The sequence below is a fragment of the Xenopus laevis genome, chromosome 9_10S (genome assembly GCF_017654675.1).
Source record: "Xenopus laevis strain J_2021 chromosome 9_10S, Xenopus_laevis_v10.1, whole genome shotgun sequence".
Lineage (NCBI taxonomy): Eukaryota > Metazoa > Chordata > Amphibia > Anura > Pipidae > Xenopus > Xenopus laevis.
In genome coordinates this window covers 35,609,165-35,740,258 of record NC_054388.1, presented here as the reverse complement: position 1 = coordinate 35,740,258, position 131,094 = coordinate 35,609,165, and the positions used below count along the sequence as shown (strand labels likewise).

Genomic DNA, 131,094 nt, shown 5'->3' with positions numbered 1-131,094 from the left:
TTAAAACCATAATTGGTTTTAAATTAATTTATGATGGGGTTATGATATTCAATAAATTGTATAAAAATATTTAAGGGATGGGTTAACAATGGTAAGGGTTAATGATGACCAGTATAAGGGGGAAGGAAGTGATGTAGAAGACATGCAGTCCTTGAGAAAGCAGATCTAATTACGTGAAACGTGTTGGAAAAGAGCGAGGAGTCTGTTTATCTGTCTGAAGTCCCTCCGCAAATGAGTGTTAAACAGGAGAGCTCAAGATCCTGACCATAGAAAGATTATATGCTGGCACAGGACTGGTTCCAAGCGCTGGACACACACAGAGTGGGACTGAGAAGGAAACATACGGACAGAAAAGAAATTTATATGCGATATTGAAATTTTTTATCCTGTGAGTGTAACTTTTTATGCAGGGATATGTTGAACAACAACTAAATACTGCACTTAGAAAAGATCCTTTGTCTCTTTGCGCTTTTATTTCTTTTACTACTTTTGTGACTATGTCCTTAAAATAAAATAAAAAACGGAGAAGAAAATGACATTTTTAACCACATTTTCTCCAAAGATTTTTTAAATGGAGTTAAGCTCAGTGTAACTCTTCCACTTAGCAGCCTATTGTCAGGGTACAAGCCCGGTTTTCTGTGTAGTCAGAAATCCCACATTAAAGGAGAATTCAACCCATAACATAAAAAAAAACCCTACCCAAACATAAATCTCATGGCGGTCTAAGTCTACTTTGTTTAAGAAAATATTTTAGGGCAACAATATTGAATAGGTTTTTAGAATGGTTTCAACACCGCAAGAGCAAAAAAATGGATTCAAATTGAGCAAGCATTACTAGACAGACCACTGCAAGCAATTACGGTGGCTAAATCCCCTGCAAAGACCTGATATTAGTACGCTTCCAAAAATATGCAGACACTCTTCTACAAGCAGATTAAAAAAATGGACCCTTTTTCAATCACAAGGAATGGCCCGCTTTCCCCAATAATAGGAAATCCTGAGTTCCCCCCTGGAATGACAAAAGGCACTTTTCTTGGGAAACGATACAATGAAATCCTCACATACACTCAGAACCAACAGCTTCTACCTTTAACAACCATCTGCCCTCTGAAACAGAAACATTTCTCCTGCGATTGAAATACACTCAATTGCAGCACTGGTTAAAAAGCATAAAAAATAAAGAAACTCTAGATAAGCCTCTTTCCTCTTTTGAAGAATTAATTGTGTTCACAGACTGCACCAGTGAGACATGCGATCTCAATACTGTATAATTTGCCAGACCCTGAAAAGGACAAATTGCTACCCAAATATACTGATAGATGGGAGAAACAACTACAAATGCAGTTTACAAAAGAACAGTGGAATAAAGCTGGCCATAGACGCAAAGATCCGATCGTACGAATCGGATTCGTACGATTTTCGGACTGTTTGTGGAGAGTCCCGACATTTTTCATCAGGGGGAGATCGGTGGTTTGGTCGATCGAAAAGGTTGCCGATAATATCTCTGCATGTATTGCCGATAGGGATGGGTGAATTCTTTCGCCTTGTGTCGCCGCGGAAATGACGCCCATAGACTTGTATGGTGGTGTGTGACAAAAAATTTTTGACGCCCATAGACTTTAATGGGCTTTGGCGACAATTCGCCGGGGGCGAATTTTTGGCAAAATGAAGCGGCTCAAATTTGCCCATCCCTAATTGCCGATCGTACGATTTTCAGTGGGAGACCGCTCTAGGTCACTAGCTTTGTCGGAGATAACTATAGTACGATTGCTGTCAGGGGCAGAACATCGGCTGATCTGTTCTTTTGTACTTTATTTGATCAGAATGGTAAGACTTTGATCTTAATGGTTAGTGGCAGGTCGGGAGATGGGAAAGTCCGATCGTACGTTGATTCGTACAATCGGATCTTTGCGTCTGTGGCCAGCTTAATAGCTTTCTGCTGAATCACAAATTCTCTATTGCATGCAAAGCTCAAGAGACAAACTATAAAATCTTATCCAGATGGTATAGATGTCCAGACCTTCTACACAAAATATATCCTAATGTGTCAAATTTATGTTGGAGATGCAAGAAAGAAACCGGATCCCCTCTACATATATGGTGGTCATGTGATAAAATACAACCTTTCTGGTCCTTGGTATTCCAAACAATGGAACAGGTAACAGGACTGAAATGGCAACTGACCCCGTCCATAGGTTTACTATCAATGCTCCCTGGAGCCCCCACAAAATGCAAAAGATCGCTGGTAGGATTTTGTTTAGGGGCGGCTAGAACAGTAATCTCCTGCCACTGGAGATCTACTAACCCTCCAACTATTTCAGAATGGATAATTGAAATGGGGAATGTTATGAGAATGGAGGAACTACTTACTTATATACATGAGAAGCAGGAGGTGTTCATAAAGACCTGGTCTCCGTGGGTAGTGTTTTTGGAACAGGGCCAACAGTAGTCACATGTGGACTAGGAGCGTGAATAAATAAAGATAAATGGGTGTCAGATTTGGCATTCTCAGTAATGTTGGGCAGGTTTGTGACCAAGCAACTTTCTCTTTTTTCTTATCTCTCCTTTTTTTTATATATATATATGTTTTTCCTTCTCTTCTCATCCTGTTCTTTATGAAGCCATGCCTTTTTCCCCCTGCTAAAGCATTTAATTGTATATTCTAGGTGGCTGAGGGAAGCCAAAGCAGACCCTTTATGCTAAACAATATGTGGTTTTATGAGTTATTAGAATTAAGCTGGCCATAGACGCAACAATCCGATCGTACGAATCGTGGATTTGTACAATTTCCAGACCGTGTGTGGAGAGTCCCGACATTTTTCGTCCAGCGGAGAACGGTCGTTCAGTCGATAGGACGGGTTAGAAAATTTCTGTCGGCTGCCGATAATATCTCTGCATGTATTGCCGATCGTACGATTTTCAGTGGGAGACTGTCACTAGCTTTGGTCGGACATAACTATCATACGATTGCTGTCAGAGGTAGAACATTGGCTGATCTGTTCTTTAACTACTTTATTTGATCGGAATGGTAAGACTTTGATCTGAATGGTTAGTGGCGAGTCGGGAGATGTGAAAGTCCGATTGTAGGTTGATTCGTACGATCGGATCTTTGCGTCTATGGCCAGCTTAAAGATGGCAGCAAATTTGTATGCTTATAATTAACCCTTTAAGTGCCAGCAGAATTGACCATTTTGGTTACGCGAAATGCCAGACGTTTTTGAAACATTTTGTGCTCTCTCATTTTAGGGGCATTTTCTGAGTGGAAACCTATAGTTTACCTACTTTTCGGGAGAAACTGAGCTTTCTAAATCTGTCTGAGTTTTCATGTATTTCCACCTCGGCAAAAAGATTTATAGTGCTAAATACAAAAAGAAAAATTACTATTTTTCACAATATATGAACCTATATCAGAAAAATATTTCATTTTACGCATGTAAATCCAACTGATTTGGAAAGCCTCATGTCTCTTCAACGTGCCAATACCAGATATGTATAGTTTTACACAGATTTAGGACATCTGTACAGCAAACACTCCCAGCAGTATATTACCGAATCTTGAAAGCAGGAGGCAGAAAACTGCATACTTTAGATTCCAAGGCCACAAAATCCTGAAACAGTGGGTTTACCCCAGAAATATATTTTTGGAAAGAACACATTCTGCTGATTCCAAAATGGGTAACTATGTCTCTCTACTCCTAACTACCAAGCATCAAAGCTTGTTTGAACGTAACGGTTTTTATAAAAATGTATCAAAATGTTGAAAAATCATTTCAAATGTTTTATTTTGCTGCTCCGCATATCACACACTATATAAGATACCAAGAAAAAGCACCCTGAATATGATTGCCAGGGGTCCACTGAACAGTTTGATTGTGCATAGGTTTACCAAAGTACCTGGCATTTAGAGACCCAAATATGAAGTTAGCACATCCAAATTGTCCAGGACTTACTTCAGCTACTGAAAAATCAACACATTGACTGCTTTTTTTGTGGGGTAAAAACACAAAAAAATAGGTTTACCCCCCCAAAACCATATATTTTTGGAAAGTACACATTCTACCGAATCTAAAATGGGTACCTATGCCTTTCTGCTCCAAACTACTGAGTCGCAAGGCTTTCCCAAAATTCTCAGTTTTGGTGAAATACCTGAAAATTGCCTCAAGGCTTCAAATTCCCAGCACCATATCACCCATGTATCATTACATACCAAGAAAAAGCACCCTAAATATTATTGCCAGGGTTCCTCCAAACAGTTTGGTGCCCATTGTTCATAGGTTTACCAAAATATCTGGAATTTAGAGGCCCCAAAATGAAGTTAGCGCATACAAATAGTCCGGTGGGTAACTTCAGCTAATGAAAAATCAACACATTGACTGAATTTTTTGTGGGGTAAAAAAATAGAACTATATGTTTACTCCCCAAAACCATATATTTTTGGAAAGGACACATTCTACCGAATCAAAAATGGGTAACCATGCCTTTCTGCTCCAAACTACTGAGTCGCAAGGCTTTCCCAAAATTGTCGGTTTTGGTGAAATAGCTCAAAATCGCTTCTAGAGAATTCACTTTTACCATCTTGTCTCCGTCATAGCATAAGGTACCAAGAAAAAACATCCTAAATATAAATGCCAAGGCTCCACTGAACAGTATAATGTGTATTGTGCATAGGATTACCAAAGTATCTGGTGTTTAGAGGCCCCAAAATGAAGTTAGCGCATACAAATTGTGCTGGAGGTCAATTAAAACACATTTACTACAGTTTTTGCAGGGTAAAAACACCAAAAAATACGTTGAAACCATATATTTTTGTATACATTCAGACGAATCCAACGTGGGTAACCATGTATTCGTACACCAAACTACTGAGTCGCAATGCTTTCCCAAAATTGTCAGTTTTGATGAAATAGCTGAAAATCACCTCAAATGTTTCACTTTCTGGTATCTTATGTCTCACATAGAATTAGGTACCAAGAGAGAACATCCTAAATATGAATGGCAGGGGCCTACTGAACACTTTGATGCCCAATATGCATAGATTTACCAAACTATGTAGCATACAGAGGCACCCAAATGACAGTAGTGTATATAAATTTTCATGCCTGACGCTCTGGCTGCTGCAATATAAGCACCCAGTATGTGTATTTGCTTCATAAGACCCCCTAACAGTATGGAGACCCTAGAAAACCATATATCTTTAGAAAGTACATATTCTGACAAATCTAAAGCAGGTTATTAGATCTTTGTACTACAAACTAGCAAACTGTAAAGCTTTGCTAAATGTAGTGGTGTTTATCAAATTTTTGAAAATCGCCACAACGCTTGCATTTTGCCCCATTATATGCCCCACATTTCGTAACGTATCAGCATAAAACATCCTAAATATGAACGACAGGGGTCTACTGAACACTTTGATGCCCAATATGCATAGATTTACCAGACTATGTGGCGTACAGAGACACCCAAATGACAATAGTGTATATAAATTGTCATGGCTGACACTCTGGCTGCTGCAATATAAGCACCCAGTATGTGCATTTGCACCATAAGACCCCCTAACAGTATGGGAGACCCTAGAAAACCATATATTTTTATAAAGTACATATTCAGTCGAATCTAAAGCAGGTAATTAGATATTTCTACCGCAAACTAGCAAACTGCAAAGCTATGCTGAACATAGCGGTTTTTATCAGATTTTGGAAAATCGTCACAAAGCTTGCATTTTACACCATTATATGCTCTACATTTCGTAACGTATCAGCATAAAACATCCCAAATATGAATGTCAGGGGCCTAATGAACACTGATGTCCAATATGCATAGATTTACCAAACTATGTGGTGTACAGAGGCACCCAAATGACAGTAGTGTATATAAATTTTCATGGCTGACGCTCTGGCTGCTGCAATATAAGCACCCAGTATGTGTATTTGCACCATAAGACCGCCTAACAGTATGGAGACCCTAGAAAACCATATATTTTTTAGAAAGTACACATTCTGACGAATCTAAAACAGGTAATTACATCTTTCTACTGCAAACTACCAAACTGCAAAGCTATGCTGAACGTAGTCGTTTTTATCAAATTTCTGAAAATCGTCACAAAGCTTTATTTTACCCCATTATATGCCCCACTTTTTATAACGTATCAGCATAAAACATCCTAAATATGAACGACAGGGGTCTACTGAACACTTTGATGCCCAATATGCATAGATTTACCAGACTATGTGGTGCACAGAGATCCCCAAATGAATATATAGTAGATAAAATTTACATAAGCAAAACAAAATAACACAGAACAGTGTGAAATGCAAATAAATCACTAAATTCTAATAAAACCACAAAAATCAATGCTTTTTTTTTCAGACTAGTGTAATCGCCATCAGAATTACCTTTTGAATATTTTAGCTTGGCCAAATCGATTATACGGACAGAAACAAGTGAACAACACAAATGCAGAGCTGAAAATACAATGCAATGGCTAAAAATGCAATAAAATGGCTAAAAATGCACCAAAATCCCCAAAATTGCAATATAATCACCGAAATAACATACAAAAGCTATTGCACAGTATGGTTAGCGAATACGCTATTGGCAATGGCAATAAAAAAATTTTTTAGCCAAAAAAGAGACGATGCGATAAGAAAAAAAAAAGCCACAAAGCCATATATGTACATATGCGTGTGCACAAGGGGTAAATTGCATGTTATGTGCGCGTGTGCATGGGTGCTGTGAGTGTGTGTGACCCCCGAATCGCCAAAAATGTGTGAGTGTGTGTAAGTGTGAATGTAAGTGTATATTACTGTAATAAGTGTGTGTTGGTGTATTTGTGTGTTTTTGTGTGTGTAAATGTTACACTAACCTGGGGAAGATGCATCAGATCGACAAGAAAAGGCCCCACGCAGCAGATCTCTAGCTCCAACGGTCATCAGGCAGGGGGGGGCGGAGCTGGGCGGAAGTGAAGTGCAGGCAGCAGCAGGGCGCATAGTAAACGCGTCCCTGCTGCTGCTTTGGGGCCATTGGGCGATCGCGCCACAGGGGCCACTCGATCCCCTTGCTCTGCTCGTTGCCTAGGGGCAGGGGATCGTGTAGGAATGGAGTGAGCAGCTCTAACAGCCGCTCCTCCGCTCGCAAACCCGGAAGTGCTGCAGAACGTAGAATCTACGATCTGTGGCACTTTGGTCCACAGAACGTCGATTCTACGTTCTGCGGCACTTAAAGGGTTAAGATTGATTATTATGGGGAATGTTAGAATGGTTTACACTACTTAAGCTGTGAGGACTAACATATCCATATGATATAAGGTGGAAATAGTACCAATCCCCCGGGTCATACTGAATAACTACATGGAAGAGGAGGATATTTTCATTACTGTTTTGTGATACTTCCTGTATTTTTGTCTATTCTGTTGTTTTTTCTCTTGCTATTGGATATATGAAAAATGTAAACAACAACAAATTTGTTTCCGTCAAAAATAAAGAAATTGGAAAAAAAAAAACTCCTACCCCTACCCTACATAGACCCCCCCCCCTCCTCCTCCCCCCAGCCTGCGCATGTGCAGTTGGAGTAACATTCCGGTCCCAAACAACTGCGCATACACCGAAAGTCACGAGTGAGACACAGCCAAGCTCCACAGTTCCCTCAATGCTGCTGCTATTGCTGTTATTGTTACACCTCCTTCAATGCTGCTGCTCCTGAGAGGCAGGCGATGGCAGCAGTAGAAGCAGCAGCTGCTGAAGCGGCAGAAGAGGTGTGCTTCGCTATGCAAATCCCCATCCAAGGCTATTTAAGTCTTGCTGCGCGTGCGCAGTCAAGCTAAATCGGGACTTAGTTGGTTATAGAATCCGCTGAGTGTCTCTGCCCACTCTAATTCTGCTGTGGCTGCACTCGGCTCCAGCCGGCTTCTCTTCCTTGGCTGCGCCGTACAGGAGACTGCTGTCCCACTCCACATAACCCCCATTCATTCACTGGCCCACCTACCCCTGAACCTCCTAAGGATGAGTGTGGATCATGTACAAAACGACTCCCAGGTAAGCGCTTGCCCCCCCCATGCCCCCTACAGCTGACCCCATGTCCCACCTCCTGGCTCGTCCCCAGACCTTTAAATCACTAGTTCCGCCTTAGAGTATCATTAAGTGTGAACATTTATTCCTACACCCCCCCCTAGCTGTACACTTCTGGGGCCACTCGATGATCACTCCTGGGGAGGGAGCCCTAAACTTGGCCTTCTCTTGTACCACAAATCCACTACAACTGAATCAGAAGGCGCCAGCCGTTTAACAACTTCCCTTAGACCGGGCAGAACTCGGCCCCAAACAATACGCAGCCCCCAATCAAAAGACAATTAATATTGTCTTAGTAAAGTTTCCAACGCTTTCCCCCGAGCCCCCAAATAATGTCTTAAAGTGTTAAACCCCAGTTACTGAAGGGGTGACCCCGCTCCCCTGATGAATTACCCGTTTGGCTTTGTGCCGCCCCGAGGTCTCAGTTGTCACTTAAAGGTGCCAGGGACTTGCTTTGTTTTGAAGGGGCGAGCTGAGGAATGTTAAAAGTAGGGGTGTACTTCCTCCCTGCACCCCACCATTTTATAATCTGTATTCTCTACATACTGTTACCCCCATTAACCCTCCTCCCAGGTGATATGTATTTATAAACCAGGGGACCCCCAACTGATTTTTTTTTTTTTCTTACCCTTTTTCCCCGCAGATCGAGGCAGATTTTTAGGAAAACTGTGAGTAACTGGGGTATAGCTGGGACTGTGCTGTTTGTTTTGGAGCGTGATGTGTGGGAGGTGTAGGGCCCGGTCCGTTATCCTTTGCCCCATTCTCCTTCCTCCTCTAGGAAAGGGCAGACATGGCGTCCAGAGACTGCTCAATAACCGGCCCCTTTGTTCACCTCCAGCACTATTTATCTCTCTGTTCCGGGGTTCCCATCCGGCCTCGAACCCCTAATTCCCTTCAGACCTAACCGAGCTGCCTATCGCCAGTGTTCCCCGGCCTGTCGGCCCGCGTTTTCCCTATCCTTTCCTCGCTTGAAAGTCGCCTTCCAGTCGGTGGGGACTTAGTCTCTGCGCCATTTTCTTTTTCTCCAGCTCCCTGTGTGTGAGGCAGTGTGTGTCTCAGGCTGGGCCTGGCATAGCTACTGCTCGCTCTGGTCTCTCAAACTGAAAAACAGCCTCTCCCTCACACAAAGACACTGTTTACCTACATTTTCTAATTATTTCTCTTAATTTGTTATATTCTGTGGAACTGAGCAGCTCTGGTCTCATCAGTCACTCACTATTATTATTAAGTATTTTTTATTCTTATAATATTCTCTGTATTTCTTTGCACATTCCTCTCTGTTGCATCTGTGACTTTTTCAACATTTTTACATAAATTTTTATCAGTTTGAGAGTGGAGTCCCAGTGTATATAATTATATTTGTGTATAGCACCAGACAGTCTGTGTGTTTTATTACTAAGTTCAGTACTAATGTTGCTGCCATTTTGAATGAAACTGTTGATTTATACGTATAACTTGATACAGGTACAGTGTTCAGGATCCAGGAACCTATTATCTTTGATTTCCTAAAAAAATCCTTTTTAAACTAGCATAAATCCATATTTTTGGCAGTAATTAATGTGTTTGTGTGTGTTTTAGTAGATTTACAGCAGTGTACTAGAAAAAAATGCTCGGGATACCCCAAGGTTCCATATTTGTTACCAGAGTCATATCAGTTTTACCATATGACTGCAGGGATGCAACAGCTTTATTTTATCAGTGCCTTTTGGTAAAACGGACTACTTCATGCGCTTGTATAAATATAAAGGATTTGGACTAGGAATGCACCGAATTCCCTATTTGAGATTCGGCTGAACCCCCGAATCCTTCACGAAAGATTCGGCCGAATACCGAACCGAATCCTAATTTGCATATACAAATTAGGGGTGGGAAGGGGGAAACATTTTTTTTTTTACTTCCTTGTTTTGTGACAAAAAGTCGCACTATTTCCCTCCTGCCCTAATTTGCATATGCAAATGTGGATTTAGGTTCAGCTGGGAAGAAGGATTCGAACGAATCCTGCTGAAAAAGGCCGGATCCTGGCCGGATTCGGTGCATCCCTAGTTTGGACGTATGAAGAACTTTTTTTTTTCCCCAGATAAGTTGGTAGCCCTATTACTTACTGATGGTTATTTGATATTGAATATTCAAACCATGCAGCACTGTATTTACAATACAGTAAAAATAGGAGGGTAAACAGTATAATATAAAAAGTTATGTGCCATGTGCTAATAGACATAAGCGGTCCCTGCCCCATAGGGCTTGCAATCTAAAATGAGAAAAAAACAAAACTTGTAGTAAGCAATAATAATCCTTAAACCCAGTGTTCCTTAAACTTGTGATACCCAATTTAAACAAAATATTGGTTTTCAAATAAGAGGAAATCTTAATATATAATGGACACCCACACTAAACAGTGTAGGGATCTGATTTGGGTCCCTCCTATTGTCACCACAACCCGCCGTCTTGTATTTTTAACTCTGGCATTAAGCATCTTTTTAGACAATATGTTGGCATCAGTAGGCCTGACCCATAGGTTAAGAAACCCTGCTATAGATCATATTTAGTGTGTCCAACCTAAAGTTCTCTGACTGACCTGCAAACAAAGCATCCATACACACCTTTGGCTGTAAGTGTAAGGGGATTATGGGAATTGTAGTACAGCACCAGGCCTGCAGAAACATGCATATATTATATATTATATATACCCTATGGGCTTTGGTATGTTTTTCTACAATATATATCTTTTTTTGCATACAAAACTTGGGAGTGCTGTGTCAGTTTTTATTTTTATTTTTTCTATAGATATATATAGATATATTAGATATTTATGATTTGTAACGGCATTATTGCTATTCCACACAATTGACTTAATCTGTATTCTCAAGGAGCATTTAGTTGTGGTCCTTCTGTACAAACATTACAATTTCTAAAAGTTGGTGACCTATTTAGTCAAAAAAGAAAGGCAAAAAGAAAAACAGTATATATGTACAGGTCCTGGAACAACTTGGCAGCTTCTAAATTCCAGTTGACTTGCAATACAAATGCCATTAGCAGAAACTTGTATAAAAGACAAGTTTGTTCAGAGCAAGTGCAGCTGGCCAGCATGCATTTCACCTTAGAATACTCCATATCATGGGTTTCACTGTTATTCAAACCTATTTATAAAGCCCCTGCCTTGCGAATCTCTGTGTAAAATGTAAATAAAACAAAAAACCTCTGTTTACAATAAACCACTAATGTACATTTTTATATTTTATTTCTAGTCAGTAGTGATAATTTACAATAAATATGCGGTGTTTATACTTGTGTGTCCGTGTGTGTTTTTGCTTAGTTGCCAATTAAACATAATACAAGTCCAAGTGTCTGGGGGGTGTGTGTAAAATTTATATCTTTTTTTTTAGTACAGGTATGGGACCCGTTATCCAGAATGCTCGGGACCTGGGGTTTTCCGGATAACAGATCTTTCCGTAATTTGGGTCTTCATGCCTTAAGTCTACTAGAAATTCATTTAAACATTAAATAAACCCAATAGGCTGGTTTTGCTTCCAATAAGGATTAATAATATCTTAGTTGGGATCAAGTACAAGCTACTGTTTTATTATTACACAGAAAAAGGGAATTGTTTTTAAAAATTTGGATTATTTGGATAAAATGGAGTCTATGGGAGACAGCCATTCTGTAATTCGGAGCTTTCCGGATATGCTTTCTGGATATCGGGTTTCCGGATAAGGGATCATATACCTGTATATACAAAATGGAGTATTGGGTTGTTGTTTTTGGATTGAAATAAAAATAAATAACATTGGTCTTCTAGCTGTTTAACTATAAAGTGCAGGGTAATTTAGGCTTGTGGTTCCCTGGGGGGGGCTCAAAGCATTAATTGCAACCACTTAGTTGTAGTTAAATGTTTGTCTGCTCCCCTAAATACTCCAAACAAGCCCTACTTGAAGGTCATTAAGGTTTGGGGCTAAACCCTTATTTGCTGGCCTAAACAGTTGAAATAGACACTAAACGGACACTAAACTTCTGAAATATTATAGCAGTCCACCAAGAAATTTGGTGACTTGAGATGGAGGCTGCAATGGGTGTGGCAGATCCAAGTACAGGTATGGGATCTGTTATCCGGAAACCCGTTATACAGACAGTTCCAAATTACGGAAAGCCTGATTATAATCAAATAGTCCAAATTTTTTTTAAAAGGATTTCCTTTTTCTCTATAATAATAAAACAGTACCTTGTACTTGATCCTAACTAAGATATAATGAATCCTTATTGAAAGCAAAACCAGCCTATTTCATGTTTACATGATTTTCTAGTAGACTTCAGGTGTGAAGATCCAAATTACAAAAAAGACCCATTATCCGGAAAGTCCCAGGTCCTGAGCATTCTGGATAACAGGTCCCATACCTTTACCTTTAGTACAATGGGCATAAGGGGAAAATGCATTTTGTTCATTATATATAAAAAAAAGCAGACTTTTAGGTGGTGGTCAAAAAATATGATAACTAGGTAACTTTCCAATATACAGTTTTGTGAGTGTAATTGCTATAAAAAAAAAAGTCTGATGCTTTTTGTATTCACTGCATTGATGATTCTGACTTTTCAACAAGGTAGCAGAAGCCAGCTGATTAAAAGATCATTGATAAAGCAAGCAATGCTTGCATTTTCTTTCACTATGCAATGTTTTATTTTTGGGTATACACCCCATTTCTTTTGAATGTGCTTGCAACTTGTGGCCTTTAGTCGCTGCAGGGATTCAGGCTGGAATAAAAGGCTGCACTTTTGTACATAAACAGATTAAATGTAGCAGTCAAAGAGCATGCTGACAGAACTCTTTACCCCTGTGCAAAGTGGAGTTGGGGTATAAACTGTCCCAGAACCACATGGGCCCTCACATGACTGCATTTGCTGGCCAGTTCAGCTGCAGGTGTCAGTATAATGCTAATGCAGTCCCATCCGGCCTTCACAGTTGTCCACAGGAGCATCTTCAGACCTTATGGCCTGTTTTGAGTGTCACGGACACTGCACATATTCATTGTGCAATAAAGTGGGATAGGTGGGAGCACTAAATGTAAAAATAAAAATACAATGGAAGTGCAGCTGATCTGTTCACCTTTGAGGTAACTTTTAGTATGTTATAGAATACCCAGTTCCTAGCAATTGGTCTTCATTATTTATATTTGATAGTTTTTGAGTTATTGGCCTTTTTCTTTTGCCTCTTTCAAATGGGGGTCACTGACCCCATCTAAAAACAGATGCGCTGTAAGGCTACACATGTATTGTTATTGCTTATTTTTATCGCTCCTCTTTCTATTCAGGCCTCTCCTATTCATATTCCAGTCTCTTATTCAAATCAATGCATGGTTGCTAGGGTAGTTTGGACCCCAGCAACCAGATTGCTGAAACTGCAAACTGGAGAGCTGCTAAATAAAAAGCTAAATAACTCAAAAGCCTAAATAATTAAACATAAAAACTACTTGCAAGTTGTCTCAGAATTTCACTCTCTACATAAAACTAAAAGTTAATTTCAAGATGAACAACCCCTTTAGAGCAAGATGAGCACAGTGGCATCTCATGTATAATACCTCCAGAATTTATAGTAAGAGGTACAGGCCCGGAATTGAGGCAAGGCCACAAAGGCCGGGGCCTAGGGCGGCATAAATTGAAGGGGGCATTTCATATAATCTTTATATTCAGATATAGTAGTCACACAACCCCCAAATGTGTAATGATACAGGAAAAAAAAGTGTTTTGATAGCAATTTACCTCTTAAAACTGTCACTATATCAGAGCTGCAGAGAGATCCTTACTGCTCAGAGTCTAAGCTGAATCCTTTTTAAACTAGCATAAATCTATATTGTTGGCAGTAATTAATGTGTTTGTATGTGTTTTAGTAGATTTACAGCAGTGTACTAGAAAAAATGTATAAGAAAAAAATGCTCGGGATACCCCAAGGTTCCATATTTGTTACCAGAGTCATATCAGTTTTACCATATGACTGCAGGGATGCAACAGCTTTATGTTATCAGTGCCTTTTGGTAAAACGGACTACTTCATGCTCTTGTATAAAATATAAAGGATTTGGACTAGGAATGCACCGAATTCCCTATTTGAGATTCGGCTGAACCCCCGAATCCTTCACAAAAGATTCGGCCGAATACCGAACCAAATCCTAATTTGCATATACAAATTAGGGATGGGAAGGGGGAAACATTTTTTTTTTACTTCCTTGTTTTGTGATAAAAAGTCGCACTATTTCCCTCCCGCCCTAATTTGCATATGCAAATTTGGATTCAGGTTAGGCTGGGAAGAAGGATTCGACCGAATCCTGCTGAAAAAGGCCAGATCCTGGATTCGGTGCATCCCTAGTTTGGACATATGAAGAACTTTTTTTTTCCCCAGATAAGTTGGTAGCCCTATTACTTACTGATGGTTATTTGCAGTTTGATATTGAATATGCAAACCATGCAGCACTGTATTTACAATACAGTAAAAATAGGAGAGTTAACAGTATAATATAAAAAATTATATGTGCCATGTGCTAATACACATAAGCGGTCCCTGCCCCATAGGGCTTGCAATCTAAAATGAGAAAAAAACAAAACTCGTAGTAAGCAATAATGATCCTTAAGCCCAGTGTTCCTTAAACTTTTGATATCCAATTTAAACAAAGTATTGGTTTTCAAATAAGAGGAAATGTTAATATATAATGGACACCCACACTAAACAGTGTAGGGATCTGATTTGGGTCCCTCCTATTGTCACCACAACCCGCCGTCTTGTATTTTTAACTCTGGCATTAAGCATCTTTTTAGACAATATGTTGGCATCAGTAGGCCTGACCCATAGGTTAAGAAACCCTGCTATAGATCATATTTAGTGTGTCCAACCTAAAGTTCTCTGACTGACCTGCAAACAAAGCATCCATACACACCTTTGGCTGTAAGGGGATTATGGGAATTGTAGTACAGCACCAGGCCTGCAAAATCATGCATATATTATTTATATATATATATATATATATATATATATATATATATAACAAACAAGGGAAAGTTGTGCTCACCACTAGTTTTTAAAATCATTAGGCGGGGGTGCAATGAGGCTGTGACCACAAAATACATATAGACAAATACAAGATTCCTCTGCACTCAACCCATTATCAATATATTTAAGACAGAGACATTTTGTGCATACTGCTACTGAAGAATGCCTTACCCTTTAAACAAAACAGGGATTGTTTGTCCATATATTGCAATATATTTAAGCTGGCCAACTACGTCAAAGTCATCCCATATCTGGCCAGTCCTACGCTTAATTTTCATCTGATTCATTAAGAATTCTATGGTTTAATTATACATTTTATAAAAGGGACGAATACGTTTTACCTGCAACTTACTAGCTGCTTTCAAAGTAAAACTCCCAAACTTGGCTGCCCTTTTATTAGACACCAGTGGGATCACCTGACTATAGTTGGAGAGGGTGGGAGCTACAACATGGAGCTGGTCACTGCTCTTGTAGAACTATAACAAACAAGGGAAATTGAGCATAGGACTGGCCAGATATGGGATGACTTTGACGTAGTTGGCCAGCTTAAATATATTGCAATATATGGACAAACAATCCCTGTTTTGTTTAAAGGGTAAGGCATTCTTCAGTAGCAGTATGCACAAAATGTCTCTGTCTTAAATATATTGATAATGGGTTGAGTGCAGAGGAATCTTGTATTTGTCTATATGTATTTTGTGGTCACAGCCTCATTGCACCCCCGCCTAATGATTTTAAAAACTAGTGGTGAGCACAACTTTCCCTTGTTTGTTATAGCACTCTAGAGAGAAAGGCTAGAGTGCTAGCCGAAACGTTAGTTTTTTTGTTTAATAAACACCATTTGTTTTTCTACTAAGACCTGTGTGTGCTCGCCTGCCTTCCGATATATATATATATATATATATATATATATATATATATATATATATATATATATATATATATATATATATATATATATATATATATATATATATAGCTATTCCACACAATTGACTTAATCTGTATTCTCAAGGCGCATTTAGTTGTGGTCCTTCTGTACAAACATTACAATTTCTAAAAGTTGGTGACCTATTTAGTCAAAAAAGAAAGGCAAAAAGAAAAACAGTATATATGTACAGGTCCTGGAACAACTTGGCAGCTTCTAAATTCCAGTTGACTTGCAATACACATGCCATTAGCAGAAACTTGTATAAAAGACAAGTTTGTTCAGAGCAAGTGCAGCTGGCCAGCATGCATTTCACCTTAGAATACTCCATATCATGGGTTTCACTGTTATTCAAACCTATTTATAAAGCCCCTGCCTTGCGAATCTCTGTGTAAAATGTAAATAAGACCTCTGTTTACAATAAACCACTAATGTACATTTTTATATTTTACTTCTAGTCAGTAGTGATAATTTACAATAAATATGCGGTGTTTATACTTGTGTGTCCGTGTGTGTTTTTGCTTAGTTGCCAATTAGACATCATACAAGTCCAAGTGTCTGGGGTGTGTGTAAAATTTATATCTTTTTTTTTTTTTTAATACAGGTATGGGACCCGTTATCCAGAATGCTCGGGACCTGGGGTTTTTCCGGATAACGGATCTTTCCGTAATTTGGGTCTTCATGCCTTAAGTCTACTAGAAATGTATTTAAACATTAAATAAACCCAATAGGCTGATTTTGCTTCCAATAAGGATTAATTATATCTTAGTTGGGATCAAGTACAAGCTACTGTTTTATTATTACAGAGAAAAAGGGAATAATTTTAAAAAATTTGGATTATTTGGATATAATGGAGTCTATTATGGAGACAGCCATTCTGTAATATGCTATCTGGATATTGGGTTTCCGGATAAGGGATCATATACCTGTATATACAAAATGGAGTATTGGGTTGTTGTTTTTGGAATGAAATAAAAATAAATAACATTGGTCTTCTAGCTGTTTAACTATAAAGTGCAGGGTAATTTAGGCTTGTGGTTCCCTGGGAGGGGGCTCAAAGCATTAATTGCGACCACTTAGTTGTAGTTAAATGTTTGTCTGCTCCCCTAAATACTCCAAACAAGCCCTACTTGAAGGTCATTAAGGTTTGGGGCTAAACCCTTATTTGCTGGCCTAGACAGTTGAAATAGACACTAAATGGACACTAAACTCCTGAAATATTATAGCAGTCCAGCAAGATATTTGGTGACTTGAGATGGAGGCCGCAATGGGGGTGGCAGATCCAAGTACAGGTATGGGATCTGTTATCCGGAAACCCGTTATACAGAAAGTTCCAAATTACGGAAAGCCTGTCTCCCATAGACTCCATTATATTCAAATAATCCAGATTTTTAAAAAGGATTTCCTTTTTCTCTATAATAATAAAACAGTACCTTGTACTTGATCCAAACTAAGATTTAATGAATCCTTATTGGAAGCCAAACCAGCCTATTTCATGTTTACATGATTTTCTAGTAGACTTAAGGTGTGAAGATCCAAATTACAAAAAAGACCCGTTATCCGGAAAGCCCCAGGTCCCGAGCATTCTGGATAACAGGTCCCATACCTTTACCTTTAGTACAATGGGCATAAGGGGAAAATGCATTTTGTTCATTATATATAAAAAAGCAGACTTTTAGGTGGTGGTCAAAAAAAATTATAACTAGGCAACTTTCCAATATACAGTTTTGTGAGTGTAATTGCTATAAAAAAAAAAGTCTGATGCTTTTTGTATTCACTGCATTGATGATTCTGACTTTTCAACAAGGTAGCAGAAGCCGGCTGATTGAAAGATCATTGATAAAGCAAGCAATGCTTGCATTTTCTTTCACTATGCAATGTTTTATTTTTGGGTTTACACCCCATTTCTTTTGATTGTGCTTGCAACTTGTGGCCTTTAGTCGCTGCAGGGATTCAGGCTGGAATAAAAGGCTGCACTTTTGTACATAAACAGATTAAATGTAGCAGTCAAAGAGCATGCTGACAGAACTCTTTACCCCTGTGCAAAGTGGAGTTGGGGTATAAACTGTCCCAGAACCACATGAGCCCTCACATGACTGCATTTGCTGGCCAGTTCAGCTGCAGGTGTCAGTATAATGCTAATGCCGTCCCATCCGGCCTTTACAGTTGTCCATAGGAGCATCTTCAGACCTTATGGCCTGTTTTGAGTATCACAGACACTGCACATGTTCATTGTGCAAAAAGGTGGGAGCACTCCATGGCCAAATAAAAATATAATGGAAGTGCAGCTGATCTAGCCAAGATAGTTACATACAAAATGGAAAAATTGATCAACTTACATTCCCTGGTCCCCTTGTTTCACAAATGAATTTAGCAGCTAATGCACGTATTTTGCAAAACGTGGTTTTTAGTTACAAAATGATGATCATAAAATGAATGAGCCACCATGCCACTTCAACTTAAACTTAGTGGTCCTAACTTTGCCTCTGGTCAAATTTGTTTTCTGGGTTGGCATCTCCCTATATAACTTCATGTCTTGGGGTCAGTGTCTGCAGACCGGTGGGCTTTAGCGCAGGCGACTTTTCATTATAGACACGCAAAGGCAGTTCGGGGGGGGGGGATTGTCGCCCAGAAGAAGAGGCGATTAGTCGCCAGGTGCCAAAATCTCCCCGAATCTCCTCGTGTGAACTAACCCTTAAAGAAAGTGATTGCCCAGACCAGCACCAAAGTACTGATCTAATTAGGCTTTATCCTCTCCTATGCCACAGCATTTATAGGGGAGAACTGCCTTGATCTAAGCCAGTGATCCCCAACCAGTAGCTCGTGAGCAACATGTTGCTCTCCGACCCCTTGGATGTTGCTCCCAGTGGCCTCAAAGCAGGAGCTTGTGTTTGAATTCCAGGCTTGGAGGCAAGTTCTGGCTGCATAAAAACCAGGTGCACTGCCAAACAGAGCCTCAGTGTAGGATGAGAATCCACATAGAGGCTAGCAAATGGCTAATCACAGCCCTTATTTGACACCCAAAGAAGATTTTTCTTGCTAGTGTTGCTCCCCAACTCCTTTTACTGCTGAATGTTGCTCATGGGTTCAAAAAGGTTGGGGATCCCTGATCTAAGCCATGGTTTCATAGTAGTGATGTGCGGGCCGACCCGAGGCCCGCGGGTTTACCCATGGGTCGGGCGGGTTCAGGCCGACCCCTGGACAAAATGCACGGCCTAGTATTGCCGGCTTCCGGCGACGGAATTTATAGACTTCCGCCTGCCCAGCCCCTTTTGTGACGTCACAGCGGGAGCGGGTCTATAAATAAAGGGGAGCAGCGGGCCAGGTCGGATGCGGGTAGGGAGCGGGCGGGTTAGGGTCGGCCTGCACATCACTATTTCATAGTCTTGTCCTTTCACAGACGAACATTTTTTTTCCCTATCTATAAATGTACTCTAACAGCCCCCAGATAAATGTACCTTAGTACCTGCTGCCAGTCTGCTCTGGTTCCTGTGTTATCAGCAGTTTGTTTCCCCTTCTTACTGGTGCAGAGCTGTCCTTATGTCTCTGACTAGTCGGAGAGATCCTTACTGCTCAGAGTCTAAGCTGAAATGAGGTGTGGGAGTGTCTGTTCATTCTCTCACAACACTTGCCTGACAGGCTGAAATCTGCTTTAGTCGGAGACCCCCTCCCCTCCCACTGCCTGTGTCTGTTCCCAGCTGCACATGGCTGTCTTTGCTGCTGCCCGATCTTGTTGTAACAGAAAGAAATCCCCTGCAGTTGTGCTGAAATAAGTGCATGAAGGAAGTTCTTACAAAAAAATGTGGAATATTGAGACCAATATAGATAGCTGCCATTCAGCCGCACGATTGATTTGTTTAATTCCGGAGCACTAGCAGATAGAAGAATGGATTTGCGTGCGCGTATGATCTGGGAGGGAGGGGCGACGGAGGACGCTGGCCTTATTTTAGATCCGGCCCTGAAGAGGTATGCAGTGGTAATTTCATGTATCAGAACAATATTTTTAGTGCCCCTTTTAACTTTTGGAATAATGTTTTTTAATGAAACTGTTCATCTATAGTTACATCCCGGGTGGAATAAATTAAGTGATCTCTTTATGATTAACACCCCTGAACACATTGAAAGCGATTAACATGTTGGTAGGGCACTAGTGTCAACTTGGATTTGACCAGGTGGTATAGCAGTCAAGTTAAGTTTGGTGGGGAAGGTGGAAGGGAATGTTGAAGCGAAAAGTGACCAGGGTGATATGGAATTGGTTTAGAGATTACTGAGAACATAGAGGAAGGTTAATTGAGATGCAAGTGTTTGGGAACAGAGAGATGTGGCAGAAGCAGCAAGTCACAGGCAAATGGAACAAACCATTTTTCCTGCAGGTAAAGGCTTCCTTTCCAGCAGATGAGATGACCTGCTGATCATATGTTCAATAGGCTCCCACATCTGCATTTTACTAAACCTAGAAGGTATGCTTTTTCTACAGTTTTAAAACGTGCAGCAAATACTCGTTCTTCATCATTCCTCCCTAGCAGCGTTATACCCCTGCTTTGCTTGCTTTGATAGTTTGAGGCAGAAAGGGGATGGTTCTATAACTGAGGGTCTAGCAGGGATTGGACAAAGAAACTCCCCAGTGCCTGCGTTAAGCCAATAGGACAGCAGCTCTCCTGTGCTGGAAATGATGTGTCTGCCCGGGAAACTTGCCGACTGAACTTTACAGTTACGACTACTTAATTCCCTTTCTGGTTCAGTTGCACCTTCTGCACCCCTGGTAGCACGTCCGGACTGAGAATTAAAATAGGCCCTGGCATTTCAGGTACACAGAGACCCAATCAGCCGAAATAGAGGCCCAAACAGCCCCAACCAGCTCACTTAATGCTGACTTTCTATGGGACCTTATAGCAGCCCTCTGGCATTTGCCAGAACCCACAGATTCCCAGTCCGGGCCTGCCTGGTAGTTATGCCACTGGCCAAGTACTAGAGTATGCTTATCAATATGAATAAAAATGTGTTCTTTTAAAATAAATGTGCAAACCCTTTTTGACAGTGCAGTGAGTTATAGTTCTATCTCCTATAGAAGGCAAGAAGGACAAATCAAGCGCCGCCCGATGGATCGTCACCATGTCGTCTTTTTAGAAGAGCGCAAGCGGAGTATCGTTAAGATATTTATTAATAAAGTCTTTGCGAATGTAAAGTTAAATGTGTGTTGGTGTTTTTTTTTTCCGTTCAGGGCAAATGAATTATTTATATTAAAAAAAAAAAAAAATTATGTTACTGTTCCTTTAAATTAGCATTTTGTTCTCCTGAATCTGAAATGCAAGACGGTCTTGCCTGGCTGCTGAAGTTATAAACCATATACTGGGTTTAACATGACTGTTCTATGTATAGCAGATGAAATCTTCCAGCGGCAGTGTAAGGGTGAAAAAAGAAAGTGGTTTCTCTAGGTATAGTGCAATGAAGAAGCAAAGCAAATACAATATCACTGAATGCACAAGCATTTTCTTATTAAGATGAGCCAGAAGATGATGGCTTTCACATTTACCCCAAGGAAAACAAGGCAATGAAGAGGCCAAGAGATGATGAGTACGTGAGCAGGGAATGGTTAGAATAGGGGCTGTATCATTGCACTTGTATACCACCCATCCCAGTCTAATAGCACAAGGGTCACAGACTATCCTTGACAGAATAAGTTTAATCAACCTGCTCTGTCCGATATTCCAGAGTTATTCCATTTGCTGATATGTCAGAAAGAAATACACTTTACTGTCTAACCTTATCACAGGGCTTTCATGCTGGAGGCCAGATGTTCCTTTCGAAAGGAATCTTGCAGGACCAAGCCATGGACTGGATTGTCAAAATATATCTGAGGTTGTGCAATAAGTCTTTAAACTACACCCAAAAGCATTATGTATCTATTTATCTACAGGAAAAATAAAAGGTGTAAGGTGGCCATGCATGGCAGTTTGTGTGATTGTGATATTATTACTAGGCCATTTTTCAAGTACTTTTGGGACAGTTTTAGGGAGTCTCTAAACCAGAATTGTAGCCAAACTTGTTCAGGCCAAATATGACCATATCCAACCAGTAGCTCACATATAACTGATAACAGTGCGTGTGTATTTACCTCACCCTCTTTTATCAGAATGAAACTCTGCCAACACACAATATTGTCATGCTGTACAGTAGCATATCCTAAAGCAGAACAGACCTTAGTTGTTTGTTTTTTTGTGGGTCCTGATTAAAAGATTTTGCCAACTGTGCCATTCTGTTTTTAGTGAGGATTACAAACCTACGAAGATCAAATCTGAAGATGATAAAAAAGGGAAAAAGAGAAAGCAAGAGAAAGAGGTGAGGTATATTGTTGAGTACACTGAATGTGTGGCTTGTTGGTTATTAAGGAACATTGTTTTAAATAGGGATGCACCGAATCCAGGATTCGGTTTGGGATTCAGCCTTTTTACAGCAGGATTCTGCAGAATCCTTGTTTCAGGCCGAACCGAATACTAATCCTAATTTGCATATGTAAATTAGGGGCAAGTAGGGAAATCACGTGACTTTTCGTCACAAATGAAGAATTTTTTTCCACTTTTTCCTTTCCTACCCCTAATTTGCATATGCAAATTAGGGTTCGGATTCGGTTCGTTATTTGGCCGAATCTTTCACGAAGGATTCGGCCGAATCCCAAATAGTGGATTCGGTGCATCCCCTAGTTTTAAACCATTGTCTCCCTTCACAGGATATTAAGCCCAAGAAAAAAAAGTAAGGTCAAAGGCAATAAGGAAGTAGTGAAGAAGAAAATAGTGAAAAAAGAAATGGAAATGTGTGCAGTATTGTTTACTTTGCAGCATGTCTTCCATTTCTAATAACTGTGCTCCTATAGGTGGGAGGAGGAGCGACATGCCGATGGCATTAAGTGGATCATAAAGATCCTGTGTTTGCTCCCCCCATGAACCTCTCCCAGATAATGTGAAATTTTACTATGACGGTAAGTCAGGTGTTTTCTGTGCCTTCTCTAACCAGCCTTTATCTCTTGTTCATGAAGTAACTCTAAAAATCCTCTACAAATAAGTTGGACCTGGGGTTCAACTATTCTACCAGTAAAGGGTAGTGATTGTATGAATATATCCATAAGGGTCTTTATCTGCGTATCTTCTGTTTACTGCAGGTAATTTTGTGAAGCTCAGTCCTAAAGCTGAATAAGTGGGCCCATTCTTTGCAAAAAATGTTGGATCACAAGTACACTACTAAGGACATCCTTCGCAAAAACTTTTTCAAAGACTGGAAGAAGGTATATTCTATCTGGTATTGCACCATTTTTTTTTCTCATAGCTTGAACATTTTTTGAATCTGTCAAGCCTTTTCAACTGCCTCCCTGTCCACTTTCAGGAGATGAGGACTGATGAAAGAAATGTCATCACCATTTCAATCCGATTTCAGCATGATGCACCAGTACTTTAAAAACCAGAAGCAAGGAAGGATATGACAAAGGAAGAAAAGCTGGTACATAAGCATGAGAATTTTAAGGCTATGACTAGAACCCGTGGCAGCCAACTCTTTTTGCATAGCTGACAGGGGCGCTTCGCCAATGAGGCAAGTTGAGTCTGTCACCTCAGGCGGCAGCGCCCCACTAGGTACCAGGGGCAGCAAAAATGTCGCTCCTGGTACTTTAAGAGCTGCATTTCCAGTTTTCAAACCGGAAATTCAGCTCTTCTAGAGCAGAGAGCGCAGTTAGGCTCTCGGCGCTAGCGTACTGGCCAACTCTGCCACCCTCGTGGACCCCCCTGGACCCCCTCAGGCGCAAAAAGGTAAGCACACAGGGGAGGAGGCGGCAGCAACTGCCGCTGCCTCAGGTGGCGGAGGGGCCAGGATCGCCCCTGTTAGCTGAGCAAAGATAGAATAGAGATTTTTTTTCCTTAAAGGGGTTGTTCACCTTCCAAACACTTTTTTCAATTTAGTTGTTTTTAGATTGTTCCCTAGAAATAATGACTTTTTCCAATTACTTTCCACTATTTATTTTTTACGTTTTTTCCAAAATCTAAGTTTAAAGTTGAATGTTCCTGTCTCTGGTGTTTGAGTCTGACAGCTCAGTAATCCAGGTGCAGATTCTGAACTGTTACAATTTTGCAACATTTAGTTGATACATTTCTCAGCAGCATCTCTGGAGTATTAGCAACAATTGTATCAATTCTAACAGCTGCCTGTAATGAAACCCAGAGATTCTGCTCAGCAGGGACAAAGATAAGAAATGTATCAACTAAATGTATCAATTTAGAACAGTTTACAGGGTCGGCGACCCCCCCTCCCAGAGCTGCTTCAGAAGGAGAGAAATGACACTTTATACTTCAATATTAGAAAAACCGTGACACATAGAAAATAGAAAGTCATTGGAAAAAGTCGTTATTTCTGGTGATCTATCTGATAACAACTAGTTGTTTGAAGGTGAACAACCCCTTTAATGGATTCTGTTATGATTTTTATGATGTAGTTTTTATTTCTAAATAACACTGTTTACACTGCAAATAATTCACTCTACAATATAAAATGTAATTCCCGAACAGCAAGAGTGTTTTTTAGTTGTAATATTGGTGTGTAGGCAGCCATTTCAGGTCATTTTGCCTGGTCATGTGCTTTCAGAGCGTGATATCACTCCAACGTGCAGTAAAGAGTGACTGAAGTTTATCAAAGCACAAGTCACATGACTGGGGGGCTGCTTGGCAAACTGACAATATGTCTAGCCTCATGTCAGATTTCAAAATTAAATATTAAAAAAAACTGTTTGCTCTCCTGAAAAACAGATTTCAGTGCAGAATTCGGCTGGAGCAGAATTATTAACTGATACGTTTTTTCCCATGACAGTATCCCTTTAGTATGTGTCTCGTTTTTTATTTCTGCTACAGAAAATAAAAGAAGAGAATGAGCGGTTACTGCAGGAGTATGGGTTGTATATCATGGACAACCACGGGGAACGCATTGCTAACTTTCACATAGAACCACCCGGCCTGTTTAGGAGCAGAGGGGATCACCCCAAAATGGGTAAACATAAGAAGAGGATAATGCCTGAACACATTATAATCAACTGTAGCAAGTACGTCCTAACCCTGTAATCACAAACTGCGACTGATGTCCAGGATAAGTTGCATGTTTACAAAAGAAATTCTACGTTCAAAACTTTTTTCCCACTCTGGTTTTAGAGACTCAAAAATTCCTGCTGCTCCTGCTGGTCACAAGTGGAAAGAAGTTCGGCATGACAGCAAAGTCACATGGCTGGTATCATGGACAGAAAACATTCTATTAAATACATCATGCTCAACCCTAGCTCCCGAATCAAGGTAAAAAGCATACAGTGGCTTCATGTAGTTTTGTGGCACTCCTATATCCCAATGGACCCTGACCTAGAAAACATTCTGGCATATGCAGTGGCGGAACTAGCAGATTCGCAAAGGGTGCAGTTGCACCATTGCCTGAACCCCTGCACCCTTTTTGGGGCCCGTCGCATCCCAGCAAATGAATGATATCACTAGTGGCACGGGCACATTGCATCCAATCGGGTCCTGCGATGGAAGGAACCACAAAGTCCTGTCGTTCCTCCTCCACCAATGTGTCTGCACGCAGTGCCCAAGTGCCCCAGCCTTGGACCAATTGGGCCCTGCACCTGTGGGGGCCCCGCAGTCCTGCAACTTGGCAAGAGGAAGTAGGACTTACTATTACTTCCTCCCCACCAATGATCACTTGCACACTTGACAGATCTGCTGGCTCTGTTCTGATTAGTTTCTTTAGTGTGATGCACCCCCCCCCCCTTCTGCTTGTGAATGGGTTCTTCCTGTCTTCAGACTCAGCTGCCATCAGGCAAGGGTAAGCAGCAGCAGGACGAATACCAGAAGAATAGAAGAGTCCCCTAAGTTTGCTCATAGCCTGTACAGAGAGATCCCATAAAACTATGGCAGCATAGGTATTCCCTGTACTAAGCACAATTCAGCAGGAACAGCCCCCTAAATTTGCTCATAGCCGGTACAGAGAGATTCCATAAAACTATGACAGCATAAGTATTCCCTGTACTAAGCACAATTCAGCAGGAACAGTCTCCTTAAGCTGGCCATAGATGTTGAGATTTTTAAAAGATCAGATCCTGATCGTGAGACCACAATCTTCTCAGAACGATCGTACGATCATACGAATTTACCATCAACTAAAAAGACCAATTTGCCAGGAAAAGAAAGGGGAGCTGCCTGCTTGGCCCTGCAAACAAAGATAGATTGCACTGGGACCGACAAAGATTTTATGACCTGGCCGATCAATTTCCTGACAGATGTCGGCCGAAAAATCGTAAGATGTACGTACGATCGTTCGAATCCCACTAACCGCACGATAATTTCGAAGGATTGGTCGGGCTTCCCTAAAATCAGTCGTTCGGCAAGAAGAATCGTTGCGTCTGTGGGGAGCTTAAGTTTGCTCATAGTCTATACAGAGAGATCCCATAAAACTATGGCAGCATTGGCATTCTCCTGTACTAAGCACAATTCAGCACAAACAGGCCCTAAATTTGGATCAACTGGCAGTTAGGCAGTTTAAAAAAAAACTTACTATGTTATTGTTTGCTCATAGCCTGTATATAGAGATACCATGAAACTATGGCAGCATAGGTATTCCCTGTACTAAGCACAATTCAGCAGGAACAGCCCCTAAATTTGCTAATAGTCTGTACAGAGAGATCCCATGAAACTATGGCAGCATAGGTATTCCCTGTACTAAGCACAATGGTCACAGAACCCCTCAGTGACTTCTAATATTCTTATCATTTACATTAGGGGGTACATTATCCATTATAATACAGTGAAACCTCAATTTTACATGTCCTTTTTATGTGTAACTTTTACATTAACTGTTGTTGCTACATTTTAATGACTAATTTGTGTATTCAAACCTCTCCTTTTCATATTCCAGTCTCTAATTCAAATCGGTGCAAGGTTGCTAGGGGAATTTGGTCTCTAGCAACCAGGCTGCTGAAATTGCAAACTGGAGAGCTGCTGAACAAAAAGCTAAATAACTCAAAAACCACAAATAAAATTAAATGAAAACCATTGCAAATAGTCTCAGAATATCACTCTCTATATCTTACCAAGGGGCAAATTCATTAAGATTCGTAGTTGCGCCAGGCGTAACTTCGCCACACTTCGCCAGGCGTAGTTTCGCTAGCGCTCCGCAAATTCACTAAAATCCGAAGTTGCGCTCAGGGGTATAGTTAAGTTGCCATGAGTTAGGAAATGTAGGGGGGAAGGAGGGGAGCCCCAAAAAATTTTTTGATCTTTTTCAGCCTATCACCCATAATATAGAAAAAACGCCAGTGTTTTTTGGGACTTAGAAAACATTTGAACTTTTTTTGAAGCAATCCCTATCTACTCTATTGCGCTTCGCCTGGTCTGAGGTGGCAAAGGAAGTCTAGCGTAAAAGGTAGCGTTCAGTACAATGCGCGCGTTAGTGAATTTGCGTAGTTACGTCCGTTGCGCAAATTCGCCAGGCGTAAGGGTGCGAAGTAACACTAGCGAATGTACGCCAGCGTTCGTTAGTGAATTTGCGAAGTAACAAAAATGACCAACGCTAGCGTTAGGCGCTTCGTCGCTTAGTGAATTTGCCCCTAAAAGTTAACTCATAGGTGAGAAATCCCTTTAGGGGGGGCCCAGTTGTAAATTTCTGTACCGGGGCCCTTAGGGGTCTAGTTACGCCACTGGGCATCTGACAATTATGTTTGCCTTCCAGGGTGAGAAGGACTGGCAGAAATATGAGAATGCGCGAAAGCTCAGGATCTGTATAGAAAAGATTCGCAATACCTACAAAGAAGACTGGAAGTCCAAAGAGATGAAAGTTCGACAGAGAGCAGTAGCTCTCTACTTTATAGACAAGGTGAGGACCCAGTATTTCTGACCACTGCAAAATTGCATTTGCTCTTGCATTTAATTGGGGGAGTTGCTTATCTCTACTCTCCATAAAGCTGTCTCTACATCCCAAATTTGGCAGGGCATTTTAGTTGATTTAATTCATGCTGCCAAAATGCATGAAGCTCTCTGATTGCAGATGAATCTGCTGTTCCAAACCAAGGGAATTATGGAAGTTGGCCATGCATGTATATGGCAACTAGTGCAGTATCATCTAGTCAAGGGGTCCCCAACCGCCAGGCTGCGGCGGGGCAGTGCGCAAAAATTAGTCGCCCTGAATTGGACGCTGGCGCGACAAAATTGGGCGCCGGTGCATCCAAATTTGCTGCTGACCCCATCCCTGATCTAGTCAGCTGGACCACTGCTTCCTAGTATCCTTAGGAGGTATTGGTCAGGTCTATTGTGAGTGTTTTTATTGGGGCTCAAAATCACTCCTGAAATCCTAGCCACCTAGCTATTTCGTCCCCCTGAATGTAGTGTGTTTTCGATCAGCTCTGCTTGTGCACCTGGGTTGTTGTCTTAAATCTATCCACCACTGCAATTTTTTTCAGCTTGCGTTGAGAGCTGGCAATGAGAAGGAAGAGGGAGAAACAGATACTGTAGGTTGTTGCTCCTTGAGAGTGGAACACATCAATCTGTACCAAGAGTTGGATGGCCAAGAGTTTGTGATGGAGTTTGACTTCCCGGGTAAAGATTCCATCCGCTACTACAACAAGTTGCCTGTGGAGAAAATGGTATGTATACAGAGTCTGTTGTGTTCAGAGTTTGTTTAGGTAAAACAAATAATGGATAGATATGTAGAGAGGGTGTGACTATTTATGCAAGTGCCAAAATTTCACTTCACTTGTGCTCCCCTCAGGTTTTCAAAAATCTTCAGTTCTTCATGAGAAAATAAGCAGCCTGACGATGACCTTTTTGACTGACTTAGTGTAAGTACATTTGGCATTAGAAGTCCAGGACTCCACTATAACCTTGCTAGGAAACATGTTTATAGGGCACATGTCTGTTTGCAAGTTCAATAAAGTGCTCAATCGCAATGTTTTCCCCCCACATTTCTATTGTCATTGCCGTCACAAAGGGCTGATGCTTCTGGGGCTATTGTATTTGATTTGCCAAAAGCAACTACATGTGCACTTAAATAATTGGAGCAATTGTGCCGAACATTTTCAACGTTGCTTGCTGCAGTTAGCAGTGTTCAGTGTGCAAGTGATATATGCAGGGCCGCCATCAGGGGGGGACACAGGGGACAAGTGTCCTGGGCCTAGGGCATGAAGGGGGGCCTAGCAGTGCTGCACTTTTGAAAGAGCCGGGCCCCCCTTGAGAGTGCCCGAGCCGTTCGGCCATTTTTTAAAGCCCGAAGAACAGAAATGCGGAAGTGCCGAAAAGCCAAAGGACCCGAAGTCACGAAAACAGCCGAACTCCCGAAGTGATGAAAAGACCCGAAGCTACAAAAATAGCCGAAATTGAAGTCCTGAAGCGGCGAAAAGACCCAAAGTCACAAAAGAAAGCGAAGTTGAAGTCCTGAAGCCATGAGTTCAATTCTACTGAACACCAATTTGTGTTTTTTTTAATCCCCTGGCCACCAATGTATTCTTTTAATATTCTATAGGCCCCTGTCACCAATGTTTTTTTTTAAAAATATTTTTTGGGACACCAATTGTTTTTAACTTGTAAGGGGGGCCCTGGAGCCAATGTTTTTTTTTAAAAAAATATTCTTTGTGGCCCCAATTTTTTTTTTATTTGTAAGGGGGGCCCTGGCACCAATGCTTTTTTTAAAAAACTTTTATGGGGGGCCCTGGCACCAATGTTTTTTTTAACTTATAAGGGGGCCCTGACCATCAATAGCTTTTTATAACTTGTGTGTGGGGGGGGGGTTACTTTTTTAGCGCTGATGTCTGTGTGGTCTTTTAACTGTGGAGTGGGTGGGTTCTGGGGTCAGGCTCGGGCGCCAGTGTGGACGGGGTCCAGGGGCCCGCTGAAAATTTAGTTGTAAGGGGCCCCATGATTTCTAATGGCGGCCCTGGATATATGCGCTCTATTCTTTCAAACTGTGGCAATTGAAGCAAGGCATGCGGGAACCATGGAGCATACAACCACCTCTGGACCAGGCAGTAGCTCCTGGTCCCCTGCATTAATAGGTGCAGCAACGCTCGATTTTGAATGGAAAGCAGGAAGGACAGGGCAGTGCTAAGCGCAACTATACAGAAGTGCAAGGATCACATTTTGATTCAAGTACCTCTAATGAAAGTTTCATGCAACTGATTGTGGGAAGTGCTGGGATGCTATCCCATGACTCCGTACATGAGTTCTTAGGTTTTAATATTCCGTCTTTCAGACAAGCATTTTGAACAAGCACTTTCAAGACCTGATGGAGGGGCTAACAGCCAAAGTATTCAGAACATACAACGCCTCCATCACCCTGCAGCAACAGCTAAATGAGCTGACTAACTGTAAGACCAGTTTCTTACCCGACATGGACTTTTAACATAGAACATTTGTATTTAACAGCTAATGTATCTAATAATAATAATAATGCTCTGTCATAATGTTTTATTTCTGACTCTTTATCCAGCTGATGACAACGTTCCCGCCAGGATCTTGTCCTATAACCGTGCCAACAGAGCAGTCGCCATCCCCTGTAACCATCAGCGGCACCTCCTAAAACATTTGAGAAATCTATGATGAACCTACAGGTCAAGGTAAAGTTTGTGGATTTTTGGGGGCAACTTCCTCTGAACTGGTGATCTAGTGCCATAAGTTTTACCGACTGTTACATAATTACCCACTATCTGACAACTTTTTATATTAACTCTTTATATTAACTCTTAAATGCAAATAAGGCCATTTTGTGAAATTGCCTCATTGTTTTCCCATGACACTCTCTTAAGCTGGCCATAGACGCAAAGATCCGATCGTACGAATCAACGTATGATCGGACTTTCCCATCTCCCGACTCGCCACTAACCATTCAGATCAAAGTCTTATCATTCCGATCAAATAAAGTAGTAAAAGAACAGATCAGCCGATGTTCTACCCCTGACAGCAATCGTATGAAAGTTATGTCTGACAAAGCTAGTGACAGTCTCTCACTGAAAATCGTATGATCGGCAATACATGCAGAGATATTATCAGCAGCCGACAGAAATTTTTTAACCTGTCCGATCGACCAAACGACCGAACTCCGCCGGACGAAAAATGTCAGGACTCTCCACACACAGTCCGAAAATTGTACGAATCCACGATTCATACGATCGTTGCATCTATGGATAGCTTTAGAGATGAATGGATATGGTGTGATTTGTCTTGCTGAAATAAAGTTGCAGCTATATGTGATTATTGACAAATTTTGTGTGTGTGTATGCACATAGATGCACACAGCACCTTAGCAATTCATTGCTGCATGACGAACAGAGCAATTGCAGCTCTGAATATACAAATGCACCTTTAATGTATTTGTGTCCTTCCCTTTTGATTTTTAGATAGATGCAAAGAGGGATCAGTTGGCAGATGCCAGGAGGGAGTTAAAGAGCGCAAAAGCAGATACTAAGGTCAAGCGGGATGAGTAAGAGCAACCAAAGTATCCATAATGTGGTTTGTTAGCTCAATACCTTTAGACTGCAAAAGTATATTATTATGAAAATGGTTAATTTACATGAAGCAGGGTTTTACATATGACCTGTTTATGCAATATCTTTTTATTAATTTTTTTTTTTTTACAAGTTTTTCCCCCTGCCGTGTTATATTTCCAGACAAGTTACAGAGAAAAAAAAAGGTCTTCTCTTCTCTACTGTATACCTATAAGGCACTAGTGTAAATGTAATTGGGATGGAAGACCTTTTTTTTCTCTGTAACTTGTCTGGAAATATAACACGGCAGGGGGAAAAACTTGTAAAAAAAAAAAAATTAATGTGAATTATTTTTTTGCCTTGAATCCTCTTTGGTTTTGATTCTTGGATCAATTCCAAAGTGTTCAGAGCAGTCTTTTTTTTTCCTTGGACATTTACCCCTTTTATCTTCTATTTTTATCATGAATTTGCCATTAATGGAGTGTAGGTTATTTAAAATAAAATCCTACAATTTGCAAATCTGGTGTTGTCTTGTTTACTTTTTATTTGTTACCAACGATGGAGAAGGTGAGCTGCTGAGGGACACTTCATCCAACTCTACTGAAGGACAGACTATCCAGACTCTTGGGGGGCAGATTTACTATTTCGAAGTGTAAAATACTTTGGAATTTGACCCTTGAATTAAAATACTTCGAAGTCGAAGGATTTTTCAAAAAATTTAGCTATCCTGCGACCGTATAAAAATTGTTCGATCAAACTATTTATTCGTTCGATCAAACGATTCGAACGATTTTTAGCATACGATCAAACAATTTTTATTCAATGTGCAAAGACATAGAGAATGCACTAGAAGGTCCCCATAGGCTAACATAGCACTTCGGCAGGTTTAATTTGGCGAAGTATTGAAGTCTAAGTTTTTTTAAAGAGACAGTACTTTGATCATCGAATAGTCGAATCGTTCGAGTCGTAGTCGGATATGGCCTATTCGATGGCCGAAGTACCCAAAAATTTACTTTGAAATTCGAACTTTTTTAACTTTGAAAATTCACTCGAACCTTAGTAAATCTGCCCCTTGGTGTGATGCTCATAGATGTACAATCTACTACCAGATAGTCCATGTATGGTCTGTATCTGGCTACTGACACATAAGGCTGTTGAATCACAGTTGACTGCAAAGTTTCACAGGCCCCTGTGGGCACAGATATCCAGTTCCAATTTGAGTCTGCTAAGGAGCTTGCTTTGTTTAATTGAGACTTATTTGTACTGCAAGTTAAAAGAAACCGTTTAAGTGTCATGTAGTCAAAATAGGCCCTACCTGGAGCAACACTGCTTTGGATTCAGTCCATAAACATGAAGTTCTAACAGACAAATATATTCTTTATAGAACTGATGGATAAAATATAATGCTATAGGTTAGCCTGCTCATAAAACATTAGGTTTCTGAATTCATACCTCCAATTTGGAGGACCAATTTGGATCTGAGCATTAAGCTGGCCATAGACGTGCAGATTTACCTTCCTATCTGACGAATGATTGCTGCCATCTCCTGACCTGCCACAAACATTCAGATCAAATAAAGTAGTAAAAGAACAGATCAGCTGATGTTCTGCCCCTGACAGCAATAGTAAGAAAGTTATGTTCGACAAAAGCTGTGAACAGCAATACATGCAGAGATATTATCGGTAGCCGACAAATTTTCTAGCCTGTCCGATCGTCTGAAAAATGTCAGGACACTCCACACATTGCCCGAAAATCGTATGAAACAGAGATTCATATTATCAAATCTCTTGTGTCTATGGCCAGTGTTAGACAATACATCTTTTATTCCAGCTCCAGTCTTGGATTAAGAAACAGGACTGTTGATATTGTATTTAATTTTCAGGCCTTTCCAGCCACTACCAAGCCCTGAACAAACAGCAATGTAAATTTCTACTGATGCTTTATCAGTACTTGCTAACAATAATAGTACATAAATGATTTTATTATTGCAGATTGTAGCTGTTTAGCTGCAGAAGAAATGCATTAATAAGAGCATGCCACAAGAAGGCGCTATGCAATAAAAAACATCCTGTGTGGGGTTCAAAGAGACCAGTAATCGGACTGGCTTTTAGTGCAAGGAGCCACAAAGAAGACGGCAAAAAAAAAAGTTAATTGTGTCATGGATAATATTCACTTTATGCAACTGGATGTGCAAAGTCATCATGGACTGATATTCGGCCGAATACCAAACTGAATCTGAAAGGGAGGGAAAGGAAAAAGTAGGGGAAGAATATTTTACTTGAAAAGACAATGTACTCACGTTCTGAGCGCTGACCAAAGGATTTCAAAGGACGCCTTATGTATTGTGAATGCGGCTTTATTACAGCATACAGTGCTTTTCATGCAGTGGGTGTGCAGACGATTCATAAGGCGTCCTTTGAAATCCTTTGGTCAGCGCTCAGAACGTAAGTACATTGTCTTTTCTGATAGAAACTTCAGGCGAGTTGCCGAAATCTCACGAGAGCTTGCGACCAGCATTGAGATGCCGCGCTGGAGTGGGCTCCGCCATCGGCACCACGGAATACCGAGAAGTGCTAAGAATATTTTACTTCCTTGTTTTGTGATGAAAAGTCATGTGATTTGCCTTTCTGCCCCTAATTTGCATATGCAAATTAGGATTCGGTTCTGCCAGGCTGAAACAATACCAACATTCAGGGCCGGATTTACATAGTGGGCGCCCCTAGGCCGACTGCCGTTTGTCGCCCCTGTCCCCTCCCCTTTATTCGTGAAAATATTCATCATCTGGACCAGAGCAATGGGGATTGACGCACAGGAAATTTAAAAAATGATTGTAACTCCGGCGCATCCCCAGTGTTTTTGAACCAATGTGGGTGTGGTTGAGCAACATGCCGGCCCCCCTAAAATTCTGCCATCCTAGGCCCAGGCCTGGGTGGCCTTTCCACAAATCCCGGCCTGCCAACATTCTGTAAAAGTCTATAAAAAAAGTTCCAGCACTCAGAGGGTTAAAGGTGGGGGCATGGCTAGCCTATTTTGAAAGGCAGTGACAAAAGCAGTGGCAGCTTTTCCAAGCATCCCACACAAGTGGAAGGAGACATGATTTTTTCCCTTTCTCTCTCTATATGTCGTAGGCCAGGTTGCACCATGGAGTCATTGTCCTCAGTCAATTGATAGGGAAGCGCGTTGCCCAGGGCAGTCGGAAGGGGAAAGCTCACTTTAGTGTTCCGACTGCCTGCAACAAGCACCGTCTGTTTGCCAATCATAAGAATGCAGCTACAGGTGGGGAACAGTATTTTGACTTTAGCTATTATCAGACCTGTCAACTCCTCTGTATTAGGGGTAAATTTATCAAAGAGTGAAGTTCCGCCACTAGAGTGAAATTCCGCAGCTCTCAATTCATTTCTATGGGATTTTGAAAGGCGTATTTATCAATGGGTGAAAATAAAAGTTCACCCTTTGATAAATACGCCTTTAAAAATCCCATAGAAATGAATGGGGAGTGACGGAATTTCACTCTAGTGGCGGAACTTCACTATTAACTTCACTCTTTGATAAATATACCCCTTAGTGAGAAGACTCCCGGATTTAATCCCCTCTCCCCTGGTCTCCTACAGTAGAGTCCTGCAGCACTTCCGGTTTTACTCCCTTTTTTCTGATCATATCTACTTCCGATGATGTCACTTCCGGTTTATAATGACAGCACTTCCTGATTCTTGATGGTCAGCGGGTCGCGGGTCCGGGTTGCAGAGAAGGTACTTGCGGGTCGGGTCGGGTTGCGGGTCCAATCGGGTAAGAATGCGGGTTGCGGGTGCGGGTTGCGGATTGCAGGTTGCGGGTACGGGTCGGGTTCGGGTCCCAAAAAATGGACCCGCGCAGGACTCTATCCTACAGTGAAAGGTCCTTCTGCTGTCAATCATTTCCCCCCGAAACTTACTTTACTCACTCCATTAAAATAGGGATGCAACGAATCCAAAATTCGGTTTGGGATTCGGCCTTTTTCAGCAGGATTCGGATTCAGCCAAATCCTTCTGCCCGGCCAAACCGAATCCTAATTTGCATATGCAAATTAGAGGTGGGGAGGGAAATTGCGTGACTTTTTGTCACAAAACAAGGAAATAAAAAATGTTTTCCCCTTCCCACCCCTAATTTGCATGTGCAAATTAGGATTCGGATTCAGTATTCGGCCGAATTGTACGCAAAGGATTTGGGTGTTCGACCGATTTCAAAATGGTGGATTCGGTGGATCCCTACGTTAAAATGCATTTCATTGCCAAAGTCATTTAATGTTCGTTCCCTAACATCATTGTTCTTCTTAAAAAACAGCAAATACAAAGTTTATGTACCTCAGATCATTTCAACAGACTTGAGTGTATATTACAAGGATTAAAACTCCAATTTTTTACATGAGCTCCTTCAGATGGGCTTGTAGAAATGGTGCAGAAACACAATTTAACTTTTTTTACACATACACACCTGATTCCACATACTTGTATAAACTATTTCCCACCCCTTCTTAGACTGAAAGTGTTATGCAAACTCTCCCTCACCTTGTTCCATTTTGAAGTGATGGATTCTGGGATTGAAGTCCCTCTGCTAGTGGGTGCTGCACAAACATCCTAGAAAGTAGAAAGACCAGAATCAATCACTTCAAAATGGAACACATGCATGTGTCACGATCGCCGCCCGGAGCAGGTCCAAGAGCTCCGGGCGGCGCGTCCCTCCTTGCCGGCGTCCCTCCCAAAATGGCGGCGCCCATGGCCGCCACGTGGGTAGCTGCGCCGGCGCAATGACGTCAGCGCGCCGACGTCGACGCAAGGGCGTCAATGACGTCCCAATGGCGCCAAATTCAAAATAAAAAATGCCAACTAGACGCCAGAATGGCGCCCAAGTATAGGACTACTTTCCTTATAGTATCCTGGGTTTCCTGTGAAGCTTTATTTGCTAAATCTTGTTCCTGATCGATTTCCTGACCCTTTGCCTGGACTTTGGACTTTGCTGAATTCTGCCTGCCTGTGAACTCTTGCCTGGATCCTGACTACTCTTTGTATTAACCCTTTGGACACCGCGACCTTGCTCCCTCAAGAGGGCTTCCTCCTCGATCCTGACTACCTCCCTGGAGGGAGCTCTCGGCTCCCTGACAGCATGACACTGTGAGGCTAAAGGGGCGGGAAATGACCCTGTAATCCGTTACAAATGATTGTGGTTTCTCTCCAGTATATTTTCCCTGGCTGGCATTTTACTGACCTGGCTTGTAAAAATTATGTTTTATGTCAATTATATTAATAGGAAATAAGAAAAAACTATAATAATATTTTTTTCCAGAAAAGGTGGCTATGGCCTAACTGAAGAACTCCGAACCCTCAGGCTGCATACATACTAATTGGCCATAATAATGGTCTTAACACCAATAAAAGGAAGGTTTACACTGGAACAGAATTATCTCTGACTATCTAGAAAATCTAGAGAAATTCAATTATGTTTTGTTATGGACTTGATGGTCCCCAACCTTGTTTACCCTCGAGCAACATAGAGATTTAAAAAGAGTCGAGAAGCAACACAAACATGAAAAATGTTCCTGGATAGTGCAAAATAAGTGCTGTGATTGGATATTGGTTGCCCTTATGTGGACTGGCGGCCTACTGAAGGCTTTGTTTGGCAATACACCTGGGTTTTATGCAACCAAAACTTGCCTGTAATTCAAAAATAAGCACCTGCTTTGAGGCCACTGGGAGCAACATCCAAGGGATTGGTGAGCAACATGTTGCTCCTGAGCCACTGGTTGGGGATCACTGGTCTAGTAAAGGAAAGAAGAAAGGGTGAAGTTCCTCACACCGGACTGTTTGTTAAAAGACAAAATCTTTATCAGTCCATATTAAAAACACACTTTTAACAAACAGTCTGGTGTGTGCGGAACTTCACCCTTTCTTCTTTCCTCTACTGTGTGCGGCGTGGGATGCCAAGAGTTCCTTGCACCCAGTTGTGTATTAAGTGCTGCAGGTTTCCAACTACATGATTGCGCGGAGTCGGATCAGTTATCTATATCTTTTTTTTCACTGGTCTAGTAAACCTACGGGATGGCTAAGCTGGTCATACACTTAACAAGCTGCCAAAACAAACCACATTGGGCTGAACCAATCATTTGGTCCAGAAATTAAGAGCCACATCATCGAAGGTCTGTATTTTTTGCTGGCACTTTCAGGCAGTGAACACTCAGGGATACAGAATAAAACTATAAACACTTCCCTGAAATGTCATCAGCCAAACCCTGCCCTGTGCTATATTTGTAGCTTTATTCCAAAATATTTTCCTATAGCCCCCCTATGACCTTACCAAAAATAGGGGTTCACGAGCTCCACTACCTGTTCACCCAAACCCCCCTCACTGGTTCTCCAGAACTACGCCATGCAGTGTGACCTCACTGAATGCTCACTGCACATGTGCAGTGCAATACCCTGGGGGGTTGAGTGGGTTAATCACGTGGCTCCGAAAAATTGATAGCTCTGTCATAGGACTCTTACATGCAATTGTTTTTTATTCACAAACTTATGCTAAAACAAAAAAGCATGTATTGTGTTTTGGTCAGTTCCAAAAGCAATTCTTCTATTGGCTTTTGAATGCATGTCCAGTGTATGAAAAATGCAACTCTCATGAGTACAACCAGGCAGAATAAAATGGAATCAATTAGCTGATGTGTTTAGGTGCGCTCACACCTGAGTCTCAAACACGCAACAAACACGTAAAAAAAAACTTGGGTGTAAGAGCCTTAAAGATGGTCATACAAAGACCAATGAGAGATGCTGATTCTGTCCTTCTGGACCAAAATCCCTCGCAACCAATATCTGGACCTGGTCCCAGGGCTAAACAATTGGATCATCCTGATATTGTCCTCCAAGGTGGGCAAATTGGGGAAAATATGCTTGTTTGGTAACCTCGCCCAAAAAGTGGATCTTAAGTGTATAACCCTTCATCATTGATCAGCATTAAGGACTAAATATGAGTGGCCACCCCCAGTGTGTACCTATACAAATAAGTGTGGTGGCACATGCTAAGAAATCTCCCTAAAATGCATACCTCCCAACATTTTGGATACAGAAAGAGGGCCAAAGGGTTGAAATTTTTGACTACACTCGTTTTTGTGGTCACCCCCCTAATTACCATGTCCATTTTACAAAATTCGGCAGGTTATGAAAGTTTGAAAACATTTCTACGGTTTTTATATATTATTACAGTTTTGCTAAAGAAGGTGAATTGCCCTTTAAGTTGTGAGTCTTAGTTCTTATCTTATCTAAAACTGTTACAAAAGTATCTTAAGTATGTATCATGGGCTCTCTGCCAAGATCCAATTAAGTTAGAAACTTTGTATCTTTTTCTGGCTGTTCAGTGCAGCAGATCAAAGAGAAACTCAGGACATTTCAGTACCAATCAGGGACTGCAGGTTGAGCTGTCAAAAGCGGGACTGTCCCGCTCAAAAGGAAGGTATGCTGAAATGTGATTGTTGATTTTCCAAAGTCGTCTGAAGTTTCCTCGTAAGGAATAATAGCGTATGCCACCACCCTAATAGATACTGCACAGCAATCTACAGTCAATCACTACATACACTTTCAGTAATCTGCTATAAGTCATATATAGTACTCATCATTATCAGGTTTACACCAGACCAGGCATTTTATCTAATCAGAATAAATCTGCCCTTTAAAACCATCTAAACATCCCACTTGTGATAGTAACACCATATCTTTCATGTGAAACGCTGTGCAATTCTCTCCTCTCACCTCTATGGGGTGCTGTGGCCAGAGCCCTGTTGCTAAGAAAGCTAAGAGAGAGTGCTGCCCATTCCATAACAGCACCCCACTCCTTCTTCCAGCAGAGGGGCCCTCAGTCCAGATGTACAGGGCCATGACTAGCAAACCCAGAGGGGGAGATCTGGAAAAGTGGATTATGCCTTTAAGAGGCAGTCCCAGGAAAGAGAGGAGGGGGTGGACTGGCTGCAGTTCCTTTCTGCTTTTAATCCCACTGGAATCTCTATGGATTCACGTTAAGCAGGATACTGCAAGGAGCCATTGGGTGGGTTTGTATTAATTCCCAATAGGGCACTTACTCTCCCTCCTGCATCCGAGCCCCCTGGTAGGTGCATTAGCTTGGATATGTGCAAGAGATTTGCAGCAGGAGAATCTGAGCCAGACTTCCTGAGTGTGTGAGCTCTGTGCACAATATTTTACTGTGATCTCTGCCTGCACAGGAGGGGGGGGGGAGAGAGAGAAGGAGGAGGAGGTGGAGAGGAGGAGGAGGAGGAGGAGGAGGGAGGCAGATTTCAGCTCTCAAGCTCAGTTGGTAACAATAGAGGGGGTGGAAATGTGTTTGTTAGCCCACTCCTCACACCAGTCCCTGGTTTGATTTCACAGGCACAGCCACTTGCTGCTTTACATTGTCCTCTCATGGCTGGGGGAGCGACGACCTGCCTGGAAGAACCTGGAATCTGATTCTTCTTCCCCGACTTGGTGGATTTACAGCAGGAGCAGCATGGAATCCCTGCCTCTTCTCAATGGATTCGCTCCAAGTGGGCAAAGTGAAGCGGAGCTCACCCATCTGTGCCGGAGTTTGGAGGTGGGCACCGTCATGACCCTCTTCTACTCAAAGAAGTCTCAAAAGCCAGAGAGGAGGACCTTCCAGGTGAAGCTGGAGACCAGGCAGGTTACATGGAGTAGAGGGGCAGATAAAGTGGAAGGGGCAGGTAAGACTTGATCTTGATATCTGTATATGCAGACTGTTACATACGCATGCTGCTAAACATTCCTCAAAGCTAAAATGCAGCACCTTTGGCGCTATTTGCCTCATAACTTTCCTATATGGCCAGGCTCATTTTTATTAGTAATGCTAACGAGTGTGAATAAAGCTCCAACATATTCTGCAGCGCGGTACAATAGAAACCAACAGATTACTGACCAAAAGAGAACTCCTAAAGTCAGCCTGTAGATGCTGCTGAACCAAAACTCATCTGCCCTGACAGGGACGCTGAGAGTTGCAGTTCAGGAGGGTGAGAGTTGGCTGTGCCTTCTGTACTAGTTAGCATTGCAATTTGATTGTGTGTGTGTCTGCATTGTGTGTTTGTTCATATATTGTATGTATCTGTGTACATAGTTACACATGTATGCATGTACAGTGGCATAACTAGATGTTAGTGGGCCCCAAAGCAAATTTATTTTAGGGTCCCCAAAATATTCAGAGGTTCTCCTGTTTTACCAATATATATTGAAATTGCTCATTGAGTAGGGCCTCATGGGGTCCCCTTACCTCCCAGGCCCCCCTGCAGCCGCTGGGTCTGCTTCCTCTGTAGTTACACCCCTGTGCATCTATACAGAGAGAAAGTCATATATTATATGTGATATACAAGATATTTTGTTACAGTATATCTGTGATATCAAGTTACATTGTTTTACATAAAGCTGTAACAATTCAGCTCTGTAGCAGGCAGTTATTGTTATTAGTATATATATATATATATATATATATATATATATATATATATATATATATATATATATATATATATGACATGCTTTTTTAGATCATGATTTAAATGCATAAAAATGTATAGACAAGCCAAAAAGGTCCACACTGCACTCTCAGGTCTTATGTAGAAACAATACGGTTATTTTATTTATGGAGACTATAAATATCCATATTTATGTTTGTCCATAGTGATGTAGTATGAGAGAGGCCAGCAATTATGGGCCTTACTGCTAGCCATTGTTACTGATCTTGATTGTTACCGTAAATAAAGATGAGCCAGAACCCAACAATGACTAGATCTGATTGTAGACATAATACACATAGATCATTATCTGTATTTAACCACGCTGGGCCAAGCAACAAAGTCAACTTAGCCAATTAACACTTTGACGGTGGGAGGGAAGAAAAGGTAAACTAAAAGGGAGGACATGGGGGTAGACAGCAGAAAAGGTAAGTGCCCTAGCCAAATGCCTCTACCCTAGCTCTGACCCTGGTGTTTAAGCAAGCAACATGTGGCATGACTGCATCAATTCATAAATGAATGACGGGGGTGTTGTTAGTGTAGATAGAGCAAATTCTCTCTCTTAAACTAAAAGAGGCAAAATTTCCAGTATATATAAAAAAAAAGTAGCACCTAAAGGTGACTATCCATAGACAGATCTGTTTGGAGGGATCAAATGTGTGGCTCTCGTCTCAATTTGGCCACCCCAGAGTCAATGATCAGATCATCTATAGGAATATTTCACCTCTGAATTAACTTTTACTATGATCTAGACATCATCTAACTGGCTGCTAGGGTCCCATTGTCCATAGCCACCAAACAGTGGTTTGGATGAGAGAGGAACTGAATAGAAATATAAGTAGTAAAATTGTAGCCTCCCAGAGCAATCGCTGTTTGGCTGCTGGGGGACCACCTAATTTTAAACTGGAGGCAGAGGGTAAATAAACAAATTTGCTAAGAACAGCGCATTATTTCGGTAAAGAGCCATATATATCATATAATGATAGATTACCCATTAGGGCAATAACAGATGGGATGTTTTGTGTCCTACAATTAGTCTTGGCAACAAATTGTCCCTTGTTTCCTCTCAAGTAGGTAGCATAGGCATCGCCACTTAGGAAACATACGTGGCGTGAAGTTGCCTGAAGTTTCCTCACGAGGACAGTTTAGGCTACTTCAGAAAGTAGATGTTGCGTATGTTTTTACAGCAGCCGTTCCTGGGTTAGCCACTGTAGAAGAAACAAGGGACAATTTGTTGCCTGTGTATTAATACTTAAAAGTCTTAAATACTGGGAATATCTGTGGTTCCTCTCTACTGTTCTTCTACCCTTCACCAACTGCCTACAGTCCCAGTCCCTCATTTATAGTCCTGAAGTTCTGCAACATTCACTTTCACAAAATCTACCCTAATAATGGTAAGAGATTATGAATAATTGTGCACCCTACTCCATAACATAATTTTTAGAAGTCAACCTGAACTTTGTCTGAGACCTTTGTTTTTTATAAAATCATGCAATTCCTCTGACTTTAAAGGGAAAGTAAAATCTAAAATAGGAATAAAAATGCTGTATTTTGTATACTAAACATAAACTAAACATGAACTTACTGCACCAGAAGCCTAATCAAGCAAATGATTTATGCTTTCAAATTTGGCCACAGGGGGTCACCATTTTATAACTTTGTTAAACATCTTTGCAAGACCAAGACTGTGCACATGCTCAGTGTGGTCTGGGCTACTTAGGGATTGTCATAAATTATCAAAACAAGTCAAATAATATCTGCCAGAAGCCGATACAGCAAGACTGATTAATAATAAGAATAGGCAGACTGCACTGGGTCCTTTGTTGTCATGTAATCTAATTTGGATTTTATAGTTTTTGTATTGTTTAATACAAACTTTATCCAACTCTGCAGAACCAGTGGCTGCAGCAAAATAATCCTCCAAACAGAATTACAGTTTATCTGTTTAAATCTGGCTCCATGATCTTTGTCCCTGCAGCTGGAGTTGGAAACAGTAAAGTGGATGTCAAGGCAAAAATAAAATCCAATACACAAGTCGCCGACTGCTCAACAGGGAAACAAACAAAGCTGCTTGAGTACTGCTTGGCTGGGAAGTAAGGCGGGGGCTCCCCCTGCTGTTAATAAGTATGATTGTTTCCCTGCACAGCAGTTAGGGGCCGTCTGACAATTCCTATCCACAACAGTAAATGAAGGGATAATTTCATAGCATACAGTCAGGGTTTCTTAAAAAAACGGTACACATTTTTTGTTTGAAGTATATTGGAGATAGGTTCTTTTTTAATAAAGAAAGTAAAAATAGGATTTTATTTTTTTGCCTTTACATGCCCTTTAAATATCCTTATAATTTACAGTAGGGGGTACATTATCCCTTATAATACCCAAGTGATACAGAGTTCCCTGTATAACTCAGCCTGCAGCCTTGTGCCTTTATATGATGACAGAACACCTCTGTGACTTCTAATATCCTTATAATTTAAATTAGGGGGTACATTATGCCTTAAATAAAATGCAAGCTGCTTAATGATCATTTTGTGCAGCCCTTATATTCTAGCCAAGGCTACAGTTCCCACCATCTGCCAACAGCATGCTTCTTTAATGAGAGTTCTATTACTAGCATATAATAATCACATCCATCAAGCCCTGCTGTATATTGTTCTTTCTTTTTACACATGATGCATTTCCTGCAGTGCTGTACAGCTGAAATGTGTGTAGAGCCATTCCAATAGATCATGGTATCTGCCTTGATGAAGGGAGGTTGTACCCACCCAGATTGGTGGTGTAAACAAATAAAAAGAAGGGGCACTTTCCCCACAGCAGAAAATTGTGTGTGTGTGCGGATCCGTCACTAGAAAGTTGCTGTTTTGTCACGCAAAACACAACACAAAAAGCCTACATGCACCATTTGTTGCAGTTAAACTCACACTAAAGCCATGCTGGACAGTGTACAGTATATTGTGACATTCACAACTTGATGTTGTGCTGCTAGCATTTGCTGTCTCACAGGTCACAGTTGTCTCCTGATGGGTTTTAATGGGATCTTACAACTGGAAGTCAGAACAGGCTTCCTGCAACCCATACAAAGTAACATTTGCAACAACAAATACAATATTCAATATTGTGATCTGCCATTTTCTTTATAGGTTAAGTAAAGACCAAATCACTGGGGGCACACTTTTTTAGACACCTAGACCCAGCGATTTTTAATTGTTTACTTTCTACCCCAGGCCATCACATTACTCCTAATTGGCCCAGGGTACTTTATGCTGACTGCCACTGGATTTATCAGCAAGAATCCTGTAGCATCACCTACTGGATCGCTTCGGAGCGCTGAGTCTGTGTTAACAACTTGGCTTTATTCAGGTGCATATTCAATATCCATTACACCGGTGGGTGTTCAATTCTAACACGGTTCATGCCTACATGCTTGGCACTTCATCAGGAAGGAGACTAGACATACAGGGTGAGATCCGCCATTGCCGCAACGTCGTGGTCTGTCTGCAAAGAATCCTGTAGCAGACTGATTGAGGGGATTATTTTGCTGGTGTTGTAATTTTTGTATTTATCACATAGGCCTCTTTCCTAAAGTCGCAGCAGTAGGCATGGGCCCTTGGATGCTTATATGGTAGAGCTGCATAGCAGTGGTGATGGCTTCACTTTTGATCATGTAAAATCCATTCCAGGCTAGGAATGGAGTAATTGGTAATCAGTGTGCTGTGCACGGTGGGCTTTAAATGCGTAAATAAATATTTTTGCAGTTCAGGGAAAGTTTGTAAAAACATTCCTGCCCACTGTAGCCTCCCCTTCCCTTCCGTGTGCCCCTCATGTAATTTCCTTTTTCATGCTTTCCTAACTCTGGGTGCTAATGAGAATAGCAGGTCAGGAGCAGTTTGCCAAAGTCAACAAATATCCAGATTGTGGGTTCAAGTACCCTTTATAAGACCTGCCATGCCCATATCCTGCAATTACTAGTAGATGGGGGGGGGTACTTGCATTACTACCTTCTGTAGCCAATGCTATAACTCTATAGGTATAGAGCAGTGACCCCCAACCAGTGGCTTACAAGCAACATGCTGCTCACCAACCCCTTGGTGGTTGCTCCCAGTGGCCTCAAAGCATGTACTTATTTTTGAATTCCAGGCTTGAAGGCAAGTTTTAGTTGCATAATAACCATGTGTACTGCAAAACAGAGTCTTATGTAGGCTGCCAGTCCACATAGGTGCTATAAAATAAAGGTTGGGGACCCTTGGTACAGAGTGTCCCTATCTAGAGGAGCTAAGCATTTACAGCTAAAAATGGTGGCAAAATATGTAAAACTGATAAATACCATGTTCTATTTAATATCATCCTAACTTAAACACATCTCTGAACTAAAGACCTCTCCTTAGGGCAGAGACACACGGAAAGATTTGTGGAGATTTAGTCGCCCGGCGACAAATCGCCACCTCTTCTGGAGACTAATCTCCCCGAAAAGCCTTCCTGCCAGCTACACTCTAAATCGCCAGTGGGGTGGCACTCGGAGCTGTTGTTTGTCGCCCCCTGTCCCCTCCCTTTTATTTGCTCAAATTTTCATCCTTCATCATCATTCATCATTTTCACCAGAGCAATAGGGATTGATGCACAGGAAATTTAAAAAACAAATTTATCTCATGAGCATCCCCAGTGCTTCTGAACCAATGTGGGTGTGGTTGGGCAGCATGCCGCCCCCTAAAATCCTGCTGCCCTAGGCCCAGTCCTTGGTTGCCTCTCCACAAATCCGGGCCTGTCCATTAGTTGCCCATCGACTAAATCTCCCCGAATCTTCCTGTGTGTCTCTGCCCTTAATTGTATGTATTTATTGCTACACCGTTTCTGTGTGGGACCCCTGTGGCTGCCACTAGTCTGTAGTTCAGAATGTGGATATACCGCACCTCTTATCTTTCCTATGGTTCTCCTGCATTGGCGGTACAGATCTCCCTAGACAGTCGGCACTCGTCAGTACAATGTGGATAGAATTTTTAAGAGAGTCGCACAGACACCATATATGTTGCAGGTGGGGAGCTTACCCCTTTTATTGTGACCACCTGTGCATCAACTTATTGGGGGGGGGGGTTAACCCTCATTTGTCAGGATACAAACATTAGTGCTACCACAACATTTAAAGCATACAAAATCCCACCCTATTACCCATAATTCCCCAGGGTCCAGTGTAATTCCAAAGTGAGGCTTGGCACACAAAGTTCATATCATGGTTTAAAGTCCAAAGTTCAGTTCAACAGTCCAATTCAATATCAATGTTCCTGTTACCTTTTTCCTAATGGAAGCGGTTAATTAATATTATATTTTTTCAAAAAAAGTTGTGCCAGCTTTATGTCATTTCCTGGTGGTAGCATAATTTTCTCAAGGATTTGCCATCTTCATTCGGGCTACCGCATGTTTTTGCTAACAACGTTTCTTTCTTTACCTTCTCTTTCTTTTTACTCTCTTTTAAGTCATCATGGAAAAGTTTCATTGTTCACATTACTTTGCAGGCAGGGTCTCCCCACTGGCATGTCACTTGGGGTGTGCCGAGTCACTCATCCCCATTGCTGGCTGTATGCCAAATAAGTTGATTGGCCAGAATAAGCAACAGAATGTACAATGATAGTTCTGTGTGGTGAGCAGAGCCTGGATGACAGCTGTAGTGTCACTGAGGGACTTGCTTTTCCCCCTTGTCTACACACAATATCCTCAATGTGGCACTCACTCTGTCTAGTCCTTATTGGATCCAGCTGCATCACACAGGGTCACCTACCATCCGATGATCACTGGCATGCAAAACAAGACTGGATTTCTGGTCTTTTGTAAACCCTCCATTGTTGGCACCAGGAGATGGCACAGCAGGGTGCAAGTTACAGCTGGGTTTAGTACTTTTCAGGCTCGCAGCTCATTCATTGGTTTCAGGCACTTTGCCCGCTGTGTAATTTCCATGCCCAAATTTAGCATCACATTGTGCAAAATATGGCAGTTGCTTGAGAATGCAATGACTAGTGAGGCTGAAAAACATGCTCAAGCAGATTTCCAGGGAATAACTAATATAATCTTATGTATTCACCATGGAGCCAAATATCTTCTATTTAGCAGTCTCACAACAGCAATTTAGAGCAGTGTTACTGCCCTCCTATGCTGAATTTTAGTTCTCCGAATACCATTGCCAACACTGTTAGTTGGCACTTTGTGTTGTAACTGAATAGCATCTAGAGTGCTGCAGGTTGCCAGTTATTGTCTTACTTTTAAAAGGTTTGCTTTCACTATGGGCAAAGGGTGCCCCCTGTGCCAGTAGCGAGGGATTGTTTATGTATTTAATTGTACTTTGGTTTCAGTTGGTATAAGGTTATACCTAAGGTTATCCCTAAAAGGATCTGGGATTATCTCAGTGCCTAATCCTGCATGTGTCCATTTTCTAAGATCTGTACCCAACTCATATCCACAACCAATTTGCCCCCATTGATGAATTTACTTTCCGGCCTCACCAGAAGTGAGAAATCCTGAGAAAACCCACTATTTTATTTTAATACGGTTTTTATTCATGCATTTGTAACATAAAAAACAAAATCAAACAATACAACATTGGTTCTACATGTATTGCATTCTTATATTCAAAATATCTCAGATAGACCTGTATTGATCCAACGTTAGCAGTTTACTTGTGGTGTATACTAGCAGCTAGGGATTGGGGAGATATATAGTTTCGCTTCATGATTTTAGGGGAGTATACAAGTAGTATTAGTTTATAGCTTAAACCCACTCACCCAAGACTATTGCGGACACCCTTTTGCTATATAAGTAAGTTGTATCAGTGGGAGATGCGCCCTTATTAGGTTAAGCCAACTGGTAAGCGTTGGGAGAGGAGTGGGTCATCCAATGGAAAAGGATAGATTTCCTGGCATAAAATTACAAGGTTCTAAACATAATACGTGCTGCTGAGTCTAGACCAATATCATCTACATTATATATCAAAAAAGGCATGTCTTGAGTGTGAGTATTTTCAGTAAGGACATGGTGTTCTAAAATTCGGGACCCATTCCCAAAAATTGTAGATTTGTGGGCATAGCCATATTAGGTGAAGGTAGTCAGCCTCAGAGGCACCACATTTAGGGCAGCGGGAAGAGTCACGAATTATCATACAATGTAGTTGTAAGGGGGTCAGGTGGAGCCTATGGATAATTTTAAATTGGATTAATTTATCTCTTGTGGAGATCCGATAATCATAGGCTCTACCTGTTGCCTCCAGCCAGTCCTCATCGTTCAGCTCTGGTACAAAACCCACTTTTTTTTTTATTGTAATGACAATATAGGCAGAAGACTCGAAATTAATTTAAAATTCATGAACCTTAAAGTATGATGTTAAAAAAAAAAAAATATGAATTAAAATATATGAACTATAGTTAATATTTCTCAGACTCTAGAGCTTCCTGTTAATATACATATATTATAGAAATGTTTTCTTTACTATGAGTTGCCTTCCTATACAGTTATACAACTGCATTGTTAAAATCTACCCCTAAAAAAAAAATAAAAAAAAATAATGGTAATGATGAGCAGGTTGACTCGGAAATTGTGGGCTCAGGCTACATGTAAATCTTTCCTCTGTGGGTGTGGTGGGTGGGTGATTTTTCCAGGACCAGGTTGGTCCATTGACGGTTAGTGCAGTCTAAAACGTCTATGAAAGTGACCCTTCCTGGTTTAGCCTCTGTTTCCATCATCTCATTGGTTGGTGTCCAAACAGATCAGACTGCAAATGTGGGTGGGTCAGCCCTGGTGCATGTTTTAAGAAAGTAAGGTTAGGGTTCTATTATCCTGATTATTTTTTTACCCATCACTAAACTAAATTATACCAGTGCATTCAAGTTAGAGACCCTCTAGCTGTGTTTGCAAACTACAATTCCCAGAATCTTCAGTAGCACTGTATCTGTTTTCCCTTTGTTGCATTCAGTAGGTTGGCTGGGTTGGTGGTTGGAGGATATCTTAGTAGCCTGGCCGGCAATGTTATATGCCGATTTTATTTATAGGGAAGAAAGAAAACCTATAAAAAACCCTAGCTAGTAGTTATAGCATGACAGCAGCTGGGCTGTCTCTGGTTGGACTTTTTTGCAGTATTTGTATATATTTATATTATTTCCCAGATTGATATTATACAGTACAAGTATAATTAAGGTATGCATAAATGTGTAGTGATTTCATGCACAATGGTTTCATCCTTCTATTCATTGTCCCCAGCCCATGCTCCTAAACATATACACAGAGATGCAGTGGCAGTTCTGGGAATAGTACTCTATTTCCCCATGTCTTTTTGTGGCTTCCAGGTGTATTCTGGATTTTATTGCACTTGTTCCACTCCCCCATTAACCCTCGTATCCCTGGCTGAGTGGATATAACCCCGGAGGACTTCATGTTATTATACGTCCCATCTCTGGCCCTGAGGCAACATTACAACATTCCTTCTTTGCTTTTTTTTTTTTTTTCTCTTTCTGTTTTTTACTGCTTTCACACAATTCAGTTCTGAGCAGTAGAATGCCATATGCCTTACAACTGATCATCATATTCTCCCTCTTTCGCTCTATTAATTGTGGTTTTGCTAATAAAATTAATTGTATTGCTTTGAAAATATGAGATAAGAGGGGCGGAAAAGAATGCAGGAGAAGATTTGCCTCCCAGCAGAGATGGTAATTTTTAAATCGCATTCCCTGCTGCCTGTGTCTAGAAAATACAGTATGTTAAATAGACACTACAGATAAGATCACTATCCATGATAAATATACAAGCTCTGATTTCAGATTTTTAGCAGTGGCGTAACTACCTGAGTCCACGACGGTGGTGGTGCCAGTTGGCGGTAAGGATTCCATGTTCACTGCATCTTCCAGTGCTAAATGAACTGTGAGTGTGCATGTAGGGCTGCTAAGGGTGCATTTCATCAGCCCAAAATTAATTTTGCTGGGGGCCGACTCACATTCCGGGGTCGGACTGGCCCACCGGGATATCAGGAAAACTCCCGATGGGCCCAGGTGTCTGTGGCCCCTTGTGCTGCTAAACATTTGGCCTATTTCATGGTCATTCCCTATTTCTTTCAGAACAAAGAGGCTAAATATATATAATAATTGATTATAGCATGTAAAGAATAGAATAGAGACTAACGGAAGAGGTTGAGTGAGGAGAAGAAGAATATTAGTACTGAGAGTGGGCCCCTGGTCTATGGTTCTTTGATGGGCCCATGGTCTAAGGTTTTTGGGTGGGCCCCTGGTGTCCCAGTCCGACACTGCTCACATTAAGCCACTGATTTTCAGATACAGTGTGCTATTTGTTTCACGTTTCTTTGTAAGACGCTGCTGGGGTGTGCAGCTAACACATCAGCACCCAATTGCTACTGTCTAAACATATGTTGTATGTTATCTTGTATTACATACTGGGCTAGTGAATTGTACAAAATTGTGCAGTATTTATTCATATTTTTCCCTGACCTTTGTGAAACCCTATGGCACTTTATGCCTGACTAAACCACTGCAGATTCTCATGGTCACAGAGACTACTGATGAATCAATACAGTTTGTCTCTGCACTGTCATTTAGTGCCATAGTTTTGTTTAGCCAACACTTTCTGGGTTTCTTTGTGTTTAGAAAACAGAATTAGTTCTTTGATGGTAACATGTGGATCTACTTTCCAGAGAAAATAAATGGCAGCTTAATTTTATATTCCAAACACTGTTTTCCTTGTTCAGATTGATTATGCAACTGTCATTCCATGGCAGTTGCAGGAGGGACTGAGCCCTTACACATACAGTACCTCTGCTGTTACTTTGGGCCTATTTGGGACTTAGCCCTTAATCATTCCCTGTCGCTCTAGTCCTGGGAGATACAAACTCTTAATTGCATTGCTGTCATCAAGGCACTTTAGTCCTTAGGGAGACTAATTATATACACACAGATGTATTATGTAATTAAAATTTAAGAACACAACAAATGAGAAACTTCTGCGTTTTCAAAGCAAAAGTCTAATTTCCAGGTTGTAACCTTCCTACGTATGAGTGACAACATGCATGCTTTGCGTTTCTGTAAAGGAAACTTTTACTGTGACCTAAAGCTGACCAAAGGGGAAATCCTTGTCATCAGTGTAAACAGTAAAGTGGTGGGTGAGCAACATCATTTTATACCCCCCAACATTAAATATAAATTGCAGAGAGTGCCAAACTGGGCTACCCCAAATCTCCCAGTAGTTCCAGGGTCTGCTTCCTCTATAGTTATGTCCCTGAGAGTATCCTTTTTATAGGAGAACTAAACCCCTATAGACCCGAAGACTTTACGAAGATCATGAAGATGGCGATCGGGAGCTCCGCTGCACTTCTCCGCATTTAAGGGTCAGAATTTTTTAAAGGTTGTTTTTTTTTTTCTTTTACACTAAAGCACATCGCCGGGAGGGAGAGGGGCAAAGTTTGGGGGAGGGGCTTTTAGTACGGGGGTTTTAATCCTCCTTCATGGATTGTGAACAAGGAGGGAAGCTTGTTTACAGGAACACGATATTGACTAGTTATGGATTTTTTGCGATAACGTGTGCTCTGTAGGTATTCCTGTATTGTGTTATACCTAGCATGCATTCCACCAGCCATTGATCTAAAGTGTTACTGTGGCGAGTTTATGCTATTTCTGTCATCCTGCTCCACCCCATGAACTTGACTCTGCTCTGTGGCACAGGCTTTCAAGTAGTGGAAAAGTTGTAGCCATAAGTAGTACGCACATACCTCCAGTGTGCCCCTCTAAAGGTTGCAATGCAACCGGCACAATGGGCCTCTTTAAGCGGGATCATCCTCGTGTTTATTAGTGCAAGCAATGTAACGTTTGAGGTCTGACCAAGGGGCGTGCCCAGAAATGTTACATAGCTTGCACTAATAAACACGCAGGGTTACTCTTGCTTGCAGAGACCCGTTGTGCCAGGTTTTCATTTGTATTGCAGTCTATTGGAGAGTGCCAATCCCTTTGGAAACATTGAGCCCCGGGTGAAAAAACTTATTAAAGGCCATGGTGTGCTAGTGAGTAATCTTGTCCCTTCTAAAGGTTGCCATACACGATAAGATCCCCTTGTTTGTCGAGGTCGCCAAGCGAGCAGATTTTTCCCCGATATACCCACCAACAGCAGAGCGATGGGTTAATCCAAACGTTCGATTACGAATGATTGGATTACAATAAAAAGAATGGGCGCCGACGGGTAGTGGGACTGCATCACCTAGCCGATGCCAGAAAAATCAAACCTCCTCGATAAATATCTTGGCCAGATATCGACCGGGGAGACCTGTCGGAAGCCCAATACACTGACAGATAAGCTGCCAAATCGGTCTAAAGCATTGCACTGGACTCCACACACCCCTCATACGGACTGTTCACGCTGCTCCCATCCGGCAGACGCTTTCGCAGTATTAAAGCCCGAACAACCAGGCTGCGTGAAAGCTTTTTTCCACAAGCTATCAGACTCCTCAACTCACTGCCTGTCCTCCCACTACATTCCAGACACACCTGAACTGTGAACTTAAACTTTGTGAACTGTTAATTTATTTGCACAATTCTAAAGGTTTACACATGTATATATCCAGTTTCTGCCTATATATTGCACATTTCATATACGTATACTGCTGAGATGACAAAGTTTACTTTGACTTTGATTTTTGACTTTGAATATTGGCAGTTTTAATCTGTCCGTGTATGGCTACCTTTTTTCTAAGATGTAACAGGGGTTCTAGGGGCAGAGCCCCCTCCCCAACTCTTAAGCTGGCCATAGACGCAAAGGTCCGATAATATGAATCGAGGATTCGTACAAATTTCAGACCGTGTGTGGAGAGTCCTTACATTTTTCGTCGATTTTTCGTCGATCGGTCATTTGGTCGATCGGACAGGTTAAAAGATTTCTGTCGGCTGCCGATAATTTCACTGCATGTATTGCAGATCGTACAATGTTCAGTGGGAGACTGTCACCAGGTTTGTAGGACATAACTTTGCACGATTGCTGTCAGGGGCAGAACATCGGCTGATCTGTTCTTTTACTACTTTATTTGATCGGAATGGTTAGTGGCAGGTCAGGAGATGGGGAAGTCTGATCGTTCGAGGATTCAAACGATCGGATCTTTGCATCTATGGCTAGCTTAAAGGTGGCCATACACTATAAGATCCGGTCATTTGGCAAGGCGCCAAACGATCGGATCTTAAACCAGTATGCCCACTAATGGCAAGGCGATATTTGCTGAATCCGAACGATCAGATTACAATGCTATGAATGGACGCGGATGGTCACAGGACCGCATCAACTAGCCAAAGCGGTCCAGATTGTAGAAAATATCAAACTTGACCGATCATTATCTGGCCGATTTTTGCCCTGATATCGATCGGGATGACCCATCGAGAACCCCCACACATGGCAGATAAGATGCCGAACCTGTACGTGTATGGCCACTTTTACATGTGCAGAGAACTCGTTGTTGACCCTTCTTCTACTCACACCTTCACTGCAGTGTGACACAGAGCTATAGCTTTAGGAATGAAAGGGTCCATGTCCAGTATTAACAGTCTCTTTAGGAGGATTAGCTTGAGCCTTGGAGTTGACATGTGAAAGGAGGCCGGGGGTTCATTTTCCTGTTAACGTGATTTGTGCTGTTGTCTTGCTGCAGTGTATCACTTGCCCTTGGCTGTTTTCTCCCAGGAGAGCCAGGTGTCTACCTCTTTATTGATTGCTCTCTACTCAGATCCAGTTACCTGCAGATGTACCAGAAACTCATATAGCCTTAGTTTCACTATACCATTCGTCCGTGGCTTATCCACTATCAGATATTTCTCTTTCTTCCCCTGTTTTATTAATGCATGCCCCCCCATAAAGTGAAACCATAATTTAATGTTTTCATCAATTATTCTATTTGTGTCTTTTGTTCCTGCAGCAGCTTGTGTGCTATACATTCCTTTATTTCAGTTTCCTTTTATCGCTTCCTCTGCAGAGCAATATGGCTGGCTGTTTAATGTCTCAGATTAAGTAATAAGATTACTTTGTTTTTATGAATTATTTTCTAAATGAATACAATTGTGCCTAATGAAAGAAAATGCAACTTTCCAATAAACATTCATTACAAATGTTTAGTACTATTGCCGTTATTTGTAACTACTGCATCTCTGCTCCTTTGCACTGGTGTTGTGAGGTCGAATGTATGATTACCCCCCGGCCCTTGCAGTCCAGCACAAGAGGTGAGACAGAAGCACAGGCACTCGGTTTGGACTAAGGAAAACACAGGAAAAATGCAGCATGTTGTGTCTCAACCTGCGTTCGGCGCCTACACGCACCTGTGTGAGTACAGCCCCATTGAAAAAAGCTAAATGCGTCTATTCCTGCGCTCCCCTGCGGCTGAATGCTGAAAAACGGAACGCAGGGGAGCGCAGCTTCAACCGCTTGTCAGTAAGAGCCCTTAAAGGGGAAGGAAACCTAGTTGTCGCAAAAACCCTCCCTCCTGTTGCCCACCCTCCCTCCTCCCCCCTGGCCTACCCGTCCCGCTGGGCAAATGCCCCTAACTTGTTACTTACCCTTCTGCGCAGGTCCAGTCCAGGGAGTTCATAGTCGACATCTTCTTCCACGCAATCTTCTTCCTGCTTTGACCGGCGCATGCGCAGTAGGAGCATTTCGCCGGTACGATCTACTGCGCATGCGCCAGTACATCGTGACTTTTGGCGCCTGCGCAGTAGATCCGTACTGGCGAAATGCTCCTACTGCGCATGCGCCAAAACGCCGTTCAAAGAAGGAAGAAGATTGCGTGGAAGAAGATGTTGTCTGTGAACTCCCTGGACTGGACCTGCGCAAAAGGGTAAGTAACAAGTTAGGGGCATTTGCCCAGCGGGAGGGGTAGGCCAGGGGGGAGGAGGGAGGATGGCCAACACACGGGAGGGGGGGGGGTTTTTGCGCCAACTAGGTTTCCTTCCCCTTTAAGCTGGCCAGAGATGTTGAGATTTTTAAAAGATCAGATCCTCATCGTGAGACCATGATTTTCTCTGAACATTTGTAGGATCGTACGAATTGACCATCAACTAAAAAGACCAATTTGCCAGGAAAACAAAGGGTAGCTGCCTACTTGGCCCTGCAAACATAGATAGATTGCACTGGGACCGACAAAGATTTTTTGACCTGGCCGATCAATTTCCTGACAGATGTCAGCCGAAAAAAAGTAAGATGTACAATCGTTCGAATCCCACTAACTGCACGATAATTTCGAAGGATTGGTCGGACTTCCCTAAAATCGGTCGTTCGGCAAGAAGAATCGTTGCGTCAATGGGGAGCTTAAGGGGCAGCAGAAGATATGAGGAATGGTAGGATAGTTAAGGCAGTGCAGCAGGGGCCTGACCAGTATTGTTATGCCACTGCTCAATTGTATTCTCTGCCCTGGTGGTTCTGACTTTTGAAACAAGGTAGCAAAAGGCAGCTGATAATGAGGAGTGTCCCAGCTCACTTATTATGCAAATATGGGCAGACTTACTCATTATGCACATGCATTGGCCGTGAGGGAGCTCCTGTCGTGGCCAGCATATCACTCACATATCAGTATTGTTTTCCCCAACCAAAGTATAGGCTCTATTAGCTGACACCTGTGGTGGGGAAACAATTGTGCTAAGATAGGTGACCTTTTACAGTCTTGTGATAAAGCATCTGCAAGGCTGGCTTCTGCTAAATTGTGTCAAGAGACAGAACCAGCAGTGCAAAAATGCACAGACAGAAACTGTTTTCACTTTAAAATCCTGCACATTGTTTAATGGCTGCATTTAGGAAAGTTGCTTACAAATTGCTTAAAATTACATTTTCTTCTATGAGGCAAAACTTTTATTTTTTGGTTTACATCCCCTTTCAAAAAATAGTGCTTTAGTCTTCATACCTCAACCACCCACACAACTTCTAAAAACAGTGCTGACCAGCTGGATGCTGCCTCACAGGACATGGATAGGGCTGCCACCTTTTCTGATAAAAAATACTGGCCTTCCTATATATTGATCTTTTTTCCCTATTAATAACATTGGGATCAATCATCATTTTTACTGGCCAAGACAGTAAAATACCGGCCAGGTGGCAACCCTAGACATGGATAAAGCTACACCAAGGGATTACAACCTGATCTGGGAACATATGGCATGGCAGATAATCAGTTTATTACATGGGAAAGCATTGGATGTTTGACTTGATTCTTTGGATAGGGATAGCAAGGGTCATAAAAAAAGTACGGCTGCTGCTTTTGACAGGAAGGAATTAGCCAGAGATACATGTGTACCAGGATTTCCCCCGTCCCCATGGACCTGGTTTGGCCTGTCAGGATCTCCTGGGGGGCCCAGTCAAGAACAATTTTCAGCAGCCCTTTTTATTTCCACCATATGTTTGCATGACACCGATCATACCTTCCAACTGTCCCATTTTTTAAGTGGGACAGTCCTGATTTTGACGGCTCAGCCTGCAGTCCCAGATTGTTACTGACTTTCTCTTTGATTTCCTGCACAGTCAGAAAAAAATACGTTTCTAAAATGTAATTGGCTTTTGGCAGAGAGCCCAGGATACGCAGCAGGTACACTTAGATACATTTGTTACAATTTAAGATAAGCAGGTCTGTAGGGGAAACTGACTTGCAGCTTAAAGGGCAATTCATCTTCATTAGCAAAACTGTAATAACACATAAAACTACAGAAATGTGTTCAAACTTTCGTAACCGGACACATTTTGTAAAATGAACATGGTAATTAGGGGGGTGTGGTCACAAAAACAGACATGGTCCAAAAAAATTCCGCCGCTCTTTTTGTCCCTCTTTCTGTTTCCAAAATGTTGGGAGGTATGGACATATTACATTTGGCACTGTCTAATTCGAAACTGTGTGTCCTCGATGGTGATCGTTTCTACTAAACATTCCACATATAAGCCTGAATACAAGTTTTCATTTTGTTGATATTTCCCCTTGTTAAATCTTTAACAAAAAGCTGCTTTTTCCTAATGAAAGGAAATGTAATTCTGAGCAACTTTCCAAAGCACATTCATTGCGCTTTTCCTTGGTTATAAGGTTATTTGTAAGGGTAAGGGCACACAGGCAGATTCGGGGAGATTACTCTCCTCTTTTTCTTCATTAGCGACAATCTTCCCCTACCTTCCGGCTAGAATGAAAAATCGCCAACGGGGTGGCACTCACATCGCTTCGTTTTCTGAATCTGCCCATGTGCCCTTACCCTAAAGGTAATTCCAACTGAAATCAGTATTTGTTTGTACCTTTCAGTCAATTGTGCCGCATAAATAAATACTTCTACCCCATGTCTGCTGGCTCTCCGCTACAACCAGGACCAGGAATGCAGAGAATATAAACAGCCACTGCTTCCAATAGAAGTGACATTTTCAAGCAACTTTGAAACCATAAAAAAAGATTATTGAATGTATATTGGAAAGTTGCATTTTTATTTCATTATACAAAAAAAAAACTTCTACAGAGAACCCCTTTATTATGCTTTTCAAATGATCTCAAAGAAATTGTGGTTGAGAATTCTTGTTGTACATAAAACCGCAGGGGGTCCAAACAGCTGCCTGCCATAGATCGCTAGGGAAATAACTATGCATTCTGCAAGTGAGAAGGAAATGGCAGTGTCTCCGCCTCTTCTTTAGGACCACGAGGCAAATATGTTGATGCATGTGCCAAGGAATCCCAATTTTCCATTAAGGAGCTCAAGTAAACATCAGCCCCTCAGCTGCAACTGCCTCTACAGTCTGACCTTTTATCTCGTTTCCTGCTTTAGAAGCTGAGGATAGACGGGAACTATAGTGCACAATGTAATAAACAAATGTAGCCCCCCCCATCCCCCCCCCTGATTTACACCACCTAATTGGCTCGTGTTTAAGCAGGCTGGGGAGGATGCCAAGAACTAATGGCAGGATAAATGCTGGCTACGTTTCTTTTATAATACCCCAGAACACAACAGGATAAATACACTGCCAGTGCCATTTATAGTGCATTCAAGAACACAGGTCAGGATAAAGAAAGTGCCAATTTAGGCTTGCCACTTTTGCAGTGGAAGTTCCGCACAGGAGATGGCTGTGGCCGGTGCAGAGATGGTAACATGGGGGGGGGGTTGCCAAACAGCAATTCATTCACCAACGTAGTCCGTAAACGTCAAGCTAGGGCAGGTATTGCAAATATTGCCAGTACACTTGTAATTTACCTCCTCTTCCCTAAAGCTTTGCCCCCTGCGACACTTCATTTTTGGGGTTGGACCTCTACATAAGCCCTGATCTGCCATACCCTGCCCCTGAACTGCCCATTCAATGCCCCCTGATCTCCATGTCTTACTCTCATGACATCAACACTGATCTCACTCAAACACTGAGAGGTAAGTTTGGGGGGGGGGTGTTTGCAACCCTAGACAGGGAGTGTTGATATGTAGGCAGTGCTATGAAGCGTCCGCTTTTTGAGCTGGCAAACCATTCCATCTCTAATAATATAATAATAATAATGCTGTCCTGTTGGGGTCCGGGCAAGCTATTCCTCCCTAAGCCTTCATTGAGGGGGCAGTATATCTTCCTGTTCAACATGAGTGCAATGAATAGGGTTGATGCCAAACAAATATATAAAGTTGAAACAGATTACTAGGACATAGGCAGTGCTTAAGGGTCAGGGAACACGCTCAGATTGGGGGAGATTAGTCGCCCAGCAACAAATCTCCTCTTCTTCGGGTCGACTAATCTTCCCGAACTGCCTCCCGTCAGATAGAATGTAAATCACCGGCGGGATGGCACTTGGAGCACTTCGTTTTCCGAAGTCGTCCGAAGTTGCCTCACGGGGTGACTTGGAAAACGAAGTCGTCAAGCGACTAATCTCCCCGAATCTGAGCGTGTGCCCTGACCCTTAAGGTGGCCATATACAGGCAGATTAAAGATGCCGATATCGGTTCTTAAGACCGATTCGGCAGCTTATCTTCCCATGTTTGGGGGCCTCCCAATCGATATCATGCCAAAAATCGGGCAGATAGCGATCGGTCATGTTTGATTTTTTTTTTTACGATCCAGGAACACATCAGCTAGTTGATGCGGTCCTGCGCCCCGTCGGCGCCCATTCGTAGCATTGTAATCTGATCGTTCAGCCCTAGGGCCGAATGTTCGGATTCACCCAATATCGCCCAGCCATTAGTGGGCGACCTTGCCAAACGAGCAGATCTTAAGCTGGCCATAGATGTAAAGATTTTTAAAAGATCAGATCGTCATCGTGAGACCACAAATATCTCGAAACGATCGTACGATCGTACGAATTTACCATCAACTAAAAAGACCAATTTGCCAGGAAAACAAAGGGTAGCTGCCTGCTTGGCCCTGCAAACATAGATAGATGGCACTGGGACCGACAAAGATTTTTTAACCTGCCCGATCAATTTTCTGACAGATGTCGGATGAAAAATTGTAAGATATACGATCGTTCAAATCCCACTAACTTCGCGATAATTCCGAAGGATTGGTCAGACTTCGCTAAAAACGGTCATTCGGCAAGAAAAATCTTGGCGTCTATGGGGAGCTTTAGGGCTAGTCCACACGAGGAGATTCAGGATTCAGTTGCCTGCGTTAATGCACACACGGCGATGCGGTTTCAATAGTTGCCTGAAATTGCCTCACTGAGGCAACTTTGGGCAACTATTGAAAACGCATCACCGTGTGTGCATTAGCGCAGGCAACTTTTCATTGTAGCCTATGGGGAAAAACGCTGAGGCAGTTCAGGGAGATAGTTGCTCAAAAGACGAGGCGATTAGTAGCCAGGCGACAAAATCTCCCTGAATCTCCTCGTGTGTCCTTACCCTTATAGTGTATGGCCACTTTTTGTCTACAATCACCCTTTATTGGTGCTTAATCAGGACATGTTTTGGGAGCTAATCCCTTTCTCAAGTGATATCAAAAACCAATTAGATACACATTAAGTAACCTGGAGACTACAGGTCTCCTTCCCATAATTACACATTTGATTGACAGCATATATTCAACCTCCAAGTCCACGTGTCCATAACCTACTTACAAGGCAGTCCATTGTGTTTTAATATAAGTCCAAAAAATCCTGTTAAATAGTTCATTAGATATTGCACCAAGCCTAAGTACTACAACAAAGCAATGCAATTTTATTGCCTGTCTAACATAATAAGTAATGAAAAAAATGTCACTTACTTTAATCTTGCTTGCAAATATTCAATCGTAAGATTGCTGCACTTAAATTTGTAGTATTCATTTTCTAATTTTGTGATCTGCATAAAGACAAGGGTATGTTAGATACTTATTATAAAAAACATTTGTAACTACGTTTTTATAGCAACATTTTTAATCAATCACCACCTCTAGGGAGCGGTTCCACTTTGTCCAACACTCTCCATCTTAATTGGGAAACATGATGTTTTGCTTCAAAAAAAATGATGCTTAACAACTTATTGTTTAATCACAAGAAATCTATGGTTTTTCTTGTGCTGAACAGGGGAACGCAAGCTATGCCATGATTTGTCTGCGAGGTAGACAATTTGTTTATAATTATACAATACCCTCCCTTTTCCATTTGCTGTGAACTTTTTTGTGAGCAGGAATCCGTGGTGTAGGGTATTTATCTGCTCAGTGGTAATCTAATTATCTACCTCACAAGGACCTAACATGGAGTAGCTTTAGTTTACCTGTTGCTCTGTTTGGCTCAAGAAATGGCAAGAAACACAGGTTTCTGTTGTTAAAAAAAGGAAGTGAAGGAAGTGTTCACAGAAAATGTGCTCCCCTCTTAATTCTTTGGAGTTTTGTTTATCATTGGCTGAGCTTTCAAAGTAGCAACTTCCTTTTAATATAGAACATGCCTTATGGAAACCGTATTTCAGCAGTGACATTACGTTTATTGGATTAATAGAAAATATGCATCATAACAAAATTAGACAGGTGCATAAATTTGGGCACCCCAACAGAGATATTACATCAATACTTAATTGAGTCTCCTTTTGCAAATGTAACAGCCTCTAGACGTCTCCTATAGCCTTTAATGGGTGTCTGGATTCTGGATGGCGGTAATTTTGACCATTCATCCATACAAAATCTCTCCTGTTTAGTTAAATTTGATGGCTACCGAGCATGGACAGCCTGCTTCAAATCATTCCATAGATTTTCCATGATATTCAAGTCAGGGGACTGTGACGGCCATTCCAGAATATTGTACTTCTCCCTCTGCATAAATGCCTTTGTAGATTTCCAAGTGTGTTTAGGGTCATTGTCTTGTTGGAATATCCAACCCCTGCGTAACTTCAACTTTGTGACTGATGCTTGAACATTATCCTAAAGAATTTATTGATATTGGGTTGAATGCATCCGACCCTCGACTTTAACAAGGGCCCCAGTCCCTGAACTAGTGACACAGCCCCACAGCATGATGGAACCTCCACCAAATTTGACAATAGGTAGCAGGTGTTTTTCTTGGAATGTGGTGTTCTTCCTCCGCCATGCAAATAACTCCATATTTGTCTCATCAGTCCAAAGCACTTTGTTCCAAAATGACTTTGGCTTGTCTAAATAAGCTTTTGCATACAACAAGCCACTCTGTTTGTGGCGAGTGCAGAAAGGGCTTCTTTCTCATCACCCTGCCATATAGATGTTCTTTGTGCAAATTTCGCTGAATGGTAGAACGAAGATACACGATCTGCAGCAAGATGTTCTTGCAGGTCTTTTGAGGTGATCTTTGGGTTGTCTGTAACCATTCTCACAATCCTCTGCATATGCCGCTCCTGTATTTTACTTTACCTGCCAGACCTGGGTTTTACAGCAACTCTGCCTGTGGCCTTCCATTTCCAGATCACATTCCTTACAGTTGAAACTGACAGTTTAAACCTCTGAGATAGCTTTTTGTAGCCTTCCCCTAAACCATGATACTGAATAATCTTTGTTTTCAGATCTTTTGAGAGTTGCTTTGAGGATCCCATGCTGTCACTCTTCAGAGGAGAGTCAAACAGAAGCGCAACTTGCAATTGGCCATCTAAAATACCTTTTCTCATGATTGGACACACCTGCCTATGAAGTTCAAGGCTTAACAAGTTAATCCAACCAATTTGGTTTTGCCAGTAATCAATATTGAGCAGTTACTTGCATTGAAATTAGCAAAATTACAAATTTTTGCACAGCCAGTTTTTCACATTAGATTTAATTTCATACAACTGAATACTGCTTCACTAAAAATCTTTGTTCAGAAAACACCCCAGTACTCTGGTTCCTGGGAATTGAAAGACATATCACGGTTATCTTTTTTGTTGAAAGTGGAGTAAATTATTATTATGAGAGGGGTTCCCAAACTTTTTTATATGACTGTATAATAAACAATAAAAGCATTATTTTGATATACTACATACTATATTTGCAAATTTTACAAAAATGTATTTTTTGCATAGCCGCCCCTGAATCCACTTCTCCTCTCAACCTGTCTGCCTGGAAATTCATTAGACTATGATGGACAAGTCCCAGGCAGGATATGAATGGATAATAGAGCATCCTCTGGGGGTCCTAATGACGTTGGAAGGATATTATGATCGAGTCCGGCTCCTACAGATGCTATCTTTTCTCTTTCTAATGAATTTATTTAAACTGCCTCTCTATGTCATGAATGAAACAATTAATTTGCACTGTTCCTAGAAAATAACATGGAAACCTGCCCCTCCACATCAGCCTATTGTATGAAAGCCATCAGTGAAAAATAGGAAGGGGATCCAAAAACAAAGCAAGAAGGGAGAACAGAACTTCTCAGTCTCCTGGGGAAAAATAACCACAAATAAGGGTTAAACATTTATTAGCCTTACCAGCTAAACTAAATAAATGGCACTGCTGTGCCAAAATCAATTTAAAAATATTTTTAAAAAGGCAGTTTTGCTCATGTGTAGAAATTCAGACACCTTACACAAATATATACAGTTGTGACCAGAATAATAGCAGTGTGTTTATAAAAGTGAAAAAAGCTCAAAATCCTTCTAATAGCTTTTTATACAAATGTATTGGGAACACTGCACATTGTATTCCAAATCAAAATATGAAGAAAAATCTATCAAATTTGTGTTATTCCTTTACAGAAAGTGAATAAAATGGAATATTAGGCTGTTCCAAAAATAGCAGTGTCTGCATTCTTCTTTACAACTCATTCACTGTATAAACCGAAAAATGTTTCATAATTTTACTTTCCTTTGAATGACTGAACTAATATTTATTTGTATAATCCGTGTTTCTGAGAACTGCTGCACATCTGTGTTACATGGAGTCCACCAACTTCTGGCACCTGTTACATTCCACAATTCTTCTGCATTTCTTGGTTTTGCCTCAGAAACAGCATTTTTGATGTCACCCCACAAGTTTTCTATTGGATTAAGGTCCTAGGATTGGGCCACTCCATAATGTCTTGTTGGTCTGGAACCAAGATGTTGCTCATTTGCTGGTGTGTTTGGGGTCATTGTCTTGTTGTCATTTCAAGGGCATTTTCTCTTCAAGTATTTTGTTGTATTGAAACTGATCCATGATCCCTGGTATGTGATAAATAGACCCAACACCATAGTATGAGACACATCCCCATATCATGATGCTTGTGCCGTCATGTTTCACTGTCTTCACACTGTACTGTGACTTGAATTCAGTGTTTGGGGGTCGTCCGACAAACTGTCTGTGGCCCCTAGACCCAAAAAGAACAATCTTGCTTTCATCAGTCCACAAAATGTTACGACATTTCTCTATAGGCCAGTCAATGGGGCAGATTTACTAAAGGGCTGAAGTGGCCATCGATGGCAACAATTCCCCAGAAATCTCATCTGCGGGCACATTGCCAATTTACTAATAAGCGTAAAGCACAATTCACTAGCGAAATAGACCGTTGCTAGGGCAGTTTCACTCACTATCTCCATGCGTTATTTCGCAAATTCACTTAAGTGCACACTTCACAAAATGTTACCTCTTTCATCAGTTTCCTTCGCCACCTTAGACCTGGCAAAATAAGATGAAGCTACATCCTCCTCAATCTTATGTCAGTGACATCATGTAAAAAATGCTGGAGTCTTTTAATTATTTAAAGCGGGATTTTTTTTACCAATTTGAGTGGCATGACACATTTGTTTTAGGGTGGGCTCATGTCTAGGGCATTCGAGGATCCCTTTAGTCTTTATTTTGCTTATTTGGACATGTGTAATAATAAGTGGCCACTTGAAGCATTTTAACCCACATGTCTAATAAAGACATCCATACAACCTATATGTACCTGCCCTATCAAAATTAACCTAAGTGTAAGAGTATTAACAAAGTTTCCCTAGGCAGAATTGAACGCTAGCGAAAGATCACTAAGAAATGCTTACAGGTAACTTTAGACCTTCTTTGATCTTCCTGGAGCTGAGTCTTTCGTTTATTCTTCTATCCAAATATGAATTGTAGTTTTCTGTCTTCTTACAACTTTCAGGTTTTGGTTGCCATTTTAAAGCATTTGAGATCATTTTAGCTGAGCAGCCTATTATTTTCTACACTTATTTTGCACTTATTTATATGGGAGAGAGATTATATTAAATGCAAACCCTGAAACAATGATTTTGCATTGAATTCATCTTCATTATAATTCCTGTTTTAACTGTGATCACCCACAGTTAGACATGACGTACCTGCTTCATTGAAATAAGGGTTGCCACCTGTTCGGTTTTAACCTGAACAGTTTGGTTTTTCTTAGGGGTGTTAGGGACTGCCTGCTTGGGTTTCAGCCTTTTGAAACCCAAACCATAATTTGGCCAGTAACCACCTCTGATGTCAAAACTCTGACCAATGAGGCATAAACACAAACGCAAATGTCGTAACTCCCTTCATCCGGCCCCCTTGTTCTGTTTTTCCGGAAGTCAAATGCGGCAACCCTAATTGAAAAGCATTGAATTATCACCCAAAGTCTTCAGATATTCAAGTGAAGCAGGGGCAAAATAGGGGTGGGGCAGGCATGGCAACATTGCACCCGGATTTGCATCTCTATAGGAACCACTGCCTGACCTGAAACCCAGGCTGAACCACTGCCTGACCTGAAACCCAGGCTGAACCACTGCCTGACCTGAAACCCAGGCCTGAACCACTGCCTGACCTGAAACCCAGGCCTGAACCACTGCGTGGACCTGAAACCCAGGCCTGAACCACTGCCTGGACCTGAAACCCAGGCCTGAACCACTGCCTGAGCCTGAAACCCAGGCCTGAACCACTGCCTGAGCCTGAAACCCAGGCCTGAACCACTGCCTGAGCCTGAAACCCAGGCCTGAACCACTGCCTGAGCCTGAAACCCAGGCTTGAACCACTGCCTGAGCCTGAAACCCAGGCCTGAACCACTGCCTGAGCCTGAAACCACAGGCTAATGTCAACATGGCAGTTCCTCTATTGATAGAAAATGCCAAAGCACCATCTGTGCTAGATCCCTGCACAGGTCCAATTTTTGAAATGCAACCCAGGCACACAATGCGCACCCATACAACATCAACAAGTACTACCTGCTACCCCAAGGGTACTAGACACGAGCCGCCTGTTACTGCACACAGGATGTAATGCCATTGAGTCGTTGGACTGAGGCTTGGGTTCAGCCTGAAAGGGACAAATCAGCAGCGTAAATCCAGGGGCGCTGCTGCCATGAGGTGAGTTTAAATGGGTTGTTCACCTTCAGACACTTTTTTCAGTTCATTTGGTTTCAGACAGTTCACCAGAAATAAAGATTTTTTACAATTACTTTCTATTATCTATTTGTGGTCAATTTTCTAATATAGAAGTGTAAAGTTTCATTTCTCCCCCTTTAAAGCAGCTGGGGGGTCTCCGACCCTGCAACTGTTCTAAATTGATACATTTAATTGATACATTTCTTATCTTTGTCCCCGCTGAGCAGAATGAGTTTCATTATAGGCAGAGGTTAACTTATATAGGACAAACGGGAAGTAGGACAGCTATAAGATACAAATGTAAATGACTTTGCTGCCCCACTAACAGGCCCGGACTGGCAATCTGTGGGTTCTGGCAAATGCCAGAGGGGCTGCTGTATGGTTCAATAGAAAGTTACCATATAGTGGGCTGGTAGAGGGCTGTTTGGGCCTCTGTGTTCTTGGAATGGCAGGGCCTATTTTGACTCCCAGTCAAGGCCTGCCCACTAACTGCTATTTACACTGCTTGGCAAAGTGACCTTTCTCATAAATGTAAGAAATGCACCTCCTTCGCAAATGACTCACGCTGACAAGAACTATGGAAATTTCAGTAGATGACTGTCACAGAGGTAGATAGAAAAATGGTCAGATTTGGTGGAGAAGGTAATTTCAAACTCTTGCTAGAAAACTTGGGTGAGGAAAGGAGGGGGACAGAGCGGAGGTTCAGACGTGTTTCTCAGAACAGAATCTGTATGTTTCAGCTTTCTGACTTCCTCTGCAACATACTGTATCCTCTCCCATAGCTGATCTGAGTAACTTTATACTTGTGCTACTGCCAGAAGGCGAAATATATTCTTTGTAATGTTAGGGTGGGACTTGGAATAGTGGAAGCGGGGTTAAGCCTGAAGGCCAGTCAGTTAGGGTTACTTTTAAGGAGGATGTGTGTTTGCTTGCTTCCCTATATACACATGAATGTATGGAACTAGGGCTCAATAGTTGATACACTATATGTGTAACCTAAGGGGAGCTATGACAAAATGATGGGGACCTGAACTGAAAAAAGTCCAACAACCACTGCCTTAGATCTATGGCACACAGTGATTTTCGGGCATTTGCTACTACATACATGTGCTCTCGGGATGTGTGTAGGTTCATCTTAAAATTGCAGAAGAGCTTGATGCCCTCTCTCTGCAGTGTAGAAAGCAGCCTGTGGCCATCTCATCTGGACAATGCAAACTGCCATTTTTGGATTATAATTACAGGTCTGGGCAATAATCATTAAGATATCAACTGTAGTGCATTGGGGGTTGGCCAGCACGTTCTATTTTTGTAATTCCATACTCCAGTACATATAATTACATACAATTACACATACATATATATAGGGAGTTATTCTGCACAGATAATTATTGACTGAGAATGTTACAGTGTGGTGCAAGGCAACTGGCACTGCTCCTTTTCAATGAAAACAAAATCATGTTTAGTAATGTACTCAACCTCCCTTGGACTCATTTACAAACATAGGTGCTAAATAGCTCAAGTGCAGCTGCTCATAGCAAACTTTTTTAATAGTATACTGATCAAATCTAAGAATTAATTGTGCACTTGTGCTATTTATCATTTATGCTTGTAAATTATCCCTCCCATGTGCCATTACCTTTAGTCTCTAAAATGATGGGAATCAATATGGCCCTATCAATTTGGTTCTGGTTTGCAAGTGCAATCGTGGTACAAACAATAGAAACCTTGAGATCTGCTACTCCTACTTTGCTGCTGTTTTTACAGGAAGGAAAGTGTGACATTAATGCTAGGAAATACAGTACCGCACTGCACGCACAAAAAGAGCCCCATAGCATAGAGTATACAGGCCCTGCAGGGCAAGTCTCGCCTGATTATGTGGCAATAAAACCAATAAACGACAAAAATTCAATCTGAACCACTAAGGGGTAAATTTACTAAAGGGCGAAGTGACTAACGCTGGTGAAAATTCGCCAGTGTGATGTCATTTCGGGACTTCGCCGATTTACTAACGGGCACTGCCGTAAATTTGCTAGCGAAGGAGATAGACTCTAACGGTACTTTGCTCCCTAACGCCAGGCGAATTTGCACTCTGGCGAATGGACGTAACTACGTAAATTCACTAGGATGCGGATTTTACTGAACGTTACCTCTTGTGCCAGACTTGCCTTCGCACCTCAGACCAGGCGAAGTGCAGTAGAGTAGATAGGACTTCCTCAACAAAAAAAAAATTTTAAGTCCCAAAAAACGCTGGCGACTTCATTTTTCAGGGTGATCGGCTGCAAAAGATCATAACTTTTTTTTGGGTACACGGCTTCCCTCCTAAATTTCCTAAGATATGGTACATAAACTATACACTGGGCTCATGCGTAGGGCAATATAACAACTCTATTTTCTTTTATTAAGGTTTCCCGGGCTTCTGTAGTGTAATGTATTTGCTGCAACATATACTACCATTGAAATTTAACTTCCCACTGTATGCAAATTAGCCAACGCTAGCGCAACTTCGCTTTGCTTGCCAAATTAACACTAGCGAAAGTTCGCCATCATTGAGCACCCTGGATGCAACTTCGCATTTTAGTGAATTAAAGTTGTCCTGGCGAATTTCCGGAAGTTAGTTAATTTGTTCCTTAGTCTCCAAGATAACACAGGATTTATAAAAATGGGGATAATGTAGCAACTGCATCCTACGAATATGGATGGAAAACATAGTCAAGTCAGCCTCCAGTGTATAGGCAAGGAGTGTAAAGCTGGCCATACAGAGGGATCTTTCGCCAATATGCCCACCAAAGGCAGGGCTATATTGGGGTGATCCGATCATTCAGCCCTAGGCACGAGGAGCAATGGGCTCAGACAAGTCGGTTGCCGGAAAAATGAAACCTTCCTGATTGATATTGTGGCAAGATATTGATCGGGAAGACCCGTCTGAAACCCTATACATGGGCAAATAAGCTGCCGAATTGGTCTTTAGGCGATATAGGGTGAAGACCTGGAGGAAGGGTGTATGTAAGAAATGCAGGTGCAGGAACCTGGCACCAATGGAGGCCCAGCATGAACCACACTTGACATATCAGTGAGCAGCTTTGGCTCTGCTGGTGGGAACTCAATCAGAAGTTGTGGGTGATGCTTGGGGCCCGAATTGATTGGGCATAATTGGCAACAGTGCTCGAGTTGTGCGTTATGTCAGTGATACTCTTTATTGCGTGTGAAACTGATCATATTTCTCAAGGTTAGTGGAGCATGTGGGCCCAGTCAGCCTTTATATGATATAGACTTCTTGTACAAAATGAGTGAGGCTCTGAACTTGATGGATGTGTGTGTGGTTTTTCATGTTACCCTAGAAACAGGGACAAATGGAGGTGGTAGAATAAAAATACACACTGCATCTGCTATATAGTATATAGATAAACCTATAACCACTTCCCGTGTCAGCTTGGCATGTCAGTCACAGTCAAACCACTCCCAACTGCCTAAGCTGCAAACATAGAAGTTATTTATTTAGTGCAAGCAGAGCTGCTGGAAAAATGGCTTTATATAAATGGCTCACCTTAAAATATGTGAATATTCTGAAAATATATGTTGGTGTTGCTTTGCACATATACTTGTATTAACCCTGCAGGATTTTACTTTGTACAAGGGAATACCTATGCTAATAGCTACAAAACAAAATAGGGTTGCACCGAATCCAGGATTTGGCCTTTTTCAGCAGGATTCTGATTCTGACTTTTCATCACATATGGAAGAAAAAAACACAAGCAGTTCTCTTTCCCCCTTTTCTGATTTGCTTATGCAAATTAGGATTTGGATTCGCCCAAAATCTTAGGGAAATTTTTCAGGATTCGGTGCATCCCTAAAAAAACAAACAAAGCACATTTGAATGTGAATTTTAGAATTTTTCTTCAGTTCAAATAAACCCAAACGTTTACCAGATTATTATTGATTATTTATTAAATAAATAAAAAAAGAGTCCACCCATTCCTCCAATAATAATCTTTTTTGTTACACTAATGGCAATGTAACTTGCAATAGCTGATATATGTATAGAAGTAGGGATGAATCCACTTTTTTGGATTCAGCCGAACCCCCGAATCCTTCATGAAAGATTCGGCTGAATACCGAACCAAATCCTAATTTACCCAAATTAGGGGTGTGAGGGGGAAAACCTTTTTTACTTCCTTGTTTTGTGACCAAAAGTCCAGCGATTTCCCTCCCACACCTAATTTGCATATGCATATTAGGATTCTTAAAAAGGCCGAATCCCGAACCGAATCCTGGATTCGGTGCATCCCTATATAGAAGTAACAGATGATTCAATGTAATGTACAAAGTCCATTTTCTGCTGATAACACTGGTGGCAGCTGGCTGCATTTAGTTCATCCACATTCCAGTTATGAAATATCAGAATGTATGTTAGGTCCTTTAAGGAAATTATGGATGCAACGAATTTGTGATTCGGCCGAAACCCTGAATCCTTTGTGAAAGATTCGGCCGAATACTGCACCGAATCCTAATTTGCGTATGCAAATTAGGGGGGGAACATTTTTTACTTACTTGTTTTGTGATGAAAAGCCAAGTGATTTCCCTTCGTGCCCCTAGTTTAAATATGCAAATTAGCATTCTGATTCGGTTTGGCCAGGGACAAGTTCTCAGCCGAATCCTGCTGTAAAAGGGCGAATCCTGGCCGAATCCCGATACGAATCCTGGATTCAGTGCATCCCTAAAGGAAATGAAAAAAAAAACGGAAACATACTGTATTCCAGTTTGGTAGACTTTGGTAGACTGGTGTGCAGTGCCTCTATAGACTTTGGCAACAAAGGAGACCATATTGAATGTGGGTTCAGTAGAACCAGAGTTTCAGTGTCCAAATCATTTTTTAGGAGTCTTGATAATGGATAAACCACAGTTGCCTGTACAAAAAAAAGCGTCAGTTCTGGAAAAATGTAAAATCCTGAGAGTTATAGTCTTACATATGCATTCTAATTGGCTAGGCATGCACCAAATCCAGGATTCGGCCTTTTTCAGCGGGATTCGGATTCGAATCCTTCTGGCCAGCCAAAACGAATCCGAATCCTAATTTGCATATGCAAATTAAGGGCAGGGAGGGAAATTGCATGACTTTTTGCCACAAAACAAGGAAATAAAAAATGTTAACCTTCCCACTCCTAATTTGCATATACAAATTAGGATTTGGATTTAGTATTCGTCCAAATCTTTCGCGATGAATTTGGGGGTTCAGCCGAATCCAAAATAGTGGATTGGGTGCATCCCCTATAATTGACCTGTAAGGGTAATCTTCAGTGTGCATATAAACACCCCATCTTCTCATTCTGTTTTTTATTCCCTAGTGGATATCAGGGAAATTAAGGAGATTCGAGCTAGCAAGAACTCAAGAGATTTTGACCGGTACCAAGAGGATCCGACTGTGAGGTTGGAGCAGGCTCACTGCTTTGTTATATTGTACGGAACAGAGTTCAGACTAAAGACCTTGAGCCTACAAGGTATGTGACCCTAATACTAAGCTCATGATTATGCTCAATCAAGGGTAGGAAGTTCCCAGCATGACTTCCTTACCCTAAAGCAGAGGCAGGCTGCATCTGGCACTCAAACAGCTCAGGTGGCAGAAGTTCCTATACTATCTGTTATAAATATTCTGTTTTTTCCAGCCACCTCCGAGGAGGAAGTAAACATGTGGATTAAAGGGTTAAACTGGCTGCTTCAGGATACGCTGCAGGCTCCTACTCCTCTGCAGATTGAGAGGTAATGAGGAAATGTTGCTAAACATTTAAGAAAAATTGTGTTTACATGGACTCCCCACGTGCAATTAGAGGTTCTGAAGTTTTGCTGAGGGTTATCCATAATGTGAGTTAAATAAATATTCCGCATTGCTTCCAGGAGTAAATAACATGCAGTTGACGGCATGTCTGTAATGATTGTGGCCTGTCCTCTTTTGTGGGACTGCAGGTCCCAGAATCCGCCAACCCCTAGTCTGTGATGAGGGACATTGAAAGAATAAGTATGTATTTTATCAGACATTACAACAGTTATGGGACCTGTTATCCAGAATGCTCGGGACCTGGGGTTTTCTGAATAACGGATCTTGCTGTAATTTGGATCTTCATACCTACTAGAAATAACACATACACGCCCTGTATAAGGCCTAAACACCCTCATACCTTAAGTCTACTAGAAAGTTGTGTAAACATTAAATAAACCAAATAGACTGGTTTTCCTTCCAATAAGGATTAATTATATCTTTGTTGGGATCAAGTACAAGCTACTGTTTTATTAGTACAGAGAAAACGGAAATTAGTTTTTAAGATTTGGATAATTTGATTATAATGGAGTCCATGGGAGATGGCCTTTCCGTAATTTGGAACTTTCTGGATAACGGATCCCATACCTGTACTCCATTAATAGCATCACTTTCTCTGTTTGTGGGTGCCTCGATACTACAGCAAATTCATCCAAAACCTTCTCATACGCACCTTCTATAACACATACACCCCCTCTATAAGGCCTAAACACCCTCTATAAGGCCTAAACACCTTCTATAACACATACACCCCCTCTATAAGGCCTAAACACCCTCTACAACACATACACACCCTCCGTAAGGCCTAAACACTCTGTATAAGGCTTAAGCACAGGTTTAGTACTCACATCAGAGGAATGTGCGCAGACACACATCATGCAGTTTACACAGACTGACACTCCCTGGGGACATACTTGGCAGGTCTCCCACCTCTGCGACATATTCCCGTAGTGTCTCTGGATCAACCTCAGGGCAATCACTCTCTCCTGATTCCCTCTCCACTGGGATCCCTATACTACAGGCAATATGGCCTGGGAGAGATACCTCCAATCTATCACTCCTATGTTGGAGCTTCAGCTGCTCTTTGTCTCTCACCTCTCTGCCTTTCTCTCATGGAGAGACTATGACAAGTCTGCCCTAGTGTAACTATTCCTCATTCACGGGGTTTCCTGGTCCCCGACTTGGACACATGGTTTCTTCTGGGCCTTCTGTACCCAGCCCCTCTGAGCACACCCAGCTAGATCAGCATCCAGAGGCGAAAGAGGAAGAGGCCACTCCTTACACACACTATAGTGCAGTGTAGCAGGAAGCTGTCACACCTCTCCTGGCAGATCACTCTAAGAAAAAGGTGGGGGCCTTAAAGCTGCAGGGCAGATTAACCCATAGGGGCCCCTACATTATTTTTAAAGATTTGGATAATTTAATTATAAATGAGTCCATGGGAGATGGCCTTTTCTTAAGTTGGAACTTTCTTAATAACAAATTTCTGTATAACGGATCCCATACCTGTACTCCATTACTAGCATCACTTTCTCTGTTTGTGGGTGCCCCCATACTACAGCAAATTCATCCAAAACCTTCTTATACGCACCTTCTATAACATAACATACACCCCCTCTATAAGGCCTAGACACCCTCTACAACACATACACACCCTCTGTAAGGCCTAAATACCCTCTGTAAGGTCTAAACACAGGCCTAAACACCCTCTATAACACATACACCCCCTCTATAACACATACACACCCTCTATAAGGCCTAAATACCCTCTATAAGGCTTAAACACCCTCTATAACACATTGAGGGTGTGTATGTGTTATAGAGGGTACTGCATCTGTTCCACAGACCAACAATTTGCATTATGTTTCCTTTTAGAGATAGCAGCCTGTTAATTTTCAGTCATCGTTGTCTGAGATTAATGAGAACTTCCGTACAAGAAAACATCTAGAGTGCCCCGTTATTGACTTTACATTTAAGACTGGCTTGATAATGTGGCCTTTAAAAATCACTCCCACCCTATTTTATCCTTCCAGGTGGCTCCGGAAGCAGTTCTACACATTGGACCGGAACAGGGAAGACAAGTAAGATGGATTGACCCTTATTTTAACACAGTGGGTGTCATTTATCAACACTGGGCAAATTTGCCAATGGGCAATAACCCATGGCAACCAATCAGACTGTTGCATTCATTGTTGCAGCTGGCTTTAAGAAGCTAATCACTGATTGGTTGCTATAGGTAACTTCCCATGGGCAAATTTGCCCAGTGTTAATAAATGAGCCCCACTGTGATAAATTGTACTAATTCTAAGTTGTTTGTGGCTGTACAGGTGTCCTTAAAGATCAGCACACAGAAAGTGCTCATGTGTAGGGCAATTTTTTTTTTATTAAGGTTTCCCGGGCTTGCGTAGTGTAATGTATTTGCTGCAACATATACGTCCGTTGAACTTTAACTCCTCGCCGTATGCAAATTAGGCAACAATAGCGCAACTTCGCTTCACGCAGTAACGCTAGCGCAACTTCGCCAGCGTTCGGCACCCTGGACGCAACTTCGGATTTTAGGGAAGTAGCGTTGTCCTGGCTTATCTACGTCTGCCGAAGTGTTGCACTGTGAGCGAAGGTGTCGCTGGTGAATTATCGGAGGTTATTGAATTTGCCCCAAAGTCTGGTATTCTAGTCTCCGTTGTGTGGCACAGCGTATTGCCACCAATCCAATGTTCTTTTAAGTTGCTGCTGTCTCTTGTTCATAAATGTTGATTTTCATCATGTGGTGCACGTATTAGGAAATCAGGGAAGCCCCCCTTTGAGACTGGAGTACATGACCCCTTACATTATGGTGACTCCTTATAACAGGCTAGAGTATTACTGACGATATCCTTTGAACATAACTTTGTTATCCTTCATAATCATATAAACACATTCAGGTTAAAGGAAGACCTTATTGCCACTACATGATCATTTTATTTGGCGTATTTGGTCACATTGTGTTGCTTTCTACAAAGTGAGCCATATATTTCATCTAGAAATTGAAAGGAAGGGCTCACTACAATATTGCTGTAATATTATGGTGCTTTGAAGGGCTAACAGCTTACTCCCTCCTGGTTATTTATCTTTTAGGATTTCTGTCAAAGACTTAAAGAATATGCTGTCCCAGGTTAATTACAGGGTCCCCAACATGAGGTTCCTGCGTGACCGACTAACGGTGAGACACTGAATTTTGCAAATCACCCATTATGATCTTACTGGGACGCACCTTATATGATCTAACTGGGATATCTACTCTTTGCCTTTTATCTGGAATTCAATTAAACCCAACACCCTTGTCTCTTTTTGGCACACTCTCCCTTGGTGTTCCTATACTCACTGTAAAAGCATTCCTTTTCACATAGTCCTGTTCTTCTCAAATTGTTTTTCTGTGGGATTTCTGTGAAACCAAACTCTTGTTTCCACAAACCAGCTACACATTCAGTCTGAAACCTTTTTCAGTTTGTTCTAACTGTTCTTCTTTTAAGGTCGTCATTTTAGTTGATGTAAATGTTTATTCATTTGTCCTTCAATTCTCTTTTCCTTATTGCTGGTCTGAAATGTAAACTCTTCAGGAACTGGAACAAAGGAGCCGAGAGATTAACTATGCCCAGTTTGCCATGCTCTACCGATCTCTTATGTATGATGCACAGAAAACGGTATGTGTAACACATGTGCAACTGCTAAACTTCAGTACACAACCTGTGGCTAATTTAATTTGTTTTCTTCTCAGATACCAATTCCCTTCACAGAGACGTAAGTTTTGTTTTCTTTTCATTTGGTATAGATTTATAGTAAGATTTGTGCCAATATTGTAAAAGGCAAATTCCAGTTATGGATGCAGGTTAGAACTGTGTGGTTAGAAATAGGAGCTTAAAAATGCTTTCTTTTTCATCAGATTTGGAGAGGGTGAAAGGACTAAAATATCCTTAGAGGACTTTCAAAAATTCCTGCTGGATTATCAAAAGGTGTGAGTTCTTCCCTAAAATATTCTCAGTGTTCTACCTCCTTCATTGCACTTGTCTCCTTTCCTTGTTGACAATGACAGTACCTAGTAATCTTTATCCTCTTTAGCTTTATATTCTTACATTTCTTTTGCTTAACTTTTTCCTTGATTGCTCTCCAACTCTTCATTTTCTCTCGCCGCCAACTTTGATATCTGGTACCTTACCTTTTATCCCCCTGTTCCTGCAGGATATGTGGGCAACTGATCTGCACAAAGTGCGGGAGTTTATGTTCCACTTCTTACATGACCCTCTGAGGGAGATCGAAGAGCCATATTTCACTCTGGAAGAGGTTTGGTGCCATCCTGTTTAACCATATACTTGTTATATGGCTTAATGCCTTTCTCGTTTATCTCGTTTCTCAAACTTTTTGTTTTCTCCTCTGCAGTTTGTCACTTTCCTGTTCTCTAAGGAGAATACAGTGTGGGATTTAGAACTGGACACAGTGTGTCCCCAAAATATGGACAACCCTTTGTCTCATTACTGGATATCCTCTTCCCACAACACGTAAGAGCTTCTCCTCCTTCATTATTTTATGTTTATTTCAACTCCATATTTTTAGAAGTTTCTTCTTCTCATTTTTGCTATTCTATCATAATCTCTTCTACGAACTCTCACTTACTCCTTGCAAGGAACCCTGTGTTGATGTCCACTATTGACATTTATATTTACTTATTTTATATGTTTTCAAACAGTGCAGCCTACCTGCTATCTTCTCTTTCTTTCAACACCAAAGACTTTACTTTATACTGTTTATTACGATTTCACTTTAAACGGGATACCCAGTTTCCTTTATTTGCCCCATCTCCATACTTAGTAGGCATCCTGGTCCTTTCTTCTATCACCTCTACACAGTATTGACATCCTTTTTTCTCTTTCTTCCACCACTACAGCATTTTGACTTCCTGCACTTGTTTCTTTTGTTGTTCATTATTTATCTTTTACTGGATTTTGTTGTCCCCTCTTAGATCCACCTGTGTAGTATTTCTTTGTATTAGTGATATTCACACTTTTTGGATCAAGGCCCCACTTCTGTGGTGTATAATAATATATATATAAATATAACGCCATAACAAGGTACAGATATATTATAACATTGTGATTATAATTCTATAGAACCATTAAGCTTAAGAGATAAGCGTTCAAACTATATATTATTCTAAATAACTTTCAAGATGGGTTTCCAAAAATATCTACAACAAAAATATCTACAACAGCAAATAAGCCGTAATTTCAGATTGGCTTCCCAACCACACATCTGCTCCCACACCCAAAGGAACAACCACAGAGTTTAGGAATTTCTCCCTTATATAGTACAGGTTTCTTGTTTTCCCTTATTTCCATCTCAATTCCAAATAGTCTTTCTGCTGTCTTTCCTCCACCTCTATACTAAACACTCGCCTCTCTGCTCTATCCGTCATCTCTGTAGTGTTTTTCAGCAATTTTTTGTACAGGTATGGGATCCATTATCCAGAAACACATTATTCAGAAAGCTCTGAATTACAGGAAGGCCATTTCTTACAGACTTCATTTTAATCAAATAATTCAAGATTTTAAAAATGATTTCCTTTTTGTCTGTAACAGTAAAACAGTTCCTTGTACTTGAGCCTAAGATATAGTAAATTCTTACAGGAGACAAAACAATCCTATAGGGTTTAATCAATGTTTAAATGATTATTTAGTAGACTTCAGTTATGAAGATCCAAACTAAGGAAAACCCCAGGACCCGAGCATTCTGGATAACAGGTCCCATACCTGTACTTTCTTTGGGGGTGATGCAATACAACTTACAAAACTTCATCAAGGTCTAGAAACTAATCAGCAGGAAATATTTTACTAGTCAATTGTTTAAAAGCAATCATATGGTGATAGGTAACTAGACTTGGTGCAAATCATGGCCCAATTCATTGCCTCTTGCTTACAGTCAGTCTCATTCTGATCCTGCCATATGTTATGCTCACTACTTGTAGAATACTACTTGTAGTAACTCATTTCATGACCCAAGCGTCATTGCATGAGCTTAAATTTAAACCCACACTGTATTTTCTTATCACTTATTGTCTCTCTTCAGATACCTAACAGGGGATCAGTTCTCCAGTGAATCTTCATTGGAAGCCTACGCTCGCTGCTTGCGCATGGGCTGCCGCTGCATAGAATGTATGTAGGGCACCTCCTGGTGGAGGCTTTACTAACTATAACGACAAACCATTATTGTGACTGTAATACTGTTATTCAACTTGATCTGTGATTCTGATTTAAGAGCTTTGTGTACGATAGAAACACATCAAGTGTGCTTGATCAGGTTGAGAAAACAGAGCATACTTGCTAGCTGGATATATATACTCTTTTGTAGTAAAAGCTAAATATTAGGAATACAAGTGAAAATCTAGTTTGTGTTATTCTAGCACTACCCTCTACCAAGCTTGGGTCATAGGAGGATTGTTTGTAGGCAACCTCAATGGTTCCATAGCAGAGGCATAGGGTCATTGGCTGTGGAGAGTGGCCTAAGAGTATCAAGTCATCATAAAAATAATGCAAGGCTATATTTACTCTAGCCTACTCTGTATCTGTTTCTTTATTTATGGCCTTTTTACAATCATTGCTGTTAAGCTAAAGTGAATATGATCATCTTTGATGTGGTCAGCACTGGATGGATCAAAGCAAACCTCAAATCTCAGTGGGACTATCTGTTATATGACTATGATTCTTGAGCCAAATGGAGGCCCTACTCAGAAATGCAATTTGAAGATGCCTTTGCTTAAAACGTATGTAGGCATGCCTAGAAAACACTCAATCACATACAAGAAACCTGAATATTTGGTTTTTGTGTATTAGGCATTTTCATTGAGGATTTCTCTGTGCATATATGTTAAGCAAAGGGAGTGTTGGAGTCCCAATAATTGGGTAACATTTAAGTAAACAGCATTTACAGATGGAGCAAACTTTATCTAGATTATTGACTCTTCATCATCATGTCCTGCCATGTCACACATCAAGGTTTGTTCCATCTGTAAGTCATTTCTTGCCTCCAGGAAATTTTGAATCACTGAACTAACATCAGCTGCTTTCCAGTGCCATAGCAGAATGATACCCTTTGACTTCATAGTAAGTCAAAGCAAAAAAATAGGATATGCTTTTCATATTGTTCCCTTAGATTCCAATACAAATCAGCACATTAGTATATATCTTTGTATACATGCAGAGATTTGAAACCAGCTCCTTAAGATGTATTTTCAGATAAAAATTATTTCTATATTCCCATTGTCTCCCGACCAGGATACCTATACAAGACATTATATTCCATATTATACAGTACAAACAACTATGGTGGACTAGTGGCTACAAGTTTTACTATAAAAACTTGGTAAACTTGTGTGGCTATACCCAAAATAGTTCTTGTGCTGACCGTGAGTTTGTGAGGATATGTTGTTTTTATGCAAAAAGCACTTTAGCACTCAGCAGTCCTTTCCTGTTGTTTCTGTGGTCTGCCACTTCCTAATAACTTATATGTTTTGATAAACTAGCTGGGAAGTGGCAACCCTATAGTGGTACCACTCTGTAAGTCACTAAGACCTTCTGCAAGAACAGACTCTGTGCTTATATAAACTTGATTGTGGCTATAACAGACAATTCCACTAATTAGAAGGAGTATCTAGTAAAGGTAAATTCAAAACAACTAGACTTGCTGAGTAATCAATGAAGACGTTTCACTACTCATCCGAGAGCTTCTTCAGTTGAACTGAAGAAGCTGCTCGGATGAGTAGTGAAACGTCTTCATTGATTACTCAGCAAGTCCAGTTGTTTTAAATTTACCTATATTAGATATATCATGACCTGGATGAATGAAACTCTTTATAGTCAAATTAGAAGGAGTGTTGAGATACTTTTGACAATACAATATATATATTATATAAAATGTTCACTCTTCATATAAATGTTGAGTTGTGAAATGTCAACTAGTAACCCAGTTTGAAGTATACACAGTACAAGATTTAGTGGTCAAGAGGTGGTCCAGTTTGCTTATAATGCCTGTGTGGATGAAGATGAATATAAAGATAGCATTTTAAGGCTTGAAGACTAGTGACAGGGATCTGTCAGCTCAGTGAAGGGATTTCCATAGCATGGGTGCATTCAAGAAAAGTCCTGAAAGCGTGAACAAGACAGAGTAAGTCATTTTTTGTAGTTGGATGAGAGCAAAGTTAGAATGTATTCAACAGTATTGAGTATTTAAATATATGGCCACATTGCATGTGACAGAAATGCAGTTATATATCTACACTCTCTCTACAGTGGATTGCTGGGATGGGCCAGACGGGATGCCAGTTATTTACCATGGGCATACGCTGACCACCAAAATAAAGTTCTCAGAAGTCTTGAGCACCATCAAGGAACATGCTTTTGTCACTTCAGAGTGAGTACTTGCTTGCTGCATTTTTGTAAAATGCCCAGACAAAAATACAAGCAGTTGGTGAAGCTTTGTACACTAGCTAGTACAGATAATAATTATGTTTTAAGGTATAACATACACCTCTCATACAATTTGTACTGGTATATCATCTATATGTCCATCTTCTCTCCCTCTATAACCCAAAGCTTGGGGGATTTGATGATATTTAGTAGTGTTGGGAAATCCAGCAATCACTTGTCACTGTGACTATCTGAAATAAAGTTATTGGACACAGTTGCCAAAAATGCAGATGGCAGATTCCAGTGGTCGGTTTTGGGAAGTGACTGGAGGAGATTCCATGTGTTTTATTGCGGTTGCCTTTTTTAGAGAAAGATGGGAGCTGCTAATGACAAATATACTTTTGTGATACCAGTCTAAAATATGCCCTAAGCACGCCCTGATTTGGTCAGTTATTTATGGTGCCACCATTTGGCTATGTACAGCACCGAGGGTCCTTTGGCTACAATAAAATATGCCTGTCCTATTATTCCACTGGAGTGTGTTTGATCTGGCCAATCAGTGGGTTGATCTTCAGATGCAAAAATTAAGTCATAACTCCTCATCCTACCCTATATCCAGGTTGATTTACAGGACACACACTTTTTTATTGGCCCCTTCCATCAGTAAGCAGCAGGCAGCAATGTTTGAAGAAATCTGCTTTTTATCAACAGTACCAATGAGTTATTTTAAGTATGGTAAAAAAAAAACATTCCTTTTTTTCATATGACTCTCTGTTTAGATACCCTGTTATCTTATCAATTGAAGACCACTGCAGCATTGCACAACAAAGAAATATGGCTCAGCACTTTAAGAAGGTTTTTGGGGACATGCTTCTGACAAAGCCTGTGGATGTCAATGCAGATGGCCTTCCCTCTCCCAACCAACTAAAACGAAAAATCCTCATCAAGGTGTGGGTTAAACAAATGGCAAATCTTTAAAACTCATTAAAAAGCTTGTAGTTAAAAATTAGCTGGATTCCATACATATTATCCCTGTGCCCTACTTAATGTGACCCTGCATGTTGTCCGACTGATTGGCCAACAGTTGGATAACGCACAAGGCATCATACATGGTATGGTCACCTTTCTACTCTTTTGATCATTTAGGCAGATAGACACTGTTCATAACAGCAGGTATTGAAGAGGAGCTGTAGCTCCTGACTGGTGCATCAGCTGATAATAATTTTAAACAGGCTTGTTTTAACAACAGATTGTAAAAAAATGTTATAACATGGTAACTTTTCCCCAGTAAAAGAACATCATATGTAGTCATTAATGTAAAGATTTGGTTGGGCAGTTGGCCAATTTTGACTTGGTCATGTATGCCAGCATAGGGGTCCGTTTTGGCGGCAGACCAACCTTCGCACAAATTAACTGCAATCTAACAGGATTGAAGTTCAATATTTATTTAATCTGCCAAGGCAAATTATCAACTGGTGCAGTAGCAAAGAATAAAAGTAACTTGACTACTCTCTAGCAATCATTCTGGCTGATGACTCAAACAATAGAATGTGTATGTCCCTGCGTATGGCCAGTCATGCATATTTAGCCAGTAGCCAGAGAAAACAACATTTTTGTGTCAGAATTATTTCTCATTTTACTGTCTAAGGAAAATAATACCTACACATAAGATGTAGAGTAGTTAAAGCAAGCTGTAGGTGTAGTTCAGGAAGACTGAAATTAAATCGTGGCTTGTCGGCACTGAAAAGTTTTTAGATGGTGGATACCTGACTTGTGGTCTAGCTTAGTCAGAATGCTTTAGGGAACACGAGTAAATGTGTTAATATTTGTGGTTTTTGTAACACGTTACGCAGCACAAGAAGCTGGCAGAAGGCAGCACTTATGAAGAGATACCGTCCTCCACAGTCTACTCTGAGAATGACATCAGCAACTCCATCAAGAATGGAATTTTGTACCTGCAAGATCCCATCAACCATGTGAGTTGTGCAGCTTGTTTTCAATGTGTGTTCAGAAGGTAGGAGCTTGTGTAAAGCTGATAAAGGCCTAATAATTTTACTGATAATGCACTTTTATCTTATTGCAAAAAATATATTTCCAATGCAGAACCATTCTATGGGTCTCACTTTTGGAAAGTGGCAGGTGACTTTGGCACTAAGTTTGGAAGGGTTTTTTTTGTACTTATTGTTCTTCTCTGCTTTTCCAAGACCATTATTTATATGCATAGATAATTACACTTCAGTGACAATCCATTATGAAATCCAACCTATTGCCTTTCTTAATTTAATAAGTAGGCATGGGCAGCTATACCGGAACTAACTTCCTTAAAATCCCTGTCTTAAATCCATAAGCACATTGTCTGAATGATACTTTGGGGTCCAATGATGTTGACTGCGTAACATTGCTAATGCCCTACTTTCATCTACAGGAGTGGTACCCACATTTCTTTGTCCTCACCAGCAGCAAGATCTATTATTCAGAGGAGACCACTGGCAACCAGGCTAATGATGATGAGGAAGAACAGAAGGAGGTAAGGATGAACGTGATTAGACAAAGCTACAACAAGGAGACATGGAGAGGAGATGGAGAGGAGAATGCACAAGACTTTTAGCTGAACATGTTTGCCTTATGCTGTGCATGTGTGGTTTTAAATTCCTCTCCATGTCTCCAGTTTTTTTTATTATATTTCCTCGCAGGCCAGTAACAGCTCAGAGTTGCACTCTGCTGAAAAGTGGTTCCACGGAAAGCTGGGTGCAGGAAGGGATGGACGGCACATTGCTGAACGTCTGCTGACAGATTACTGTATTGAAACTGGGGCTCCAGACGGCTCCTTTCTGGTGCGGGAAAGTGAGACGTTTGTGGGGGATTACACACTCTCCTTCTGGTAAGAGTTCTGTACCTAGTCATTTTTCTTTCTGCAAAAAAACACCAAGTGCTCAAACTGAATTTTAATGTCTGAGTGTGCCTTATCAGAGGTTTCATATTTTTGGAGTTCAACAACCCAGTAGCAGCCACTACAAACAAGCATGCACAACCCTCTAGTAGTGTAAGACATTACCTTAAGTTTAGGACTGACCCATGGAAATGGGTAGTTGGATTAACATTTGTGGAAATGCTAACCACTTTAAAGGGGAACTCCAAAAAAAATAGCTTAAGCTTTTTGAAATTTCAAGCAACTTTGCAATATACATCAATTAAAAAATATGCAGACTTTTCATGATTTTTAATGGTTTCTGACAGTTACCTGAGCCTAGCCCCCTGCTCTCATGCTGATCTGTCTGACTACTTTGCTGAGCTGGCTGACTACTGTAAAAATTGAAGTGAACATAGGTGCTAAATTGTATCACAGCAGTTAACATAAGCAACTAAATTCTACTGCAAACTTGGAAATGAAAGTAAAGTACTTTGTTGCTATAGATAGCTCCACTGGTGCAGTTTTGCACAACCCAACTGGTGTTATAAACAGGACTTGAAGCGATGATAAGAATAAAGTGACATAAGCACTAGCATATCAGAAAATATACGCACATAGAAATCTCAGAAAGCAAATCATAATTTCCTAGACTGCTCTGTGTAACTGTAATTTCAGTTATACGTTAGAAACTAGTAAGAAATTATATTTTGCTTTTACTGGAATGTTTATATAGGCCACTTTCCTGTTTACATCTGAATTTTTGTTTTGGGTTTCCTAGGAGAAATGGAAAAGTCCAGCATTGTAGGATACACTCGAGGCAAGAAGCTGGGAGTCCCAAATTTTTCCTGACAGATAACCTGGTGTTTGAGAGTCTGTATGCACTGATTACTCACTACCAGCAAATGCCCCTGAGGTGCAATGAGTTTGAGATGCGACTGACAGAACCTGTTCCACAGACCAATGCCCACGAGAGCAAGGAGTGAGTAAGGGAAAATAAAGATTAATGGACCTGGTTAGATGAACAGAAGATGGTTTGGTTTATGATACCATATATACAATAGGAAAGATGGTGGCATGTTGTCTTACCTACAGTGTAAAAATAAACTAAATCTAGCAATTCTATGGATTTTTGTATAGGAAGATTTACAATTAAGACCAAGTCAAGTTTTACGTTGACTCCTCTAGGTGGTACCATGCCAGCCTCACCCGGGGGCAAGCAGAACATATGTTGATGAGAGTTCCACGAGATGGAGCCTTTTTGGTGCGTAAGAGGAGTGAACAGAACTCATATGCAATCTCCTTCCGGTGAGACAATCAACTTCCATATCATAACTCTTCTTTAACAGTTTATTTCTGTTTTCTGGTCTACTTTTCTTTTTCTGAATGTTCTCCTACTTCCTAATTTTGTATCTGTGTCACTTGACAGAGCCGAAGGAAAGATCAAACACTGCCGGGTTATACAGGAAGGTCAAAGCGTTGTCCTTGGAAGCTCCGAATTTGACAGCCTAGTGGATCTGATAAGTTACTATGAGAAGCATCCTCTGTATCGGAAGATGAAGCTGCGTTACCCCATTAATGAAGAAACACTTGAAAAGATTGGCACGCCTGTGAGTACTGGAAATCCTTTAGAGCAAGGTAAGCCTTCAATGGGTCTAGTGTAGAACTAAACTTGGTATCCTGTGTTGCAGGATCCAGATTATGGAGCTCTATATGAGGGAAGGAACCCTGGTTTCTATGTGGAGGCCAATCCAATGCCTACATTTAAGGTATCTATGAATAATAAATCGAAGAATATTTAGTTCTTGTGTGTTGTTTGTGAGCTTGTCTTTTGTCTCCCTCCTGCCCCATATTTTTTCCTTTTTATGACCCTCTGTTTTCCCCCCTTAGAAATCCTTGTTTCTCTTCCCTCTGTTTCTTCCCAGTGCTCTGTCAGGGCCCTGTTTGATTATAAGGCTCAACGTGAGGATGAATTGACTTTCACCAAGAATACAATCATCCAGAATGTAGAGAAGCAAGAGGGAGGATGGTAAGCAGAGCCGGTCCATTCCTTACTTTTACTGTCTGTGCCTTCCGTTGTCTGTCTCAGTAAATTAGACTTGTTGGTTATTCAGGGCCAGCTTCAAACTTATATTAGAAAATATGTCTGTGGAGAGTTTGTGCAGACTGGGTACCACAAAATCCACTGAAGGACTGGGTTAAGCCCATTGCTCTCCACATATCTTGTATAAATGGATGTTCTGATTTTAATCATGATTGGTTACGTGTGACTATAAAGTGGTAATTAAAAGTTTGTGAACCCTTTGAACTTCTATATTTTATATGGATGTGACATCATCTGATTTTTATATCCATGCTTTTTTAGTAAAACATTTTTTATTGTCATATTAAAATCACAAAATTCCCCACATGGAGCCTAATGCATTTCATGCTTACCTAGCACTTAGACATAGGCAATGCCAAATGGAACATGTCTCCATAAATATATATACATTTACAGATGAACCCACCCATCTTCAAAACCAATCACAGTTGAGCAAGGCTATTAACTGTTTCCAAACCATGTTCCAGGGTAAAAAGTATCAGAATAAATACATAAAGTGCATTAGAGTATATATTGTAACTATGTCATTACACAAAGCAAGTCACATCAAATATAAAATTCATACCCAGTGGTAGCCACGTCTGTAACTTAAAAAAATCCAATAAACTTCTTGTTTATGTAATCTAATTAAAATAGCTCTGTCCCCTTATTCCTGTTTTAACTTAAAGTAGATAAAGAAAAAGTAGTTAAACAAATGAAACAAAAATGATTATATTTGGTCATGTATTTATTAAAAATAAAAATGATACAATAATACATCTGCATGTGGCAAAAGTAAAAGAATCATGCTCTTGGTATTTGGTGTGACCCCCTTGTGCAGCAATAACTGCAATCAAACGTTTGCTGAAACTATTGATCAGTCCTGCACATCAACTCGGAGGAATTTTAGCCCATTCCTCCATACAGAACAGCTTCCGCTCTTGGATGTTAGTGGGTTTCCTCCAACATGCTTGCTTCAAGTCTTTCCACAACATTTCAATTGGATTAAGGTCAGGACTTTGACATGGCCATTCCAGAACATTCACTTTATTCTTCTTTAACCATTCTTTGGTAGAATGGTTGTGTGTTTAGGACTGTTGTCTTGCTGCATGAGCCGCTGTCTCTTGAGATGCAGTTCAAGGACAGATGTCATGACATTTTCCTTTAGAATTCTCTGGTATAGTTCAGAATTCATTGTTCCATCAATGATGACAAGCCATCCAGGCCCAGATGCAGCAAAATAGGCCCAGACCAGAACACTTACACCACAATGCTTCATAGATGGGATAAAGTTCTTATGCTGGAATGCATCGTTTTTCTCTAAATGATACACTCCTCGTTTAAGCAAAAAAGTTCTATTTTGGCTTCATCTGTCCACAAAACATTCTTCCAGTATCCTTCACATGTTATTTAGCAATATGATAGATGGTCAGCAATATTTTTGGGGAAGAGAAGTGGCTTTCTCCTTGCTACCCTGCCATACACACCATTGCTATTCAGTGTTCTCCTGGTGGTGGACTCATGAACATCAAGGCCTTAATTGCTTAGAAGTTACCCTGGGTTCCTTTGTAACTTCTCTGACTATTAGATGCCCTGCAGTTGCAGTTATCTTTGATGGACAACCACTTTTGGGTATTGTAACAACAGTCATGCATTTCCTCCACGTGTACACAACCTGTCTCACTGTTGATTGGTGGAGTCCAAACTCTTCAGAGATAGTCTAGTAACCTCAGACACCTCCTTTGTTCAAGCCATGATACACATCCACAAATGTGTTGCATATGTGATCAGGCGTTGCGGGATCCCCGTTCTTTAAATAAAACAGGCTCTCTTACTCACAACTGATCCCATTGACTGAAAACACCAGCCTTTTGATTTCATTCTTTCCTACAAATCATATGATAATACCAAGGATTCACTTACTTTTGCCACATGCAGATATGTTATTGGATAACTTTTTTTTACAATAAACACATGACGAAATATAATCATTGTTGTTTCATTGGATTAACTATGTTTTCTTCATCTACATTTAGGACTTGTTTGAAAAACAAATGATGTTTTAGGTCACATTCATATAAAAATATAGAAAATTGTAAGTTTACAAATTTTCAAGCACCACTGTATTTTAAAGAATGTAAAATTGTTGTGGCATAGGCATTAAACACATACTTTGTTAAATGTGTAGTGGTAAATAGATTTTACCTGATAAAGGATATTTGACTTTTGTGACTTGACACTTTCTTATGACGATAGCTAGACTCAAGTCATAAGAAGGAAGCACAGGGCTGTTGTTTTCATCAAAGGATGGAAGCAAAACTGTCATTTTCTTTTTTTTAAACATATGACTGATGGCTTTTTGGCACAAATAAAGCAATTTAGCCAGCTTATTCCGTGACATCAAAAAATTACCACTGCCAAACACTGGCTACTCCCTTGACAGCACAAAAAATGTACTGAACTAAAATGTATTTCATGTTCTTGCAGGCCTGAAAGAGGTAAAATGTATTAAGGGCAAACCCAAATTTTGCAATTAAGCCCTGCATTCTACTGATTATGATTATGTATTATGAAGGCCATTTTGTAACAATGGTGTCCTTTTATTAGGTGGCGAGGAGACTGTGGGGGTAAAAAACAGATGTGGTTCCCTGCTAACTATGTGGAAGAGATCTTTAGTCCACCTGAGCCTGAACCTGAGAGGCAGGTGGGTCTGAGTTACTCAGGATGTTCTCGAGAGGCATGGCTCTGCTGTGCTGCCATGTAACTGCTAGTTCTTATCCATTCCTTAGTATTTAGAGCTGCATAACTGTACATGTTGCAGCACAGCTTTCCACTCTTAGTCACCCTGTTTGCTGCTTGGTCAACATTTTGTACATCTTTACACTACTGATGTGGTCATTCCTTTAAAGGGCAAGAAAACCCCTAATTCACTGTGGCTGCCACATATCTGGCACCCCACAGTGATGGTAAACTTCTGCATGCATAGTAGAGTAACATTTTCACATTTGATGCTCCACTGTGCTACTTTTTTCCAGTGCTGGTGCATTTATTTCCTTAAAGGAGCACCAGCATGGGAAAACAACTTGGTGATTCATTTCACTAAGCCTAACATTTTGCAACCCCCCAGTGAATTTGTGTATCTCTGTCCTTTAAAGGAGAAGGAAAGATTAAAATTAAGTAAGCTTTATCAGAAAGGTCTATATAAATACACCAGTAAACCCTCAAAGTAATGATGCTCTGAGTCCTCTGTCAAAAGAAACACAGCATTCTTTCCTTCTATTGTGTACACATGGACTTCTGTATCAGACTTCCTGTTTTCAGCTTAAACCCCCAGGGCTATGGCTTGAGCATGCTCAGTTTGCTCCTCTACCCCTCCCTCCTTCCATCCCTGCTGTAATCTGAGTTTAGAGCTATGAGTGAGCAGGGATAGACTCAGGCAGGAAGTGATGTCACAGCAAGCAAATATGGCAGCTGCTATCCTAAACAAACAGAGACACTGTCTAGAGCTGTTTACTCAGGTATGGAAAAGCATTCTAAAGGATAAAAATGGTGTTCTAGCTTGCACTGTTGTGGCTAATCTATTGGCAATAAACTGCCTTGGTAGCTTTCCTTCTCCTTTAAGCTATTTAACAATATACAGTATCACATTAGCCTCATTACTTTAGAAGAAGGTAAGAAAGCTGAGTGCTAAATCATATTGTGAGAGCATTGGAAGGGGTGTTAATAAATAAAGCTCAGTATTATCTAATCCTATATCTACTTAGCACGTTACAGACATTTTACATCATTCACATCAGTCTCTGCCTTGGTGGAGCTTACAATCTAAGTTCTTTATCACATTTACACACACTATGGTCGGTTTATCAGGAGCCAATTAACTGTGAATCTTACTCTTTCCTGTACTTCCTTAGCATCTAGATGAGAACAGTCCTCTAGGAGATCTGCTAGGTGGAGTTTTGGATGTGCCATCCTGTCACATTGGTAAGTTATACTGGCTGTCTTAAAGTGGTAGTATAGGTGTGATAATGACAACAATATGTTTAATAAATTTTCACCCTTTCATTTAGTTCCCCGGCAGGACGTTTTTAATGGCCGACCCTTTGTATTCACCATTACTGGGCCTCAGTTAAACCGATATCCTCTTGATGTCGCTGCAGACACACTGGAAGACATGCAAGACTGGATAAGAAAAATTCGGGAAGCAGCTCAAACTGCTGATGCGCGGGTATGATAACAGATTCTGCTTGCTCACTTATGTATTTATTTTCTCTCTATATACTTAATTTGGTACCCTTTCTGCAGCTCACAGAAGGCAAAATTATGGAGCGCCGAAAGAAGATTGCCCTTGAACTCTCAGAACTTGTCATCTACTGCCGGCCAGTGCCCTTTGACGAAGAGAGTAGGTGTTTTTGTTTTATAACTCTGGTGAAAGTGTGACTGTATTTTGGTTGATAAAAAACGTAATTTTTTTTCCAGAGATTGGCACTGAAAAGGCCTGTTACCGTGACATGTCTTCCTTCCCTGAGACCAAAGCTGAAAAGTATGTCAACAAGATGAAAGGGAAGAAATTCCTCCAGTACAACCGGCGGCAGCTATCTCGTATCTATCCCAAAGGACAACGACTCGATTCATCAAACTATGACCCCCTGACAATGTGGATCTGTGGCAGTCAACTCGTAGCGCTCAACTTCCAGACACCAGGTATGCACTGCTAACTAGTTCAGTGTCCTTCATGCCAGATGTCAGAAGGGTGAACTTTTTTCCCCTTGTAAGTGGAATAATAACAGGCTAAATATAGAATTTAGTATTTCACATTTCCTACAGCAGCAGGGTCATTTTAATGTTTTTTTTTTGTTTTTCTTTCAAGTAAATTTGTAATTCATATGATCCTATTCTTCTTACAGACAAACCCATGCAAATGAACCAGGCTCTTTTCCAGTCCGGGGGCCGTTGCGGTTATGTTTTTCAGCCAAACTGCATGAGGGATGAAATGTTTGATCCGTTTGACAAAGGCACTCTGCTTCTAGAGACAATAACCATCAGCATTGAGGTTAGTGATAAGACACTGAAAACCATGTAAAATATTAAGATATGACTATAGCAATCACCTTACTATACTTCTAGGAATTTCCAAGACAACAATAAACTATAATTTCAAAATCTCCCCTGGTTCCAAATCACCCCATTCACAGCTTGGTCCCCACTATTTAAAACTCTGCTATAATGGAAATCCTAAAAAACGTTCAACCAACAGTGCTGTAAATGGCATTCATCCCTTTCTTAGATCCTTGGTGCCCGCCATCTGCCAAAGATTGGAAGGGGCATTGTCTGCCCTTTTGTGGAGGTAGAAGTTTGTGGTACTGAATATGACAATGCAAAGCAGAAGACAGAATTTGTAGGTAAGTGAGATGAAGTAGGAGACACTAAGGAATATATATATATATATATATATATATATATATATATATATATATATATATATATAAATAAAATGAATGCATTTATTTATTTTAAGTCTTGCTCCTTAAAGGATAATTAAACCTTTAAAATAGGTGAATGTAAAATTGATGAGGGTGCTATTCTAAAAACTTCTGCAATGTACATTCATTATTTATATTTATTTTATTCCAAGATATCAAAGGAGGATGCATGTGTTGTTGGTATGAATGAATTTTGTTACAACAGGGCCACCTGCTGGTCGATTTCCAACCAGTCTGACCACCAAGTAGTCGGAGAAGTTGTCAGGAGAAAGAAACAGGCTGCTCTGTTGTTCTTCTGCTTAGGAAAGGTTTAAGAAAGGCTTCTATTTTTTTCCTAATCAGAAGAACATCAGAGCAGCCTCTTTCTTTCTCCTGACAACTTCCTTGACTACTTGGTGGTCAGACTGGTTGTAAACTGACCAGCAGTTGGCGATGTTGTAACAAAATTCATTCATATTAACAGTACATGTATCCCTTAATATCTTGGAATTAAAGAAAAATAAACAATGAATGTACATTGCAAAAGTTCTTAGAACAGCACCCTCATCAATTTTACATTCACTTATTTTAAAGGTTTACTTTTCCTTTAAATGCTGCTTTGGATTTTATACTGTAAAAAGGTACAGGTGTTGACTATCATGTACAAATTTCACAGGCCCCTGTCCCGAGGTGTCAAATTTACGCGTATAGTTTCAAACTTTGGCGGAACCACTTGTAACAAGTAAAATGAGGCTACACTGATTTGACACAGTATCACATACCAAAAGTGGGGGTGAACATATGCCTGAACCTACTAAGTAGCAGCTGGACCGCAAAGAAAAATATTAAACCATTTAATAGCACTGGCAAAGGGTATCTAGTAGTTTTTTGGTATTTTAATTGACCACTTCCCAAATCAGCTTTGCTACTCAAAACTTGGGTTAAATGTTGGGCGCAGCATTCTCCTATCGCCACATTAGTAGGCGGTGGGCTCCCTCACATAAACTCCGCCGACCCACGTTTCACCATCAAGCGGGACTTCAATTATGGATCTGTACAAGTCATCACAGAACTCCGCACAGGGCTTATGAAACGTGCCTGTGGGTCCCCGTGTAATATGGAGGCTCACAGGTCTGGACTGGGACTCAAAATAGGCCCTGGCATTTCCAGTACACAGAGTCCCAACCAGTCCCCCACCAGCCAACTCCACAGTGACTGTCTATTGCATCTTACAGCAGCCCCTCAACCCACAGATTGACAGTCCAGGCCTGGAGGTTCAATACGGCTAAACAGCCGATCCGTGAGTAACACTACTTTAATAGACTGACAACTAAAGGACCGTATTATATAAAAGTTTTATGGCTGGTACTGTATTTACGTCTAGACAGAATATCACACGTGAGATTGTTGGAACTATGTGAGCATGTGGACTAAATACATATATATATATATATATTTATATATATATATATATATATATATATATATATATATATATATATATATATATATATATATATATATATATATATATCTAGATATCTAGATATATATATAATACACAAAAGCCATGAATATCTTGTAAATTATTCCTTATAAACGGTGAGTAGTGATGTCATCAGTTATAAACGGTGAGTAGTGATGTAATTTCTGTCACATGACTCACTTAAATTTGTGTATAATAATTAATAAAGTACCCCCAGTTGTAAAATATGAGGATATTATAAGTTACCTCGGAGTTCCATGACCTGTATAAAAACACTCGGCCTTCGGCCTCGTGTTTTTATATCGTCATGAAACTCCTCGGTAACTTATAATATCCTTATATTTTACAACAGGGGGTACTTTATTCACTATATATATATATATATATATATATATATATATATATATATATATATATATATATATATATATATATATATATATATATATATATATATATATATATATATATATATATATACATACATACAGACGAACAAAGGTAGTAGCGCACTCCTGGGTTTTCTTAGATAAAAAAATTATTTATTTCATCATCATTAAAATAGTCAGCAATCTCAATGATCATGAAATAAATTAATTTTTTATCTAAGAAAACCCAGGAGTGCGCTACTACCTTTGTTCGTCTGCATCTACTTTTTCCCAAGAGCAGCACCCGGGTAGATGAAAGTAATTGCCAAGAGGAGTGCGGATCATTAAGATTGCATTACATATATATATATATATATATATATATATATATATATATATATATATATATATATATATATATATATATATTGAAGTGGAACTTTGGACTAGTGGAAAATAAACCAAATTTGGGGCTAGTACAAACAAAAAAAGACTGTACATGCAGCTAAGATAAAAAAAATTGAAGGGTTGAAATGAGTGATATGAAATGACTGGGCGCCATTTGGTGTGTATGTGTGGTGGGAGCTCCCTCGTGTAAATGTTTTATGTCTATGATATAATAGGTGGTGACATGTTTTAAGAATATATTTACGCTATTTGATGTTTCAGGCCTAACTAGCTGGAGGCCGATTGGCTAGATATGGTAATTAAAGTGACAACGACAAGTGCTGGGAGAGAAAGTAGCTGGTTTAGGAAGGATGTTATTAAAGGGATTTTGTCATTATTTTTTATGGTGTAGTTTTTATTTCTAAATTACACTGTTTACACTGCAAATAATTCTCTTTACCATGTAAAATTTAATTCGTAACCCAAAAAGAGTATATTTTTAGTTGTAATATTGGTGTGTAGGCAGCCATCTCAGGTCATTTTGCCTGGTCATGTGGTTTCGGAAAGAGCCAGTGCTGCACGATGGAACCGATTTCTGGCCATTGTTTCTCCTACTCAATGTAACTGAAGGAGTCGTAGTGGGACATGGATTTTTACTATTGAGTGCTGTTCTTATATCTACCAGTGAGCTGTTATCTTATGTCCTATGTCAAGGAGCTATTATTTTGGTACCTTCCAATTGTTCTGCTGATGGGCTGCTGGGGGGAAAGAAGGGAGGGGGTGATATCACTCCAACTTGCAGTGCTGCAGTTAAGCGTGAAGTTTATCAGAGCACAAGTCACATGACTGGTGGCACCTGTGAATCTGGCAAAATGTCTAGCCCAATGTCAGATTTCAAAATTAAATATAAAAAAAATGGAACTGGAATGCTAAATGGAACAGACCGGACATACCACCACTGGAAATCTGGAAAGAACTAGTCAATAAGGCCCTGCATTGCTATAAAGCCACCTATTTTGCCAGAGGATGTACAGACAAGTTCATAGATATATGGATGATTTGGGTGCTTAACTCTGAAACCAATAGCCCTCACGTCTTCTAGAACTTTGTGTGTATAAAAATATGCTATATATTTGACCTTGATTCCAGTCTGATTCCTGACCCCCCCTCTTCTCCCTTTTCTAACTCTTCTCCTTTTTCTCCTTTTATTTTCTTTCCCTCTCCTTTCCTTTATTCTAATTCATGTTATTTATGGTTACCTTGTTATTTACCCTTTGCACAAAACTCAATAAAAATATGTTTAAAAAAAAAATCTTTGCACTTTAGAAAATGAAATTTCAGTGCAGAATTCTATTAACTTGTGCATTTTGGGGAAAAAAAACATGTTTTCCCATGACAGTATCCCTTTAAGAAAATGAGCAACCTTCCAAAACTCTGAAATCTTTTCTTTTTTTTTTTTCATCAGTGGATAATGGCTTAAACCCCGTCTGGCCACAGAAAACCTTCTCCTTTGTCGTTGCTAACCCTGAATTTGCTTTCCTACGGTTTGTGGTCTATGACGAGGACATGTTTAGTGATCAGAACTTCTTGGCTCAAGCCTCATTTGTGGTCCGTGGCTTAAAAACAGGTAATGGATTTGTGAAAAAAGCAATTGGTAAAATGGAAAGAGTTGGTTTTTGTTAGATTTTCATGTCTGCTTATTAAAAAAATTTACTTTTTGTTATAGGATATAGAGCCATCCCACTCAAAAATAACTACACTGAAGATCTGGAACTGGCATTACTGCTCATTAAGATAGACATCAAGGTGAGGCAGTTCAAACGTAAAAGAGTTTCTGCAAGTATTTAACTTAAATGATTACTGAACAACAAGCATACTACAAATAGTTATGATTACTGAAAACCAAGCATACCCCAAGTATTTACAATCCAATGAGACAAGTCTCATGGATGATGTATGAACCTAACATCATTATTAAATACAGTTTACCAGTGGTAGAGCTGCATACTTCATTGGAAGCTCTGTGTTCATGTAAGCCATTGGAGAAGGTGCTATGATATTCCTTAAAATAAGCCAACTTGCCTTACTTAAACTGCTGACTATGGATTAAACAATGGAATAGAATTGGGACTGTATCATTTATGTTCTTCTTTGTGGTGTTTAATTGCTTATGTCTGACCAGTTGGTTCTGTTTTATTATGTATATTCAGCACAATGAAAAGGGACATTTTTTCTTTATACATTTACTTTAAAGTATAAACACGTTTATTAATCACTGATCATTTAAAGCTTTGAGCTATTCAGAAGTCAGGTAGGAGGAACATTAGACATACTGTACATAAGAAGAAGTTGTCTACTTCTTCACTTGACTTGACTTGCACTTTATTGTCTTGGCATCTAGTTCAATTTTACTATAAATAGAGTTGTGATCAGAATAACGGCAGTCCAACATCACTAACCTGATCAATCGCTGTTTTTGGTAGAAATTATATTTCTACATGGCAAATAATTTACTAGTAGAGTAATAGAAAACCAACAGACCTGACATGCATGCTGCTGATTCTGTGTAACTGAATCATTAATTGAAGCTCGTTCCAAATAATAATAACTTGTTCCAAATAATAACAGTGTGGAGTTCAATTAGTGAGGTCATTCATTCTGTGAAAAAAGGTGTCAATTACAATTACCTTATTTACGAAAGGAAGGCAGCAAATGTTGTGCAGGCTGGTTATAGTGCATTTCTCTCTGAGTAAAGTGTGTTGTTCTAGACATTGTTCAGAGTACTTTGATTAAAAAGTTGATTGGAGAGGGGAAAACATATAAATACATGCAGAAAATGATAGTCTGCTCAGCTAAAATTATTTCGGATGATGTGGAAGAAATAGAAAACAACAATTCGAATGGATAGAAGAATAGCCAAAATGGCAAAGACTCGGTCAATGATCAGCTCCAGGAAGATCAAAGAAGATCTAAAGTTACCTGTGAGTACTGTTACAATTAGAAGACACCTATGTGAAGCAAAGCTATCGGCAAGAAGCCCCTGCAAAGTCATATTGTTGAAAAAAAGACACGATGAAGAGCTTACAATTTGCCAACTGGGGCTCATTTATAAACTTTTTACAGGGAAGATTGGTTTGCATAGTGAATATATTTGCCCTGTGCATGGTTATGTTTATAAAGGTGGATAAAAGTGTGCAAACAGAATAGAGTTTTTAGGGGTTTTTTTTTGCACTTGGAATGTCCATAGGAGCTTTTAAAATATGGCAAAAAAAATCGTGAATTGTGAATATATATGCTAACACTCTTCATGTGAGTTACGCCACGACTTTGGCGGGGGAGAAATTTTTCGCAAAACTTTTTGCAAGTTACGAATTGAATTACTATCAATGCTATATACAACGTATAATGACCTCGTGCCTGTGCTTGTGAATATTTGTGAATTTTTTTTTGCAATGCGAAGTCTCAAAAAACACAAAGATGGGCAAAGCAGTGCAATATTTTAGCGTTCAGGAAAAAACATGGGTAATGCAACCATTTGCAAAAAATTTGCACACAAACTTTTGAAACATTTCTCAGTTTATACAGTGAATGTTTTCTCAATGTTTCAATTGAGAATAGAATGTGCCGTGTTCCCAGTGCATTTGCGTGTATGGAAATAAAAGCTATTTCTTCAAGTACTGAAAGGATATATGCACAGGAGTCAGTTGTACTTTGAAATACAAAATTTATTGCATTAATAACAAGGGTTGAGCATTGCAGAATTAATTTTACATTATGGGGGCATGTGCAAGGCCTCTCTGCCAGTCACATGCACAACCTAAACCAATAAGGTTTTGGTGCAGGACTGCATGAGGGGCAGACTAATTGGAATTGACTATTGACTTCTAAACAAGTATACATCTGGTTAGAGTTTTAAACCTCTTTATTTCAGTAATAATAAACATTAACAGAGGACAAACAGCAATGTTTGGGAACATCAGGACAAAATGCATTGTAAATTGGTGGGACCACAATTAAAAAATGTAAAATACAGGTAAAATCAGGGTACTTAAAATCGAGGTTTCACTGTAAAAGGTTTTTGTGCTTTATTCACTCTATTAAACATGCTATTAATCTGAACACAACTGTACGTGCAGCAAATTGATCTTGTCTGCCTTGGAACATTCTTACAGACTGAGAATGGAGAACTCAATGGAGCTTCTGCACCCAGAGAACGGATCAGTGACCCCATGTCTGGACGAATTTGGGATGGGCCGACAGAGACAAGATATCATTCCAATCATTTGGACGACTTTCGCACCTCGCAAGAACAGTTGTCAGAACACTTTGAGAGAGAAAGGAGGTGACATTAAAAATGGTCTTATATGTACATGACAATATTATTAGGTGTGTTTTGTAATTTCCTGTTTCATGATGCCGATATAGTTTCTTTCTTCTCTTCCAACCCTGCTATTTAGATTTGTTAGGGCCTGTCATACTTTGACTAATTCAAAGAAAGTTTAAGTATGCTGTATGGTACCAAAATATGCAGCACTGTGACTAAACAAAAATTAACACAAACTTTCTCCACTTTAAACTACTTTACTTAACATTAAACATAGGTTCACACATTGATAATTATTTCACAAACCTCTCTTTCCCTACTCGAACAGCATGCCCGTCAAGGGGACCACTGAAATAAAACAAACTGTAAATTGCTAGATCTGATGCTGAAGGGCATGAAACCTTTACATATACAGCATACATTTAATGAAAATATTCTTAAAAAGGATTATGACAGTGGTCCCCAACCAGTGCCTTGGGAGCACCATGTCGCTCACCAGCCCATTGGATGTTGTTGCTATTGGCCTTAAAGTAGGAGCTTAATTTTGAATTCCTGGCTTGAAGGCAAGCTATAGTTGCATAAAATGGTCAATCATTGCTCATATTTGACACCCCCAGAAACATATTGTATGCTCTTTTAAATTTGTTTTTACACTTTAATGTAAAAATAGTTCCTGGATAAAGGGATTACATGTATCAGAGAAGATTTGTTCCAAAACTTAGCACTCTTGTTGTTCTTCTGTTTTTAGAGTCCTCAGGAAAACACGTCTGAGTGGGGATAACCGGCTGTAGAGTACATGGTTTAAATGCTTCTGGAAGATTCTTTGGAAAGATTCAGCCTTTGTTCCTCACGTGAGGGACTGTACATGGGTCGGAGCCCTGTATTTGAAATCTGCACGTTGGCTTGAAAATGCGTGCTTCCACAGTGACTTTATGTGGGAACAATTCAAATATCGCAATCGTTTCCGGAAAGGGAACTATTAACCTACAGCACAGACTCTAGAAATATATATAATGCCTTGTATATTCGTAGGGCAACTAGCAAAGGCTGGTGTATTATCTACTTTCCAGCTTGAAGTGGGCAGTCTCTTGCTTCTCTATTTAGTAACCGTCTGCCATCAAACTGTGAAAAGAGAGGATGCAAAGACATCTCATCTCATCCAACCTTCAGCACCATGAACTGAGATTAAGATGCTTCGTGACTTTATAGGGACAGGAACATTGAGAGGACATTTATCTTGAATTCTTTATTTCTATTTGCAACATCATTCCATGGATGGAGCATTTTGTCTTACTTTTTATTTTGTTTTCGTGTACCACAAACAAGCACAAGAATGGATGGATGTCTTGGGCCAAATTCCCTTGCAGCTCTCTTCAGGTGGGTAGTGAAATGCCATGGTGGCCTTCAATTCAGCATCACAAAAAACCTTAATGCACTTCAGTGGATTGTTTATAAGCTTTACTATTCGGGAAAAAAATGGCTGCCATGACTGTGAGAATCCTACAGTGTTTCGTGATAAAATGCACCAACATCATTGAAACGCCAATAATTCAGAAATCTGGAAAGAGGAAGAGTCTGTTACAGTGGGCACTCATCAAGATGCAGTTCCACTACATGTCTCCATTATATTTCCTATTTATGTGCAATATATAAATTCTGTTTTCATTTTCTTTTTTTTTTAAAATAAACTATAACCCAACATTGAGTTGCAAGTCTCTCTGGCTGATGTTTGGTTGCAAATAAATATCCTTTTATAATACAAGAATATCCTGTAAATGATATCCTTATAAACGGCTCTTAATAATGTCATCAGTTATAAACGGAGCTTAGTGATGTCATCTTTGTCACATGACTCACTAAAACTTGTGTATTATAATAAATAAAGTACCCCTTGGTGGGAAATTTGAGGATACTGTATCAGAAGTAACCTCGATGTTCCATGAAAGGTATAAAAGCACTCGTCCTTTGGCCTCATGCTTTTATATGGTCATAGGTAACTTATATCCTTATATTTTACAATATGGGTGTACTTTTTTCATTAAATAATTATGGCAGCAGCTTACACAGTAATTATCATTTAAGTGATCACAAGCTACTGCATGAGGTTAAAAGGGCAGTGTAAATTTCTTAAACTAGCAAATTATAGAAAAAAAAAATGCATAGGTGAACCTTACTTTTCATCATTTTATAGGGCAAATGTTGTATAATAATAATTGTAACACATACAGCTGTTCCTACAAGCATCAAAACTATACAGAAGATGTTATATCCCTCCAATCTCCACCCCTCTACTCATGTTACCCGTGGCAGCTCATCAGGTACCTACAGCTATTCTATCAGCTACATCAGTGCTGTCCAACTTCTATGGTACAGAGGACCGATAACAGAAGCCAGTATTAGCCACTCCCTGTTTTTAGACCACACCCACTTTAAACCACACCCATGTTACCGCAAGACCACGTCCACATTAATAGCACACCAAAAAACCAAATGGTTGGTGCTCACTGCAGGGATCAGGGCTGGAACTAGGGGTAAGCAGAGTAGGCGGCTGTCTAGGGCGCCATCATTGAGGGGCGCACTTTTAAGGGGATTTTTTTTGTTTTTTCAAGCATTTATTTAATAATTTGTTTCAGTAATCATGGTCACCCAGTTATTATTAACATGTATTTATATAGCGCCAACAAATTGCGTAGCACAGTTGGGTGGAATCCATCTCCTTCACCTTCTCCCTCTTGCCGGCAAGTAATAGCTCCTTCTGTGCAGTGCAGCGCGATGTGCATACACGCGTCAATGACGTCAATGATGTGTTGGGTGATAGAGAGAGGCAGAGAGCTGGGGGGCTGCTTGGTGTGGCTCTCGCTGCTCTCAGCCTTGCACAGTTGCACTGAACTGAAGACATTCTTTCTATTACTGTACAGCCAGGAACAGATTTGGGGCCCATATGTTTGCTGCTGCTGCTGGGCGCTGACACAGGTACATAAATACTTGGGGGCAATATGATGTGATCATATTTATTTTTGGCTGCTGCTGGCACAGGTAAAGATTGGGGGCAATATGAGGGCTGTATGATGAATGACTGCTGAGCTTGCTGGTACGGGCGGGGTGTATTATGGATGGCTGCTGGGCTTGCTGGTACAGGTTTAGGGAGCAGTAATATAAATGAAAAAATGTTGTACACTTTCTTGCTCTCTTTATTTAAAAACCATCATGGTAAGGAGGGAAATGGTAATGCAGGACAGGGGGGCGCTGATTGAAGCTCTTGCCTAGGGTGCCAAACTACCTTGTGCCTGCCCTGGCAAGGATGTCACTCGTGTGAAAAAAGCTAAGTCATATAAGACATACCCATAAATCCATATGCCTCCTCCTCCCCTGTGTATAATACAGTACCCCAGCATATGATTAAACACCTTGGGGGCCACTAACAATAATTTTCAAATGCTAACAAACCCCCAGAACAAATACCAAAGTATGACACACACAGGGAGCATAGGGAAGACAGAACAGAGCAGGAGACAGGAATGAGGATCTAATATGAACTACATACAGTGACACAGTGCTGGTGCCCTATTAGCATTTTGAATAAAATGTGAACAGGTTATCTCTAACTAACATCCACTCCAGACTGATTCCAATTCTCCATAATGCGAATTTCCCTCCAGGACAGAGAATAACTAGCTTCCAACGCTGGTCCCAATCAGACTCCTTATGGGCTTTTCAACTCATGAATGGGAGACAACTTAAAACAATTAGAAGAGATACTAGAAACAGAATCGATCACATCTATGGACCGCCTAAGATTCTGTCAAATCTGACATTTTCTTCTCTCAGAGGGAATACTAAAGCCACAAGAACCAACAGATACACCCTTTGAACAAATCTTTGTTAGTCGTACTCGATTCCCCACGAAATATCTCTACTGTACAAAATCTTACTGGACTCATGCCAATCCCCTGCGATCAAATTTCGCCATACCTGGGAAACAGAACTTGACACTACCTTTACTGATGTTGAATGATCCCTTATACAAGAGAAAACGTTTAGAACAGCTCAGTGCACAAAAATACAGGAAATCAACTATAAGATTTTTTTCACAGTGGTACAGAGTCCCTATCAAGTTGTCTATGATATTCCCAAACCTACCTGACACCTGTTGGAGATGTAACCAAGGAAAAGGAACGCTCACTCACATCTTAAAGGACTGTCTTAAGATAAAACCATACTGGACGTCCATCATGCAGCTATTACCCAAATTTACTGATCTATTGATCACTGACTGCATCCTTTTTTTTTACTACATAACAACCACATGCCTACGGCACAATATAGACATTCCTGTATTTCAACGATGATTAATGCTGCAAAAGCACTAATACCCAAATTGGAGATCGGAGAGGATTCCCACTATTAAAGAATGGGCACAGAAAGTACAAGAATTGTATCTTTTTGAAAAACTAAAAGACACTGACGAAGGGCAAACGAGCGGGAATCGATGCAGACTAAAGTGGTGTCACTGGCTGCTATATACAGAAACTCCGGAATATAAAGCCTTAATCTCCTCAACACCATAAAAATTCTTAGACATGAGATCACCTAGTGAAAAGATGGGTTCAGTGTTGATGCGCTTTCAGGTGCTCTTGGCGTCCCTCCCTCCTACCATGCACTTCATACAACCTCAGGTTCTAATTGTCCTCGCTTAGATACCATACCTGAAATATTAAATTGTAGATACCAATGCCCGACACCTTGCCTAGCTATCGAGCGGCAAAACGAACATCTTCACTCTGATCTCGTTGAAGTTACTCTATTTCTTTTCTGATTCATCTTTGCTCCCTTTTTTTTTCTTCTCTTTTCTCTTTCTGGAATACTAGCATCATAACAATGGCTGATTCATATGTCATAATAATACTACAATGTAGAAAAGTGAAGTCATAAAGGAGTCTATGCAGATTGTGACGTATGATTTGCTGAATTTGGCCAAACTCAAATGTTGCGGGTTTGGATAAACAGGACAATAAAGACTTTTACTCAAGTAACACATTCTATAGTTATAATCAACAATAATAATGTGTATAGATGTAAAAATTACAGAAGAGTCTTTATAACATGGACCTAATCTATTCTCAGCTTTCTAATTACCAGGATGAATATAATTATATTTGGTGATAATATTGCTTACTCCCTACTTCCCCCTTTTTTCTGTATCCCCCTTTCTTCTTCTTTATTAAAATGAAAAATAAAGAATTTATAAAAAAAAATGTGAACAGGTGAACAATGTGGGCAGTTTCAGTCTGGGTCTTAGGTGTGAACAGTACAGGCCTTTACGGGTGTGAACAATAGAGGTGTCACAACTGTGAACAATGCAGGGGATTAGTCTGAATTTGAGGTTTAGACAATGCAGGGGCCAGTTAATCTCTGTAGTGAAAATATTTTATATTTTACACATGGTAAACAGACACAGCAGGCAGACTTTGATGTGGAGGGCCATATAAAGGGGGGGGGGTCGCGGGCCGCATCCCTGAGCTACATCACTGAATCAATACATGCACACTGGGGACCTTCAGCCCAGACTGGTTTTCACTTCACCTAAAGGTAACTGAGGATATAGGCCCCAACAAAAGAACCAGGAAGGTGTGGTTAGCAGGGACATCATTTATTTATTTTTGTCCTTCTGTTTGTGGATGTTAGTAAAGAAGCCCAATCTAAAAAATCTAGCACTGCTTATGATACATTGCTCTTGCTAAATTTTGCCATGAGTGATCTACTTTTAAACACTACTGAAGTCTTAATCTATCAGTGTTTAAATCTTGTGAGCCCCTTTAGTTCTTGCATTTTGGGCAGATAAAAAGACTGTTGAGGCAAGGCACACTAAACTATACTTTCATTTATATTAAAAAGTCAAAAGATTATCCAAAGATTACTGGAACTCCCCTTTCTTTGCCAGCTCTAAAACACTCGATCTCCTCAGAGTACACTAAAACTTCCTTCAAATATAGTTGAGACAGCACTAAAAAAGCTTCAGGGGATTAAGCAGTACACAAATAGTAATATATAGTGTAGTATGTTTAGCCTTGTTTTAGATAGAGTAAGCCCACTCTCCAAACTCTCAAATATACATAGTTAAATGGCAAAGCAAACCACCAACTGTGGTTAACGATTGGGTACTCACAAACGTTTAGGATATAGTTAAGCCCATAAATTTTTGTCGACCATCAACTGCAACTCCCTTCCTCCATTGTAGCTTCAAATATGGAGCAGATAAAAAGCATAAAACCCATTATTAAATGGTATAAAATATATTTAAAATGTGACTGACAAAAATAGCAAGGGTTCAAGCAATACTAGACCGCCAGCGTTGCTTCTCAGCCGCGTGTTCTCCTTCCGGGTGCTTGGTGATGACGTCAGCTGCTTCCTCTATGATTCACCTGACGCGTTTCGTCGAGACCCGACTTCATAAGAGGCCTCAATCTGATGAAGTCGGGTCTCAGACGAAACGCGTCAGGATCTGCTGATTCACTGCGCATGCTCTGTGCTGCTGTCACTTACTGAGCTTACAGACTGACTCACAATATACAGTAAACATAGAATATAAGGCTTATTACTTTAGATAATTACTACATGGCAGCACAGAAACCAGTGCAACTAGCATACAAATTTAATAATCAGCCCTGTAGCATAAGCTTATATTACAGGCCAACCTCATTTTCTGCCTGATAATTTGCGACGGCCCCTAAGCTTAGCTTCTCAACAGCTGCTCGGTGCCCACTGAACATGTGAGTGTCACAGACACTTTCCAAGATGGTGACCCCCTGTGACAAGTTTGAAGTCCTAGATCATTGCTGCTATTGTCAAGCTGAAACTTTAGGCTGGTGCAACAAGGTCACTATATAAAATCTGGCATTTATAGCCATTTGTTTTTAGGGTTTAGTTCTCCTTTAATGTCTAGGTGTTTCCTAGACTTACAAAGTACAATTTCCTGCTATCCAGCATATTGGCTAAAAAAATAAAGTAGCAAAATTTACTATGTAAAAAAAAAACAAAAAAAAAAATGTATGTATGTTGGTACCATGGAAATGGAATCACAGTGTACTGCAACATTTAACCTTCTAGTTAGTCCTCCAATACTATATCCATGTTTGTGTGCTGGTTCAGAATGATTAAGTCTAGAAAACAAATATACTCCCTGTAGCTTTAGTACCATTAAATAAAAGAAGAAAGTCTATATCAATAGAAAATCTTTGTGCTAGCATATTACTAAACAATGATGTATAGAACCAATATGTTGCCAGTCACAACATTAGAACATTCACAGTGCAATACCAGTCTATATCCAATGACCGAAAACATTTTAATGAAAATATTTCACCTTGAATACCCTTTTTGAATCAATAAGCAAAGACTTTTTACTTTTAATGAATCCAGAATCAAAAATGTAGTAGTTCAGGCACCAAGCTGTAAAATGGATTGGAAATTCAGCAGTGGAACAAAAATATAAGCCTTTGGGTAGCACAGATCAAATATTTTTTAAGATCAAGTACATACCATTCATGGTCCAATGCTACCCCAACCCAATATAATAAAATATTTACAAACAAGCCCATCCACTTGTTCCAGCCATGCATAAAACAGCAACAGGATCTAATTTACCAGCCTACCTTCATGGGGAAAATATTTAGTAGCTTGTGCTTTGTTTATATTTTGTAACCACTTATATTCTTTCTGGGACTTGAATCAACTCTCCACAACACTATAATTTATAATTTTCTCACTTCATGTCTCATTTTTGTCCCTGTAGGATTGCCTACAAATCTCTGTGAACACTAAACAGCACCAGGCAAATTGCTTTGTTGCTCACAATGAGAAAAAGTATGACTCTGAACAGTTTTATTATACAACAGGTTATCAAGTATGCCCAGGATGATTACTGATATTAGTGACATAATAATTTCTAGTTTTCAAAGTTTCTAGTTTCAAAAGCAACTGGCCATTTAGAGTTTTTCTTTAACACGTTTCACCACTAATCCAAGTGGTTTCTTCAGTTCTTGAAATGTTTTCAAGAAAAACGCTTTGCCTTTGATTAATTCTTCTAGATACTGTATATCATGACCTGGATAATGAGAATCTTCTTCAGTGGCACAACTAGGTCTTACTGGGCCCATAACATATCCAGAGGTTGTACTGTTTTACCAATAAATTTTGAAATTGCAAATTTCTTAAGGCTTCATACCTCGGGAGTAGAAAGATATGCATACCCAATTTGGATTCGGGGGAAATTGTACCTTCCAAAAATATATGGTTTTCTACCTTTGCAATGTAATGCTCTTCCTTAAACTGTTATTACATTGCAAATTTTAGTTGCGCGTTGATTTAATTGCGCATTGCCCACTTTTAAGAAGTGCTTGATGGTGTCAAATCTTTTGGAGCAAACAAATTTTTTCAGTAAGAAGTTTTATTGCATACACTACGCACTGGAACTAACTATAAAATTCGCAAACCTTCTTCCACTGTTGGAAGAGGTCGCTTAACAGTTTACAGGCTCGCAAAAACTATATTAAATTCGCACTAAGGCAAATTTATTCGCAGAGGGGTAACTTTTCACATTGCGAATATTTTTTTCGTTACCGACTTTTATTACATTCTCACATATATCTTTTTACATAGGTGGAATAACGCCGAAATTCTAACATATTTTTGTCCTGAAAAAAGGTTTTCCTGGGTAAACTAAACCCCCCCCAGGGAAGGCCCCCTAAAGTGAAAGAGTACAAAATGTCTAAAAAATGCTAGTCGGTAGATGTTCGCATTTCATATCAGCTGGCAGGGAAAGGGTTAGAGGGATGGTTACAGCCACTATTAGCCACCTCTTCGAACAACTTCTTCCTAAAGAACTTCTGGCAATGTATTTAAAAGAGACATATTATGGAAAAAGGATATAGGAGCAATGTGCTTTAAAAAGCAGTGTTTGTGGCTTCTTTATTGAAAATTTGTGCAAAAAAAAAACCTACCAGTCCAATCCATCTGTTCCACTTTCTGCCCGCTGAATTGTCTGACTGTGCAGGGGAGCCGGCGGCACTCAGTGCACTGCACTGTAGGATAGGAACCAATCAGCAGTTATGCCGACCTGAGAGGGAACTGAATTCTGTGTAACTGCAGGGCTGTGATTGGCTGTCCTCCTCCTGTGTTTTTGGAAGGGACCATTAGTAGATGCCCACTCCTCATTTAAAACAGACAGGGTAGGAGGTAATCTCCAGGCTCGATAAAAATAGGATGTTTGAGGAAATGACTGCTCGAATAACCGATACCCTGCAACAACACGATGTCTGGGGGAACTGGGATTACTACAAAACCACAATAAACGATGCAACTTAGACTCCCCAATTTTGGATCTTTCAGATGGGTATTGTCATCCCATTAATGGTCTCCACATTTTATTTTGTTTTGTTTTATTTATTATGTTATTGTGGTATTTTCCGCTATTGTCTTTTTTACCTCTCTCTCTTTTTTTCCTTTTGTTTCTTTATGGTTCTTTCCTATCTCTTCTCTCACTAATGTTACAGTATTGTGGTATAGTCTCCGACTGTATTGTTTAAGTAACTGATGAGAATGTTGAACGAAGACAATCGACATAATGTATCGATTGCTGTACTTGTACTATACTGTAAAAAACAATAAAAATTGTAAGTTACAAAAAAAACAAAAACGGACAGGGACCAGAGAATATCTATGGGGAGCTCCAATAAAGGGGTCATTTTTGAAGACAATACTAATTTGTAGCCAAAAGTTAATGTACCATGTAGTATACATCCTTGCATACAAAATGTATCCTATATATCCCTTTTAAGGTGGAATAAGCCTAAGAAATATTATTCAAGGCCATGGGCTATGTGGCATAATAACATGATGATTAAAGGGGACCCGTTACCCAAACAAAATGATTTAAAATCCTATTTTATCACATTAGTCAAGCAAAATGAACTTTAATTACACAATATAAATTGTTTGAATCTTGTTTCCTTCAGTCTGGGAATTCATAATTATAACAAGCAGGCAGGAGCCATTTTGTGGACACTGTTATTAAGGCAAGCCTTGTATCATCTCAGAATCTTGTTTGTGCACCAGAATGGGGGACCTGATGTCCATCCCCATGCCCTGGCTACACAATTAAACAGTGAAGAGAACGGGGGAATGTGTGGAGAGCAGTGACGTCTAAGTAGTGCTGAGTGGAAAGTGAAAGTAATATCTGCCCCACCTCTATGCCTAAGGCATACAATATTTGATTGACAGTTGAGATTTTTAAATGAGCTTAAAACAGCTATGAATGCTTTAATAAAAAATAGAAATTAGATTTCATGTTTAATTTGAAAAAGGACTTTTATTATACAGATTTGTGTGTCTGGGTGACAGGTCTACTTTAAAGATCAGTTTGCAGACTACGTGCAAGTCTAGGACAGAGTGCCCTAGATCACACATCAAAGCCTTGCTTTGCCTTCTTCATCTGAAATAATAATCCCATCCTAAAAGCAAAGTTCTTCGTACTGTCTGTTGCTTATTGCACACAAGTAAACCAGCTGTAGATGCTGAAACACACCTAGTGTATTCATAAGGATAAGACTCATTTCTACAAGGATGTTTATGTTTCCACATGCAAAATGGTTATTTCTTGTCAATGGGAATTACATTAAGGTTACATCAGAAAGTTGTCACACGCTAATCTTGCAAGCACCGCTTGCATGTAGATTTTCTATGCTGTGAGCAAATTTATTCTATTATTAAGTAACAAAAACTCCAAGCTCTAAAATAAGATTTCACCTCTCTTTACTCATTTACCTACATGTTATGTCCAATAGCAAAATAGCAAGGAAAAAAAAAAAAAACTTTATTATTTATAACCAGTTAGTCCAAACAATATTTTCACTAGAAAGTTTTGTAGTAAATAACTAGGGCATGGATACTAATTTTTAAGTTTGTAACAGTTATATAAATAAACCTCTGTATCAATACAATACATTGAACAAAAAAAATGGAAATTTGGAAAAATTACAAAGTACAAGGATCATCTGGAAAAAGTGGAGTCTTTATACACAAGCTGAAAAGTCTCTTGCAATGGAAAGAGCTTGGCTCAAGGCAATGAGGTCCCAAAATCCCTTTGTACATTGCTAAAATGCTCCTCATATTTTTTTTTAATCCAGTTTTGTAGTAAAAAAATGAGCACTCCATATCAACTTCATCATCCCACAACGGAGGTGGTGTAGAATGAAAAGGTTTCCACTTATAAACCATGTCCCTCTTGGCTTGTGTTCAATCAGCCTCGGAAAAAGAAATATGTCTCATGTCTCTCTTTGCTTGTGTTCAGTCAGCCTCTGAAAAATAAATATTTACAGTTAGTTTCTTGCACGTATCTGGATATTTTCTAAAATAAATATTTTATTACTTAAAACGGTTTCTTGCTACATAATATACTTACAATTGATGCAAAGTGTTGATTAAGAACTTTCCAACTGCTTAGATGCTAACTGCTGCAAACATCTTTTCACGGTCTTGTACCTCTTTAAAAGCGGACTATGACTATATGCTGCACTGTTATATTTCTGGCAGTTGCCTGTAGTCAGGTCCCTGGTGAGCAGTCTGAGAGGCACGGCAGGGATGGGGTGCTGCAGCTCGGCTATGGGGTGCATCCTCACCACTGCATGATGTCTGTGGGCATGGAAGCCCCGGGTGCAGGGATGGATCGGGCCTCAGGGGAGTAGAAGCGCCCACAGCCCGGTACTGTGCGCACAGCTGCACAGTCCTCTTTCCCCTGTCACGGGAGGGGGTGGGCCGGAGCGGTTTATGCTGTGGGTGCCTCTCAGACTGCACTGGTATGTGCCAAGGGTCCTTTTGAGTTGAACTTTGCAAGTGCCAACAATGGTGATATCTGTTGTGCTGCCTCTGGCACTTTGCTACTGTCCTGCCCATCACCCCATTGCCGAGCTGCAGCACCCCATACCCGCCGTGCCTCTCAGACTGCTCACCAGGGACCCGACTATGTGGCGGGAGATGGAAGCCCGTAGGCCAATCTGAGCGCAGTGGAGACTGGCGGCCGATAAGGTAAGTACTTAAAGACCGCCCAGCAGCAGTGCTCCCTTATGTACCGGGTCGGTTTTGGTAAACTGGGGTCACTGCCTGTTACTATTCCAAGGAAAAGAAGAACAACCACATCAAATAATGACCACAATCTACTGTAATAAAAATGCATGAAATAAACTGTGATTCACTGAGGAGCTGGGCAGGGACAGGTTCAGCCCTGCCGGGAGTAGAGGCTGTTGGCTCAGTCCCGGATCCGCAGTGTGGCCAAGTCTTGAGAGCGGCATGAGCTGGAGGAGCAAGGGAGAGGGAAGCCAGGGAGGAGAAATCGAGCGCCGCAGGATGGATGGTCGCCCTATTGCCTTTTTCTGAAGAGGAGGGGAAGTGGAGTTTCTGTAAGTTATTATTAAGTTACTAAAGTGTACCTTTAGTAGTGGGGAGCTGATCTTCTATGTTCACAATTTTCAGCCAGGCCATAAAGTAGAAAAAAAGGGGTAGATAAGATCTATTACATTTATTACACAGGTTGGTATGATAAGCTGTCTAGCTGGATGAAATGGCATAGGAAGGAACCCCCCACAGAGGTTTTAAAGGAGACATTTTATGTAAAAAACTAGAATGTACCCGTGCATTTTACTCTTTTAGATATAGAAGTCATGTGCTTTTAAAAGTTGTGTTTCTGGTTACTATTGAAAATTTCTGCAAAATCCCTACTAGTCCCGCCCATCTGTTCAACTTCCTGCTCGCTGAATTATCTGGCTGTGCAGGGGAGCTGGGAGCACTCCACACACTGCACTGTAGGGTAGGAACCAATCAGCAGCTAGGCTTATTTAATAGGGAATTGAAAACTGTGACTGAAGGGCTGTGATTGGCTGGTCTTTAGTGTTTGTGGTCTTTTTCTGCCATTCCCAAACATATCATTTCAATTGCCATCTATTTGCTTTGGACTCTGGCCTAGAGGTTAGACCTTTATTGTTAATATTTTCCATCGTTTTACATTTCTATTCAATGCATCTCTGGTCTGCCACTGAAACTGCTGGTTGCAAACATAAGACCCTAACAACCAAATATTTCAAAGTGTAACTGGAAAGCAGTAGGGCAAAAACAACTCAAAAACCACAACTAATAAAAAAACATTTACAGAATGCCTTAGAATAGCGGTTTCTACATCATACTAATATTTATTTTCAAGTTAAACTACTTCATTGACTGCAAATAGATACTAGGGGTAGTAGCTAGGCATATGATGATAACTATTTAAACTTTGCGTGTGCTCGGGGACTGAAAAGATCTTTTACAAGAACAGGACAGGGGTACTTACCAAGTTGAATGCTGGACGGCTGTTCTGACTGAACTGCATCTGTAGACGGTTCCTGTGCTGCTGGCTCCCAGGATTCACTATTTTCTGACAATTCAGAAACGCCATTGTAAGCTTCCATCTGCTCGACTGTCTTTTCTCCAACATCAGAGGGCAGTCCCTCGCTACCTGCATCTGACTCAGCATGGACTTCTTCCTCCATCCTGTGTGCAAACCAAGTCTTCACCTCTTCTAGAGTCAATCCAGACTTCTCACAAAGTCCTTCAAGGTCATAATCATAAACCAAGTGATGCTGGCTGTAATAGTCCAAAAGTGGCTGATGAGAAACAGGCTTACACTCTGCCACGACTCTTTTGTAACGATCATACCATTTTAATTGTCCATTTTTAAAGGAGTACCGGCAGTCCCCAAACCAACGCACAAGATCAGTTCTTGACAACCCTGTTTGTTCAACAAGATGCTCATATTCCTCACTTGAAGGCCACTGAGTCTGGACAAACATATGCTTCAAAATTTCCCTCTGCTGGGCAGTTTTTTTGACATTCCTGATTTTGGGGGAAGGAACTGCACCATTCTCCCCATCTAAACTCATACTATTGTCATTTTCACTGGCCACTTCTGCGCAATCAGAAGACTCTGTTACACGAAGATTCTTAAGATTTATCTTGATCGGATTTACTTTTCTCTCACTGGGGATGTGACCCATGCTCTCTGCAGGAGGCGACTCAATGCTTTCGGAAATAATCAACTCATCAGCAGAGTCCTCATAACCCTGATCCTCTACATTTCCTTTTTTATTTTCTTCAGCAAGCCTTTTGCGCTTTTCAGCAAACCAGCTGTCAATTTCTCGTCTGGTCATTTTTGTCTCACTCCTTAAACTGTTAACCTCATCTACAGTAGGAAAACTGCTCTGGAAGAAGCTTTTCTCTAGAGCCCTGACCTGCTCAGGAGCCCTTTCCTTGTATTTCGGAGTGAAGTCTGGTGTTGGATTCCAGGAGTGCCTCCTTGATGAGTGGGATGAAGCAGAAGCACTTGCTTGCAATGTATAATCTTGTTCTTTTAACATGGAATAAGTAACGTCTGCGGAGGTATCAAGGATACTACTGCTACTGTCAATTGTATTTGCCGCTTTGTTGCGCCAGTGATACCTTTTGTCACTAAACCATTTCCTAACATCCCTTGTGTTGAGTCCTGTAATTTTTGTTAACCTTGCAACTTCCCCATGTGATGGAAACTGACTTCTGTAAAAACTGTTTTTTAGGGCAGTCAATTGTTGCCTGGATTTTTTGGACCTGTAACTGTTGGCGTCATACAGGCTTTGAGATGACATTGTCGGCGATGTTGGAGTTACAGGGCGAGTGGATCCAACAATACGTACAGCTGAAGATGAAGACATGGTCTGCGTAGTGGCCTGATGTGATGGGATGTTTGTCACATTTAGGGACACAGCTGTACTGGCTCCTTGAATCCCATTTGGAATGATAGGTTGGGTTACAAGTAAGCCACTTGCTCCTTGGGGTTGATTAACAATGTGACTGGGCAAAGATGCCTGGATAAGTGACTGAACATTATTGGTATTTGTAACAAGTGGGGCATTAAGAACAGTTATTGTTGGTTGAGGCATGGGCTGTGGGATGGATTGAATGACTGTATTGAACATTTTTTTCCTGGAATCTTCAATTTCTTCAGGTGTCCAGCTGATACCTTGTTTTAACCTCTGGGCTGTAAACCAGATCTTTATTTGTTCTTCTGGATATTTTGTAACTACCGTTAAATAGCAAAGCTCTGCCTTCGTGGGATAAGGAAACTTGTTGAAAGAGTTTTTCAAGAAACAGTTGGAATCCATGGAAACATTATAGGTCGGAATGCTGCTTAGGGGAATCATTACTTTAGGGAGGTTTTTAGCTGTAGGTGGCTGTGTAATATGCTGAGACTTCGATGCAACAGTTGGTTTTGTCAAAACTGGTGAGATCATTGTTGGAAGCTTGGGTTGCATTACCGACTGTGAGGAGTTTATTGATAACAGTTGGGTTAACCCTGTTTGGAGAACCGGAACTGTGCCTATGATTGATCCATTCACAACCGGAGAAGAATTTACAACTTTGCCGACTACCTTGTTGCCTGGTAGAAAACCATTGTTTGACAGGAGGTGGGGCTTTTTCTCCACTTCTTCAGATAAATGGTTAGAATCTTTTATTGTAAATATTTTTTTTGTCTCAGCCTTGTTTTTCATAATCTTCATTATAGGCGTTTTCGTTATAGAAATTTCAGAAAACTCATCAACACTTTGCCCAGGAAGATGCTGATGCATGATTGGATCTGTATTATGGTCAGTGAGGCTTTGTTCAACAATAGTGTAATTCTCATGCTTGGCCACACTCCAAGTGAAGTTGGACTCGGAGTGACTTTCAGCATTGTGAGCTTCTAGTTCTTTAGAGTCCTTTACGAGGAAGCTGCATGCAATACAAACATATGAAGGATCTTCTTTGAATCCAGTGTGTTTTAAAACCATGTGTTCAATAAACAGTTTTGTGTCATGGGAGCCAAAATTACAGTATTTACAGAAATACTTGTCACCGTCAACATTTTCATGCCCATTAGACTGCACTGCATTATTGTCTTCACCCAGATCTGTATCTTGCAGGATGTCTGATCCTTCTTGCTTGGCAGATTTGTCAGCGAATTCTTCAGAAATATCCGTGCTTCTGTCCGGTGCTAGAGTCTTAAGAGGTATCATACAAGGGGTGGTGGATTTCCGTTTGCTAGCCATGACTAAAGTTGAGCCAGCAAATTAACTTCTGAAAGCAAGCCAATGTCCCCAGTTTTAGACAGGACAGAATTCCAGCTAATCTGAGAAGCATTAGGTTTTCTGTTAAAGCATGACTGGTGCCTGTGCTTCAGCTTTGCCCAATTCAAGCCTAGAATTAGAAAGAAAAAAAAAATCATCATCCAGACAAATACTAAAACACTACACTGGCATCAGCCTTCTTTCTGGTCTGCACCCGGAACCAGCCATGATGCATTATTTCCGGTTGCAGGCAAGAGGAGGCAGATAAAAACGCAGGCCAAGAAACATGAAGTTCAAGCACAGGACTGACGGAAAACTATAGCCCCAAAATGAATAATTGAGCAACAGATAGTTTACATCATATTAATTGACATATTTAAGAATCTTGCCAAACTGGAATATATATTTAAGTAAATATTGCCCTTTAAAATCTCTTGCCTTGTAACACCATTTCATGATGGTCTCTGTGCTGCCTCAGAGATCACGTGACTACACGATACTACAATTCTAATTTGAACAGGAAGAAGTGTGGAAGGAAAAGACAGAACTTTGTCTTTTAATTGGCTCATGTGACCTTACAAGTACAATTTGTTTGGTTTGTTTTTGTGCACGTGAATCCTACGATTACAGGGGGGCAGCCATTATTTTTTTTTTAAATGGCAGTTTTCTATTTATGATTACCCAATGTACTACTAAATAAGTATATTACTATGAAAATGGTTTATTTACACAAAGCGGGAGTTATTTTATGAAATATATTTTTATAGATAGAGACCTACATTGTTTGAGGGGTATAGTTTTCCTTTAAGGAAATGGGGCAAAGACAAGGGCAGCTTTTGAAAGTGAAAGGGGACCATTCAAACACCACAGGAGAGATTTCATGAAGGTCTTGCACTGATTTCTGCTCATAAGATAACTGGTATTAAAACCCACAAGTCTGTAACACAATAGATGGAGCAAAGCTGATTTTTCTGTGTATACCTGTAAATAATACAGACACTTTCCATAGAGAAGCTTCAATTAGATTTCTGCTCTTTACTCTGTAGCCATACCAGATTATTTTAGAATTAATTTAAGCAAGCAACGCTTTAAGCTCTGTGACAAAGAAAAAGCAACAACATGTGGAGAGTGAACCCAAGCTCAGTATGCTCTATGCAAACTGAATACTCTTTAGACTTCACTAAAGTAAGCTTTGTCTGGGGAAACTGCTCCAGCATGCTGCACTGCCAGTAAAACTCACCACAAAAGAGCCCTCAACTGAAAAAGTAATTGGAAACACAAACATTTCAATCTGCACCACTGACAACCCTTGCAGTAAAAAACAAAAATAATATGCAAAACTATCACTACATTTGACTAAACAGGGCCCAAGGAAAAACAAGGCCAAGCATACAGAACAACATGTTCTACCATCTACAAAAGGATGGAGCAGAATAAATAGCTTTCATATACTAGCATAAACACAATGTGTCCCGAGAACAAAAATGTTCTCAGTACAACTAATAAGGAACAATAGGTTATAAGGGGATCATACTTTCATATCCACTTACAATATTAGCAGCAATTCACAACTTCACTGGGGAAAGCACATTATCTGTTCAATATAAAATAAACAAAAACCTATAGTAAATGCAGTGTAGCTCATCTTAACTAATCTAAGATCGTAGAGCCATCCCAATATGAAAAGGTTTCAGAGAATAAAATGGCAGCCGCACTGATCAACAAACAGATTTTATTTACATCTAAATTTAGGACTGCTCTTAACAATGTTTAGAACAGAAAAAAAATCCAGTTGTGTGTCCCATTGCCCTTTAACAAATTCTATATTCAATTTCTAACAAATGATTGAATAGTGCCATTAGAAGCAAAAGAAAAATAAGTAATTTTTAACAAGGACCTTAAAGTGGACCTGTCACCCAAACATAAAATGTTGTATATTAAAAGTCCTTTTCAAATTAAACATGAAATCCAAATTATTTTTATTTTTTAAAGTGTTCATAGTTGTTGTAAACTAATTTAAAAAACTCAGCTGTCAATCAAATATTGCCTGGTCCTCCTTTATGCCTTAGGCATAGAGGCGGGGCAAGCAATTACTTTCACTTTCCATTCAGCACTCCCTAGATATCACTGCTCTCCACACATTCCCCCAGTTCTGTTCACCATTTAATTGTGTAACCAGGGCATGGGGATGGACATCAGATCCCCCATTCTGGTGCACAAACAAGATTCTGAGATGATACAAGGCTTGCCTTAATAACAGTGTCCACAAAATGGCTGCTGCCTGCTTGCTATAATTATGAATTCCCAGACTGATGGAAACAAGATTGAAAAAATTTATACAGTGTAATAAGAGTTCATTTTGCTTGATAAAATAGGATTTGGAATAATTTTTGGGTGATGGGTCCCCTTTAAAGCACAGAAGGTATATTGAACATTAAACAGTATTTAAGTATGTTAATACACATTTAAAAAAAAAAAAAAAAAAAAAGAAAACACTTGGCTTGGGATTTTATAGACATAGAATCCCTCAGCGACTTGTAATATACTTACATTTTACAATTGAGGCACATTATTCCCTATATAACCAAGTGAAAAATGAATAGCTGTTGCTTGTTACAAAAAATGTTATCTCTGCCCATTAAAGGTGAGAAATAATTTCCACACTCTCCCAAATGCTTGCAGATATGGTGAGCTTTGGGAACTAATTTAAAAAGGCTTATAAAACTGCATACTCCACAAAATTGTTCCTATTTGCGTCGGAAATCCTTGGACATGGCTCTGCCTGGAAGCAAGTCTGACTTTCCACATAGCCATGTTTTCTTTAAGGGGTGCTCACACAAATCTGACTCATGCAACAGTATTGTGGATGGGGGAGGGGGCATACAAAAAAGGTCTTCTTGTAAAATCCTAATAAATCTCTACTTGCACGTGAATACCCAATTGCAAGGGTTAGTGGGACCCTAGCTACTGTTGTCTTTTAAAACAAAAGCATGATATGGGGAAACTGAAGGTGAGGCATAAGGGGAAAAAACTTTAAAATGCCAGTAACACCACAAATTGAAATGTTTTGTTAATATGTATATACACAGATCATTCCATTTTACCAATAACTGCACATGAAGGTCATTCACAGCAACATGTGTAGAGAGCTATAAATAGTATTTGGCCCTACCAAACATTTAGCCTACACCAATGCTAGCAAATCTGTTCAACAGCCAGGCAAATGTTTTACAAGTGCTGGATAACAGTAAACTATATGGTCACCATTGAACCCATGGCTGAAAACTGCCTAAAGGAGAACTAAACCCTAAAAATGAACATGGCTAGAAATGCCATAATTTCTATATTGATCTTACTGAACTAGCCTAAAGGTTCAACATCTCCACTGTTACACTTACTGTTATTTATTACAGTTTAGGATCTATTATCCAAGATGTTTGGGCACTTTGGATCATCATTCTTTAGGTTTGCTAAAAATCGTTTTAAATATAAAATTAACCCAATAGGATTGTTTTACCACCAATATGGATTAATGCAGCTTTCACTACTACATAGAAAAAAAGAAACCATCTTTGCAAATTTGAATTGTTTGCAAATAATTGAATTAGGGGAAGGCCATCTCCCATAGACTCAGAGATTTAAGGATAAGGGGATCCCAGATAACTGATCCCATACCTGTACTTATATTTCTGTTCTGGGCCTCTTCTATTCATCTTCCAGTCTATCATTGAAACTGCTGCCTGGTGGCTAGGTTAAGAAGAATCCGAGTAACCAGATAGCTGAAATAACAAACTGGAAAAACCACAAACGTTAAATAGGAAGAACAATTGCACCATCAACACTGACCTACCCGATTAAGTTAAGGGACTAAGGCTGGAAGTGTGCCCAGTCTGAACTTGCTCAGTAGGTGCAAACCAAAATAGAATCCACACAAAAAACCAGGACAGCAACAAAAGGTGTCCAAAACTCTAGATAGAGGTCATCTAAGCTACAGAAATGTAATTATACAAAAGTACTCACTGATTTGGCTCTGCTGCAAAACAGAAGTAAAGTCCCACCAGAACTACACATGTAAATCAGGCCTTATTTTAACAAAAGTTTATAAACCCTATGGAAACAAAAGCCTTCATGTGAATAGAACATTTTAGCAAGTATACAGTGTAATTAATGATCACCACTCTCGAATCAGTCTGCATCAGGAAAGCTGCCCATTTGTTATTAGACAAGACTGATGATGGGTGAATTTATTTAGCAGGCGCAAATCCGCGTGTTTCGCCGCCAGTGAATAAATTCACAAAATCGCAAGTAAACAGACGCCCATTGACTTTAATGCGCGTCAATTGTCTCCGGCCTCATTTTAGATGCCGCGAATTGACAAAATTCGAGTTTGCAAATTTTTCGCTAATTTTCATAACAAATTCGTCCATCACTAAACAAGACACTTGTACGCCAGCTGTTGACGCTAACCACTATGGAATATATTGGCAAGCAGACACAAATAGGCACACTCAATATATTACTATTTCATACTACAATGTAAAAGCAGTACATTATCCAGAAACCCATTATCCAGAAAGCTCCAAATTACGGAAAGGCCATCTCCCACAGACTCCATTTTATCCCAAATTTTTAAAACGGATTTCCTTTTTCTCTGTAATAATAAAACAGTAGCTTGGACTTGATCCCAACTAAGATATAATGAATCCTTATTGGAAGCAAAACCAGCCTATTGAGTTTATTTAATGTTTAAATGAATTTCTAATTTAAGGTATGAAGATCCAAATAACGGAAAGATCCATTATCTGGAAAACCCCAGGTCCCAAGCATTCTAGATAACAGGTCCCATACCTGTACAATAGACTAAAAAGATTTAAAACAGAAGTGCCCATACTTTACTAAAGCAATGTCTACTTTAAGTGATGTCCCATTATGATCTACATCCATAAAAGCCTTGTTGGCATTCTGTTCCGTTGAAAATATTACTTAAATATTGATTTCTGAAAAAATATATATTGTTATATTTAACAAACAACCGTTTCTTATGTAACCTGAACATAATAAATATCTTATTAAAAAGCATGAAATAGGAGAGTGATTTAGACAAGCTGTTTGTTGACAGTGGCTTGAGATCTACTGATCACCAGCTAAAGGTCTACTGGTAGATCCCGATCTACCTTTTGGGCCCCCCTGATTTAAAACCACTAAATGGACGGCAACCATTTCGGCTACACATAGCACACCCTTTAAAGCAAAATGGCTGAATTCAGACTCGTTGGCATTGAGACAGTAGTTAAGAGTTCAGGCTGCTAGATTAGATTAACTGGCAGGGAAGCTGCCTCACTTTTTTTTCTTAACGACTATAGCAACAACTTTAAAGTCTGTAACATTACAGTTCTGCACTGAATGAGTTGATGGCACTTGTGTGAGGTAAGAAATACGTTTTTTTGGCATTGAATGAAGCTTTTGGTTGGCGTTTTTTTTTTCCTTTTTTTGGACGCCAGCAACAGCAGCTCCAACAAAGGTCAGTGACAGGGTTGACAAAGCTCCTTTAAAAGGCTGGGGGATGGGACATATCGATGGGGTAAATTCACAACACTAACGATCTTTCCCACACAATTCATGGAGTGAAGAGGCTGCAGTGCAGTATAAATAGTTGTACGTAACAATTTTAAGTTACATAGAGCACTGTGCTATAAATTACGCTGGGTGGGGACAATATAAGGGACTTACCATAGAGACTCAACTTTTCTAAGGGTTGGTTGGTAAATTGTGGAAAACCAAATCCATGATATTATGCCATTTCAACCAGCCAGTAGCAGTGTCTTGCTTTATGATTCAAGTTATACACATTAGGATCTGAACAAGTAGTTCACAAGACAAGTGAGAACCTGTGTGGCCCAGATTTGGTGTTGCCAATTCAATAAGGGGACATAAACATCTCAATGGAGAAGAACAGAAGCCCAAACAGCTGGACTGGTTCATTATCTGAAAAGCACTTTATATTACAATAATCTGACCAATTCTACCACAGTACCAAAGACTTTTGGACTATTTAGTAGGTATTCGTTCCAATGTGTAATAATGATATATTTTTTTTTTCTTTTGTATACTTAAGATGGGTTTAAAACAATCTTCTCATTTGGCGAGGTCACCTTTAGGCAGTGATATTGGGCCGATTCTTTTGTTTAACCCACAGGCTAAAGTTCAGATCACAATGATGATAAATACAGGTCGAGTCAATGAGGCCCTTGCCCAGTCAGGGTTTTTAAAACTGGCCAATTCAATTAATACCTGGCCAGATATCAGTCAGGCAGGTCCGTATAAAAGCCAATAAGCGGCTGATCTGGTCCAGGAGGACTGAATCTGCTGCTTTTATCAACTACTGTATAGTCACATTAATCCCTTGCTGAATGGAAGCTCCTATGTCAGAACACCTTAAGGTCACACTGGGAGATTTAGTCGCCCGGTGACTAATCGCCTCTACTTTGGGGCGACTAATATCCCCGAACTGCTAGAATGAAAAATCGAGGGTGACATGGCACTAGCGGCGCTTCGATTTCTGAAGTTTCCTCACGAGGCAACTTCGGAAAACGAAGCGCCGAATGCCATGCCGCAGGCGTGTTTTCATTCTAGCAGGCAGAAGCAGTTCAGGGAGATTAGTCGCCCCAAAGAAGATGCGATTAGTTGGGCGACTAAATCTCCCCGAATCTCCCAGTGTGACCTTACCCTTAAAGGAACAGTAATACCAAAAAAATTAAATGTTTTAAATAATTAACACTATAATGTACTGCACTGGTCAAACTGGTGTGTTTTCTACTATAACGGATATTATCAAGCTGCTGTGTAGCCATGGGGGCAGCCATTCAAGCACAGGATAAGATAACAGATAAGTACTATAGAATTGTATTATATAACACAGAGCTTGTGTGTTATCTGCTGGGTATCTTGTGCCTTTTCTCCTTTTTCCAGCTTGAATGGCAGTCCCCATGGCTCCACAGCAGCTCATTTATATAAACTATAGTAGCCTGTCTGAAGCAAACACACCAGTTTTACCAGTGCAGCCCTACACTATATTTACATTTCTTAAAAACACTTGTTTTTTGGTGTTACTGTTCCTTTAAAGCTAATGAAAAAAAGGATCTTATCTTGAAATGGAAAAAAAACCCACACCCTTAGCTTTAAATAATGATTTAATGGTTTGATAAACAAATAATTTCTTCAAAGTCATGGCTCTTAAAAATCAAAAGGTTATCCAAATCATGAGTGCTTTCTCAAACATACAGTAGAACCCACCCCCCAATTTTACATCCCCTGATTTTAAGTTTTCCCTCATTTTACATTGTTGTTTTGTGGTCCCACATATATATTATGCATAATACATTTCCCCGATTTGACAATTTCCTGGATTTTACACAATTTTTTTCTGGTTCCTTGAAAAATGCAAAATGGGAGTTCTCTAGTATACATGTTTGGTTTGATACAACGGTATTAAATAATGAATCAGTTTACAGAAGGGGAGTCCAAAAGACAGATCACATACTAACGGTACATCATGACCAGATGATCACCAAAGTCCAGAATGGTCCAAACAACTTCATATCATCAGACATCTAGTCAATTACCATCTTTCCGGTTTTATGTAAAACACCTTGGACATTGGGTCTTTGAATACAACAATATGTGTTTCAATGCGATGATCTGATTAACTAAAGTAACAGTTACCATTTATAACAAAAGGTGGTACAGCTACTTTTCCTCAAACATTTATCAATGTTGATAAAAATCTCGACACTCGTTTTAGGGGGGTCAGCAATTAAATATGAAATTCACATTTAAATTAAACTTTGAGTTTATAGCAAAACCTATAATTCTAGTATTTCATTATTGTGTGTTTAAATTGCTTCCAATACAGGTATGGGACCTGTTATCCGGAAAACCCCAGGTCCCTAATATTCTGGATAACGGAATTCCATAATTTGGATCTTCATATCTTTAGTCTACTAGAAAATCATGTAAACATTAAATGAACCCAATAGGCTGGTTATTATATGTTAGTTGGGTTCAAGTACAAGGTACTGGTTTATTATTACAGAGAAGAATTCATTCTTAAAGACTTGGATTATTTGAATAAAATGGAAGAGGTCCATTCCCTAATTTGGAGCTTTCTGGATGATGGGATTCCAGATAAGAATCTCATACCTGTACTAATTTGCCTATGTATAGCCTGCAACTGAAAACCATGTTATTTTTATAATTCACATTTCTTATTGTTTAATCTTTCTTTCAGACATACCGGCATTCCTCTTTCTTACTGATGCCTGGTTTCTAGGTTAAATGGGTTGTTCACCATCAAACAACTAGTGGTTTTCAGATAGATCACCAGAAATAACGACTTTTTCCAAATTACTTTCTATTTTCCATGTTTGACCGTTTTTCTAATATTGAAGTGTAAAGTGTCATTTTTCACCTTCTAAAGCAGCTCTGAGAAGGGGCGGGTCGCCGACCCTGTAAACTGTTCTAAATTGATAAATTTAGTGGGTACATATCTTATCTTTGGCAGAATTAATACCCCAGAGATGTTGTGGAGAAATGGATCAACTAAATGTTGCAAAATTGTAGCAGTTTACAGTCTGTGCCTGAATCGGACACTGAAACTGAGCTGCCAGAAAAACACCAGAGACAAGAATATTCAACTTTAAGGGTAAGGCCACACGAGGAGATTAGGTCGCCTGGCGAATAATCGCCTCGTCTTTTCAGCGACTATCTTCCCGAGCTGTTATTCCAGGAAGACAACAAAAAAAAAACGCATCTAAAGAATTGTTGTCCATTGGGTTGGAGCAAAGAGAAAAGACATTCATGCAACCTATTTACTTGCTGGTCACTAGCCAAACTGCATACTGTTTTTGGAGGTGTCCCTCCATTGCTGATACTAAACAATGAATGAAAACAATTCAATATGCATTGTAAGATGCCTGCAAGTGAACAGAGTGCAGTGAAGCGCATGTAACAGATTAGCCACAGAGTCAGCCTCGATGGCCAGAAAAGAATCAAATGGAACAGATCGAGGCCAGCAGAAAGTGAAGCAGCAATGGCAGCAAGAAACACTGGACTATTCAGAAAAAAACAAAACCACAGCAATGTTTATATTTTGTGCATTCGGCAGAGAAAAAAAAAAAAAAACATCTGCCCTAAAATCAAAAGAAAATTGTTGATTTATATAAAAAAATGGAAGAAAAAAAGCTTCCCTCATATTTTATAAATGTTCTATACACCAATCATTTTCTAAATAGATAAACTCTTTGGGGCAGATGATGGTCCCTTGTCTTCCTGGTTAACAATTCTAACCAGAGTAAGGGCTCTTACTCATGAGTGTTTTTACCTGCGCTCCCCTGCGTTCCGTTTTTCGGCGTTCAGCCGCAGGGGAGCGCAGGAATAGACGCATTTCATTTTTTCAAATGGGGCTGTACTCACACAGGCGCATGTAGGCGCCGAACGCAGGAAAAATGCAGCATGTTGCGTCTCAACCTGCGTTCGGCGCCTACATGCGCCTGTAGTAGTACAGCCCCATTTGAAAAAATGAAATGCATCTATTCCTGCGCTCCCCTGCGGCTGAACGCTGAAAAACAGAACGCAGGTAAAAACGCTCATGAGTAAGAGCCCTTATCATGTACTCCTTTATCCATACACTCCTAATCACATCCTAATTCGTCTTCAATCTGCCCGTCCCATTCCTCTTTGGAGAACATCTAGCATAAGCACCGCTATTAGCATCTGGAACATGAACCACAGTCAATAGCTATTTTACCTGCATTCATTTAAAAACCAACACAAGACAAAAATGCTGTGAGGAGATGCTCCCCTGAGTTAAAGTCTGACCTGGATGATAATGATCAATGTCTATAACTAGTAAATCAACTTGGCATGATATAAACAGAAAATAATAATTAATATGATTTGCTGAATAGGACCCAAGTTTGCAAGCCTTCCTAACAATACAGTTAAAAAAGGACATTATGCAAGTTTGGCATAAGTCAAATAAAAATACACAGGTATGGGATCCGTCATCGGGAAACCCATTATCCAGAAAGTTCCAAATTACAGATAGGTTGTCTCCCATAGACTCCATTTTAACCAAATAATCCAAATTTTAAAAAATTATTTCCTTTTTTATGTAATAAAAAAAAAGTTCCTTGTACTTGATCCAAACGAAGATATAATGAATCCATAATTGGAAGCAAAACCAGCCTGGGTTTATTTAATGTTCACATGATTATCTAGTAGACTTAAGCTCCCCATAGACGCGACGATTCTTCTTGCCGAACGACAGATTTTAGGGAAGCCCGACCAATCCTTCGAAATTATCGTGCGTTTAGTGGGATTCGAACGATCGTACAGGTCAAAAAATCTTTGTCGTCCCAGTGCAATCTATCTATGTTTGCAGGGCCAAACATGGAGCTCCCCTTTGTTTTCCTGGCAAATTGGTCTTTTTAGTTGGTCAATTCGTACGATCGTTCTGAGAAGATCGTGGTCTCACGATCAGGATCTGATCTTTTAAAAATCTCAACATCTATGGCCAGCTTTAAGGTACAAAGATCTAAGACCCCTTATCCAGAAACCACCAGGTCACCACCATTCTGGATAACAGGTCCCATACCTGTACAATAGAGTTAAACTCACCACAGACTTGTGCTTGCACAAGCACTTGTAAAGAGATTTCAATAGAAGTTTAAGGGGCTGTGTTGGTGACTTGTTTGAGCTAATTAAAAATAGCAGTGCTCAAAAATGCCCAAAAGAGCTCCATGTGCTATTGCTATTATAAGAGGACTTTTCAAATTCCTATTTGTCTAGATTAGAAGAACAGACAGCAAAGGTAGGAACTCATTATCTCTTTACTTGGGGGGAGGGGAGCAGCATTAATTAATTCATTCCGTCCCAATCAATTTCATTAGTGCTCCATGTACAAAGCTGTTAAATATTCCACCACAGAAAAAAAAATTACACTCTTTTTGTATACTGCAATCATATATTCAGCTTATAATCATTTTGGTAAGGGTCCTTTCCACACCTCAGCCCTGCTGCATTCAGCAATTCCCCCATACCTCTGTGTCTACTTATCCCATGAGCAAACCCTACAAAATAAAGGCACAGATGACAGGAGTCATTTTGTCCACATGACCTGTACAGCCTTTACCCGACTCACATCATCATTCCATGTTGCTAACCTTTTATACACAAAGCCAAATTGTGAGGATGTACACACTGTATCTTTATTACCCAGCCAATACCAGCCACCTTCAGACTTGAAATTGTCCAGATATAATGTACATAGTAGCAAGTTTTTCAATAATATAAAGTAGGGATGCACCGAATCCACTATTTTGGATTCGGCCGAATCCTTCACTAAAGATTTGCATATGCAAATTAGGGATGGGAAGGGGGAAAACATTTTTTATGTTTTGTGACAAAAAGTCACGCGATTTCCCTCTCCTTCCCTAATTTGCATATGCAAATTAGGATTCAGTTCAGCCGGGCAGAAAAATTTCGAATCCTGTTGAAAAAGGCAGAATCCTGGCTGAATCCCTAATATAAATCATCCTACTTTGTAGAAACTTTTTATTACTTTTGCACTTTTAGGGCTCTTACTCACTGGCGTTCTGACCTGCGCTCCCCTGTGTTCCGTTTTTTGGCGTTCAGCCGCAGGGGAGCGCAGGAATAGACGCATGTCATTATTTCAAATGGGGCTGTACTCACTCAGGCGCGTGTAGGCGCCGAACGCAGGAAAAATGCAGCATGTTGCGTCTCAACCTGCGTTCGGCGCCTACACGCGCCTGAGTGAGTACAGCCCCATTTGAAATAATGACATGCGTCTATTCCTGCGCTCCCCTGCGGCTGAACGCCAAAAAACGGAGTGCAGGGGACCGCAGGTCAGAACGCCAGTGAGTAAGAGCCCTTATATGTAGTTCATACTTGAGCTTTGTCTACAAATTCTTCTGACCTGTGCAGCCTTTATCTGATACCATGGGGTATATTTATCAAAGAGTGAAGTTAATAGTGAAGTTCCGCCACTAGAGTGAAATTCCGCCACTCTCCATTCATTTCTATGGGATTTTTATAGGCGTATTTATCAAAGGGTGAACTTTCACTTTCACCCATTGATAAATACGCCTTTCAAAATCCCATAGAAATGAATTGAGAGCTGCGGCATTTCACTCTAGTGGCGGAACTTCACTCTTTGATAAATTTACCCCCATGTTGCTAACCTCACAAAGTCAAATTGTGAGGATGTATAGCCTCAATCTTTTAAACAGCACATATTAATACCCAGTAGTGATGTGCAGGTTGGGATTTCCCTGATCCTATCCCACCCTCCCTTGGCACGCACCCACCTGCATCCGAACTTCCGGGTTGCATTTATAGACCCACAGCGACCCGCCGATGACGTCACAAAAGGGGCGGGGGGAGCAGGCACAGCATCTATAAAAGACGAACCCGTCATTTGACGGTGGCGGGCAGAGCAGGGGAAGAACTCAACACACACCCGCGAAAAAGAGTGCGAGGTTGGCCCGAACCCTCCCAACCCATGGGTAAACCTGCGGGTCCCGCAGATATTGGGTTGGCCCGCACATCACTAATACCCAGCCAATACTCAGCCTCAGACTTAACATTGTCCAGATGTAATGTACAACGTAGCAAGTTTTTCAATAATATAAAGCATCCTACTTTGTAGAAACTTTTGATTACTTTAGCACTTTTATATGTAGTTCATACTTGAGCTTCGTGTACAAATTCTTACAAATTGGCGTATTCAGTTGACTGAGTACAACCAATGAGGCATGCTACCTGTGGCTAATGTACAACAGCTAGCCTTCAGCTGTTAAGAGTATGCTGGTATTTGTAGTTAAAAAAAAAAAAAAAGGCCAACCCCTTAAAATGAAAATAAAATTCTGGACCTACATATCATGCATCTAAAGCAGGGGTGTCCAAATGGTAGATCGGAATCTACCAGTAGACCTTTAGTTGGTGATCAGATTAGATCAAAACACTGCCAACAAACAGCTTGACTAAATTACCCTTCTGTTCTATTCTTTTCATTCAGATATTTATTCTGTTAAGCTACATAAGAAATAGTTGTATTTTAAATAGAGTAATATGAATTCTATTATAAATTAATATAATAGTTAAGTAATATTTCCCATGGAACAAAATGCTAACAGTGATATTATGGATGTAGATCATAATGGGACAACATCACTAAAAGTAGATCCCAACATGAGTAACGTATGGGCACTGCTGATCTAATGCATCACAGAAGACTGTATATCTTATAGCCCAGTAGTGCCTATACTTTACTAATCACTACTTTTAGTGATGTTGTCCCATTATGATCTACAGCAGAAGTCCCCGACCTTTTTTACTCGTGAGCCACATTTAAATGTAAAAAAAAAAAAGTCCATGGGGATGTCAAATAATGGCTATTGGATGCCCCTATGTGGACTGGCAGTCTACAGGAGGCTCTGTTTGGCATACAATCTGATTTTTATGCAACCAAAACTTGATTCCAAGCCAGGAATTACAAAATAAGCACCTGCTTTGATGCCCTTGGGAGCAACATCCAAGGGGTTGGTGAGCAACATGTTGCTCGCGAGCTACTGCTTAGAGATTACCGAACAACAGCCATAAAAGCATTGTTAGCATTCTGTTCCATGGAAAATATTATTTAAATATTATATTGATTTACTGTGTGAGAGAATTTATATTGCTATATTTTTTTTACAAACAACTAATTCTTATGTAACCATAACATAATAAATATCTGAATGAAAAGCATGAAATAGGAGGGTGATTTAGACTTTTGTTGACAGTGTCTTGAGATCTACTGATCACCAGCTAAAGGTCTACTGCTAGATCCCGATCTACCTTTTGGGCACCCCTGTTATAGACGATTCTAAAGCACAGCTACATTACAACTCATTTTAACTGAAGCTTTAAGCAGACAGGCAAATGAATGTTAATACTTTTTCCATGTAATTTTAACACTATGGTTTCCTGCCAACTTCAGAATACACCCGGGTCAGAATTTAAACGCAGGGCTCAGCACTGTAAGGTGGCAATGATCTTACCCTTTCCTTGTTGGTGTGGGTTACACCAGGGCTTGTCCCACATATACCAAAGTCTTCCATCAGACTGGCTGTGCCCATCCCACAGGGGGTGCCTTCCATTAAACACAGAAAGGAGGGGAATAACCTTATTCTGAACTTTCTTCACTAGTATTCCTCGATGACCAGTACTATGGGGGGGGGCTACAGCCACTCCCATCACATTTGGGGTACAGCCCATTAAACAGGGGTGTCTCCCGTGTGACAATAGTGGGGAGTCTTCCAGCAGTCCATTCATTCTGTGCTTCCACACACACAGCAACCCCAGCCTTCAGTTTGAGGAGACCCTTCAGGGCAGACTATTCCCTCCACTAGTGGGGGCCCCTTAGGACGGCACATTCAATTAGTGTCTCCCCCTCAGTACAGCCCCTTCCCCTCAGATGCTGCCCATTCCCTCACACACTAGGTCACCAGTTGAGGACAAGCCATTCCTTCATACTGGGTCGCCCCTTCTCTCAGGAAAGCCATTAGTAGCAGAGCAGCTCATTCCCCACGCGGTACCGCCACACGCTCCAACTCATTAAAGAGACAGTTTTTCGCACTAACTCCATTTACATCATTCTTGCATTTCCTCCAGGCCCTGTAGGCTTTCCCCGCCCCGGCAACCACGTACTTACCCCTTGCCGGTTCCCTGTACCTCCTCTTCTCCCACCACTCTCAAACGTTTCAGGCCCCGGGAGGAGGCGGAGACGCTTCAGCTTGGCTGTGAGAAACCCATCTGGCTATGCCGATTGGTTGCGACAAACCCACGTGACCACCTCTAACCTCAAGGATGGGCAAACACAGTTCCGCGCCAACCGAGGCCTTGGAATGGTGTCCACGTGAGTGAGCAAAGGGCGGGGCTAAAGGGCATCACAGCGGCTTTGAATGCGCAAATGCAAACCCCACGGATCGTGTTGATTGTTTTTGTTACTATTACACCGCCCCCCAGTGGCCATAGCTTAGTGACACCGCCATATTTATTAGGCAACAACTTTAGAGCTAAGGCGTTTCAGTAAACAAGATTCCAAACAAGACACTGCAGCTTTAGGGGCTGTAACAGTTGGGAGAGGATGTCTGATCTTGACCTTTTAGGAGGTAAAACAGCCTTTAAAGAAGAACTTAAAACTAAAAATGAATGTGGCTAAAAATGCCATATTTATATACTGAACTTATTGCACCAGCCTAAAGTTTCCGCTTGTCAATAGCAGCAATGATCCAGGACTTCAAACTTGTCACAGGGGGTCACCATCTTGGAAAGTGTCTGTGACACTCACATGCTCAGTGGGCTCTGAGCAGCTGTTGAGAAGCTAAGCTTAGGGGTTGTTGCAAATTATCAAGCAGAAAATGAGGTTGGTCTGTAATATAAGCTGATGCTACAGGGCTGATTATTAAATTCTGATGATAGTTGCACTGGTTTCTGTGCTGCCATGTAATAATTATCTGTATTAATTACTAATCCGTCTTATATTGGGACATTTCTATTCTATGTGTACTGTATATTGTGAGTGGGTCCCTAAGCTCAGTAAGTGACAGCAGCACAGAGCATATGCAGTGAATCAGCAGAAAAGAAGATGGGGAGCTACTGGGGCATCTTTGGAGACAGAGATCTTTACTGCTAAAGGGTTGTGGTTGCCTTGGGCTGGTACTGAAGCACAAAACATAATGTACAACATTTCTAGCTATTTCTTTAGTTAAGCTTTAGTTCTTCTTTAAATATGTTACTTTGTGTTATGCGCCCTCCTAAAGACATCTACCTGTACCACTGCCTGCACCTGTGTGCAAATGCAAAGCTGAACAGTGGGGTTGGAGGCTGCCATTTTTGTGTAGGCAGCGCCGGATTTCAATGTGGGGCGCCCCTAGGCCACGCGGTCCGACCAGGCGGCCGTCCGGTCCTAGCGCCCACCTCCCCTTCCCAGCGTGCCGGCGAAAAAACGCCAGGCGCAGCTGCTGAAATTGAATGGGGACGCACGCGTCCCCATAGTGCGGCTGGGCGGCATGCCGCCCCTATTTTTTTGCCGCCCTAGGCCCGGGCCTATGCGGCCTTGCCGCAAATCCGGGCCTGTGTGTAGGTCCCTTCCTGTCACATGTGCCCCAGTGTATTACTGAGTAGAAGCATGCTCACTGGGTGCAGGAACAGGTTGGTTATCAGTACTCATGCTCATTCTCACAGTTCATAAACAGTGACTGCTAATCCTGCTACACAGGACTTGTTCAACAGACAAGGATTGTTGATGCAATTGAGGGCCTGCACAATCAATTTAGTGCTGTATTTCTAAAAGGAGAGAGGAAAGGTAGGCAATATTGTACAGGGGGTACTCAAGCCTACATATACTTGCACCGGCCCACTAGGCAGGTCACGTCTCGTATTAAAAATAGTCATTTTATGTTAATAAATAATATGTTTTATGTTAATAAACATACCCCCAACATTTTGGAAACAAAAAGAGGGACAAAAAAGTTGATCAACGCTGTCAAAGCGTCGCGGCGCATTCTACGTCAGCGTCAAAGAAGGCGTAAACGTATAAGTAATGCGCGAGGAGGAGATGTTGCGTCACGTGTGAGGGGACACGCTGTAGTAGGAGGAGAGTAGCAGGGTCTATACGCTACAGCAGAGAAAGCTTTAAAAGGATTCTGTCATGATTTTATAATGTAGTTTCTATTTCTAAATTAAACTATTTACACAACAAATAATTCATTCTACCGTGTCAATAAAAAGAGGGACAACTTTTTGACCACGCCCATTTTGCGGCCACACCCCCTAATTGCCATGTTCACAAAATTTGGCAGGTTATAAAAGTTTGAACATATTTCTGTGTTTGTTTCCAGGTTATTACAGTTTTGATAATGAAGGTGAATTGCCCTTTAAGCTGTGAGTCTAACTTCTCCCAAGGGACCTGTTATCTTATATTGTTACAATTACTTATTTGCTTATCTCAAAATCATATCTGCAGCTGTGGCTGTTCTTGGCTCTCTGCCAAAAGCCAATTAAGTTAGAAACATTGTTTCTTTTTCTGGCTGTTCAGTCCAGAGAAAATCTGGACTTTCTAGTACAAACGAGGTACTGTGGGTTGAGCTGACAAAAGAGGGACTGTCCCTCTGAAAACGGGACAGTTGGGAAGTATACATAAATGCCCAAAGAGCTCAAAAACAAAGTACTGGAGAGAGGTAACATATATCGATGGGCAAATCTGACCCATTTCAATTCGCTGAAAATTTGTGAAACAGCAAAAAATTTGCCAAATGCATTGAAGTCTACAGGTGACAATTTTTTTGACACGCATGGGAATTGTTTTTGCAGTGAAACCTGGAGAAAATTTTCACTCATCACTAGTAACATACCATCAATGAATACAAGGACAGCCCAGAGGATGGTTTTGAACAGGGATCCCCAACTTTTTTTTTTTATCCATGAGCCACATTCAAAATGTAAATAAATGTGGGAGAGCAAAGCAAGCATGCAAAAAGTTCCTGGAGGAAAAAAAAGTTATGGTAAGTGGTGTGATTGGCTACTCGGTAGCCCCTATGTGGACTGGCAGCCTACAGGAGGCTCTGTTTGGCAGTACACTTGGTTGTTAAACAACCAAAACAGGAATTAGAAATAAGCACTTGCTTTGAGTCCACTGGGAGCAACAGCCAAGGGGTTGGTAAGCGACATGACACTCAGGGCTGACCTTGGCCTGCTGAAAAATGCATTGGCGTGGGTACAGGCACACAACACGGTTTCTGGTACCAAAATGAGATAATATGCGTTTCGGTGCCAAAATCCACCACCAGTGCCTGCACTCAGGCTGATGCAATGGTTTCGGATGCATGCGAGGTAAGGGGCTGATTCT

At 40.5% G+C, this 131,094-nt stretch overlaps 2 protein-coding genes and 1 pseudogene across 11 annotated transcripts; 2 read left to right on the top strand and 1 right to left on the bottom strand.

Annotated features, from left to right (window-relative positions):
• Positions 1–23,199: 23,199 nt before the first annotated feature.
• On the top strand, positions 23,200–31,630 carry LOC108705337 (annotated as a pseudogene).
• Positions 31,631–39,417: 7,787 nt separating this feature from the next.
• Positions 39,418–98,665, top strand: plcg1.S (phospholipase C gamma 1 S homeolog). Of its 3 annotated transcripts, none has more exons than XM_041577698.1 (33): positions 39,418–39,568; positions 39,907–40,235; positions 71,047–71,199; positions 71,365–71,458; positions 73,547–73,594; positions 74,628–74,712; positions 75,110–75,193; positions 75,268–75,290; positions 75,433–75,502; positions 75,729–75,830; positions 75,927–76,045; positions 77,610–77,695; positions 79,829–79,949; positions 80,725–80,893; positions 81,799–81,921; positions 82,371–82,472; positions 82,639–82,826; positions 83,635–83,835; positions 84,042–84,161; positions 84,283–84,463; positions 84,545–84,622; positions 84,779–84,882; positions 87,544–87,640; positions 88,848–88,917; positions 89,004–89,161; positions 89,239–89,335; positions 89,413–89,637; positions 89,841–89,986; positions 90,221–90,335; positions 94,102–94,263; positions 94,363–94,442; positions 96,809–97,022; positions 97,709–97,841. In XM_041577698.1, the coding sequence occupies exons 2-32, from the start codon at positions 40,025–40,027 to the stop codon at positions 96,980–96,982; spliced, it is 3,786 nt and encodes a 1,261-aa protein (XP_041433632.1). In that variant the 5' UTR covers positions 39,418–39,568; positions 39,907–40,024; the 3' UTR covers positions 96,983–97,022; positions 97,709–97,841.
• An 8,641-nt stretch (positions 98,666–107,306) lies between these two features.
• Positions 107,307–128,114, bottom strand: zhx3.S (zinc fingers and homeoboxes 3 S homeolog). 8 transcript variants are annotated; one of them, XR_005964467.1, is made up of 6 exons: positions 127,897–128,114; positions 125,510–125,597; positions 116,799–116,915; positions 110,339–113,253; positions 108,419–109,385; positions 107,307–108,314 (listed from the first exon to the last, which is right to left on the bottom strand). XR_005964467.1 is itself a non-coding variant. In XM_018242174.2 (4 exons), the coding sequence occupies exons 2-4, from the start codon at positions 113,103–113,105 to the stop codon at positions 108,304–108,306; spliced, it is 2,802 nt and encodes a 933-aa protein (XP_018097663.1). In that variant the 5' UTR covers positions 113,106–113,253; positions 127,897–128,113; the 3' UTR covers positions 107,307–108,303.
• Between the last annotated feature and the right edge of the window lie 2,980 nt (positions 128,115–131,094).

Excerpts from the sequence above, each read along its gene's own strand:
- zhx3.S (XM_018242174.2), bottom strand. The coding sequence starts at position 113,105 with ATGGCTAGCAAACGGAAATCCACCACCCCTTGTATGATACCTCTTAAG. Across the intron at positions 109,467-110,338 it reads GCCGTCCAGCATTCAACTTG|AAGATCAGCTCCCCACTACT; the intron begins GTAAGTACCCCT and ends TTGTGAACATAG.
- plcg1.S (XM_041577697.1), top strand. The coding sequence starts at position 40,025 with ATGGAATCCCTGCCTCTTCTCAATGGATTCGCTCCAAGTGGGCAAAGT. Across the intron at positions 74,713-75,109 it reads TCCTGCGTGACCGACTAACG|GAACTGGAACAAAGGAGCCG; the intron begins GTGAGACACTGA and ends TAAACTCTTCAG. Across the intron at positions 82,473-82,638 it reads ATGAGGAAGAACAGAAGGAG|GCCAGTAACAGCTCAGAGTT; the intron begins GTAAGGATGAAC and ends ATTTCCTCGCAG.